The sequence below is a fragment of the Schistocerca americana genome, chromosome 2 (genome assembly GCF_021461395.2).
Source record: "Schistocerca americana isolate TAMUIC-IGC-003095 chromosome 2, iqSchAmer2.1, whole genome shotgun sequence".
Taxonomy (NCBI): Eukaryota; Metazoa; Arthropoda; class Insecta; order Orthoptera; family Acrididae; genus Schistocerca; species Schistocerca americana.
Window position 1 is genome coordinate 658,216,319 of NC_060120.1, and position 144,179 is coordinate 658,360,497.

At 44.8% G+C, this 144,179-nt stretch overlaps 1 protein-coding gene across 1 annotated transcript; it reads left to right on the top strand.

Annotated features, from left to right (window-relative positions):
* Positions 1-9,587: 9,587 nt before the first annotated feature.
* Positions 9,588-97,296, top strand: LOC124595674. The gene is made up of 3 exons (XM_047134528.1): positions 9,588-9,619; positions 71,483-72,350; positions 95,578-97,296. Exons 2-3 carry the CDS (start codon positions 71,502-71,504, stop codon positions 95,971-95,973), a joined length of 1,245 nt encoding a protein of 414 aa, XP_046990484.1. The 5' UTR covers positions 9,588-9,619; positions 71,483-71,501; the 3' UTR covers positions 95,974-97,296.
* Positions 97,297-144,179: the final 46,883 nt, after the last annotated feature.

A 144,179-nucleotide genomic window follows, 5' to 3' on the forward strand; every position in this document is an offset into this window, starting at 1 on the left:
CACAACCACCAGGTGACACTGTAGAAGTGACAAATAGAAAAAATTAGTATCATATAATGCATCAGTATAAAATAACATTCTCGAACTATAAAGTGAATTTATACAGTTTGACTGTATATCTGACACGAAGTTTGTTCCTTATATCTTTGCTATACAACATGTAGGACACGAAGTTATACGAGCACCTAGACTTAATGCAACATGGTTGATGTCTCCGAATATTGTGAAGTGTGTATAGAATGCTAATTCATATCATTTAGTACCACATACACTGTGAGAGGTATTTAATTCATGCTTTTAGTACTGTATTACCTGAATATCGAATAAATTTTATTGAACATGCTCGCTAGCGATATTTTCTACATGCCCGCATGTAACTGTTTTCACTATAACAGTATAAAATATACGTGATGGATAAGAGCAGTAAAATTGATTGTTCCTTTTGGCGTCTACAACTCCACTTAAACCACATTTAGACGTCGAGCAACAATTTACGTTTTACCTAGATTTTTCGCCGTACTATCGATGGGTATATACACCCTAAGAAAAAAAAAACGACGCACGATGAAAGAATTAATCGAATGGGACGGAAATCATTGGATGTACATGTATAGACAAACAAATGATTACGATTTAGGAAAAATTTGACGACTTATTCAAAAGAAAAAGCTTTACAAATCGAGCAAGTCAATAACGTATTTGCCGGCCGATGTGGCCGTGCGGTTCGAGGCGCTTCAGTCGGGAACCGCGTGACCGCTACGGTCGCAGGTTCGAATCCTGCCTCGGGCATGAATGTGTGTGATGTCCTTAGGTTAGTTAGGTTTAAGTAGTTCTAAGTTCTAGGGGACTGATGACCACAGATGTTAAGTCCCATAGTGCTCAGAGCCATTTGAACCAATAAGGTATTGGTCTACCTCCGGCCCTAGGTGAGCAGTGTTTTCGGCTTGGTAGTGATTAGCAGAGTTGTTGAATGTCCTCCTGAGGGATACCGTGCCATATTATGCCCAGCTGTTGCATTACATCGTCAGAATTCCGTGATACTTGGAGGACACTTCCAATAGTGCTCCATATGTTCTCATCTGTGGAGACATCTAGCGATCTTGCTGGTCAAGGTAGGCTTTAGCATGCATGAAGACAAGCAGTAGAAACACTCACTGTATGCAGGCGGGCATTGTCTTGCTGAAATACAACCGTAGGTTGTCTTGTCACGAGGGCAACAAAACGGGGCGTAGAATATCGCCCACGTACTGCTGTGCTGTAACGGTGCTGCGTATGACAATCAACGGGGTCATGCTACGAAAAGACATGGCACCCCAGACTATCATTGCTGGTTGCCGGGCGGTATGGCAGACGACAGTCAGGTTGGTGTGCTCCCCTCTGCCTGGGGCTTCTCCACACACGTCAATGACCTGGAATCTTAATTTGTGGACTATAACTGTCTTCAGTGATAAGACTCGCTTCGAAATGAGCCCCGATAACCAGCGCAGTGTCTGGAGACGCCTGTTACAGCGTCTCGTTCTTGAAGTTTCTTTTTGTAATGTGACATGGTATAATGTGCAGCACGTGGTCGAGATTCATGAATCCTCGTCATGTATATATCTTTGTTATGTAAAAATGCATCACACTCCATTGCGCATGAACCAATTGTGCCTACACTTTCGAGCTACGGTGTACCGATCCGAAGAAGGCAATATAGTTTGCTGGAACTGGTAATTTAAATATCTGCTGAAAAACATCTTAGCTGTTTGAAGATTTTTTGCTTCTATTTTCTTTGATGTTGGTTGTCTAAATGCTTACCCATCTTAAAGTGGATACATGTTGGCTATGAAAACATATTTTGTAATCAAGCATACTACAATTATTGTAAAATTTATTCAGTGCGACTAATGACAATCACAGATGATTATACAGAGTTCTGTTCTCCACCTATAATGAGAGCCATCAAATCTGCTATACCAAGAAGGGTAGAAAAATAGCAAGATGATGTGTTTTCTTATGTAATGTAGCAGGAAGAATACATGATTAAATAGTTTTAAACATGACTGCGTGGCCAGCGACCGTTTACAAATTAAAGTTGAAGCAATTACAGCCTACGGTTGCAAAAATTAAGTCTTTTGACCTGGTTTCGGCACTTCTATGAATGCATTGATCAGAAATTAAACATTCAAATTGGCCTATAACATAAGTACAACAATTATGGGAAATTCTTTTTACAAAAGTGTAAGTACTGACTAACAGGACAAGAAAGAAACAGTACTTACATGCCATGTATAAAATAAATATCAAGCGATAAAGCTTTAGACACTAAGTTATTTAAAAAATATATGGAAGGCGAGCCACTGCTCACACATAATTTTGTGACTAAAGCTTTATCGCTTGATATTTATTTTATACGGGACAGCTAAGTATTGTTACTTTCTTGTCCTATTAGTCAGTACTTACACATTTATAAAAAATAAATCCCCTAATTTTTATACTTACGTTATAGGCCAATTTCAATGTTTAATTTCTGATGAAAAGACTCATAGAAGTGCCGAAACCAGGTGAAAAGACTTAATTTTTGCTACCGATGGCTGTAATTGCTTTAACTTTAACATGATTAAATTTGTTGGTGATATGGAGATACACAGCATACGAAGACCAGTACACCTCCAGCTGCAAACATTGGCAGCATCAAAGGCTTTAACCAGTCTGATCACCGATTCAGTCTCTGTTAGGAGGAAGGATGTAGGTCTGTCATTCCATGCAGCGGCAGCTCCGTACCAAATTTCATTGCTCATAGTGGCTGGCTGGCTGGTGAGTATTGGCGTGCCAGTCTCTCGGCGACAGATGACGAGACGTTTTCAGTGGCTGAGAGATCTGGAGCACATGCTGGCCAGTGCAACACTCAAAGACGCACTGCATCAAGGCAAAATGAAGTCTTGCGTAAAGTGGCTGAAAGTAATATGATGAATGTTTTGAAGATAGGGCACAGATACCGACATTAACAAGACTGAAAAATGAGGTTATCGGGCTGTGCTCCCGACATCACCCATACCATAACACCAGATACTAGACGTCTCTGACGATGATGAAGTCCACATGGAAACTTCATTCTACTTACAGCCTCTGCAAGTGGATACGTCCGTCATAATGCTGTACACGTGACTGGGAATTGTCTGAAAGGAAGACGTGATGGAATTCTTGTGTACGTTACTGTTGGTAGGTGCGCCACAGTCGGCGCGCTGCAAGTGCTGTAACATCTGTTCTGCCAAAACATGCCTTTATTAGGTTTTATGAGCTGGATTGGGGATAGGAACAGATTTGCTTTCAAGATGTTATTGAGATAGCTCTGATGTTGTGTTGGGAATGCTGCCTCTGGATTCTCCGGCCAGTACGACTGTGACTGTGTTGTATTCAGTCTGATGATCCCATAACAGTGACTGACAGGTAGGATGCCAGTCCCATTCACCCCTGCGAGCCTCCGCTGCTCATACGAATTCACTATGCCACCATTATGACGCCACACACGAGGTAAGTAGAAATTATACCCTGGCCTGCAAATCAAAATACTCCGTGAAGTATAAGCCACACTCATACCGAACTCCAGTAGCTCGTTAATTAAAACAACTTCTTTAACAACAGATGTGAATTTGCACCCGAATATGACAAATGGTTCTGCGTTTGCCTCTGTGCAATTGCCACTATAGTCTAATAGAATTAATTATGGCAAAGTTTAATGACATGTGGCAGACAAGATCAATACATTGACATTAGCAGACTCGAGTAGTTTGAATATGAACCAATAGCCAATGTCTCTCCTTCAGAGTGGGCCAACTATACAGCATTCCGAAGTACTTCATGAAGACGACGTCGATATGTTGATGTTGAAGGTTAGAGACGCTGAATCACTTAAAATTTCCAGCCTGATTTTCTGGACACACTCACATCGCAGTGACGATGGTATTGTGATGCAGACTCTCGAACAATGTAAGGTAACAACAGCTCTTGGTCTTAAAGGATCATGGGCTGAAATTTGTTTGTTTGTTTGGAAGATATCAGTTACACACAGTGCACACATTGCATTGATTATTACGAGGTATGGAGTGTATTTACATCGACAGAACTTATATACAGCTGTTGTACTTACATTTCCATTGTTGGAAAGTGAAACATGAGTTCATTTCTTGTCGTTAGACAATCGGATTCCGCAGTAGCAGCTGACTCAACATAGTAGAAGAAGATTTCTCTCATGCAGACGATTGATCAGAATCGCGTACAACCTTTCTTATTCTCCTCTTCTATTTCAACTTACAGGACGATATATCGAAGCCAACTGTACCTAAGTTATTTGCAACATCACGTTTCACAACATTGCCGCTCTATGCCTGCACGCTTACGCGAACCTCATCCCCTCCACAGTTCCCTATCATTCCCGCTCTCAGTCCAGATCCGGCTGGCAACATGACTACCGCCGCTTATAAAGCAGAACGTGCTTTATCAGTTCATCAGAACTCCAATTTCTCCCTCTAGAGCAACAGACCTGTAGAACTCAGGGTGCAAAAAATAGAAACTCATATCGGCTGCTGACATTTCTCACTTACAGCTAAAGGTTAGCAGCGTATGATAAAACATTTCTTAATTATTATATTTACTGCAGTTAAACATAACATTTCCTTATAAGGATTTTGCTTTTTTTCTGGACTGATACGTGAATATCCGATCGGAAAATTCCCGTAGATGGTACGGGAGAGAATGTTTCAGAATAACGGATAGTATTTTAGTCACACCTTTATCCTTGCCGATTACGTTGAAAACGCAATAGAGAAATAATTTTCGTGGCACTAATACCGCGATCATGTTCGGCACTTTGTAACGGAATCTTTGATGCACAATGACTTAATAAGCTTCTACATTATATAAAAAATGTCGTTTTAAATTTGTTTGACGTTAGATATGTACTTTACATCAGACACATGTTCACTGAATTCGGAATATTTTTACCATATTTATCTGTGATTTAAGACGACATAGTCCATTTTATAACAAAAACCCGTTTAAATTACAGCATATTAGATACTTTATCTGCGCATGATTTACTGAGTGTGGTTCACAATTTAAATATTCTGCACTATTCAACTAATACAGTTGCATCTTTTCTTTCAACGTTGTACTTGAAACAAGGTCTGCAACTCGAACATTGACTGAATGTCGATTGTGTGGCACTGTTTTTTTTTGCAATAAACATTAGAAAATTGCAGTACATTTTAATCGCCATAGTGTTTAGTGTGAAGTTAAATGGAAACGTATTTGACAACAAAACTTAAATCAATGCTTTACGGAGCATCATATTCCTATTTAAGTAATACATCTTTGACATAGTCATTGACGAGAGCAGTATCTAGACAAAAATCTTTATTTGAGAAATTGTTGACAATTCCCAGTGGAAAAACGAATGGTTTTATGGATTTGAGATGTTCGTAGCTTTATGTCATGCTGGGAAATACGTTTTGGGACTGAAATGCGATAAGTGCCAGTATCATTGCTTAGTGTGCTTTTCACCATTTGACACTTTAAATTTTATTTTTTTTCAAAATCAAGTTAAAAGTATTTTCTAGATTTGCAATAATCAAGTTGTTTAACAAGTGTCATATATTCCAACATGAGATAGTAGAAGATTAATGCAACCATATGCTTGGAAACGAATCGCAATTGAGATATGGGACGACATGTGGCAAGTAATATTTAGCGTTGTGTGGTGTAGATCGTCTTCATGTAGCGGTTCATTTTACATGTTCGAATAGTTGTTATTTCCAGGGTACTGATGGTGGTGCTGTCATGAGTCTTAGCAGTGCAACAATCAGCACTATCAGTCGGCTGAGATTGTGCTGTCTATGCATCAAGTTAGCTGAACGACATTAGTGACTCTGTGCAGTGAGAAGAAACGGTACAGTAAGGAGCGCCATGGTGGCCTTTTACTTCACGAGGAAAATGGCAGGCATGGTATTTTGTTATGGATTGACTGATGACAGTAATCGTCAGGGCCCTGAAATGTATGCCGTACATCCGCAGCACGCTGTTGCAACTGTAAGGACGTTCGGCAGGCTATTCCAACGACTTAGAGACACTACAGTATTCGAGCAAGGACAACAGGCTTTGACAAGCCTAGCACAACGCGGACGCCGGAGATGGGGGAGCAAGTGTTGTGGAGTGTAGAAGGGGACGCTGTTAAGAAGTATGCGATGAACTGAAGCTGCCGTAACTGTTAGACACACCCCTGCCTGGTCTTCTGTGCACGAACAGTTGCTCTATTCCCTACCATGTGAAACGTGTGCAAGTTCTTCGAGAGGTAGACCACCATGCCCGATTACAGCTGAAACTTCCTGGCGTATTAAAACTGTGTACCGGAACTTTGCCTTACGCGGGCAAGTGCTCTACATACTGAGCTGCCCAAGCACGACTCTCGCCCCGTCCTCACAGCTTTAATTCTGCCAGTACCTCGTCTCCTACCTTCCAAACTTTACAGAAGCTCTCCTGCACTCCTGCCTGAGTAGCTTAGTTGGTAGGGCACTTGCCCGCGAGAGGCAAAGGTCCCGAGTTCGAGTCTCGGTCCGGCACAAAGTTTTAATCTGCCAGGAAGTTTCATATCAGCGCACACTCCGCTGCAGAGTAAAAATCTCATTCCGATTATAGTTATTCTAACGACTTCTGCAACAGATTGCCGAAGATCCACAGTTTACAGCCCGCGTTTTATTTGCAGATAAGGCAGCATTCACAAGAGATAGTATAGCAAGTGGGCAATACGGGCAGATCCAAATCGTCGGGCGGTTATAGAAACGAGGCATAATCGTCGCTTAGCTGTCAATATCGGTGAAAGACTCATAGGACCATAAACATTACCGAACAGATACACAGGCTCTGCGTATCATCGACTTCTGCGCGATTATTTACCGGCAATGATGAAGAACGTTACCCTTGCACTTTAAGCTCCACTGAACACCATTCCAAATGCGTGGATCGTGCGGGGGTACCTCACCGCAACTGGTAGCGTGGCCTCCCCGTTGGCCGTGCCTGGTTTCGTCGGTTTCCTGGATCTAGGGACACCTAAAGGAAATGGTGAATGATCCTGTCGAAAATGTGCAGACGTTACAGGAACGTCTGACCATTGCGTGTGATATAATCCGAATGGAGCCAAGTGCATTTGAAAGAATGAGTGATATCCTGCGAAGAAGGGCTGAAGGATGAAACTCAGGATGCGTGTTGACCACATACATTACTGCTTATGCTATCTAGATCTACGAAATAGACAGATTAGAATAAGAGGACAGTTTGGCCCGTATCTCGTTTTAATTTCCGGACATGGGCGTACCCAGCGAGGAGCAGGGGGGGGGGGGGGAGTTGCTCCCCCCCCCTAGAAGATATTCGCAGTATTTCACTAGTTTACTGATTTATTTAATAAGAAATGCTGTGAAACGTCCCCTTTGAACAATTATACATGACTGTGCTTAAACTGACACACAATATTTTGTTAGCGCAACGCAATCTGACTTTCAAAATTCCCTACAAAAGAATGGCCCTGACTAACATTAAACTATACCTTTCACAAATCACTTACCTCACAAAAATCTTCGCTGCTCAAGCTACTGCAATACAGCGAGCGCCACTACTGCCAGCTAAATAAAAGATTCAAACTATGGAAGGCACTAACTACTGATAGGGATAGTTAGCAAATGAAAGATATTAATAGAGAACAAACAATGTATTTACCTTGATATCATCATATATAAATATAGCAGTTCATGACAAATTTCAAAACTCCGCCATCTCTCTCCCCACATCCACCACTGCTGGCGGCTCACCTCCAACTGCGCAACGCTACGCGCTGTTCACAGCCAGCTGCCTAACACTACAATGGCGAGTATTACAACAATGCAAAGCAGCCACAGACTGCACACAGCACAGCCAGTGATTTTCATACAGAGGTGGCGTTACCAATAAAAAAACCTAAACAGCCTACTTACAGCTGCAGTGGATGATATTTTTCCGAAAGTCGGATGCTATGTCGCCAGACTCTTACATTCTACATACCAACGTGAATAGTCGTTTTGTTACCATTTCCCCCAATGATTTAAGAAATTCTGATATAGTGTTATCTACTCCTTCTGTCTAATTTGATTTCAAGTTTTCCAAAGATCTTTTAAATTCTGATCCTAATACTGGGTCCCCTATCTCTTCTATATCAATTTCCGTTTCTTCTTCTACCACTTCATTAGACAAGCCTTCCTTCTCACAGAGGACTTCAACGTACTCTTTCCACCTATCAGCTCTCTCCTCTTCATTTAACAGTGAAATTTCCATTGCACTCTTAATGTCGCCACCCTTGTTTTTCAATTCACCGAAAGTTGTTTTGACTTTTCTACATGCTGAGTCGCTCCTACCGACAATCATTTTCGATTTCTTCGCATTCTTCAAGCAGCCATTTCGCCTTGGCTTCTCCGAACTCCCGATTAATCTCCTTCATAAACTACATGTATTTCTGTTCAAAAATGGTGCGAATGGCTCTGAGAACTATGTGACTTAACTTCTGAGGTCATCAGTCCCCAAGAACTTAGAATTACTTAAAGCTAACTAACCTAAGGACATCACATACATCCATGCCCGAGGCAGGATTCGAACCGGCGACCGTAGCAGCAGCGTGGTTCCGGACTGAAACGCCTAGAACCGCTCGGTTACAGTGGCCGGCCTGAAAGCTTATCAAGATATTATTGAGTACTTTTGCAGTTTTTCTCAGTCAATAATCCGATTTAAACAGCTGCAACATTTTTGTTCCGGAAGACAACGACACATATAGTCTGGTATCACACATTTGATAATGTGACCGTGTTGTCTTCTGCGTAACCAGTTAACACATTTGAGAATCTTTCGCAACTGTATGTGAATAAAATTACAACTTAATTCACAGCTTGAGTTGTTAATTTCGACAGAAACATTGTCAATAATTACGGATGACCTCTGGCCCTTCCCTGGACTAAGATACTTTACTCTGCACAAAGCAACGTGCAATACGTGTGATCGAGCGGTTCTAGGCGCTTCAGTCTGAAACCGCAGGTTCGAATCCTGCCTCGGGCATGGATGTGTGTGATGTCCTTAGGTTAGTTAGGTTTAAGTAGTTCTAAGTTCTAGGGAACTGATGACCTCAGATGTTAAGTCCCATAGCGCTCAGAGCCGTTTGAACCAACACGTAACAACAGTAGCTACAAGCCGCTTTCTGTGGTTATTCTTCTGAGTCCGTCGCTGGTAGGGAAACACTACCGTGTCGTGCACGTAAAATCTTCACATCGTCTTGACATTCGTGCGGTTATTTGACGTCCCAATATCCGTGTTAACAGAAACTAACGTATGGTTGTCAATCAGCACAGTTCTAATGAAACTGAAAGTAAAACAGGCCACAGTCTCTCCCTGAATAGACAATGAAGGAATTACAACGCCCAGCCCGCTAGGTCGAATGCAGTCTACTGCCCTTACGCAACAGGCCACTTGCCTTATCAACAACGACGATACCACCGAGTTCCGACGACTGCTGACTGACTTAGCCTGTGGCTCGCGAGCGAAGCACTCCAACACATCCTGACGTCGAGTGGTAAGTTTTTCACCCAATGTTAAAGAGCTTTCATATGTCTTAGTGACGGTATTTCTCAATATATCTTCATGTGGGTACGGCTGGCACAAGGGAACGATAACAGTTCTTCCATTGTTGATCTGTATCTGGTATTCATTCTTTCTAAGAATCAGTCGGCTGCTTTGGTGATAACAGTGATTCTATTAGAAGTTTTAGAGGGAGGCCAACTGTCTAAGATGGTTAAGGAACTCGGCAAGCGTTTTACCTTCAGTTCCGTGTAGCCTACGACGAGCCGCTTTCACTTCTGCCTACTTCCAGGTAACCCATATTCATTCCCTGTCTGGGCTATAAATTCAAATTTCGACATGCTACCATACTTTTTCCAAGACATAAAGAACTAACAGATGACCAAACTGGGATTAGTGTAGTTTGAGCCAGTGATCCCTCTAAAGCATCTGTAAACAATTAAATAAGCAAAATTGTAGAAACAATCTAAAAATTGTTTTAATTTTGTGGTTCTTATCATATGCCATTCTTCACGAAACCTATCAGATTTAAAAATGCGTAAATTTCGTAGAAAGTAGTAAAGGCTCATTTTTAATAAAGTTCGAGCTATCAACACATTACATTCCACAAGAATCAACATATCACATGAAAAACTTTAAAATCAAAAAGGAATTACTATTAATGTAATATCAGAAAAACACAGCTCATTATTTTTTGAAAGTTTCTCTAAATTTTCAGAGAGACTGTGAATTATAGGCAATCTTAAATAATAAACACACTGATAATGAAAATGAAAATAGCTGCCTTGTTGAGTGAATTTACTTATTTGATAGATAAATTGCAACAATAAAAATAAATTTTTGTGTAACCATTTTTCTGCATTGGTATGATGTGAAAACTCTTAAAACTTTTGAATGAAACAAACGTTATTAACATTGAACACCAGCATTCGTCGTGCCTACATATTGGCAGCCCTCTGACACAGGAGGGCCCCCAATTGTAGCGTGTAACCTGGCGGTGTACTACGTAACTTGTCGGTGTCTGAGAAATATCGTGCTGTGATGGAGTTTCGAATTCGAAGTGTGCGTCCACAAATGGAGCACTCTCTCCTTCAGAATGACACTGTCAGACCATACGCGACCCCGGTGCGACATCTGCAACAATCACTGTCATCGATCATCCTCCGTGCACTCCCAATTGGCCCCATCGGATTTGGAACTTTTCCAAAATTTAAAGCCCATTTCGAGGTCTTCACTGCCACAGTGATGATCCGTCGCAAAGCAGTGGTGTGGTTGTCGCTTGATCAACAAACAGTCCGCAGTGACGATATCACCAGAGTGGTCTCTCTTGTGAGACGTGCGTTCGTCGCCACAGTGATTATGTTGAACAATAAATATGTAGACATGAAGAATAAAGCTAGAATGTTTATAAAGTTTGTTGTATTTGAAAAGTTTAAAAGTTTTCACACAAAAGAACTCAGAGCCGTTACATTTCAGCAGGCCCTCTAAAATGATTGCGAAACCAGCATTGTTATCACAGTGCTACAGTACACAAATTGTAATTTAGTATTTGAGATTTCGTTATCTTAATAAAACAAAACAAGTTTTCATTGTGCATGCCTGTATTGATTATTCAAGTTTTTGTAACCACAAAGCGATGAAATCAAATTTTCACATTTATATACTTTTCGTTACAGTTACAGCATGTAAGATCAGCCGTAGTTCCTTAATTTTGCTACCAGCCGTAGTTTGATAGTTACCAGATATTTCTGATGTACTGCTCATTAGAACAGCGATCATCATAAACAGAAAGAAAATTATTTGGTTCTGTCAAGAGGCAAACTTTTATCAAGTGGCACACCTACTTGGGAGTGCCATTTCGAAGACTGTATGGTAGAGAATAGAGTGATGAAGATACTTGGTACCGAAAGCAACATATATTTGACAAAATGGGAATGTCAACGTAAATAACCTTTCTTGCTGTAAGTTGTAACACTTCGCCGGCAGGCGGTCAGGTCGAAAGGGCTCGGTTCCGACTGTACCTGGGCGTGAGGCTTTCCCAAGAACCAGGCAAGTAAAATTTAAGGAAGTGTTTCCTTCGTTCTGAAAAGCTTTCTGACAGCGGAGTATTATCACAAACGCCTGGAGACACTTGAGTGGAGAGAAGGCTTTCCCATTGCAAACAAGCGGATTTGTTGTTAGGTTGCAGCCTCCTTACCAACTGATGAAAGCACTTCAAGCAGTCGGCTAGAGAACCAGCAGCCAACAGTGAAGTTCTCATGCTACATGACTTCCGCAGTGGCCACCAAGGGAATTTTCGATTCGCAGCAGTAGAAATTTGTCGCCGTGTACAAAGACGGTTAGCTATGATTAGCTGTGTCGATAATTCATTGGATGAAATAGCAAACTGAGCCCACCAACGACAAGATAAAAGAAGAAACTCAGAGCCCAGGAGAGTAGAATGTGGGACAACGAACAAAACTGCCGAGCAGTGGTGCCTGAGGGCTGGGCAGTAGACAGTTGGAAAAAGAAGAAATGAGTCAGTCCGTGTGAGATCATGTGGCCAATGGGAGATCAATTAGTGAGAGGATCCAGAAGTGCCTGAGAAGCATGTTGCTTCGCATAAGGCTGTCTAACTTTACCTTCTGAAGACATGTCAGCCTGTTGCACGTTCTGTTAACTTACGGCTGCGTGATTCAAAATCGGAGGTGTGAAAATTGGACGCTGAATCTGAGAAACGTCAGTAAATCACCTTCCAAAATAATGAATTAGGAGTTAAATGATTACTAAATGAAACCAGAAGCACAATTCTGTTAATTCCTGAGCCGTCGCCTTTTTCTTTTCTCATTTTCTCACCATTGAGTGGCACCTTATTGCTCCCTCAGTCACTGCCTGAAAGAGTTGCTCACTTCCCTCCGTCAATGGCAGCAGCAGCGTTTATCGATTCTAGTACTGCTGTACCATCTTTGGTGTGACCGCTGTATTTTCCGTGTGGTGGTGTGGGTGGGTAGTCGGTCGGTTGCGACAGAGCAGCGAGGAAGTCTCCACGACGTGTGGTCAGGCCAGGACCACCGGCGGCGTGCATGCACGGCCGGAGTTACGAGGCTCTACCTGCCAGAGCTGCAAAGTTCGTTGCCCACAACCTGGATACTGGAGTTGAGTATTCAATTAACCTGTTACGAAACGTCAGCTGCTGTAACATCTCTTCGTTCATTGCCGGTTGTTACTTCCTGGGCCGTTCCCACAAGCAGTAACGTGTTGGTGTGCTGAAGTCGACAAATTTTGCAGCCATCTTCCTGTATGGTGTTCAACTATTGAAATGATTGTAACTTATTAGTGAAGTACACCAGCGTTATCTTCTGCCTTATGGGCATTAACGATCCGGTTACCTGCCCTGGTCGTTAGTGTAGTTTTCTGGCAGTGTGTTTACCTCGCTGTGTTGATGCTGTCCATCATGGCGTGTAGTTCGACAGCTTGATGTAGTTCTCTATTTTTGTTTCCTTGAGTGGTTATTGTGTTGTGGGTTGGCAGGAGAGCCAGCACCGGTATGAGAGGAAGCCGAAAGGCACGCGTTTTAGCTCACGCAGGCTGGCGTGAAGTCTGGAAGAGGACAAGGAAATTAGACTTTAGCAAAAAAGGACGTAGCTGTTGGAATACTTAACTTTAATCCGTAAATGGTGAACGTCACTCTTGACGGTACATGTTTTACAGTATCAATAGTAACCGGTAATGGCGCCTTGCTAGGTCGTAGCAAATGACGTAGATGAAGGCTATGCTATCGTCTCGGCAAATGAGAGCATATTTTGTCAGTGAACCATCGCTAGCAAAGTCTCACTGGGGCGAGTGCTAGGAAGTCTCTCTAGACCTGCCGTGTGGCGGCGCTCGGTCTGCAATCACTGATAGTGGTGACACGCGGGTCCGACGTATACTAACTGACCGCGGCCGATTTAAAGGCTACCACCTAGCAAGTGTGGTGTCTGGCGGTGACACCACGTATTGTACCTTGACTGTGTTTAGACGCCAATTACCAAGACGTAGTCTTCGCTGATATTTCCGGTTGTCGTGCCGCTGGTTGGGTGGAAGAGAATTGATTGGGTTGTTGGGTGGTTCTTCAGCTGTCCCTAGGTCGTGCTGTCACCCTAATATTTAGTGTTATACTTGGCTGCCTGTCTCACTTAACCTGTTCCTCCCAAAGCCGACCCTTGGAAAACTTCTGAGCACCAATGTTCGGCTGTTTGGGATTGCGATTTTTTTTTTTTTGTCTCAAGTATTGTGTGAGGCCTTCAGCTGTGTATTAATTTAGTTTGTTTTAATGTTCAGTATGTGGCCTTCAGCCGAACCTTATGTGAAATATTTTAAGATTAAGGCCTTCAGCCTACTTAAATTAAAATTTGGAAGGTATTCGTCTAAGACCTTTTAAAATTTCCTTACTGGAGATCTTGTTATCCAGGCCGTAAGCCCTCAGTTCTTCTTTTTGTAACTAAGGCCTTCATCCACGTGTATTCCTTAACGCAATTTTAATTACTTGTGTTCTGGCCTTCAGCCGCATTGTTTCTGAATTCTTTTAAGGGCATGTGTGATTAAGTGTTTTAGCTAATAAAGTTTGTATGTTTGTGCAACTAGCAGCAGCTGATTTGGGCCCCTTTCTACAACCTGATCCGCTCTGTCCTCTGAAACCAGATTTCAATTCCGTTAAAGAAAATATTCGGCAAGCAGTGATAACATCATTCTATTGACACCTTACCACATCTGATACAAGGGTCAGGGGTAAGATTCCGATAATCGTGTAAATGAAACAATTGCAATGGTAAAGTTGTACCATGACTGTCGTGACGTTAGCAGAAAAGACAGTACTAAAGAAGAGGACTATATTGAACCCGTGGTCAGAGCTGAGAGCAAGATGGTCATTGAATCTGAATACAAATCTCCAAGGTGGAGCTTCAAGTTATGATATTCTACAAAACGGCTTTAATGGCCCTACATATTGTCTTGTGGTTGTGTCTCGATCTCACCATGGTAGGTGGAGGTGGAAGTGGTTGCAGAACCAGACATTGGTGGCACACCGACGACCTTCACCAACGGCGAAGTGCGAACCAGCCTGAAATATCTCTAAGCCCCCGATACATCTGTTCTGGTGCCGTGGCAGCCCAGCAGGCGTGGATTCAGGCGGTGCAAGTTCTCAGAGAAGAAGGCGTAGGAAGAGGTAATAAAGATTCTCTCCGAAGAAATCATAAGAAGAAATAACTTTGTACCGAGTGTTCCCTAAAAAGAAAAACTCGCATTTCTGCATTTTTTCTTAGAAAACTCTGCTCACCACCCCTGGTCCGTTCTTAAATGTAGGAGGATAATCAGTAATGTGCGTCCTATCATTTAACATGAAACAAGACATCACACTCTCTTTCCATATCTCTGTCTGTTTAGCGAGATGAGTCCTCGTCGGTATAGTCGAGTTACTCTCTCTAACCTCTAGTTCATTCATATTTGCTAATTAAGGAATTTCTTATGTTCCTTACACATTTGGTTTTGCAATGCCAACGTCCAGCACTGACACAAGTCTTTACAGGATCCCAAAATTGTGGATTCTTATTCTATTTTCGAGATAGCGTCTATGGTATCTGACACTTTCTGGGAGAAGTACAGCTTTTTATGTTTCGTTCGCAATAGTGCTTTCTGGCACTTCTCTAAAAAAGCGTTTCTTCTCATCGAACTTCCGGAGTGTGCAAGCAATCGCGAATGGGTGCACTGGAGATCTTATCTGTGTTTGCTTACGATGCTTTGGGTGCCGAACAGTGGCACTGCAAAAGAGTGTCCAATGGCGTGTGAGCCATCGACTTACGTAACTCTTGGTGCTCCTGCTCGAGAACCGTTATAAGTGTGGTGACCTTTGTGGTTCCCTGGTCTATCGTCTCACCTCAAACTGCTTTCAGTGACCTCTTACTTGTACAGGGTGAACATTAATGAATCCGATCAACTGCACGGACGGATTCCGGACTGGAAATGGAGGGAAAAAGGTGATATGAACATCTGTCCAGAAATGCATTGTTGCCACGGTGGATGGCGCGGGCGAACGAGTCACTCTGACAACGTTCCATGTGTTCCTTGTGTGTTTTAGGCTAGATGATTGATGGAGCGTAATGTAAGCAGCAGAATGCTTCGTCGGTGAAGAGGACTGATGACAGAAATTCCATAATTGTGATCGTCTGGTGCAAACCCATCGACAAAATCCTTCCTGTAGAGGGAAATCCGCTGCCAGTAATCCTTGTATTCGTTTCAGGCGATTGGGATAGTAGCGTCTCGCATACAGGATACACATAATCATACTTAGGCTAGCACCATGTTGGACGACCAATTGTGTGGAGTCTATACTAGGGTTCATCTCAGAATCCTGTAGAACCTGTTCCTCCGGTTCTGGTGTACGCACAGTCGTGTGTCTGAAAGGACCCATCATCACACAAACGCACAAGAAAGGTCATGAAATGTTGTGTGATGTGGTTGGTGTCTGTGAGTGAACTCGTTTTAGTATAGACGTACTGCCTCTCTGCTGCTACTTGGCTATACACAAACACCGTCTCGACTTGTTCTCAGATCGGATACTGGACCATTATGCTGCTTACAGTACGCTGCGTTAATCACGCACGCTGCAAGGAACACACGCCATGTGGTCAGAGGAACTTTCATTCGTCAGCGCCATCAACCATGGCAACGATGCATTTCTGGGCACATTTTCATAGGCCTGCCTTCCTCCATTTCCAGTCCTGTTTTTTGTCGGTTTTTTAAGGTTCACCCTGTATATTTTTTTTATGCATTGTCTCCTGTTTCTACTCTGTCAGTAAGTATAATTTCAATGATTGTGAGCAGATTCGAAAAAATCTCCTCTATCATCCAAATGAAATTACGAGACCATTCTCGATCTGGAAATCTATGTGATGAATTCGTTACTTCAGGGCGAATTCAATGCAACACAACCACCACACCCAAAACTGCAAGAACGCCTCACCTGCCCCCATTGTAAAGCCTCCCCCTTCCTTAAACAGTGTCCTATCCTCGCCTCTCCCCCTTTCTGCAACACCTGCAACAAACTCCACCCCACCTTCTTCTCCAAATGCAAAGCAAAACCCCCTCCCACCAACCCTGAGCTCACTGTCCCTGTTCGCCCCAACGAACTGCCCATCCACCCGAACAATTCCCTCCACCCTCCCCCTGCAGCACAAGGCATCATACAGTTTCTAACCATCGTCCTACAGAACATCCACTCCTTCCAGCGACCCCACACCCTCCAGCAGATTTCCCTCGCCGCCCACTCTGTTTTCCACTTAAATACCTATACCAACTACTCCCACAACCAGGCACACTTTGCCTTTGCCTGCCTCGACACCCTCCTTTAAGCCCCTCCCTCCTCACCCTGCTTCCTTCCCCCCTCCCACCTCCTGGAGCATCACCAGTACCACCTCCTCTACATCAAGATTCGCTCCCTCCCTGCCAACAAATACCTCTTCAAGCATACCCTATCCCAGCACGAGGTTGACTTCATCCTTAATGAAACCTTCCTCCAACCTCACCATGCTGTCCACTCCTCTCCCTATCTCCTTCACCACTCCGAAAATCCCCTTCCCATTGCCCGAGGTGGGGTCCATGTTGGCCACCTCAAGCATCTCCCTGTCCGGCCACAACCCCTCCTCAACGACCCAACTGAACACCTTCTCCTCAGCATCTTTTTTCCCTCCCTCACCATCACCTTTGCCACTATCTGTATCTGTTCTGCAGCTCCTCTCCCCTAGACTTCATTTCCCATGTTGACCATACCTTCGCCACCTATGTGATTGCTGCCGACCTCAACATCCACAGCCGTGACCCTGCCACCCTTTGGCAGTGTCATCAGTTCCCTGCCATCCTCCATGGTGACCTTGTTCCTCTCCAACAACACACCTGTCCTGAAAGTAACTCCAGCCCCAATGTTATCCTCACATCCCCTAACCTCCTTGTTCGCATCGCCATGGACATCCTTGATCCTGTTGGTTGTGACCAGCTCCCCATCTTTCTCACTGTCTCCATGGCCCCACTGCAGCCCCCTGCTCAGCTGCCCCTCCAAATTCCTGACATCACCCATGTTTCTTCCTTCCTTCAGAAGACCATCACTGATGCTGTGAAGGCCCATGCCCCTACCAAACTCATCCGCCGTCACCGCCCTCCACTTCCTCCACAGGCTGTCCTTCTTCTTTGTGAATCCCGCAGGATCCTCCCTTCACCCCCGTGATCGGGATACACTCATCCGCCACCGGTAACTACAGCAACGCATCCAGAACCTCCTTACAGGAAAGAAACGCTGGACTGGCACCAGACATGCACGCACCTCAACTCCACCCTCCCTGTCAACTCGTCCAAGTAGTGGTCAGCCTTCCACCACCTTACTGGTAGCCACCCTACCCCATATTACCCTATCCTCCCTTTCCTGATAACCTCAGTAAGGCTAACCATTTTGCTTCCCACCTCTCTGAGGTCATCTCCATTCCTGATTACTCCTTCTTCCCCACCATCCTTGACTGCACTGATACCTCTATACGACCACTCGCCCCTAGCTTCTAGTACTTGGATCAGTTACCCCCCAAAGACATCAACACTCCCATCACTTCACATGACATCACATTTGTCCTCTCCTCAAAATGCAACACCGCCCCTGGTCATGATTTGGTCATCCACCTCCACCTGAAGGAATCCCTCTAGTCCTCCCTGGCTGTCCTTACTACCCTAGACAATGTCCTCCTCTCCACTGGCTTTTACTCCAACCTGTGGAAGACTTCTCATGTCCTGCTGTTCCCTAAACCCAATAAACCCGCTCGGATACCGCTTCCTATCATCCCATCTGCCTCATCTCGTGCTCCTATCGTATTCACTGCCACCTTAACCAGCACCACCTGCTTCTCACTATCCAGTGTGGCTTCCAGCCTTCCTTCTCAACCAATGGCCAGCTCCTTAACTTACCAATCAGTTTTCCCTCCAATTTAACTCCCATTGCTCCACTATCTATGTTTCCCTTGACCTCCAGAACGTCTATGACTGTGTCTGGTATTCTAGGCTCCTCTTTAAACTCCAGACCTATGCTCTCCCTATCAGTTTCATCCGTCTCATTGCTTCTTTCCTCTCCTGTCTTCCATGCTGTGTCACTATCCTCAATTCCAACTCACGCACCTTCTGTACCTCCACTGGCATGCCCAAAGGCTCCATCATTTCCTCTCTATCTTATGTACACTGCTGATGTGCCCAAACCTCCCCTGCCTGTTCATCTCTTCCAATTGGCTGATGACACCGCCTTCCTAGCCCTTTATCCTACCCTTCAACATCCGAAACGTTCCCTCCAAACCCATGTTGCCCAGTTCACCACTTGGTGCAACAAGTGGTTCCTCCGTATCAACCCCTCCAAGACCCAAGCGATCATCATAGGCAGCATCACTCACTCCTTTCGCCTCCATGATTTCTACCTCACCATTTATGGCCATCCTATCCACCTCACTCCTAACTTCAAATTCTTTGGCCTCACCCTCGCCTGTGACCTCACCTGGACTTCCCGTCTCCTTACAGGCCAACACAAAGCTCATTACAGACTCTGCCTCCTGAAACTCCTGTTCAGCTGGACATGGGGACTGCATCCTTCCACCATTCTTCACGCCTACAAATCCTTGATCTGCCCCACCCTTTGTTATCCTAGCGTAGTTGGATTTCCACCTCTCCCAGGTTCTACAAAGCCCTCCAAATCCTTGAACTCCATGCACTCCACCTCACCTTCCACATCTACCTTCTGACCCCCACATGCATCCTCTATGACCCCATCCTCTTTCCCCACCTACTCCTTTTGTTTGATCACATCCACACCCTGTATATTGTCCACCAACTCGATCCCCGTCACCCTCTGGTGTCTCCCTGCCTCTCCACCCCCAGCGCATTGCCACGCCTTTACCATTGTGTCCCACCCTCTCTCCATCTTTACACCCCCCACCTCCTTTCCAAATGCAGCTTCCAGCATCTACCCTGCTGGCGTCTACCCTTCCTACCAACTCAAACCCCGCCATCCTCCTGCCTCCTCCTCAGGGCTCCTTCTCCTCGCCCTCCCTTCTCCTGAGTGGCTTTTCCCCTTCCACACCCGTCCCTCTCCTGTGCTCCCCTTCAGCGTCTCTGCACTCCCTCCTGCCTTATCTTCCCTCTTCATTTCCTGCCTGGCCCATTTCCTGCGTCTTGGTGCGTCCCCTGTCCTCCCTTTTCCTCTTCCTCCCGCCCACATGCCCCCCTCCCCTCTTTTTTCCTCCTACCTCTAGTCCTTCAGCAGTGCCCTACCAGCGGTTTTTATTGTATTTGAGTGTTCTGTCGTTTCCAATGGTTTTGTTTTTTAAGTGTCTCGCTCTGTGTGATTTTTATACTGTGGCTGACTCTTATGTTTCACTCCATCGATTTTAAGTTCACAACGAATTGACAGCTGTGTTCTTTTAACTTTATGTCGACTTTTTAATTGTCCCCCAAGGTCCCGTATTAGTATATGTTTTAACTCCTATCATCTCCATTTACTGTATTTTATGTCCCCATTTTATCCCTATTTTTTATGTAAATGTTCCCCTTGTATTTTTGTTAAAGCCATTTGGCTGAAGAGCAGTGGACTGTGCCACTGGCAGCCCTCCCCTGCCCATATGGCAGAGGAATGATATTACAATAAAGGAAAAAAAAACAAAAAACGATGCAACATCGGCGTGCTGCTAAGGCAATAGTTTCTTCAGAATACAATGCAAATCAGTATACAGTGGAGACCACGCACAAACGAATCCCAAAACACTATTTTTGGATTTTTAAGCGGAAAATAAAAGTAGTAAAAGGGATTTAAGTTTGCTTCATCAGCAAAAACAATTGTTTTAAACAAACTGAATGATTTGAAACTGCGCTTCCCGTGTGTCGTACTGTAGGAGCTGCGTGGACTGACCAGCACGCCCTGTTGCGTCGGGCAAAGCTATACAGATATCTGCGTCCTATGGCTGCCGCCCTGGAGTATACGAGCTAACTTTCCCTGCCTCAGTGTGAACCGCTTCATGGGCTTTCACATGGATATGGTTCACGATTATGCCAAATATCGCCTAAATATGTCATAGGGACGTTTGAAAGTAAGTTATACGTTTCATCCCACGCTAAGCCCATTACGCAATGAGACTGGGGCATTGTCAGAAGAGAATACATGTTCTGGGTTTCCTGCAGACAGAGTTCTGCTGAGGTGTGAACAACAGGTGCAACACAGTGTGCGAGTGAAATGGCGCAGCGACTGGAAACGTACTCCAGTGCTGAAATACGTAGAACACCACGATTCCTGTGGGCAAAAGTTTAAATTGCACACAGACTGATCGTGAAGTTCTGATGGTATCTGGACCAAATGCAATATCGAGTTAAGCCGTAGTGAACTGGTGACAACAATTTGACCCACTCCTCATAGACTTAGGTGTGGTGATTGGCGATGTCCAGATTCCATTCTTTTCTGCAAACTGAAAGAACATCTGGAGCGGGAAAGACATTTTGTAAAGATGAGCTCGATTACAGCAGTTCTTAAAGGCTCGACCAAGGACCTAATTACTCTCGTCGAGGAATTTAAAGATTGGTAGAACATTCGGACTGTGGTTTACAGACACTTATTGATTAATGTTGAAAAACAGTGTCACAATGATATGTGATGCCTCATTGAGTATAATTTACTTGGCCTGGAATAACAATGAATAACTCACTTTTCGAAGTCTCTACATAAAATAGTGGTGCGGTTGTATGCTGAAAGATATCCTGGTCGTGTCAAACAATGATGATTTGTCTTTATTCTGTCTTTGCGACAGTTATAAAAAAAGCTCGATGAACTGGAAGTGTGGAGAATAAAATAAACCAACGTAAAGGAATAGTAACGGACGAAAGAAATGCTATTGATGTTTAAGCAGCGGTAATGTTTATTCGAAATGTCGCTTCGAAGAAGCTTGAACGTGCGACGTGGGACCCACAAAGGAAAGACATGCGAATACTACGGTAGAACAAACTTCATCCTTTCCACATTTTTCTGCATTAACAACTTCGTAACAGTGGCATTCACAGTTAGTTACAGTTCTGCGAATGATGTTAAAGAAAACTGCAAGGTGATGCGCCGTTTCTATGTAAAATTTTGTTTATGGATGACATTAACTACTCCAAGAAAACGACAGAACGCACCAGAAGACCGAGAAGTAGGGCGCTGCAACAGTGGCCGAAACGGTTTTTCTCCAGAACTAGTTTTATACAACATGATGCCGTACCACACACAGAAAACTTTTATGTTGACTGACTGGCCGCGGGAACTTACGAAGTTATACTTCAAGAAAGACTACTCACAAAATTTCAAGACCCAACTGTAATTGATGACTCTAGAAACATGATACTATACCCTACATGTCGCTCTCGTAGGTATCGTCAGAAAATATTAGATTAACTATAGCTCGCACAAAGCCATTCAAACAATCATTCTTCCCGCTCTCCATAAGTGAATGGGAGGGGAAAGGGCCCTAATAACTGATATAATGGGGTGCACACTCTGTTATGCAGTTAACGGTAGTTTGTAGAGTATAGATGTAGGTGCACATGTAAATGCAGCTGCAGAAGTAACGTTTAAAAACGATGAGCAAACTGATCTTCGCAAAACACACTGTTGGTCAGTTGGAAGTCCACGCTGGCTGAGACAAGAGGACGACCAACGTGGGATGCAAGCATTTCAAGAATCGCATCATTAATCTCCGTCTTATTGACAGGGCTTTTAATAACGACAGTTACCTGCAGTTCCCAACAGATATACTGCTGCAGTTATCAGTTATTGGAAGACATCCCAATTGACCTAAGGCAATCCCTGTGGTACCAACGTAACGGATTTTCCGCCCATTCAGCACAGATAAATGGAGACTGTCTTAACAGAACATTTGGAGATTCTTGGATTTTTTTCATTTGGAAAATATGAAATGGCCTGAATTCTGACCAGACTTAATCTATCTGTACACATATCTAGGGGAAAATAAAACAATGGGGCTACAAGAAAGCACCGACTACTCCCGAAGACATGAAATGCCGTACAGCTCTAGACTGTGCTGCAGTAAGTTCAGATGAAAGTCAAACGGCAGTACGGTCTATATGGAATCGCTTTATAGCTCAAGGTCAACATTTTGAGCGCTTGTTATCATTATCACTAATAACTAATTAGTCACAAAAAAGTGCATCCAATTTTTCGACTTTCGTGTGCGTAGCCGAAGTCTGAATATTTTTGCTTGGTTATCTGATCGCTACAGCACCAAAAGACCGAACGGCTTCCAGCGCACGTCAAACGTACCTGAGTTGCCTAAATTTAGTAAGTTAACTATATGTTTGAGGAACTTCATCTTGTGACGGCCGAACTACTTAGCGGCGCTATTATCTTATTACTCTTTAAACAAGTTTCACACATTTCCAGAATGAATTTTGACTTCGCAGCACAGTGTGCACTGTTTTGAAACTTCGTGAATGATTAAAACTGCGTTCCATACCAAGACTCGAAGCTGGAAACTTTGCATTTCGTAAGCAAGTGCTTTGCCAAAGCACAAGTAACGACCCTCCTCACAGTTTTACTTCCGACAGTACCTCATCTTCTACATTCCAAATTTCAAGAAAGTTCTCCATTATACCTTGTGGCATTAGCACTGCTGGAAGAAAGGATATTGTGGAGATACGGTTTCGCCACAGCCTGGGGGATTGTTTACAGAAGTAATTTCTACTCTACAGGAGAGTATGCACTGATTTGAAACTACTTAGTATATTAATACGGTTGGAGCACTTGTGCAAAAACAAGGAATGCTCACAGATTCGCCTTCTGGTCTGCCACACAGTTTTAATCTGCCATGAAGTTTCTGATCAGCACATACTTCACTAAAGAGAGAAAATTCATTCTGAGAAAGATCTCTCAGGTTGTGGCTAAGCAAGGAATGCGCAATATTGTTTCTTCCATAGACACTAAATCCGAAACGCGTACAGTAGAACTACTGTTAAGGCACTGCTGGAAGCAAAGCTGTGAGAAATATCCATTTTAATATATACAATGGAGTGCAAACTCGAAGCAAAGAGGATGAGGAATGTCACAGCGTCTCCAGCTGCAGTGCAACTGATACATCGCAGTAGGAGAACACAGAACCGATGGAGGTCAGCCAGTGTCGAACATCAGACCACATTTCTTGCGCTGATACCGAGGACTGGCAGAGTCTCCAAACGCAAAGTTACAAATTTGCAACCTTAAATCTCAACCGAATAGCGTCTGATACCAATGTGTTAACTTTCCACCGATATTTTTATGCTGCTGATCTAGACGTTACCTTTCTTCAGGAAGCCTCTAATAGCAAATTATCTGTTGCAGGAACTATGGTCACGCTCAAGCATCGAATCCCATGTACCCTGCAGACCCTACTCCCCTCTGAGAGAGGTACATTCATTCGGCTATACGACCTGAAGTTGAGAATATTTATGCTTGTTTGGAAACGGAAAAAAAAATGGTTCAAATGTCTCTGAGCACTGTGTGACTTAACATCTGAGGTCATCAGTCCCCTAGAACTTAGAACTACTTAAACCTAACTAACCTAAGGACATCACACACATCCATGCCCGAGGCAGGATTCGGAGCTGCGACCGTAGCGGTCGCGCGGTTCCAGACTGAAGCGCCTAGATCCTCTCGGCCACAAAGGCCGGCGTTTGGAAACGAATCACAAAGTGGAAATATGTGGTTTCTGTTACGGCTATACAGCACTGGTTTTCACCCTTTGAGTGTAATTCTGGGAGGAGATTTCAGTTGTGTCATATCTAAAGACGAGCAAACATCATTTTACAATTATTCGGGACAACTTCACACATTAGTAATTCAAATATCGCCCAAAGATATTTGGCAGCGACTGAAACCGATTATCGTAGCCTACTCATATGAGTACGTCACAGTGACTTCAGTCAGCCGTTTCGACAGATTCTACGCATAAAGAAAACTACCACCAAATATCGTCGCGATGTGGCTTGTCAGTTTTTCAGATCGCACAGGTTTCCACACACCGGTATGAAACCTGCATCAGAAAATGTATGTGGACAGAAGATTCTGGCAACTGAGTTGTAGCCTTCTAGAGCACACAGACCAAACTTATCAATTGACGTTGGCTGTGCGATCAAAATTTCAGTGACGCATATTTTGTTGGACCATACTTACTAAGATGAAACTGAGAGACTACTTAGAAATGTATGCAGTTAAACGAGCAATGTGGAGTAAGACGACTAAAGAGTACTACTTCCTAACGCTGCAGCAACAATATTCTGGCTTTGTGCGTTCTCCAAAAATAGCGCAATCAAACGGATTGAAGCAGAGATCACGAGTACAGTACGTTAGACTTCTGTCAGTTCCAAAGTCAGTGTTAGGGGCTATGCCGACCGTATGTATACCGCCTCATCCCTTTACCACGTAATTCAAGAGTGGCTGCGGGACCGCTGTCAGTTAATCACCAGAATACACGATTATATGGGCACACAATACAGTAGGCAATACATTCTAAAGGAATCACGGACATCACAAACATCGAACCATATCTAGACACACCTGATCAGTTCACAAAAACCACCGAATAATAAAAGAGACCTGAACTGCAATATGAACAGTGGTGGAAGTGCATTCAGCTTTAAAAACTGCATCACAGTGCAAGTTTCTGGCGCGGGTGGCCTTCCGGTAAATTCTTCTGGGCGTTACTAGCGTCTTTTGGTTCAAATGGTTCAAATGGCTCTGAGCACTATGGGACTTAACTGCTGAGGTCATCAGTCCCCTAGAACTTAGAACTACTTAAACCTAACGAAGGACACCACACACATCCATGGCCGAGGCAGGATTCGAACCTGCGACCGTAGCGGTTTCGCCGTTCCAGACTGTAGCGCCTAGAACCGCACGGCCACTCCGGCCGGCACTAGCGTCTTTTCGGCGACATTTTCACAGAAATAACGAAGTGCTTTAAGTTGCGACCGTCCCGGCGGATTTCACTCAGGGAATCACAGTACTCAGTTCCAAACGACGAAAGCCGTGACCATCGAATCTCGTTATTACACTCTACTTCCCGACGCACGCTCTGAACGACAGATTGGAACCTCTTTAACGCCTATCCCTGGATCGCACTAACACAGCACCACTGACAGCAGATCAATAATTATCCGATTTAAATGATCACGTAAGCATCAACTGACATCGCATTTTTAGACCTCGAAAGACTGTGTTGCCGAACAGAATATGGTTATCAATTGCGCACGATGTATGCTCTTGGTTCTAGCTGTCATATGATCGACATTAAAAATAACTGAAAAGCGACCGGAACCCATCTATTTGCAAAGACAACTTCGACAAGGTCTCCGTTTATGTGCTGGTTTGTTCTCGATCGCCAAAGAATCCTTCGTACAAATGCATCACACTCTATCGGCCATCAGTCTATATGGACTGAAAACAGTTGTCCAATCTACACAGACAGACTCACCCTGATACTCCAAGATGACAGAGACACGCCGCACACCCAACAGATTCTGCCTGACTACAAACAGTACAGCGGGACACTCTTGAATATCCACAAATCTGGAATCTCACCCATTCTCAAGAACCACAACACCATAGTTTGCAAGTACACATCCAGAAAAATCTGGGGATGTTCTTTACTGCCTGCGCTAGTATATGATAAGGATGAAGTGGCGCATTAGGTGCAAAATATAAAAACCATCTACGTAGGTAAAACGTGAGGTATAGGACCTCGATCTCTACCAAAAAGTTTTCTACGTCAGTCGGTGCATTCTTACTCTCCTCTAGCTTGTAGCGACAGTGCTGTCCATGCCTAACTGCTATCACACAGGATATCCTGGCCTCGACATCTTGGTACGACTGGCATTACATTGTATTCGATGTACACCCAACAACTTGGAGGTTTTGTACTTAAAAAATCCAGGAATAAACTGACAGGCTGTACTTCCCAACAGCAGTAGAAAATTTTCAGTAATACTGACAACAGCATAATCAAATGCCATTACGCATCCTTCCAGCATGAAATCGATTCACCGCTGCTCCTAGATGTCGCTGCAACTGTTGTACCAGAATACATTGCCTTCTAATTCCAGGCTCGAAACACGGTGAGGGAGGGAGTGCTTCAGAGCTCCAAATGTTGTTCAAATGTATGTGAAGTCTTATGGGACTCAACTGCTAAGGTCATCAGTCCCTAAGCTTATACACAACTTAACCTAAATTATCCTTAGGACAAACACACACACTTATGCCCGAGAGAGGAACTTCCGCCGGGACCAGCCGTCAGAGGTCCACAATATTCGTATACTATTTGTGCTTTGACCTCTTCTGCCGCAACCCTTAGCAAACAGGATCCCACAGCTCAGTCAGTCCATCGAATGATACCTACATTCGTACCCGCAACTTGGTATGAAGTGGTCACCTATGCACGGCTATGCATGAGAAGATGAACAGAAGCGAGACTCGAAGCGGCGCCTTGTCAAACTAGGAATGGTTGGACCAGTATAAGTAACAGCACAATGCTTTCCTGAGCAGAGTAAATGCCGCCACCACCAAATGCCGCTACGTGTTTGCCGGTGTGGACAATGGTGCCCATGGCAACCGAGGAACTTGCTCTTCACACCTACTGCCCAGCCAACCGTCCCGAAGCGACATCCTCACACATTGCTGGCTTTGCAATAATATACCAAGAACTTCAACCACACTTTGTATACTAACATACGTTTGTAACTAATCCTACATTCATTCACAATGAGCAATCATTCATGTTTGGGATAGGTTGTTACAGGTACATGTCATGTTGTCTATCATTTGTAGCCGCGCGGGGTTAGCCGAGCGGTTTACGGCGCTGCAGTCATGGACTGTGGGGTTGATTCCGGCGGATGTTCGAGTCCTCCTTCGGGCATTGGCGTGTGTGTGTGTTTGTCCTTAGTATAATTTAGGTTAAGTAGTGTGTAAGCTTAGGGACTGATGACCTTATCAGTTAAGTCCCATAAGATTTCACACACATTTCAACAATTTTTTATCATTTGTATTTAAAATGAGAATAAATAAACACGATTTAGTTTCAAAGGATGATCGCCATTCACGACATGGAAAATATGAGCAATTGCACAGAAAAGATAAACTTGATAAGGCAAAACCACCAAATTAAATGACAATTGGATCTTGGAAAAAAACATGTCGGACCTGTTGTTGCGCCGGCTGGGGTGGCCGAGCGGTTCTAGGCGCTACAGTCTGGAACCGCGCGACCGCTACGGTCGCAGGTTCGAATCCTGCCTCGGGCATGGATGTGTGTGATGTCCTTAGGTTAGTTAGGTTTAAGTAGTTCTAAGTTCTAGGGGACTGATGACCTTAGAAATTAAGTCCCATAGTGCTCACAGCCATTTGAACAATTTTTTTTTTTTTTTTTTTTTTTTTTTTTTTTTTTTTTTTTTTTTTTTTTTTTTTTTGCAATCGAGCAAGCAGTTAAGTTCTGTTGTCAAATGCCTCTCCATCTAACTTCACAGTCACATTTGAACCTGTTGTTGCAATGTTGTGACGGGGTGAAACGGTTTTAACATATTTATGGTTTTCTTTCCCAAATAAATTCTGAGTGCTAGATCACAAGAGGAAAACATAAGCTTTCGTAGTTTCCACGAAAATTCGGTCCATTAATCTTCATCTGAAATATTGTTTGCACAACATTTCCCGTTTTCACATATGACACTCCCTACCCTGAGAAGAACAAATGCGAGAGTGATGTTGATACAACCTACAGAAAAGGAAATTTGATACATCTGGATTACTCACAAAAGCAAAGATAATTGAAAAAATATAGTATGCAACTGTGCCACTCAGCATGGATGAAAATAATACTAAGTGCACCAAAAGGCTTCGTCTCCCAAGGCTTGGTTATGTGTATGGTACATGAATGGTAGGAGTCGCAAAAAGTGTGACAGATCAAGCATAAATGTATCAAAAGAGTAACAAACAAGTACTTAAATTTGGTCCTCAATCAGACATAGTTATATAAATGCCCATTGACCTGACACAGAAAACCTAACATTAGATATGCTCCTCATGTGGACAGGTTTAAAGAAACAGCAAAAGACGGTACAAATACACACAAAGGAAAAACACGCCCATACACATATGAATTACCTTGCAGTATATGGTCTATACATTTCACTGCTTCTTTCGACACACCAAGGATGGTGGGTGTTTTGGTGGAAAATAACAAGGTTCAGGCAAGACTGATTGTTTGTTCTCGCACTTAGTTGTCTAAATACTGGTTGACCTGAAATAGAATACCTGACACGAGACATGCTCATCATGAGGACAAATTTAAGGAAACAACAAAAGAGTGCACTGACATGCACAAAGAACAAAGCATACCCATTCACATATGAGTCACCACACAGCGTATGGTCTAAGCATTTCACTGGTTCTTTCGACATACATAGGGGTGGTGTGTCTTTTGGTGGGCAGTAACAAGGTTAATGAAGGACTGATTGTACGCTCTCATGGTGACATACATTCGCCAAGGTTGCAATGAGGGATAAATGGGGAGAGGGTGTCTACACAGTCCATCCTGCTGAGTAACTGACCCTACACTACTCGCAAAACATTACACCAAGGTCACTCAAAGTTGTGGATCTGCATAGTTAGTCACAACTCATACACACAGGCAATCCTTAGTAGTCCAGTCCCTAGCTTCTTCTAGATATTGTCTCAGGAGTAGGCTTCTCAGTGCTGTTACTCAGTAAAACAGACTTTTGGTCTTTGGGTCACCCACCATACTCATTGCCAGCATTTGAGACGATGAAATATTCAGTGTTACCGCAACCTCTCACTCAGCATGACCTCCTGTTGTTGGGCTGCCTGTTTCTGTAGAGAAATGTTTAGGCAGTCAGTTCCACACTGAGCGTCAGGCCTGGAAGCGGTACCTGGGCAAAGGCTCATTCATGTTCAGAGTGGTGGCAGGCAGGATTGGGGGAGGGGTAGCCCATCTCCTGCCAGTTAAGTCGTTGGTTCATTGCAAGGCTGCTTGTAGATCGTCTGACACCAGCAAACAGAAAACGAGTAGCTGGAGACAGTAGAAGGGCAGAATCAGCCTCTCTCTTGCCACATGGACAGCCCCATGGAGCTATGCCTCAGCTCTGGCACTCACAGGCACTCCCTCCGGCACTCAGAGGCCGACCAGTCCGTCAACAGCCACCCTCCCCCACGCCTGCTGAGCAGGTCGCCGGCCCAATTCACTTTGTGTGGGCACACTGCAACTGCGTGGGGAACCTCACCTGCAGCCAGTCATGTGGCACCCATCACCATGCCAAAACAGAAATTAAGGGCATGGAGCATGGGGTGGTACTTAGAGTTCAGCTCTAGCAGGTAGTGGTATTCTGGTGGCGCAGACACACCCAGACTATGGATTTGTCACAAAGGCATATGTGTCAGGGGAGAATCGTTTGCCACAGGAGATGGGGGAATGGTTGGCCTGTGAATTGGTTCCTTTAAGGAGGCGAGTTGGCGTCTCCCACTCACACATGCTGGCATGCGTCGGCTGTGACTCTCTCTGGCCACCCAGTTGATGACGGCGAATGCTGCCCCGTGACTGGTGCACACGATCGCCTCATGTTCTTCTTATTCACTTTATCCAGCGGTGTTTCGTGCCCCATAACATTTTTAATAGACACTTAGACCGTTTATATCTATGGATCATACATAGGACGTCAATATTATGATAAGAATTTATACCACCAATAAGGTGATACAATTCCAGAGTTCTCCTATGTCGAGAAATATTCGACACTCACAATAAAAGATAAAAATAGATAATCTATACAACTAAAATTATTGCTTGATCGAAAGAGTCATGAGAGTTCAGAAAAAGGAATAGACTGTTAAAGTTTCTTACCACATTACAACTCCGAGTTGTTTATAATGTTTTCTACAGGCAGCAGCACATGCAGGATTATTTGTTCACATTATTGATGATGGACACGTATATGGGAAATGAGTCGTCAGTCTCTGTCACCGTCCTATGAAACAATAAATTGCATGCAAATTTTGTTATCACAGTCCATGCTTGCGTACATGCAACAAGGACACATTATCATATACTCTTTCTTGTCGAGTCCTCTTCCTGGACACTGTGAAGAGATGTGTTAGACAATACAAACGGTTATGCAAGACACAAAATATCATCAACACTGATACTGGCACGTAAACGGTAGTGACTAGATACACAGCTTCGAGCAAACGTCATTTGAATACCTGCTATTCGTTCTCTCTTACCCTACTCGGTGTTATACTTTTCTTTACATCATAGGCACTGTGGTGGATACATTTTTGATCTGCTCAAACCGTTACGAATAGCAGCAAATAACACCGTCAATGTTAATGTATACATATTAATTCAGAGCCGGCCGTTGTGGCCGAGCCGTTCTGGGCGCCTCAGTCCGGAACCGCGCTGCTGATACGGTCGCAGGTTCGAATCCTGCTTCGGGCATGGATGTGTGTGATGTCCTTAAGTTAGTTAGGTTTAAGTAGTTCTAAGTTCTAGGGGACTGATGACCTCAGTTGTTACGTCCCATAACGCTCAGAGCCATTTGAACCATTAATCTAGACCTGGTTTGAGATGGGTACAGGCCAGTTTGTTACTACCTAACAGGCGTTATCCGTCTTTCTAGAGTCGAATTCATCAGTCTGAATTTTTACAATTTGTATTTCCATCTCTTCTCCATTCTTGTTATCGTTTTAAATATTTTTCTTATGGCTCAGTCACATACGGTCACCCCTAAAACTCGTTACAAGGAAATGAAAATGCCGAGTGGCTATGGCCTCCCGTCGGGTAGACCGTTCGCATGCTGCAAGTCTTTCGATTTGACGCCACTTCGGCGATTTGCGTGTCGATGGGGATGTAATAATGATAAGAACAAAACAACACCCAGTCCCTCAGCGGAGAAAATCTCCGACCCAGCCGGGAATCGAACCCGGGCGGTTAGGTATGACATCCTGTCGCACTGACCACTCAGCTGCCAGGGGCGGACAACACGTTGGAAGTAAAAAAGACAAATAATCGATCATCTTTAGTTTCACAACTTACACACACAAAGGCAGACAAATACAGAAATTTTATAAAAGATATTTCCGCTGTTTATTAGTTGTTCATGTATGTTACACAGTGTATCTTTGATATGTACTCATATCCTGCAATACGACAAGTGGGCTATAAGACGAGAACTATGGTTTTCTCGATGATGAACATGAGTGGCAGGTCAGACATATTTTGACATTACAACGTGCACATTAGAAGGGCTGCAGAGCCTAAATCATGATTGTATAAAATAAATGAAAATTAACAGTCAAATGGCGGAAGTTTCTTTCAAGAATTCGTTATGACTGTGGTACCACACAGAGAAGAGATCAAACACAAAAAAAGCAGTTCCTCTGCGATTTACTTGGAGATTCTAACTTCTTCATTCCCTTGCGGGTATTTTGCCTCGGCATTTCATTGTAGAGTTACTCCGACTCTCCCCCGAGTGTTCCCTGGCCTCTAGTATCCCCACCGTCCCCAACATTTACCATCATTGCAAAACGATAATTCATAGCCCTGGATCAGTTCACTTTCCTGAGTTCACGTCAAGACTCCGTCCGTCACTGCTCAATTCATAGCTCACGCAATGAAAAATTTGTAAAAACTCTTTATCGACTGTTGTGGGTTGGCAGGAGAGCCACACCGGTTATGAGAGGAAGCCGAAAGGCACGCGTTTTAGATCACGCAGGCTGGCGTGAGGTCTGGAACAGGTCAAGGAAATTAGACTTTAGGAAAAAAGGGACGTAGCTGGTTGAATACTTAACTTTAATCCATAAATGGTGAACATCGCTCTTGACGGTACATTATTCATAATCTCAATAGTAACTGGTACTGGCGCCTTGCTAGGTCGTAGCAAATGACGTAGCTGAAGGCTAAGCTAACTATCGTCTCGGCAAATGAGAGCGTATTTTGTCAGTGAACCATCGCTAGCAAAGTCGGTTGTACAACTGGGGCGAGTGCTAGGAAGTCTCTCTAGACCTGCCGTGTGGCGGCGCTCGGTCTGCAATCACTGATAGTGGCGACACGCGGGTCCGACGTATACTAACGGACCGCGGCCGATTTAAAGGCTACCACGTAGCAGGTGTGGTGTCTGGCGGTGACACCACATTCCTCCCCCGCAAATCGGCTTACTGTTGTGGCATAAGGCTTCCGCCCGCCGTGGGGAGCACCCCATGTTGACGTATGCGACGAGATGGGGAGCCTAACAACATGCGAGGCTGTGCCACCCGCACCCTGCCATTCGGACCGCGGGGAGCTAGGAAAAGCCTGAAAACCTGCTCCAGGGTGCACGCCAACATGCGGTGTATGCGCCCGTAGAGAGACAGGAGGGGCCGAAGGGTCGACCTCCACCGGGCTGGGGCACCCGACGGACGAAGACAACATATGGTCCGGAGCGGGCAAGAGTGCCATGTCGGAGGACAACTGGTCACGGGAAGCGATCGGCGGCGCGTGACCCAGGGAGGCGCCCGGCGGTTGCAGCGACGCGTCCACTGCGGGCGTCGCCGGCGGGAGAACAGGCGGCGGCGGCGGTGGCGGCGGCAGCGGCGCGTCGCCATGGGGCAAAATGGAAGGCAGCATCGGTAACACCTGGGGCTGAGGCGAGCCAGTAGATGGGTCCCCAGGGCGCTGACCGGACGGCACCGTCGCTGAAAGCAGACGGGGAGAGGCAGATCCCGTGCGACGACAGAGGCGCAGCTGATTGAGATGCCGATGCACCTCACCAGAGGCCCCCAAAACCAGATACATAGCGCGGTCGAGGCAGCGAAGAATGCGCCCTTCGAGCCAACGCCGTGAACCTCGATAGTTGCGGTAGTAGACAACGTCGCCTGGGGCAAAAGCAGGTGTCTGCCGCTGCACAGGAACCTGATGTGGCGGATGTAGCAAAGACATCAAGGTTCGATGAGGGCGACCGTGGAGCAACTCAGCCGGCGAGCGACCATCTCGGGGCTGAGAGCGATACGATCACAAAAAGAGCAATAACGCGTCCTCCCGAGAATGCGGCTCTTTCAACTTCAACATCTGTGACTTGAAAGTCCGGACCAATCGTTCAGCAGCACCGTTTGACTGAGGCGAAAACGGCGCGGATGTCAGATGTTGAATACCATTGGCCGTGCAGAATGACTGAAATTCGGCGGACATGAATTGTGGGCCATTGTCGGAAACAATAGTCTGTGGAAGACCTTCAATGCAAAAGATAGCGGATGACGCTTGGATGGTGGCAGATGGCGTCGTGGAAGACATCCGGACAACAAAAGGAAAATTATTGAATGAATCTACCACAACCACCCATCGAGCATTCCAGAATGGACCAGCAAACCGATGTGTAAGCGTTGCCAAGGGGAAGTGGCTTATGGCCATGCAAAGAATTTCCGCGGTGGTGCTGATTGTTATTCCGCACACACCCTTGCTGATTGTTGTTCAGCACACACCCTGCAAGAAGAGCACATATTTGTAATTGCGGCATCGATTCCGAACCAAATACAGTGCTGACGAGCAAGTTGTTTCGATCTCACTATACCCCAATGTCCTTGGTGGAGAAGCCGTAAGACAGAGGACTGTAACGAACGTGGGACCACGACACTGGACTGATCATTATCTGAACGCAACAGCAAAATACCACGTCGTACAAAAAGTCTCTGCTTGTGAGCAAAAAATCGGCGAACCAACGGATCCCCGATCCGTGACTTTGACAAGGGCCATTGAGTAACAACGAAACGCAGAACGGTAGCAAGGACAGGGTCGGCAGCTGTGGCTGTAGCTACGTGACGAAAATCAATCGGAAACGATTCGACCACGTCATCGGTTTCCGAATCAATGAACATGCAAGCAAGTTCGGAGGAATCGAATGCTCTATCCTCAGCAACAGGCAAACGGGACAACGCATCGGCGTTTCCGTGCTTAGCAGTGGACCGATACAAGATATCGTAGCGGTACTGCGAGAGGAAAATAGACCAGCGAATGAATTTCTGCGCTGTATGTGGAGGTACAGGCTTGGTCAAATAAAAAAGCGATGTCAAAGGTTTGTGGTCTGTGATGATGCTAAAGTGACGACCATACAAGAAATCATGAAACTTTGTAACACCAAATACGAGAGCCAATGCTTCTTTCTCGATCTGTGAATAATGTCTTTGCGCAGACGAGAGCAATTTGGACGCAAAGGCAATAGGGCGATCGTGCGAACCATCTTTGTGCGCAAGCACAGTACCGATCCCGAAATCCGATGCATCCACCATCAACAAATGGGGCTTCCGGGGATCGAATGGCGTAAGGCAAGTATTGGAAATCAACGTCGATTTCAACTGGCGAAAGGCGCGTTCGTATTCCGTCGTCCAGACGAACGGAACACCTTTACGGCGTAAGCAATGAAGCGGAGCTGAAATGGAAGAGGCATGGCGCACATAGCGATGATAATAATTTATTTTTCCCAGCACACTCTGTAGCTGCTTCAAATTCTGCGGCGAAGGCAAGTCTTGTATGGCACGGAGGTGCTCTGGACTGGGATGTATTCCTTGGGCATTGAGTACATGTCCCAAATAGGGTAAGTCACGAGCAAAAAACAAACATTTGTCCCTCCGCAAGCGAAGACCATTTTGTCGCAAGACCTGAAATAATGTTCTGAGATTGGCTAAGTGTTCTTCTTCCGTCTTTCTGGAGATCACAATATCGTCCAGATAGTTTGGTGCAGTAGGGACCGACCCACAAACAGTTCGTAGATATTGCTGAAACAATGCAGGGGCGGATGCACACCCGAATGGCAGTCGTTTGAATCGATACAAACGAAGATGCGTGTTAACCACTAAAACGCGCTGGGATTCTTCGTCCACCGGTATTTGCAAGTACGCATCTGCTAGGTCCAACTTCGAAAAATATTTACCTGGGCGCAGTTTGTCAAAAAGATCTTCCGGGCAGGGTAAAGGAAAAGTTGCAGTCACTAGTTGTGGATTCACTGTTGCCTTGAAGTCCACACGAAGTCTCAATTTTCCGGAAGGTTTTGGCAAAATTACTAAGGGTGATGCCCAGAGAGAAGCCTGCACACGTTCAATTACACCTTGTGATTCCAAATCGTATAATGTTCTTGCGACCTCATCACGCAATGCGTGGGGAACATTGCGTGTTCTGAAAAATTTCGGTTGCGCGTTTACTTTCAGTTCCAAATGTGCTTTATAGTTCTTAGCGCAACCAAGGCCCGGTGCAAAAATGTCTGCAAATTCTTCACATAGACGAGAAACACTGGCGGAAGGCACAGTCTGGTTCACTGAGAGGACCTGATTTACGATAGACAAGTTAAACAACTGAAACAAATCGAAACCAAACAAGGTCACTGCAGAAGAAGAACGAAGGACGTAAAATGACACAAGTTTTGTTTGTCCCTTGTATGTTGCAAGAAGGCGGCACTGTCCTAACACAGGGATTGCTTGTCCTGAATAACTACTTAACATTTGCGGCACGCAACGGAGGGGTGCCCAGCTGTTTGTACGTGTCTTGATTGATCACGGAAACTGCAGATCCGGTATCGAGCTGGAATGGTATCACGGTGCCATTAATGTCCAAGTCTACAAAAAGTTTATTGTCCGGCTGACGACAAGAGCGACTGTCTCGTGCAACGTGAACTGACACTGGTACAGAATCACGTGCGACTTGACGGGAAGGTAGGAGACGGATACTGGCAGAAGTAAAGCTGTGAGTACCGGGCGTGAGTCGTGCTTCGGTAGCTCAGATGGTAGAGCACTTGCCCGCGAAAGGCAAAGGTCCCGAGTTCGAGTCTCGGTCGGGCACACAGTTTTAATCTGCCAGGAAGTTTCACAGCTCTTTGTGTCTGCGTGTCAGCTCTTAACAGAGTTCTGAATGCCTGGGATAGGCCATGAAATGTAGTGAGGACTAAACTAGACAAACACTGTTGCAGTCACAGTATGTGTAATTAAAGGCCCGTGGTCATCGGTGTTATTTGAGTTCGCATTATCTTGGTAATAAATGCCTTTCCACTTTCTGTAGCTCTTAAAATGCTTGCCATGTCGGGGTCACGTCCCTCGTGTTAGTTTTGAAACGTGGTCGAGTCATGTTATACGTGCGCGCTCCCCCACCCTGGGCGCTCCCCCACCCGGGCCGGCCAGAGTGGTCGAGCGGTTCTAGGCGCCACAGTCTGGAGCCGAGCGACCTCTACGGTCGTAGGTTCGAATCCTGCCTCAGGCATGGATGTGTGTGATGTCATTAGGCTAGTTAGGTTTAATTAGTTCTAAGTTCTAGGAACTGATGACGTCGGAAGTTAAGTCGCATAGTGCTCAGAGCCATTTCAACACTTTTTCCCCCATCCGAACGTATCGGTTTCTCCATTGACACCTTGCGGGACTGCACCCTCTGCCTGTCGTTGTCCGTTCATCGCGGACTGACCCTCAGCCATTATTCTGTTCTTTCTCGAAATACTGATTATAAAACCAAGAGAAAAAAGAAACTCCTATTGATACTCGCTACGAAATTGAACGCTTGTTCAACACATTTCACACAGCACATATACAGGGAGGAATAAAAATGTACGGCACAAATTGCAGGATAAATTCCTAACACGTAGACGTAGAAATTATGTTATATGAACATGGATTTGCAAACGATTTGTTTCCGTGTTACAACTCATTTTCTCACACATTTTCTCCATTTGATTAATCACGGGAAATAGACAAGAATGGAACGTTAGAATCATGGGGAACATCCACTCTTGATTACGTCTTGTTACGTTGTGCACCGCCACTGTTTTACACTACTGGCCATTAAAATTTCTACACCAAGAAGAAATGCAGATGATAAACGGGTATCAATTGGACAAATATATTATACTAGAAATGGCATGTGATTACATTTTCACTCAATTTGGGTGCATAGATCCTGAGATTTCAGTACCCAGAACAACCACCTCTGGGCGTAATACCGGCCATGATACGCCTGGGCATTGAGTCAAACAGAGCTTGGATGGTGTGTACAAGTACACCTGCCCCAGCAGCTTCAACACGATACCGCAGTTCATCAAGAGTAGTGACTGGCGTATTGTGACGAGCCAGTTGCTCGGCCACCATTGACCAGACGTTTTCAGTTGGTGAGAGATCAGAAGAATATGTTGGCCAGGGCAGCAGTCCAACATTTTCTGTATCCAGAAAGGCCCGTACAGGACCTGCAACATGCGGTCGTGCATTATCCTGCTGAAATGTTTCGCAGGGATCGAATGAAGAGTAGAGCCACGAGTCGTAACACATCTGAAATGTAATGTCCACTGTTCAAAGTTCCGTCAATGCGAACAAGAGGTGGACGAGACGTGTAACCAATGCACCCCATACCATCACGCCGAGTGATACGCCAGTATGGCATGACGAATACACGCTTCCAATGTGAGTTCACTGCGATGTCGCCAAACCCGGATGCGACCATCATGATGCTGTAAACAGAACCTGGATTCATCACAAAAATTACGTTTTGCCATTCATGCACCCAGATTCGTGGTTGAATACACCATCGCAGGTGCTCCTGTTTGTGATGCAGCGCCAAGGGTAACCGCAGCCATGGTCTCCGAGCTGATAGTCCATGCTGCTGCAAACGTCGTCGAACTTTTCGTGCAGATGATTGTTGTTTTGGAAACGTCCGAATCTGTTGACTCTGGGACCGAGACGTGGCTGGACGATCCGTTACAGCTATGCGGAAAAGGTGCCTGTCATCTCGACTACTAGTGATACGAGGCCGTTGGGATCCAGCACGGCGTTCCGTATTACCCTCCTGAACCCACCGATTCCATATTCTGTTAACAGTAATTGGATCTTGAGCAACGCGAGCAGAAATGTCGCGATACGATAACCCGCAATCGCGGTCGGCTACAATCCGAGCTTTATCAAAGTCGGAAACGTGATGGTACGCATTTCTCCTCCTTGCAGGTGGCATCACAACAACGTTTCACCAGGCAACGCCGGTCAACTGTTGTTTGTGTATGACAAATCGGTTAGAAACTTTCCTCATATCAGCACGTTGTAGGTGTCGCCACTGGCGCCAACCTTGTGTGAGTGCTCTGAAAAGCTAATCATCTGCATATCGCAGCATCTTCTTCCTGTCGGTTAAATTTCGCATCTGTAGCACGTCATCTTCGTGGTTTAGCAATTTTAATGGCCAGTAATATATTTTACACATTCCTGTTGCCATGCGACGTACGTCATTGTTTGTTTACAGGTAACATCAACTGTTCCTGCTATCAGCTCGACTGTTCCATCACAGGTAGTGTTGATCACCGACTTGGCCCGTGCAATTGCAATGTACATATATGCGGAGGCAGCAGATGTGAATTTCATGTATGGATTAGTTGACGGGAGCGGCGCTCGCGCTCAACTATTGTACGGGAGAGATTTCTGGGACGAAAGCACCCCGGCAGGAAAACGTTTGAAGCCGTTGATCATCGACTTAGGGAACATGGAGCACTTAAGCCTGATATTCGCGACTAGGGGAGTCCTAATAGGACGAGGAAATCGCAACGGGAGGCGGCAGTTTTGGATACAGTTTACGACGACCCTAATGTCAGTCAAGACATGTAGCTGCAACACTGAATGTTCACCACATGATTGTCTGGCGTGTGCTATACGAGGGCCAGCTGTATCCATACTATTTTTAACGCGTGCAGACACTATCAGCAGCTGATTTTCTTGCACGGGTACTCTTCTGCGAATGGTTTATTCAGTAAAGTGTCGACCCTACATTTAGTGCAACGGTGCTGTTCACAGATAAGGAGTCGATTCAATTAGATCAGATCGTAAATTTTCACAACCAGCGTGTGTGGACGGAAGTAAATCCTCAAACAGTTGTTGAAACAATTCATCAACAAAGAATTTCTGTCGGTGTTTGGGCCGGCATTGTTGCTGACTGTTTGATAGGCCCTCATTTTCTTTCAACCCGGCTCAACACACAATGTTATCACAATTTCGCAGAGAATGTTCTACCTGATATGTAAGCAAACGTGCATTTAGCTGTGCGACAAAACACGTACAGGATGTACGATGGAGCACCTCCTCATTTTATTGTTAATGTCCGTTGGCTTCTAAATAACAGATTCGGTGGCAGATGAAGAGGTACAGATGGACTAATTGCCTGGCCTCCACGCTCTCCGGACCTAAACCCAATGGACCTTTATTTGCGAGGGGATTTGAAATGTCTTGGTGTATGGAATACCGGTAGAAGATATTCAGTTTCGGTGCCCGAATTATGGAAGGCTGCAAAACCATACGCAATACTCCAGGAATATATCAACGCATCCGAGATTCACTAGGACGGCGGTTTGATGCTTGTATGAATGACCACGTATTGCGTACTGACCATCTATAGAGAAAATGAGTTGCATGTGGTCTGCTGTGGCGTTCTATTCGTGTGTGTTTCCCATGAGTTGGTGAAAATGAGCTGTAAGACGGAAGCAAATCGTTTCCAGACCCATGTTCATATAATATAATTTCTTCGTCTACGTGTGAGGAGTGTATCTTGAAATCTGTGACGTACATTTTTGTCACACCCTGTGATATTAACCTTTCCAAAAACACATTATTAAGTTTCAGGAAGATGACTCCCTTACGACACTGGAATTTTTCAAGCTGTACTCTCTTGGCAACACAGATATTGCAATATTTTTGAAAAAGAAAATTACATTCTACATATTTCACATATAACACATCCCAAAAACTCCTCGATATCTAAAATAAGCTTCCATGCATCACCACACTAAAGTATTCCTCTTTCTCTCCTGTTTTTGTTGTGGTGAGACTGCCTTTTACCTTATTCCAAGCACTTTTGGTAGCTGCGAGCTGTCTGTTACACAAGTATTACGCTTAAGAAATATACCTGACGCTGTGTGCCAAATCGACTAAACTGACGTGAGTATTAATTATTAGACCTAATTTCTATCCTAAGAAGAAAAATTGTGCTACAGAAATATAATTAGTGAACTCCAAAAAGAACGATCAGAGTATACGCTTTACTAAATCCGTCTCACAAGGAATATGCGTAAAGATAGAGATTACAGGATGAGGGTAAGCTTGCCGGCATGCACGTTGAGTAAACAAACTAATTAGCAGCATAATGAACACTTACTCAGAAGATGGTGCACAATCCTGAAACTGCGTCTACATGGGACACGCATGAATATAGTAAGCATATGGTTTCTACCAGCAAATGATAATAACGTACTAATGATCATTTGCCAGCAAACACTAGTTGCATTAAGGAAATCCAACGTGGGCATGCAGTTCCTCACAAACAAAAATTTAATCCCACAGAATAACTGAAAGCGAAGATCACCAGTTTCAATTATAAATGAATAGTCGAAGCCTTCATTCAAGACTTACGAGGAAAATAATCATGACAGCTAACTTGTCACACGATACATAAGTGAACTGTGACCGATTAAAGACACGATTCAGTTCCATTTGTATTTATGTAAAACAATGCTAAAATCATCAATCCTGAGAATCCCACTCTGCTTCTAGCGATTGAATCAAATCGTTACAGAGGATCTTACATCAAAATCGAACTAACTCCCATCCATAATTCACTTCTCAGTTGTGCTCAGAAACAGCACACCTTAATTACTTAATCAAGGAGCACCGAATGACCTGCGACTCGACTCCTGCGCGTCCTGTGTCTAAACTCTAATCTGCATCACCTCTGCGTACCAACAGCAACAAACTTGGTGAGGATGGACTGACCATTACCAAGATGAGTTTGCCAGTAAGAGTGAGCATCTTCCCGTATCAGAAGATAGGAGAGGAACGCGTGGTACTTTCGACCTAAAAGTTTTCGTTACGTTCAGTAGCTGAAATTATAAAGACGGCATCCTGACGCTTAGGTTCGAAAGTCCTAACCGTGAGGCTGCACGTCTCTGGGTAACAGCCGAGTGTGGCGACAGAGTGTCGTGACAGACTGTCGCCAGCAGAGCCAGACATCGGTGATGAGGATCAGCTGCCATCGCAGGCTACTATTGCACAGCTAAACCAAGAACGTCAAGCTTAATTTTTCAAGTTGCATGCGTTTGTAATTACGACCACATTCATTCAAAACGAACTATCATCCATGTCTGGGACAGGTGGTTACAGGTACATGTTGAACTGACTGTCAATAGTAATTAAGATGACAATAAACACTCAGAATTTAGTATCCCGAGAATGATCTTCGTTCATGGAATGGAAAATATGAAAGTCGAAAATATGAGCAGTTGCAGGGAGAGAAAAGATACTATTCTGATAAAGCAAAACCACAAAATTGTATGAGAGTTGGACTGATTGATGCCCTTCATTGGAGTCCTCTTAAGATAGAACGGAGCTACCAGGCTCCCTTGATGCCGCAGCAGAGCACCACGTAGAAAGTGTTGGTCCCAACGTCAACGCTGAACACAGGAGTCTCTTCAGCATATATATATATATATATATATATATATATATATATATATATATATATATATATATATATATATATATATATCAAGGGAGACTGCAGGAGTTTTCGGTGTCAGGGTGGGACCGTTGAGATTCTGCATGATGGCGTAGAGTACGTCTCGCCTCAGCCGATCGGTTTCATATTCGCATGACATTCCTCGGATCCCGACCAATGCATGCAGCACCGTTGCAGAACGACCAAACGCAATCCTATAGACCACTATTCTGGTGCTGCCGAATTCCAACTCTTGGCGGAGGGCGTCTGTGCTTCTTACACGAGGCATAACGCGATCCTTTCACAAAACGCGATTTCTGAATGATAAAGTCGCTACGCAAACTTTCTTACATACAGAATGTAAGTCGTATTACTCCCACCTGCTCTGCATGCTTGCTTTGAAACGCTAATTGTTTGCATATCCAAGTATGTACCGGGTGGCTATAGTTGAAGTGCATCTACTCATAGGGACCCATTGTGGTATGTAATTATCGTATGGCAGCGAAATTTGGTAGATATTCTAGTATGTTAAAGGGGAACCGAGCTATGTCAGAAAAAGTTAATTCCCATTTTTGGCACCAGGTGCAAATTAGGCGCTGTGAATGCAAGAAAGACGTACAGAAGTGTTTTTATATGTAATGGATTACAAGCTGGATGTGGGAAGTGAAGCTCAAACAACTGAGAAAAGCACAATACTGATGGTATTAGTAGCTGCCACTTACACATTCTCTGCCATATTAGCACCAGAGAGGACGACGAGATGCTTTACAGAGCCAGATTTTCACCTAGTGGCCAACATTTTCAGCGTAGATCGATTCCAGAGTAACGCATTAGCGTAATACAATAATTACAGTCCACATCGGACGTCAGTGAGTAGCTGCACTTTAATTGCAACCACCCGGTGGTACACTACGTGCCGGTTTGACGTTCATTGCATACCGCCTTTATGGTGCTGTAATTTTCATGTCCAACAGTGCACATTGACACTGACGCAACAACGTAGTGTAACATGGTAACCAGTCACGTGTGGCATCTGATAAGCGGCCATTGCTGCGCACCCACTGCCATTCGTGGCTTGACAACAGTTACGAAACACAACAGCTTGCACTTTCCTCTGTCATTATCGCATCCGCCTCTGAAACTTACAAGGGCATGCCTCCTTTTGTTTCTATCGGTCATTGCGTGACTCTGTATCTTTCAGTTTTTAACGGATCAAGAGGCAAGGCTCGTGCGCGTTAAAATTTTGACTTCCTGTTATTGCAGACTAACACTGACGAAAAAGTGTTGGGGAAGTTCCGAGTTCAGATGCACAGTTTTACGCTAAGCCAACAGCGTATCAGGATCTGAGCTAGGAGGAGTGGGGGCAACTCGTCCGAATTTCCCTATGATTGCGAAATAATTCTCATGTATCAGCGCTCTCCTTGCTTGGTATCCACCTATTGATAGATCAGTGCCGCCGTTGTACCAATGTGACGTAGATGTCCGGAATATCTGTCACTCGCACTGCGCAAATAAACGTCTCGGCATCACAAGAGACTCTGATTATCAACATTACGATACTTCCTGATCTACATCCAACGCTGGTTTCGTAAGTCTGGGATTGATCTCGAGCTAATTTCGAGTTTTGTTTCCATCAAACAAATAGAAAAAGTTAAAAATTTCGTTGGCTACTACCAATACATGGAATAAAATGACATATATAACTAACCAATTTTCGCGCCTGTAGCACGTCTTATACAAACACTCTGTTTTATTTTAAGACCGAGTGTGAGAGTACAGGGTGACCTAAAAGTCCGTTAACATTTGAAAAAGCACTAATTCAGGAAAGACAGGTAGAGAGGTAAAAATGGACACACCTGCCGGAAATGACATGGGCTTTTATTAAAATCAAAAACGAATGCAAAAACTGTCAACAGACAGCGATGGACAACAACATGTCAGTGATGCTGCATGAGAATGGTGCATAAGAAGAGGTGTAGTGAGACAGGCATCCAGATGCCCCAGCAATGGCGGCATGTTGACTTTACAAGAACAGGCACTGTTAGCGAAGGTTTAGTATCAGAAAGGAGAATCCGCTGCACCTGTACGATCCTATCACCTTAAGAAGGGTATTCCAATGGATAACAGTCCTATGACCAGTATCTCTGCGAAGAAAATGATCACGAAGTTCGAGACCACGGGTTGCTCGGACAGATCAGGAAGGAATGCACGTTCATCTCCGCATGGTGAAGGTCATGCTCTATGCTCTTTATGCCTTCCCTTGCACCGGCATTACAAGCATTACTGATTGGAGAGCACTAACGCATACCCTCCAATTATACCCGTAGAAAACCCAAAGTGATTTTGCGATTTTGTGACGCAGAGAGCATTTGCGATGTGAGAACTTCTTAAATTTGGGGAAAATGACGACTGGTTGTCCAACGTGTTGCGGGCTAACGGAGCCCATGTTTTACACCAAAGGTTTGCCAACACCCACACGTGCAGAATTTGGGCTAAGGGAAATCCTAAAACTGTCATGGAAACCCCACTACATGAATAGAAGTCAATGGTGTGCTGGCGGATTTACCACACCAATCGTGAATGGAGTTTTTTGTCTTCGAGGAAATGCGGATTACTGCTTCTTAAACTGTCAGCGTTATGGGTGCGAGGTACGCCGATATGTTTGAGAATCGCGTCCTCCCTAGCCTGGTCGATAATCATCTGCTGGAAGGTGCGACTTTCACCCAGAGCGGTGCTCCACCCCTTACTCTTAGACGCGTGAAAGTCCTCTTGCTCACGTCGCTTGGTGAGAATCGCGTGCTGAGCCGCCACTTCCGTCAGACTTGACTTCCCAGGTCCACAGACCTCGATCCGGGTGATTATTGGTTGTGGGGTTACCTGAAGTCGCAAATCTGCCGCGATCGCCCGACCTCATTAGGGGTGCTAAAAGGCAACATCCAACGGCAACTTCTCGCCGTAACTACTGATATGCTGTACAGTACTGTTGAAAACACTGTCCGTCGACTACAGGTATTGATGACGAACGATGCCCGACATGTTGACCATTTGTTATAAAGAATATTGTCTAGGCCCTAAAAATAAATTATTATGCTAATCATTGGTTCTGAATCATATGAAGCTCCATCTGTTGGTTGTTTTGTGCAGTTCCTTAGGTTTCAATAAAACCCCATGTTATTTCAAGCATGTGTGTCAAAATTTACCTCTCTAACTACTTTATTCCTTGATGCATTGAAATTTGAACTGTTAAGCGATTTTTACGTCACGCTATATATCGTCCTTGCAACGACCTTGCCGCAGTAGATACACCGGTTCCCGTGAGATCACCGAAGTTAAGAGCTGTCGGGCGTGGCCGGCACTTGGATGGGTGACCATCCGTGTCGCCATGCGCTGTTGCCGCTTTTCGGGGTGAACTGAGCTTCGTGATCCAAGTTGAGGAGCTACTCGACCGAACAGTAGCGGCTTCGGTCAAAGAAAACCATCGCAACGACCGGGAGAGCGGTGTGCTGACCACACGCCCCTCCTATCCGCATCCTCAGTTGAGGTTGACACGGCGGTCGGATGGTCCTGATGGGCCACTTGTGGCCTGAAGACGGAGTGCTATATTTTTTCCTAGTTGGTGAGTTAAGTCATTTGTAACCACGTGGGGTTGGATTTACAATTTAAAGTGAGTAAACCGACACACATAAAGAGCATTCAAATACACTCCTGGAAATTGAAATAAGAACACCGTGAATTCATTGTCCCAGGAAGGGGAAACTTTATTGACACATTCCTGGGGTCAGATACATCACATGATCACACTGACAGAACCACAGGCACATAGATACAGGCAACAGAGCATGCACAATGTCGGCACTAATACAGTGTATATCCACCTTTCGCAGCAATGCAGGCTGCTATTCTCCCATGGAGACGATCGTAGAGATGCTGGATGTAGTCCTGTGCAACGGCTTGTCATGCCATTTCCACCTGGCGCCTCAGTTGGACCAGCGTTCGTGCTGGACGTGCAGACCGCGTGAGACGACGCTTCATCCAGTCCCAAACATGCTCAATGGGGGACAGATCCGGAGATCTTGCTGGCCAGGGTAGTTGACTTACACCTTCTAGAGCACGTTGGGTGGCACGGGATACATGCGGACGTGCATTGTCCTGTTGGAACAGCAAGTTCCCTTGCCGGTCTAGGAATGGTAGAACGATGGGTTCGATGACGGTTTGGATGTACCGTGCACTATTCAGTGTCCCCTCGATGATCACCAGTGGTGTACGGCCAGTGTAGGAGATCGCTCCCCACACCATGATGCCGGGTGTTGGCCCTGTGTGCCTCGGTCGTATGCAGTCCTGATTGTGGCACTCACCTGCACGACGCCAAACACGCATACGACCATCATTGGCACCAAGGCAGAAGCGACTCTCATCGCTGAAGACGACACGTCTCCATTCGTCCCTCCATTCACGCCTGTCGCGACACCACTGGAGGCGGGCTGCACGATGTTGGGGCGTGAGCGGAAGACGGCCCAATGGTGTGCGGAACCGTAGCCCAGCTTCATGGAGACGGTTGCGAATGGTCCTCGCCGATACCCCAGGAGCAACAGTGTCCCTAATTTGCTGGGAAGTGGCGGTGCGGTCCCCTACGGCACTGCGTAGGATCCTACGGTCTTGGCGTGCATCCGTGCGTCGCTGCGGTCCGGTCCCAGGTCGACGGGCACGTGCACCTTCCGCCGACCACTGGCGACAACATCGATGTACTGTGGAGACCTCACGCCCCACGTGTTGAGCAATTCGGCGGTACGTCCACCCGGCCTCCCGCATGCCCACTATACGCCCTCGCTCAAAGTCCGTCAACTGCACATACGGTTCACGTCCACGCTGTCGCGGCATGCTACCAGTGTTAAAGACTGCGATAGAGCTCCGTATGCCACGGCAAACTGGCTGACACTGACGGCGGCGGTGCACAAATGCTGCGCAGCTAGCGCCATTCGACGGCCAACACCGCGGTTCCTGGTGTGTCGGCTGTGCCGTGCGTGTGATCATTGCTTGTACAGCCCTCTCGCAGTGTCCGGAGCAAGTATGGTGGGTCTGACACACCGGTGTCAATGTGTTCTTTTTTCCATTTCCAGGAGTGTATTTTGCATTTTTATTCAGAAAATTATAATTGCTTGTTTCTTGAAAATGAATATGTCCGCTCATATTAAAAGTCACCACAGAAGTTTTAATCATCCTGCAAATGTTTTTCTTTTTTTTTTTTTAAGAATCTTTATTTCCTTTCATAATAGTTATACAATAATGACCCACCACCTTAATGATTAGTGGGTCCTACATTCCTAAATTTAGAATAGCAGCTATACATTTTTCTTGACTTCTACAGACAGTTCAACAATTTCAACTAGGCAGACTACTTCTTAGTTTACTATCTAGCATAATTTCTAATTACTACTACTAGTTAATACTAACTGCCTGCAGCGTTACATTGTGCCAGTTAATGATATAAACCTACTTGATGCCCTGCTCATAGAGCTAATCCCTATGAGCGAGCCCCTGGCACAGGGCGGGCAAGGGTTAAATTATCGCTGCAGGTTCCTACTTTACTATCCTATTCTAATTACTACGTCTACTTTCTAATCTATGTCATAATCGGTGCGTTGTCTTGATCAGGATTTGCCCCAGTCCCCCTGGTCCTGGTCGTGGCGGATTCCAACTATAAGTCGACCTGTCCACGAACCGGCGGTATGGGATTGGGGCGGTGGTCGCATTCAGTGTTGTCTATTTACTTAATGAAGGTCTCTCAAAAAAGTTCTCAGAACTTTCTGTGATACCTCGTTTACCAGTGTATTTAGTCTGTGATATGTCTCCTCCTGTCTTAAAAGGTCATAGGTGTCTGTGCTACGTAATTGTTGTCTCAATGTCCCGGCTACATCATCGAAAAGGGGGCACTCATAAACCACATGGTCAGGAGTACCCTCCAGTGCGCCACAGTCACACGCAGGCGTAGCCTTTTTCCCAAACCGACAAAGATATGTCGGATAGGGGCCATGACCGGTGAGAAAGTGGAACAATCCCCGAGTTGGCTTAAAGTACTTCATTTTCAACCTTTCTCTTACATCTGGTAGGAACTGAAAGGTTCTTCTACCAGTTTCATCCGATTCCCATATTTCCTGCCATAGGTTTACCCCTCTTTCCCTAATCTCACCTTTGTCCCTAACTGGTGCTCCTATAATTTCCTCTACCTTGGTAATAACCCCCTTTTTTACCCAGTACCAAGCTGCCTGTTCCCTAATCTTTATGTCTAGGGGACAGAGTCCCATTATGATTAACAGGGCTCCTCCTGGGGATGTTCTGTAAGCTCCCACGGACCTTAATATCGTATTTCTTTGTATTCTCCTCACCGTCATAGCAGGCACCACCCTCGTGAGCCTGTGAGCCCAGACTCCTGAACCGTAACCCACTATTGACGTCAGTATGCTGTTGTGATAGAGTTTAATTAATTGAGGCGGAAGGTGAAATCTCTTGTGTCCTATGGTAATCAGATTATTTAGTGATTGTAGTGCTTTCTGGGTCACGGTTTCTATGTGCTTTGCGAAATTCCACCTTTCATCGATGATGATTCCTAAGTATCGTGTCTCTCGTCTCCTAAGAACAGGTGTGCCGTCAATTCTCACAGTCGGGTTTCTTATCAGTTGTCCTTTGAGTAATAAGTAAGTCGACTTGGTTGGTGAAATAGTCGTTTTGGTCCTGTGGCACCATAGTTGCAGTATGTCTATTGCTCTCTGTATTTTTGGCTCTATGTCCTCGCGACTTCGGCCGCTAACCAGCAGGAGGAGGTCGTCGGCGTAAGCTATCACCTCTAGCACATCATCACTCTGTTGTAAACTTTCCAGAAGAGGCTCCATGTGGATGTCCCAAAAAAGGGGACCCAGCACGGAGCCCTGGGGGCAACCTTTAGTGATAGTTTTCCGGACTTTCCCGCTAGGGGATGATAGCCATACCTCCCGGTCTTCACAATAGCTCCTCAGACACCCATATAGCAGCCCTGGACACTCCTTCTCCCGTAAGCAGGAGAAGAGCGAAGGCCACCACAGGTTGTCAAAGGCGCCACTGATATCCACCATGATGCCAACTACATACTTACACGGGGCTGAGCCACAGACCTCGGCCGCTAGGGCGATTGCATCAGATGCCGATCGACCCGGCCTAAAACCGAATTGCCTGTCGCTCACCCCGTGCAGCATGCGGTGAGCAGTCAATCTATCCGCTAGTAGCTTTTCAAGTAGTTTGCCGAAGCCGTCCAGCAGGCAAATGGGCCTGTAGGATTTGGCCTCTGCAGGGTCCTTCTCGGGGCCCTTTTTAATGATCACCACGTTCGCAGTTTTCCATATTTTTGGGAATTTGCCTTGCCTAAGGCATGCATTGAAAGTGTGTGTGAGTGGCGCAACTAACTGTGGGGCTAAGAACTGCACTACCTCCGCCACAATGCCATCTGGCCCGGGGGCTTTTCCCTTTTTTAGGGACTTAATAAGAGCAGCAACTTCCTCTTCAGAGAAGGGGAGGACCGCCACGTCGTTTTCATACCTATGAAGGTCTTCTTCGCGTAGTTGACGCTGCTCTTCAGTGTCTTCATTTCTATCATCGTCAGGCAACAGCGACTGGAGGAGGACCTCGGCAGTTTCCTGCCAAGATTCCGTCATCCCGTCCCCGCGCCTGAGCGTAGAAATCATTGTTGGGGAACGAATCTTTTCCCTTACCAGTCTATATGGCACACCCCAAGGATTGAGGGCCAGTTGACTGGTTACGAAATTTTCCCAGCTAGTTGTTCTTGTCTTTTGTAGTTCTTTTTGAAAATTCTCTTTTGCCTCCCGGTATAACTGCAGCCATCTTTGCTTCTCCCACCAGACGACACTGCGCTGGTAGTGCTTCCTCAGTCTCCTGACTGACTGACGTAGCTCCTGCAGTTCGGCTGACCATGGTGCCGGTGTGGCCGCCACGGCCCTCCTCCTGGTTGGTACGGCTACCTCATTCGCTCTTGTTACTGCGCGCACCAGTCCTTCTGCTCTGTCGTCCACATTCATGTCTTGTCCTTCATCTCCTTCCGGTAATGGAGGGATGTCACACTCTCTGGCTAGACGTTCCCAGTCTGTTTTCCTAAAGTTCCTCTGCACCTCCCACCCCATGGCCCAGCAGCACTCTCTGTCTCCAACCATGAAGGTAATCAGATTGTGATCACTAGTGGTGGCATTGTCTTCCACTTTCCACTCCTGAAGTATATTCACTGTATTTGGCGTGACCAGCATCACGTCAATGTTGGTACCCTGTCCTCCTCCAGCCACGTAGGTGGGGGGATTTCCTGGTCTGTTTGCCACCACTAGTTGGAGAGCCATTATCATTTCTTCAGCTTTGGCTCCATTTTCGTCCCTAGTGCCACTGTACCACAGGGGGGATTTAGCATTTATGTCGGCAGTTATAATGATTTTGCGTCCCCGCAACGCCGTGGCCACACTCACTAGATGGTCTATATATTGTTCAATTCTCTCTCCGTACTGGAAGTACATATTAATGATGATAACAATTCCAGCAGGAGATTGTATCTCCATGACGTTGCAGTGACTGTTGGAGAACTGTGACAAGGGGGTTGCACGCAGTGCCGTGTTTGTTATTATAATAGCCGCTCTGGGGATATCCCCACTGCTGACAGTTTGCCATGTTGCGGCAGTGAACGCAATTTTTCCAGCCAGAGAGTACGGCTCCTGTAGACAGAGTACATCCAGTCTCTTTTCCACCACTTCCTTTCGGAGCTCCTGCATTACTAGTCGACTGTTGTGAGTGTTAAGTTGTCCGATTTTTATTCTAGTCGTCATGGAAAATAAGTATGTATATGGTCATGCGGCCAGGTTTTGTTCCAGTCATAAGCCAGTCGGCCGTTTGCTATTACTGATTGATTGTAAATGTCGTCCAGGTCGAATTTCTCACCTCGTCTTTCAAAGACTTTTTTAAGTAAGTCCCGCAGTGCTCCGAAGTCAGTGGGGAGGTTCACCGACTTTAATTGTATCCTGTCCACAGCCTCCATCACCGAAAAGGTTACCCTTCGTCCGTACTCATGTCCCACCCGGACCACATGACGTAAGGCAGTGGTCAGGGTAGCCGGCTGCTCCAGTCTTGCTAGTTGCATGGTGTACTCTAGATTTGGGTACACCCTCACCGGGTCTACGGGTGGCAATCTGACCACCGGATTATCTTTGGCGTCAGAGTTGGCGGTGGAGCTTGTTATTATGTTATCTTGTATGGGTTTTGTGATTTTATCCGCCACTACCACAGGATGCTCTTGCCGTTGTGGATCTTTAATCGGCAGCGTGCCCCGGCATTGGGAGGAGGGTGCTCTGATCTCCGAGGGGAGCTCAGTTTGAATACCAATGTCCCTGGTGGGGGACTCTGTCTGTATGGATTTGTCAACTGCTTGAATGTCTGGGCTGACGAGCGACTTCAGGAAGCTCCTGAACCTACTTGCTCTCATTGCATCCCTCCTCCTTTTGCTCGGGGATTTATGCTTTGGCATCCTGCATGGTATGCCTTTTTCAGCCATAGTCTATTCGTGAGATCAATCTTTGTTCGAGCATCCTGTAGGTAGGGCAGTTCCGTCCTGTGGCTCCACAAGACTTCTTGCCACGATTCTTACAGGGGATGCAGACACCTGTGGCCTTACAATCTTTTCTGGTATGTCCATTATCACCGCATTTGGAGCAGGCCGACCCCCTGGTGCAGTGCCTCAGTATGTGGTCCAGGTCGCCGCAGTTATGGCAACGAGGTACCACTTATAGTCTGCCCAGTGATGTTATTTTCCTCCACATTGCTGCGGAGACCTCAGCAACGTGATGTACGACATCCCGGTCCCGAGGACCCATTTTAAACCTTAGTTTGAAGCTGCTTTGGAATTCGTTTTCATCAATATTCTCAAAACTTTGTTTCCTTATTGCTTCAGACAGTTCCTCGTTTGTCATTATAGTAGGGACATCATATAATATGATTAAGGAGTTCCTTTTCTTGGGGGGTTGCAATTTAGTTTTGTCTTCTTCAGACGCAACTTCTACTATCACTGAATTGCGGCTGGATTTGACACGTTTTATCTTGATTCTATCTCTGACAGGGTCAATTGTGGTAGTCAGGAGTTCCTGAATCCTTTTAACACTCGTGTCTTTCCCAGGCAAGGTCCTAAGGAAGACCGCCGTCTCCTGTTTCTTAGTTGCCCTGTCAATTGCTTCTTTTGTGTTATTTTGTCTGGTGGGGGGTTGTGCAGCCACTGCCGCCCAGGTCTTGCTTGGTTGTTGTTGCTGTTGTCTTAGCCTGGTATTTTCTTTCTCCAACTCTTCCACTCTACCTTCCAATTTGGCATGAGCTATTGCCCATGCTGCCAGTTCGTTTTTAATTTGCAATATTGCTGCCTGGCTTATCTTCCCATTTTTAATACTTTGCTCCAGGAGCAACGTAATTTTTGAATGTCTCCTCATTACTGTATAATCCTCCTCAGCCTGTCCCAGCTCGTCCTGTTGAGAGGGATCAGACACAACAGAAACTCTCGAAGGCGCACTAATATCACTCGTTTCTGGTGTCGCCATTGTATACGAGTGATAACAAAAGAAGTGGGAGCCCGTCTCTTGCCCCGGACAGGCTCCTCTGGCATGGGGGGGGGGGCTCTTGCAGCTCGCCCACCGACCTCGCCCCTAGGTCAAGGGCACTCCAGAGCTGCAGGGTTCAGCGCGCCGTTGCCAGCGCACTGGTCCCCGTCGAAGGGCTCGTCGTCGACGATTTCACTCGACGCTCCTCGGCAAGTGCACCCCGCACTCCGGAGAGGCGGATGCACCCCTCGCCCTTCGCCGCCTACTAGCCCGAGTTTCCACCTGAAGGCCAAGGACCCACTCCTACTCAGGTGGTGGGTCGGTCCCCCAGTCGTTCGGCGGTCTGGGCCCATCTAACCTAGCCCAGGCGATGTCACCACCTCCTGGGTTTGGCAGAACACGCCCCGGTTACCCAGGGGCGCGGCGAAGCACCCTTGCCGACTCGCGCCGCGATCCCACGCCGACAAACGAGGTCGCCGGCATGCAGAGCACCTGCTGGTCTGTGCCCTGCGAACAGAAAGGGACTGGTGTTCGGTCCCTTGACACAGCTCCCCCTGTGCCACGCACCCTTGGCTTTCGCATCGGGTTGGGTCGCAGCTCTCCCTTTCGTCGCAAGGCGGAATGCCAAGCTTAACGTCCGGCACCACGGGAAGGCGGAAAGAGCCACTTGGGAAGGAGAGGCTATGAGAGACGCTTCACTTCCCCTGTGAGGACTGCCGCGGCACACCCGACTGAGAAGCGATACGCCCCAGTCCGAGCCTCCGTGCCTTACGGCGCGCCGACACGGGCGGGCCCGGGCCGAAACGCGCCGTCAAGCGACTGACCTCACGCCAGACATCCTGCTAATGTTTAACATTCCTGCTTATTGACTTTATCTAAAGTAAGTCCACCTACGGTCTTGCCAGTCCCCGTCAGACAACCGAAGTTAAGCGCTGGCGGGCTGGGCTAACGCTTGGATGGGTGACCATGCGGTCTGCCGAGCGCTGTTGGCAAGCGGGATGCACTCAGCCTTTGTGAGGCAAACTGAGGAGCTACTTGATTGAGACGTACCGGTTCCGGTCTCGGAAACTGACTACGGCCGGGAGAGCGGTGTGCTGACCACATCCCCCTCCATATCCGCATCCATTGACGCCTATGGGATGAGGATGACACGGCGGCCGGTCCGTGCCGTTGGGCCTTCATCGCTTGTTTGGGAGGAGTTAAAGTAGGTCCGCGGGACAGTAACAAATTAGCCAAGGAAAGTAGTCGATCTCAAGCTGAGAAACTAGCACAGAAAGAAGAGAAGGAAAGAAAAAATGCTATTAATAGCGGGACTGTGGATGGATTTCGTTCCGTCTAAACCGAGTTAATCATGCGCCACAACGCATTTAAAATAAATAGTAACGATACCGTATTTCCGGCGTAGGACCGCTACTTCGATTTCTGTTTGAATTTCTGCCGTTACTTGGAGGACCCGCTACTCGTTCATGACGAAAATACCTCGGCACAGTACCAGTGGAATTAATTTTGAAATGATCTTGGCATCGCTCAGAAATTTTTCGTGTCATTTTCTTTCGATTTTCATTCCACAGATTTGCCATACATCTTTCCCGATGTTTTCATTTAGTAATTTTTACGTGATATATGCCTCCTTCTCCGCACTTCATTTTGTTTCTATCTAAGTCGCTGCAGTCATGGACTGTGCGGCTGGACCCGGTGGAGGTTCGAGTCCTCCCGCGGGCATGGATGTGTGTGTTTGTCCTTAGGATAATTTAGGTTAAGTGATGTGTAAGCTTAGGGACTCATGACCTTAGCAGTTAAGTCCCATAAGATTTCACACACTTTTGAACATTTGATTTGTTTCCATCTGCGTTTGTAGGCGTGGGGCGTCTTTCAGGTGGGGCACCTTCAAATGGAACAGGCCTAGGTTTAAACTTAGTTATCCTTTCCTGAATAGCTGTAAACCTTCCAGAATGTTTGAAATTTTTTGTTGGCGATAACTCATCAATCAAAAATAATATTTGTACAGTATGCTAGAGTGTTCTAGTTTATTAATTTGAACGGAATGCACCATCACCATTCGCGGCAGCGTAGTGCGTTAAAGATATATATATATATATATATATATATATATATATATATAGCGGTACACATCAGAACTAGAAGTCACACTAAACCTGCTTTGTCGGTGGAAGGAATAGCTAAATAAAAATATTTACGTGCATAATATTTCACTCTATTACAACAAACATGCGTTCACCAGTTACTACCAAGGCTTACTCTAAGCTGTACAAAGTCTGAAAAGTTCACAGGCACACCTCATTCATAACCGTCGCCAAATTATGATAATTATGAACTACCCTTCGCAGAAAGTTCACAAACGGATTATTTTGTTCAGAATTGCTCGCTCAAATATTGCTAGTATCAGTCTCACGTAAAGAAAATGTTCACGTTCGCGAGCAAGCAAACACGCCACGTGGAACTTAGTTATTTAAAACGTTACTGTGAGTTCCGAATTTCATACTGCGCTTTAAATCTAACTGTCTTCCACACTTTGAGGCACTTCTCAAACACTTCTGTATCGAAATATGACAATATTAAAATATTTCAAAGGAACACATATCAATAGGTCCGATCACTAAGAGGTCCAAGCCCCGATTCTACTCATCTTTCTACATAAAACGAATTTCTAATTTCCAAAATACATGCGAGCATGCTAATTTCTGAGACATCACAGCCAGTCGGAAATCAGCATAAAACCCACTCATATATACAGAACCAACCAAAATTTGTCACTGAATCAAAACAGTAAGTTGCTCTAAACAAATTTTGAAAACCCAAAAATATAAAATTAATTCCCCCTTAACAAAGGTACTTTACCGAAATCGTAATCTCATTTCCACAGTACCATAAACTGTCGAAATAGTTTATAACAAATTCTCCAGTACGAATAACTAACACACACGTGATTCTCGAACATTCCTCATGTGCCCAGTTACTTCACTGTATAGTATAAAAACTTTACACAAAACAATATTTCGCATTCACACCTTCTTTCACTCTCATCATCATCATCGTTTTCCAACTGCAGTTTCCTGGATGTGGCGTGCATGCGCTCGCCATATCGTTCTGTCTGCATAGCTCTTCCGTTCCAGGACAGCTTCCCATTTGTGTCCTTTCTCCTCCACATCTGATGTTTCAGTTTCTATGCAGCGTTTTCTTGGTCTTCCCTGTAGTCTTCTTCCTACGAGGCTCAGGTTGAAATACCTTTTGGCAGGTCTTTGGCTGTTCATTCTCATTATGTGCCTACACTACTGAAGCCTGCGCTCCTTTATGGCACTGTTAATAGGAACCTCAATACCAGCTACTTTTCTATTCACCTCATTCCTGATTTAGTCCTTTCTCGTTGTTTGATTCATAGTTCTAATGAATCTCATTTCTGTTGCCTGAATTCTGCTGAGGTCTTTCTTTAGTAGGTACCATGTGTTAGGACTGGTCCAAAATCGGTGTGGTAAATGGTCGCTTTTGCTTTTCGTGGCATTTTATTATCCGAGATAAGGTTTCTGATTCGACTGTAAAAATTGGATGCTTTCTCTGACCTGCTCAGTATTTCCTGCTTAATGGTGTTGTCCTTCGAGATCGTGCTTCCTAGGTACATGAAATGTGAAACAGATTCTTCTTTGACTACTTCTAGAAATATATTGCGCTCTCATAAGCAAACGTAACAGTAGTAGTTATTAATAAACCATTAGAAAATTAAACAAACATTCACGCTTTCTTTTACTAAACAAAACAAAACTGTAGTAATTAATAAACAATTAGAAGATTAGAAAATCAGAAAATTAAACAAACGAGACCGGAAATAAAACTGAAAGCCTTTTGACTGCAGTTCAAACAGTGTCCGGCAGCTAGTGACCTCTATCATATCGCATAGAAATCACACACAATCGAGTTATTTGATGCTACCCGCCTTGCGCGTGGCTCATACTGCACGTATAATCACTACTCTCCCATCTACAGGGACAATGTAGAGGCGGTACGCCTCACTTTCTGTTTTAAAGACGCACAAATAAAATAATTTCATTGCGCAAAATAAAATTTGGCTAACCAAAGATACTGATACATCCAGCGGTGAAAACATTGTAAGACAAGAGGCTGAAACGGCAGATGAGAGACTGAAGTAAAAGCGAAAACCAAGAACGCCATAAACTCAGGTTCTTGACATAATTCGCAGCAACACATGTAAAGCGATTTCAATAAGAGAGCGAATTACAGATCTCACATTTTTACTTGGCTCATGATCGGAGGATGTTGCGAGCAAGAGCCTTCGACCGGTTCGTAGCCCACTGCTGCTGAGACAGGCTCCGTCTTCTCCTCCCAGACCAGCACTTACATCTTATAAAAGAAACCAAGAAGTAAACGATTAACGCGTTGTATCAGTAACACGAAACTGATGGAGAGTCGCCGGCCGCTGTGGGCGTGCGGTTCTGGCGCTGCAGTCCGGAACCGCGAGGCTGCTACGGTCGCAGGTTCGAATCCTGCCTCGGGCATGGGTGTGTGTGATGTCCTTAGGTTAGTTAGGTTTAAGTAGTTCTGAGTTCTAGGGGACTTATGACCTAAGATGTTGAGTCCCATAGTGCTCAGAGCCATTTGAAGCCACAATAAGACACACCCATCAGTGCTAGAATGGCAGTGTCTGCTGCGAACAATATTGGTACGTAGCTAAAAGTGGCAAAGAGCGTAAACATTCCAGGCGCTGCACTAAATCAGACAACTTCTACCGATCATAGAGGGGCCAAGATAAAGTTTCCGGCCTGCAGTGTGGTATATTTGCCTAATAGATTACAAAAAAAAAAGTTTCCGTTATTTTAGAGCATTCGGACGCTTTGTTCGTTAAAAGCTAGTAGTGTGATCTTATTGCAACTTTAAGGGGCAGATAAATTTTCTCCATAAAGTCTCGATCGCTCCGCATAAGATATCTGTTAATTTGGAACCCTGGAGAAAGATACTTGTGGCCGTAGATCTGCTTCGGACTAAAATATTTATTTACTACTTTTCCATCTGTCTCGTTTTCATATGACTGTACCTTCTGTTTAATGTACATGACTTTTATGAGCAAATATTAAGGAAATAGTTATGTTTGTGTTGTTGAACACGACATTGACGAGGTAGAGAGAATGAAATCCACTAACAGGAAAACGTGTGTTTGTTTAGAACGTTTCCAAAGGAGCCATCAAACTCATGTTCTCCCAGCGACCTGGTAGCGACTGCAGCTCCCGTCTTATGACTCCATGGTAATTTGAAATTCTGCGTTTAGAGAAAGCAAGAATACATTTAGAGATATCAGTTCCACAAAGATAATGACATCTGTCAGGTGAAATGATACAAAATCTGCTTACATCCAGCAGCCAAAAGGCCATCAATATTTTTAGTATCGCCAGTGTCGTGTAGTTCGACAGCCTCCCTGATTGTGGTTCGGATACTTTGTTTCTTTTGGACTACTTTGGTCGTAGTGGTTCCTTCTGCATCTGGATGTTCTAAACACCGGATTCTGAAGACGCAGTGCTGTCCGCCGTTTCCGTTTTGCCTGGGTTATTCCATTGTTGTATTGGTTATCAGACGTTAGGTGGATTTTGCAAGGGTGTTGGTCTGCGTTTAAACTGTCACTAGTTTTGAGTTCCCATCCGGTTAAGTTCATAAACTCCTGTCTGCCTGTCTCACCATTTACGAAGTTGAGGGGCCGGCCGGTGTGGCCGAGCGGTTCTAGGCGCTTCAGTCTGGAACCGCACAACCTCTAAGGTCGCAGGTTCGAATCCTGCCTCGGGCATGGATGTGTGTAATGTCCTTAACTTAGTTAGGTTAAGTAGTTCTAAGTTCTAGGGGACTGATGACCTCAGATGTTAAGTCCAATAATGCTCAGAGCCATTTGAAATTGAGTGACTTTCCCAGGTCGATCCTTGGAGCGCTGTCTGAGACCCACTTCTCTCTTGATTTGGTCAGATTGTGATGATAGTTTTTTTCATATTTTATTTTGAATTATTACTGTTTGGGCCTTCAGTCGACAAAGAGTTTGAATGTCTTGTTAATAAGGCTTTCAGCCGTGAGTGTAATTCGTCTTAAGAAATTTTAATTAGACAAAATACCTTAACACTGAAATGTTGATGATTGTTCTTTAAATATCTCTCGAAGAAGTTTAATCGCTTCTCAAAAATTTGCTGTCCGGCCCTCCAGCCGTCCAACTGTTTTTTTTTTTTTGAGTTGTTACTATTGGAGCCTTCAGCCAACAAATAATTAGAAATTCTTGTCAATAAGGCATCCAGCCGTGAATGCAATTGAAGAATTTTTTATTAGATATTGTCTCCTAAGACTGAAATTTTGATGATTGTCTTTTTTTAAATATTTTAGTATATCTTGGAGAAGTTTAACTGGTTCTTAAGAATTTGCTATCCAGGCCTTCAGCCGTCAAATTGTTTTTTGATTTATTACCCTTGGGGCCTTCAGTCAAGAAATAATTTGAATTTCTGGTCAATAAGGCCTTCAGCCGTGAGTGTAACTTGGTTAAGAATTTTTTTAATTATGCATTGTCTTAAAAGTCAGATTTGATAGTTGTTCCTTATTGTCAACTTTATTTGCAATTGTTTCCAAATAAAGTGTACGTGATTAAAAAAATAAAAAAAACTGAGCAACCAAGGGTAACTGATTACGGCCCCGTGCTCACTGAATGCTGCCTTTCCCTAAGTACCAGGTCTCAATGCCCTTGTGGTAGCGCTCGATTCATAAGTAGGGACGAATAGTCGGAATCAAATTTAAAACTTCTCTGCAGTGTCTCATGAAATGAAACTGTTGACGTTGTTTGACACATCGGATTGGGACTATGGTTCGACGGCCACTATGGTGCTGTAAGAGAAGGGAAGCCTAGTGTCGGCACTGGATTATACGCTCTCCCGTCTCTCATCATCATACAACACAAACGTGACACACACTATTAGCACATCCGTTACAGTCACCTCCAGACTCAAACACACTTACGACACAACTCTCACACTGCAAACAAAGGGACCACTAGGCGTGATGGAAGAAAATCCTTACCTATTATGCCGCTCAGTCTATCCTAGATGCATGTTCAGATAGACTAATGGCTACTCGAAGAGGATTAACACGTTAAGAAATCAGAGTTGCGCTCTACCAAAACTACGACGCCTCTTTGGTTTTTTGTTTGTTTGATTGTTTGTTTCGCACATACATAGAACCGCACGTCATTCAGTATTAGCTGTCATGTGTTTTATATCCATAGAGAGTACAAATTGCATTTTATAAGTAATAAGAAGTAGTTGATTGCGTAACTTCGGCGCTTTTACGTAACCACAGCAATTACTTTTGATGCGAGTACAGCTTATCTGTAAAAACATAGAAAAATATTTATAATTATTGTTGTTGTTTTGTACTCAATACAACGTTGTTCATGATGATCAAAGGAAGAATTTCCTGATATTATTGATAAATGCGGAAGTCGATTAAGAATAATAGAAACATGATCCATATCAGTTAGACGAAGTACTGAAGCGATGTTTTATTACTATCCTTTATTTATTTTTTAAGGAAACTGTATTTCCTAGAGCTATATGATTTTTACTACGGCATCCCTGTGTTTAACGTTACAGACCAATAATTTTCTAACAAAACCTGAATTAAACATCGTCAGTTTAAGTTTTGCTGTAAATACTGTTAAGTTTTAAGTACCAGGCTCGAGGATAACTATGTCAGTCAAAAATGCTCCGAGTGCTACCCAGCTCTTTATGCACTAAGGAGCCAAAGCAACTGGTACACCTTCCTCATATCATGTAGAGCTCTCGCGAGCACGCAGAAGTGCCACAACATGACGTGGCATGGACTCGACTAATGTCTGGATTAGTGCTGCAGGAAACTGACACCATGAAATCCTTCAGGGCCGTCCATAAATCGATAAGAGTATGAGGGGATGCAGGTCTCTTCTGAACAGCACGTTGCAAGGCATCCCACATATGCTCAGTAATGTTCAGGTGTGGGGAATCTGTCTTATGTAGGCTTTGCCGACCGCCGCGACGTATTCTGGCTTTTACATAACTCTGTATTTGTATATGTACGCCTATATCAATGTCTTTGGCGCTTCAGTGTATATAGTGCTGTTGTGTGTGTGCATGATGATGGTTGTCGAAGTGAGAGAAGTATTGTTTTTTCTATATTATTACTCATGAAACTGACAGTTAATACTAGTGTATGGTTCAGCATGACTGACACTTGACTTGGAATAGGTAATTTTTCTTACCAGATGGTCAGTGATCGAAACCGGTGGCAGTATAATAAATTGTTGTAATGCAGCCAACAGTTACGAACTTCTTGAAACCTTTATATATCCTCACTCAACTTGTAAACGTACACCGCTTCCGGTTATTAGGACGATCGCATACATAAAGAAAGGAATCGCTATGTGTTAGCGTGACACAGGTATCCAACACATCTAGAGTAGACGTAATGTGGGTACGACCTTAACTGACCAAAGATACTAGCAAAATTACCGTAGTCTACGCTTGCGTACGATAGCCTACGGTATTCTATGGTAGTTTACAAATGTGTAATACGTACTTCAACCTTTTACGAAATTTTTATACGTAGCTGTGTTCCATGGTCGGAGTTAACACACTTGCCCTGACAAAGTGGCGGCTTGTTACAGATCTTTATTGTCCGAATGAAAGCACCACTTTTTATAATCACTTAGAACTGCGTTAGCACGAGAGAGCTTTAAAAGTTTTTGCCTCAGGAATGTATCATTTGAAGTAGCTGGGAGAAGCTGCTCCTATTATTTCCTTCCACTTTTGATGAGAAGACGCAAGGATAAGTAGGGATGAATCTACTGTTATTTGCCTACCACAGACACTTGAGAACAGTTTTAGAATTTACCAAAGAAAAATTACTGGGACCGTGGGAAGGGTAGTTTTACCCAGCTCTCCAAGTTAGCATATGCAACGCAAGTCTCTCCGCCTCTGCCTCATTGATGAAACTCGCATTCACTTGAGCTTGCTTACTGTACTCTAGCCTTGATATCTCTTTATAGTTTTATGCCCACACGACCGTCTATTACTAAATTTACGACTCCTTGGTGCCTGTAATTTTGTCCTATGAAGTGATCCCTTGCTTTAGATGAGCAGTGTCGCAAATTTCGTTTCTCCGCCGTTCGATTCAGTACCTTGTCATAAATTATTCAATCGACGTATGAAATCTTCAGCATTCCTCAGCAGCAACATGTTTTAAAGGAGGGGTGTTCAACCTGCCGCCCAAAGCAAGTATCAATGCTGCCCAAGGCGTGAGCATGTATTACAAGTTCGCTAAAAAAAAAAAGAAAGAAAAGAAAAAAAAAACTCATGGAATTCCGTTTATGTAAAGTTATGATAAATTAAAACATAATCCTAAAGACTGGATGCAATACGCAGCCATACTTTTTGATCTAATGCGTGAATCCGAAAATCTGTTTCCTGATTGTAGAAAAAATTATCAATTTTTGCATTTATGCGATACCTTTCACAAAAAATTTAGGTACGTTGCCAGAGAATTTTCATGTAGCATGCTTAGTGTTGCAGTCTAATGTACGACTAAAGGAAAAATTTGATCGCGCTTCTTTGTTGGACTTTTACAAGCCATACCTAACCAGGGACAAATACCCCATGCTGCACAGTTATGTGTAATATTTGTCATCTTTGTTTGGAACCACATACTTTTGTGAACAGTTATTTTCAAGAGAAAAGCACTCAAAGAGTAAAAATAGAGCCACAATCTCAAATGAAGACCTTGAGAAAACTCTGAAAACCGAAACCACTTTTATCGAGTCTTATATTGATACGTTAGTTTCCCAGACTCGAAGTCAAATGTCACATTAATTCTACACCGTCAAGTCACCTTAATGTGACCACATGTCAAAAGCATGAATAATCTGCTTTTGAAGTGTGGACCACTGCGAGACGTGCAGGAAGAGAGTTAACGACGATCTGGAAGATACCGACAGGGATGAGGAGCCATACTGATTCCCGTGCCGTGGTCAGCTGCGCTATATCTCTCGCTTGGGGATCCACAGCGCGAACAGCCCGATCTAGGTTGTCCCACGTGCTGTGGCCTTCTCCACCAGACATCACGGCGCCTAGAGTATCGGCAACCAAAATGACAGCGTGCAGCTGCGGGTTGCCCGCCTCGCAGGCACATCGAAGCACTACACAACCGACAGGCAATTTTGATGATCGGCCACAACAACAACCGCACCACAGCAAAGACACCAGCGGCCACTAGGAGCCACTACTGGCCCAAATAAACATAAGGAAGAGGTCGCTGCAGATCCCGGAACTATTTTCACACGTCAAATCTTGTGTTGGAAAATAGTTCCGAGGTACTCATCCGCCAAAGCGCTATAAAAGCCGGCGCTCGGCCGCACATCGGCAGTTCATCGAACGCCAGCAGACGTGGATAGCTGCCACCCCGGCAGCCCGGCTTGGATGTTCTCGCTGATCTCTGGGTTAGGCTCGGTATATCAGAGAAGTCTCTGGCGGAGACTAGTGGGAAATTATTTAAGTTGTTTTTTATATTATTCTTGCATGTAGTTGTGATTCGAAGACAGATCACTGTATTGTGTTGGTGTTATACTTCGAGAATTTGTTTTGGTTAATTTAACAGTCCAATAAATTGTTTTCGGACTTTGATAGTCAGTTTCTTCTTCTTACGCAGACGTATCACCACCGATTTTCGATTGGGTTTAAATCGGGCAGTTTGGTGGTCAGGGGAATACGGTAAACTCGTCCTGGTGCTCTTCGAAGCACACACTTGCACTGCGAGCTGTGCTGCACGTTGCATTGCCCTGCTGGTAGATGCCATCGTGCTGAGGAAAAGCAGACTGCATGTAGGGGTGCACATGGTCCTCAAGGATAGATGCACACGTATGTTAATCCACTGTGCCGTACAGAATCAAGAGTTCCCCCTGTGAATGCAGCGAAAGTATTCGCTAGACCCTTAACGTTCCCCCCTTTGGCGATAGATGCAGGGTGTTCACTTTCAGTCATTTCATGCTGCTGGTGCCTAAAACGTGATTCGTCTGAAAAGACCAATTTCGCCACTCAGTGGACGTCCAGTTGCATTACTGGCGTACAAATTTCAATCTTCGTCGGAGATGAACAGCAGTCAGCATCGGTGCATGGACTAGGTAGATACTGCCGAGGCCCATACACAGCAACGTCTGCTGAACGGTAATTGACGATACACTGCTGGTAGGCCTTGGTTCGTCTCGGCGGTTAGTTGCTCAACAGTTACACGTCTATTCGCCCTTACAGATATCCACAACTTTCATTCACCTCTGTCATATAAGGCTCGACGTGCACCTTAGTGACCTCGGTGCCGGTTTTCAATAGCGCCATTTTGCCATGTACGGTGTATTGTACTTCAGCGACAGTAGCACACGAACAGTTAATAAGGATTGCCGTTTCTGAAATGCTTCCACCCTTGGCCCGAAAGCCAATGACCACAATCTTCTGGACCTCAGATTAATCGCTCCAACTGCACTGTATACCACGTCGCCCAGATTCGCTTTACATACCCTCCACTGCTAGTGCTCCCTGCTATCTGTGAGTGATTATTGCACATTGTCGTGGAGCATAGGTGATGGTCACGTTAATGTGACCTGACCTTGTATGGTCTGTAGTTACTGATACGTAAAACTACGAATGAAATGTCGTAAATAAAATGCCAAATAATTCCATCTTGCCTTTTTAGAATAAAGAATCATAAATTTCTAAATTAGTTAAATGTGGTACATATATAAACGACCTTCTTTTTTCCAAATACATCATATGCGGCCCAAAAGTACTCTTCGTCTTCCAGTGTGGCCCAGGCAAACTAAAAGGTTGGAGACATCTGTGTCAAGGGCTTTGGTTCGCTTCTTGTTTGAAATATATGTCGTCCACGTTTCACTTTTCTACAAGGATGCACTACAAACAAATATCACCAGATAAACCTTCCTAACACTTGCTTTTCTACTTGAAACTTGAAAATTTCTGTTTTCCACCAACTTATTTTCTGCAGTTACCAGTATGCACATTACATCCTCTCCACTAGGACACAGTACAATTACCACACTGGAGTCGCATTCGGGAGGACGACGGTTCAATCCCTCGTCCGGCCATCCTCATTTAGGTTTTCCGTGATTTCCCTGAATCGCTTCAGGCAAATGCTAGGATGGTTCCTTTAAAAGGGCATGGCCGATTTCATTCTCCATCCTTCCGTAATTCGATGAGACCGATGACCTCACAGTTTGGTCTCCCCCCTGCGGGTCCGGGGATTAGAATAGGCCCGCGGTATTCCTGCCTGTCGTAAGAGGCGACTAAAAGGAGTCCATCCCCCTCACGGGGGTAGTTCGCGCCTGCGTCCGGAGACGGACGGTTCCACGACCTATCATCGTGGTCCTTTTGGTTTTTTCACTTCTCGTTTCTTCCTTCCTTTTGTTGGTTCCTTTCTTTGCTCTTCTCCACCTCACTGTCTTCCTTACTCTTTCCCTTGCCTTCTCCTTGCCTTTTTCTCCTTGCCTTCTCATTGCCTTTTTCTCCTTGCCTTCTCATTGCCTTCTTCTCCTTGCCTTCTTATTGCCTTCTTCCCCTTGCTTTCTCATTGCCTTCTTCTCCTTGCCTTCTCTGGTCTCCGCCTCGGCGTTTGAGACAGTCTGTCCTCTTTCTCCCTCTCTCTCTTCTTTTTCCTCTTCTTCCTTCCTCCCTGTGCGTGTCTGAAGGCCGACCCACGCGTTCGCACGCGTAGCCGGTGACGGGGTAACGCGTAAGTCCCCGCCCTGGGTAGACATGTAAGGCACGCGCGTACCCCCTGGTAAAGGCCAGGCCCGGGGAGGGGTGATTGCCTGAGCTGATACCTTCTGACCATGCCGATTGGTCCCTCCGTCTGTTTCTCGGGAGGTGTGACCTGAGGTGTAAACATTCACCTAAGGCGGGAGTGCCCTCTGAGAGGGTCCCCACAAGGAAGGAGCGCGCCATCGGAGACGCTGGCAATCATGGGGGATTCCTCCGCAATGGATTCTACTCCATCTCTTTCGACTTCGACCCAAAAACGGAAACGTGACCAGCCAACAGTGACAAAAGTACTACCGCCTGCCCCACAGTTCCTCGTAGTTTCTCGAACTGAGGACGGAAAGGATTTTTCCTCTGTCAACCCTTTCGTTATTCAGAAGGGCGTAGATGCCATAGCCGGATCTGTCAAATCCTGTACCAGGTTGCGTAACGGCACCTTATTACTGGAAACTGAGAATGCCTTTCAGGCACAAAAACTGCTTCGGGCCACCCTCCTGTACACGTTCCCTGTCCGGGTGGAGGCCCACCGAACTTTGAATTCGTCTCGTGGTGTGGTCTATACTGACTCCCTCGACGGATTGACTGACGAGGAGCTTCAATCATTCCTCGCTGAGCAGGGCGTGACGGCTGTCCATAGGGTCATGAAAAAGGTCAACAATGACCTTGTACCGACCCGGACAATTTTCTTGACCTTCGATAATGTTAAGCTGCCATCGCGCATCAAGGCGGGCTACGAGGTTATTTCTGTTCGCCCCTATATCCCGACACCTACGCGCTGCTACCAGTGTCAGCGTTTCAATCACACTCGACAGTCTTGTTCCAATGCGGCTAAATGTGTCACCTGTGGCAGGGATGCCCATGAGGGTGACTGTCCACCTCCGTCTCCTCGTTGTGTGAACTGTCAGGGTGACCATGCAGCATCCTCCCGTGACTGTCCTGTCTATAAGGAAGAACGCTGTATCCAGGAAATTCGGGTCAAAGAGAAAGTGTCCACCTCGGCTGCTCGCAAGCTATTGGCTAGTAGGAAGCCCACGCTGCTCCCAGCGGGGAAATACAGTACTGTCCTCGCCTCTCCTCGGACTACCCGGGAGGTAGCAACCCAGACATGCGATCTGACCTTCAGCACCACGGTCGTCCGTTCGGCCAGTGCTAAGATCGCGCGGTCGACGTCTCCTCTTCCTCCCATCACCCCACAGACACGAGCACCTTCTTCAGCTTCTGCTAAAACGAAGACACCGAAGTCAGATGCACGGGCCTTCAAGAAGGAACCATCCCGTGCAGACTTCCTCCGTACCTCGACCTCACAGCCTTCGACCGGTACTTCCACTACACGTCCTTCCAAAAAGGCGCATAGGAAGCACAGTTCTCCTTCCCCGCCACGGCGCATTTCTTCTCTTGCGCCACCCAGCGGCTGCCGCCCCAGGCCGTCATCCGTTTCGCCTGGCCGCACCGCTGGTCGCCGTACATCTGGCCGTTCACTGGCGGAGGAAGCTCCCCCTCCCGGCCATCCTCCCGAGATGGCCGATGACCCTATAGACCCAATGGACGATGACTGTCCGCCTACTGATAGCGGCGGCAGTGCTCGCTCGAAGCCAGGCCCTAAGCGGCCTTCGAGGTGACCACTTCTCTCATCTTTCTTTTCTTACGATGGCACTTATTCACTGGAATATTCGCAGCATTCGCTCCAACCGAGAGGACTTGAAGTTGCTGCTCCGCTTGCACCGTCCGCTTGTCGTAGCCCTCCAGGAAACGAAGCTACGCCCATGCGATCAAATTGCCTTGGCACACTACACCTCTGTGCGTTTTGACCTACCCCCTGTGGTAGGTATCCCAGCTCATGGAGGGGTTATGTTGCTGGTCCGGGATGATATTTACTACGATCCCATCACGTTGCACACCGGCCTGCAGGCAGTTGCCATCCGCATTACTCTCCCCACTTTTACGTTTTCCTTTTGTACCGTTTACACTCCATCGTCATCTGCCGTTACCAGGGCAGACGTGATGCAACTTATTGCTCAGCTACCTGCACCATTTTTGTTAACTGGAGACTTCAATGCCCACCATCCCCTTTGGGGCTCTCCAGCATCCTGCCCGAGGGGCTCCTTGTTAGCAGACCTTTTCAACCAGCTCGATCTTGTCTGCCTCAATACTGGCGCCCCTACTTTTCTTTCGGACACATCTCACACCTATTCCCATTTAGACCTCTCTATATGTACTCCCCAACTTGCACGCCGGTTTGAGTGGTATGCACTTTCTGATACATATTCGAGCGACCATTTCCCGTGTGTTATCCATCTCCTGCAGCATACTCCCTCTCCGTGCTCCTCTCGTTGGACCATCTCCAAGGCAGACTGGGAGCTCTTCTCTTCCAGGGCTACCTTTCAGGATCAAACCTTCACAAGCTGCGATCGTCAGGTCGCACACCTCACGGAAGTCATTCTCGCTGCTGCTGAATATTCCATCCCTCACCCTACTTCTTCTCCACGTCGCGTACCGGTCCCCTGGTGGACCGCAGCATGTAGAGATGCTTTACGTGCTCGTCGACGTGCTTTACGCACCTTTAAGCGCCACCCTACAGTGGCGAATTGTATTAATTATAAACGATTACGTGCTCAGTGTCGTCGTATTATTAAAGAAAGCAAGAAAGCCAGCTGGGCTGCTTTCACAAGCACCTTCAACAGTTCTACCCCTTCTTCTGTTGTCTGGGGTAGCCTGCGCCGGCTATCTGGCACTAAGGTCCACTCCCCAGTTTCTGGCTTGAAGGTCGCGAATGAAGTCCTTGTGGCCCCTGAGGCTGTCTCCAATGCCTTCGGCCGCTTTTTCGCCGAGGTTTCGAGCTCCGCTCATTACCACCCTGCCTTCCTCCCCCGCAAACAGGCAGAGGAGGCTAGGCCACCTGACTTCCGCTCCTCGAATTGTGAAAGTTATAATGCCCCATTCACCATGCGGGAACTCGAAACCGCACTTGGCCGATCACGGTCCTCCGCTCCAGGGCCTGATTCTATTCATATTCAGATGCTGAAGAACCTTTCTCCTGCGGGTAAAGGTTTTCTTCTTCGTACATACAATCGCATCTGGATTGAGGGACATGTTCCCGCATGCTGGCGCGAGTCTATTGTTGTCCCGATTCCTAAGCCGGGGAAGGACAAGCACTTGCCTTCCAGTTATCGACCTATCTCGCTTACCAGCTGTGTCTGTAAAGTGATGGAGCGAATGGTTAACTCTCGATTGGTTTGGCTGCTCGAGTCTCGACGCCTACTTACCAATGTACAATGTGGATTTCGAAGGCGCCGCTCTGCTGTTGACCATCTGGTTACCTTGTCGACCTTCATTATGAATAACTTCTTGCGGAAGCGCCCGACCGCGGCTGTGTTCTTTGATTTGGAGAAGGCTTACGACACCTGTTGGAGGGCGGGCATTCTCCGCACCATGCATACATGGGGCTTTCGCGGTCGCCTCCCTCTTTTTATTCATTCCTTTTTAATGGATCGACAGTTTCGGGTACGTGTGGGTTCTGTCCTGTTCGACACCTTTCGCCAGGAGAATGGGGTGCCACAGGGCTCAGTTTTGAGCGTCGCTCTCTTCGCCATCGCGATCAATCCAATAATGGATTGCCTCCCAGCTGATGTATCAGGCTCCCTTTTCGTGGACGATTTTACCATCTATTGCAGCGCGCAGTGTGCACGTGTCCTGGAGCGCTGTCTTCAGCGTTCTCTTGACCGTCTTTACTCCTGGAGTGTCGCCAATGGCTTCCGTTTTTCTGCCGAGAAGACGGTCTGTATTAACTTCTGGCGCTACAAAGAGTTTCTCCCACCGTCCTTACGACTCGGTCCCGTTGCTCTCCCACTCGTGGAGACAATCAAATTTTTAGGCCTTACCTTTGACAGGAAACTTAGCTGGTCTCCACATGTGTCATATTTGGCCGCCCGTTGTACCCGTTCTTTAAATGTCCTCCGTGTTCTCAGTGGTATGTCGTGGGGAGCGGATCGAACCGTCCTACTTCGTCTATATCGGTCGATCGTCCGCTCCAAGCTGGATTATGGGAGCTTCGTATACTCCTCTGCACGGCCATCCATCTTACGCCGCCTCAACTCCATACAACATCGGGGTTTACGACTTGCGATCGGAGCATTTTATACCAGTCCCGTAGAGAGTCTTCATGCTGACGCTGGCGAATTGCCACTCACCTACCGGCGCGATATACTGCTTTGTCGGTATGCCTGTCGGCTACTGTCAATGCCCGACCATCCGTCTTATCGTTCCTTTTTTGACGACTCTCTTGACCTTCAATACGGGTTGTATGTCTCTGCCTTGCTACCCCCTGGAGTTCGCTTTCGTCGCCTCCTTCAACACCTTCATTTTTCACTCCCTGCAACCTTTCGAGTGGGCGAGAGCCGCACGCCACCTTGGCTCCAGGCTCAGGTCCGCGTTCACCTCGACCTCAGCTCGCTCCCAAAAGAGGTCACCCCCGGTTCGGTCTACCACTCCCGTTTTTTGGAACTTCGTTCGAAGTTCAACAACATGACTTTCATTTATACAGATGGCTCTAAGACCAATGACGGGGTCGGGTGTTCCTTTATTGTCGGGGCACAAAGTTTCCAATACCGGCTCCATGGCCATTGTTCGGTCTTCACAGCTGAGCTCTTTGCCCTCTACCAGGCTGTTCTTTACATCTGCCGCCACCGACATTCTGCTTATGTCATCTGCTCAGATTCCCTGAGCGCCATCCAGAGCCTCAGTGATCCGTACCCGGTTCACCCTTTCGTACACCGGATCCAAAGCTCTCTTCAGCAGCTGGTGGACATCGGTACGCCGGTTAGCTTTATGTGGGTTCCTGGCCATGTCGGTATCCCTGGGAACGAAGCTGCAGATGCCGCGGCCAAGGCTGCGGTCCTCCAGCCTCGGACAGCTTCTTGTTGTGTCCCTTCGTCCGATTTTAGCAGGGTCATTTATCGGCGCGTTGTGTCGCTGTGGCATGCCGATTGGGCTGCACTTACCGACAACAAGCTTCGGGCCTTAAAACCTCTTCCCGTGGCTTGGACGTCCTCCTCACGCCCTTCTCGGCGGGAGGAGGTCGTTTTAGCAAGGTTAAGAATTGGACACTGCCGGTTCAGCCATCGCCATCTGCTGACGGCTGCGCCGGCGCCGTTCTGCCCATGTGGGCACTTGCTGACGGTTAGACACATTTTAATGTCCTGTCCTGATCTTAACACACTGCGCCTCGATCTTAACCTGCCTACTACTTTCGATGCCATTTTAGCGGATGACCCACGAGCAGCTGCTCGTGTTCTTTGTTTTATCAATTTGACACACCTCGCTAAGGACATTTGATGATGTTTTTTAATCCTATGCCTGTCAGTCTGTCTTTTATTGTGTTTTCCCTTTTAGTTGTTGTTGTCAACTTGTGCCTCGCGGTGCATTCTTAGAGTAGTCAGGGCGCTAATGACCATTGAAGTTGTGCGCCCGAAAACCACAAAAAAAAAAAAAAAAAAAAAAAAACAGTTTGGTCTCCCCCCCCCCCCCCCCCCAAATCAACCAACCAACCAGCAGAGTACAAAGCAAACCAGTAATATTTTTATTTCTTCTGTGATTTTTGGCTTTATTTTTGCGAAGAGGAGCCTTGCAGTAGATAGCTGTTTAGAAGCCAAACCGCCGAAGGTAACCTTTGGTGAGGAAGGGGGAAGGAAGCGACTCCAAAAGATAGTTAAGGTGCGCAGTTGTAACGACCAAGAACAAGAATCCTTGTTTTGGACAAATTTTCAAGCGTATCGACTTATTTATTAACCTCATTTACCAGTAGACAGCTCATAAAAGTTTTGATGAATCAACTACAGTTACTTCTTTCAAATTTCAGGCTATTGAGGCGTCGTCCAATGAGTACCTCCACTGAAGAACAATCGCACCCACGATGGATCAACTCCGACTTCTTGCAGGCTGCTCTGAAACAGGAAGAACCGCCGGGAGAAGACATAATAGAATCGATAAGTGTTGAAAATGCGTGCCCAGAAGGTTCCGGCTATATCAGCCGCATCTTCAGAGTGGCTGTCTGCACCAGGGTCAAAGGAACGTCCGAGCGTGCAGAGAGACGCCTGATAGTGAAGTGCTCTGCCGACGAAGGGCTGGTGAAGGCCAAGGCGGACAAGGCAGGGGTGTTCAGGGTGGAGTCCCTGGCACTGGGCAGCGTGATGCCGGAGGTCCACAGGCTCCTGGCAGCTGTCGAAGGGAGCGCTTTCCGCCCCCTGGCTGCGCGCTGCCTCCGCTGCGGCGACCTACCGGCGGACTTCCTGGTGCTCGAAGACCTGGCCGCCGAGGGTTTTGTGATGGCGGAAGCGGGCCGCCCACCGGAGTACGAGCACTGCGCAGCCGTGCTCAAGGCCTACGCACGTCTCCACGCCGCTTCGGCAAGGGTCCTCAGAGATCGCGCCGACTGCAGAGAACGTCTGAGGGCAGACCCACTGGCCAGCGTGCGGGATTACATGCTGCTGCTGACGGGGGGCACATTCAGGGCTCTGGCGGACCAACTGAGAGCGTATCCCGAGTACTCCAAGTACGCCGACAGGTACTTACAAATCAGGGAGGATACAGTGGATCGAGTATTGGAGGAGCGGAGCAATAAAGGCGTCCACCTGCTGGTAATGCTCCACGGAGACTGCTGGATGAACAATATCATGTTCAAGTACGACGCAGGGGAAGTAGTTGATCTTAGGTTCATCGACTTTCAGGTAAGCACATGTTATTCTGTCACTGATAGTCGTAAGGAGGAAAAACTCGACTGCAGTGATACTTTGTATTCATATTACGAGCCGGCCGATGTGGCCGAGTGGTTCAAGGCGCTTCAGTCTGGAACCGCGAGACCGCTATGGTCGCAGGTTCGAATGCTTCCTCGGGCATGGATGTGTGTGATGCCCTTAGATTAGTTAGATTTAAGTAGTCCTAAGTTCTAGGGGACTGATGACCTCAGATGTTAAGTCCCATAGTGCTCAGAGCCATTTGAACCATCCTACGATTTTTAACTCTAAATGAAATTTTAGAGTACCTTAATCGACATCCAAGAACAAAATCTTCTCGGTTTACAAGCTACACCAATAAAATTCTCGAGCTTTCGACACCTGCCCCCGCCGTCGGCATCACGGGTCACTGACCGCTGGGTCTAAGTCTATTGGTCAGATGGAACTAAAGGAAACTCCACGGAGCATTATTCCCGTTTCACTGTGTTATGGATGAGTACAAAATGAGGGAGTATGAGTGAATAGACCGCTACTGTTTACAGTCAGTAAGGAAGTGTAAGCCATAAAGTCTCTTCTGGTGGTCATCTTTGGAAGTCCATGAAGAGAGAATTCGGGGGTTCTTGGATTAGTGAATTGCTAACGACGTGGAGCATAGTAGTAGTTTTCGTATGGTGTCTGATACATTTTTACTGCATGACTTGATAGACGTGTTGCCTAAAGTGTGTGCTGAGAGATCGAGCAGTGTCCGTTGTAACTCTGAAAATTTTGTTCCCGTAAGTCTGCAGTCTTTTTCAAATGTGTATCGACGGCGGCCAATGATATTCCTAAAACAGGCAAGATTGGCGGAAGTACGGAGGTAACCTAAGTTTTTCATGCTCTGATAGTCGACTGCTGCAGCTGAAAGCGTATTCGACTCGCAAATCTTGGCGGCAAGATGAAACATTGGTTTCAGCCGATATCCCTGCAGCTTACTTCCTATTTTACCAGTAGTCATCCTAAAGTACGGTGCCAAAGCTGCCGAGTCAGCTTCCTCCGCCGAGTCACAAGCCGTGTTTCGCCGGTATCAGCTAAAAGCGTTCGTTATTCCTCGCTTACAATAACATTTTACTCTCTACACCAGTTTGAGACGCCGCAGTTCAGGCTGTAGATGACCATAATCGGAAATAGTTTGTGCTCCGTGTCAAAGTGTTTAGGGCTGCTTTCTTGTGCGCAGGGTAATGAAATGTGCACCAACGGAAAAAAATTCCAGCACCGAGAAGGAGTTGATAGGCATGTTTCTACACCTGAAAGATAATGCGTATTCAGATTTCGCACCAGTCGCATAAGATTGGATGCTAGTAGCACCACTGTGACGATTCAAATAAGGTTTGCCTTAAATGCTCTCTTGGTCGTGAGCATTAGTTACCTTTGAGACTGGACACGACTGTTAGTCAAGAATGCCTTTAAGGTGACAAAGAGGCCAATATCAATATCTCGCTGAAATTTAACGAGGTCGTGTACCAGGGCTATGAGGAACTGGATATTCCCACTACGATGTTGCGGGAAGACTTGGCAAGAATGTTGCCGCTGTACGTTAAAGGTACGTTCACACTGGGATACATGTATCGCGACATGTATGAGCGACATGTCAATTTGACATGTCGCGATACATCACCTCATACAAAAATTCACGGAACTTGCATGCGGACCCTCGAGCTCATACATGTCGCGTATACATTTTGTATATCGCTTTTTGGCCATATACGCGACATGTATGAGCAACATTTGAAGAACTCGCGCATGCGCAGTACTATCATTTCCTGTCGCCTTGTCGACTGCCGCTTATTTCGACGATTAGCGTATGCGTAGTACCAGGCTCTTTGGCGGCTGTTTGAGTTTTGAAGGTGCCGACTGTCGTTTCGACGTTAATGTATCTGCATAGAATATCAAAAAGTGCCATATGCAACATTATTCTTCGTGTTTGCGAGGCCATTGTGCAAGTTTTATCCCAAGAAGTGAAGGTAAAAGTTTTATATATATCAGAGTATGTAATACATTATATAATTTTTTCATGCATCTGGCACGTATATCAATGTTTTGCTGTTATTCCGGCGGCCTCGCGTGATAATGTTGACAACGGATGCCGACAATCGTGTGTGAGAGTTGGCATTAGCTATCGTGCGACAATGCAAATGTTTTGTCATGAAATCTTCGTTTTACGAGGAATCCCCAGTGGCTAAAAAACGGATTGTTACTGCCAACTGATCCTCGGGTGGAATCGCTTCTCGAAAGTTTGTGTTGGTTTTGGACACAAGAGGAGCCAAAAGTGATAACAAACCGCGGAAATCCTCCATACTCATCCTAACATAATTTCTAAAATATGCGCCATCCTCTAGCGTTAATTCGCGAGAAACTCTCTGTGCCACCATCTACGCTTCCTCCGCCTTTTCTTCTTATCATCTTCCAAAAGAGCAAGTGTATCAGCACATAAAAATGTGAAAACTTCCAAATCGTCGTCGGAAGCTGTCGCACAGTGATACATACCAACCAGTGTAAACGCACGCTCATACATGTATGAGGTTGATACTTGTCAACTCATACAAGTCGCGATACATGTCGCAAAGTCGCATATACATGTATCTCATACATGTGCCGATACAAATCGCAGTGTAAACGCACCTTTTAATGCTGGCAGCGGTGATCACGGGAATGTACGGTCGCCAGAACAGCGGGCTCCGCACGGCAACGTGAGACTAACGAGAGACAAGACCACCGTGTTCGGCGTATGCCTCCGGCGCATCGTGCGAGCTGACATCCCGAAACCGCTGGGGCTCACATGCAGTTCCTCTCAGTCGAAATGTCTTGGCTCAAACTCGTCTAGGAGTTGAACCGCACGTGTCCCATTACACCCCCTAAATAAGGCACTTGTGAGCCTTCGGTTAAATTGTCTGGCTGATGGCGATTTTGCGAAATACAAAGTTAATACAACATATAGTAGCAGTAATAATAATATCGGTAACTAAATTAACGACCCATAAATGATGTAGGCCACACAGTTGCGAGTGGTTAGAATGATGTTTATTTAGAAAGCAAACTTAAAGTCCCGTGGTACCACACAACGCGAAATTTTCTAAGTCGTTTCACTTCCTAGCTGCCTGAAGACCGACTGTCCGAATTTCACGTCTGCATCCGAACCGTACCCTAGGTGTCTCCAGGCGAACTGTCCGCTTTCGCGTCTGCACCCGCCCGCCGAATATCCTCGCTCAACTGACTAGAGCAGTTCCATTTCCTGAAGCCGTCCATCTGATTCGCTACAGCTTATTCTACATTATTCTACATTATTTTACATTTTAACATATTTAACTAATCAAAGCTTGACCACTTTCACGTTCTAAATAAAGTAAAAATAGTATACATTACATAATAAACGTTAAATTCTTTTACATAAAACCAACAGAATTTCCTTATTAGCTTTCAGTGCCACGACCAGTACCTTGCACCAATGTGCTTCTGATAAATAAATAAAGAACAAACGTAACTATTATGCACTAAACTTTACAACAAATATTCTATTACCTAATTATTCAATAAGGTGTCATGATGTCATCGTTCGATGTTTTGTGTGGAGGAAATGATGACCTGATGCTTCACTGAAAATACTGATAGTTTAAATTTACTATATCTTTTAAGAAAATAAAGTTAGAGTTGATATTTACAAAATTTGCCATATTAATGATGCTCTTTTATATGAAATGTCGACCGTTAAGATCGACCAAAGCGTTCAGATTTTAGCATTCAGGTCTTTGTTACAAAACTTGTTAATTTCACTTTAACAGTAATTACTAGCCTATACGCCCAATATTCATGTTTTATTGGGCTCACCATGAGGATGTCGGATTAAAATTACTGAGGCTTCATTCCCTGCATTACTATAGAATTAAATAGTTTTCATAAGTGTTTCCCTTTATGGCCGATCTTAGGTCCGCCATATTTAACAGTGCTACGTCTTCTTGGCCACAAAAGCCTTCTACTGGGTATCCCTATGACGCAGGTTCTCGTCTGTCTCACTCGCACACTACAGTGCTTAGGCCACAATAGACGCCTATGAGTTTCCCCATCTTGTGGTGAATCTGCGCCCTTTGTGTCATCTGGTCCTGGACGACGGGGTTCGTTTCACGATTCCTGAAGGCTAACTCTTTCGACCATATGCTTAAATTAGAGCGAGATGCTCATTAACTGACAGTCGTACTGCATCTGCAGCAGCAATCTGAGCAGCAGTTGTCAACGCAGTGACCCAATGAACTGTTAAAAATCGGTTACTTCGACACTTCAGGACACGCCCTGTAGCGTGCATTCCACTGACCCCAAACCACTATCACTACCACTACCACTTGCAACTTCAGTGGTGTTCATTGGAGGATAAGGTGGAAGTCTGTTGGGATTCCTGATGAAAGTTGGTTCTGTCTCGGTGTCAGCGATGGCCGTGTCCGGGTTAGGAGACCAGTTGAGAGCATGCCACCAGCCTTCTGGAGATTCGATCTGTATCTGTTTTGGTGCCTTGCATGTACAGTATTCCCACGGATGTTTCCAACAGGATAACGCTCGCCCACATACTGCTGGTGTAACATAACATGCCCTGCAGAGTATCAACATGTCGCCTTTGTGTGGTCGATCACCAGATCTATCACATATAGGACATCATCGGGAGATAACTCCAGAATCATCCACAACCAGCATTAACTGTCCCCGTATTGGCCGACAAGTGTCAACAGCCATGATCCACGATCTGACATGGTCATTTTGCGTGCTGCATGTCGCAGGAATTAATACGTAGGTTGGAACTTAAATAGTGACAACACTACTGCGGAGACACTATGCAATGGGATCTACTACTCTCGCCGATAGCACACGTTGTTGACATACCTACCTTACCTCCGAGCAAATAGTCTCGCCCGTCCCACGTCATCGGCGTGCGCTGAGTCGAGGGAAACTCAGTCACTTGTGAGCGAGCGGTCTAACGCAACGGTGTCACTATGTTTTCGAAACAGGAACAACGGACTTGGATCAAGATTGAATGTGCTAGAGGTCCTACAGCACGACAGTGTCATCAAGGTCTTCAGGAGGTGTGCGGGGAATCGGCATTGCCCTACAGAACAGTGGCATGTTGGGTAAAAGCCTTCAACGGAGGTCTGCAAACTGTGCAGACATGCATCGGGCAGGTCGTCCTAACGTCTCTGAAGTGTATGTTGTAGCTGCGTTAATGGACAGTGATCGACGCCATATGATTCGTGAGCTCGCCCACGAAACCGGATTAGTGATTACGACGGTGCTTCGCATTCTGAAGCAACGCCTCGGCATGCAAAAAATTGTATCACGATGGGTTCCGCATAACTTGACGGAAATGCAGAAATGGGGGCGTTACGACACTGCTCATTCTGCGCAACCCATCCAGCATTTTGCACGACAATGCGCGGGCGTATAAAGCGCAAGTTGTGGCTGCTCTGTTCGGTCGATAGGACTGGGAAGTACTGTACCATCCATCATACTCCCCGGGCTTAAGTCCTTGTGACTTTAATTTGATTCAGAAGATGAAGGAACCACTTCGTGGCATTCGCTTCAGAACTGTTCCAAAGATTCGACAGGCAGTAGACCACTACATTCGCACCATTTACAGAACAGGCTCTGCTAACGGTATACTACGCCTTGCACATCGCTGGCAATGGGATCTACACTATTTTGAAGGACAGTAACATGTGTAAACATGTAAGTCTTTTGTGTTGGTTGTGAATAAATAGCTGCCACTATTTAAGTTCCAACCCTCGTATGTTGCCTGAATCATCTTGGAACATAATCTCTGAATTTCAACTGCCATCTTCTAGGTGATGCAAAAAGCCTCTCTTGTAGCGTATGCCACAGCAATTTGTTGAACATGTTTGTAACGCTCTCGCACTTACTCAATGAACGAGTGACTAGACACGCCGCTCTTTGTTGATCTTCTGTAAATTGTAGCTCGTAAATATAGCTCGTAAATACCCCTGACTGACCAGCAATACTCAAGCGTCGGTCGAAGGAGTGTTTTGTAAGCCACTTCTTCCTGGGATGAATTACGTTTCCTTAAGATTCATCCAATGAATGTCACTTTGGCATCAGCTTCTCCCAAAACTAGTTCTATGTGGTTATACCGATTTAAGTCGCCGCGAACGTCTTTTGCTGTGTAATTTACTGTCGTTACTGTTTCCAATGAACCATTGCGAATGGAGTAATCGAATGGCAATGGATTTTTTTCACGTGTTTACGAACCGTACCTTATATTTATTAACCTTCAACTGAGAGTCCATGCACAATTCTTTATTCTTCTGCAGGTATACTAAATATCGCTACAGTCCTCTGATGTTACAATAACGCCATCGACCGCCTCACGGACCTTTCGACATTATCTACAAGAGCAATTATGCCTACAGTATCGTTTATAAACAGCAGCATATCATAAGGTGCGTTCTGAAAAACGCCAAATACTAGTTACGTTTTCACTTAAAACTTACGGGCTAATATGCCGTGGTCGATGTACATAACTCTCTCCTGACGTTTCGTCTCCGACTGTGGGAGACATCCTCCGAGGTAATGCCCCGCTTTAAGTGAAAACAATACCGGCCGTGAAAACCTACACTGTATGATCACTAGTTACGTTACACTCATTCTCCTTCGCTCATCCGCTGTGCAGTTCAAAATGATTGCCCGTATATTTCTGCATGCGCATTAAGTCTTTTAACGGTAACGCGAGGGACGTTCAGTAACTAATGCCACACTTTTTCTCTGAAAACAGGTTGGTTTTATTCCGGATTGCAATATAGAACATGATTTCCCACTCCTTTGGCTACAAAACCGTGTTTTTCAACAGTCTCCTTTCAACACGACGCCCTTACGCCACCTTACTGGGAGCGCCTGTATCCCTGCGTATTACCATTCTACTGGTCGACGTCGCAACCAACGTATTGCTGTCTCAATAACCTTCTCATCATCCACCTACTGCTGACCGTGGAGTGCATCCTTCGTTGGGCCAAACAGACGGAGATCGGAAGGTGCGAAAACCGGGGTGTGTGGTGGATGATGAACAACAGGCCAATGAAGTTTTGTGAGCTCCTTCTGGGTTCGCAGACTGCTGTGAAGCCTTTCGTTTTCGTGGAGAAGAAGAAGTTCGTTTTCTCTTTTGTGGCGACAAACACACTGAAGTCGTTTGTTCAGTTTCCTGGGTGTAACACAGGACACTTCAGAGTTAATCGTTGCTCCACGAAGGAGGACATCAAACAGAAGAACCCCTTCAGAGTCTCAGCAGACCGGTGCCATGGCTTTACCCTGCTGTTATGTGGCTTTGAACTTTTTATTTCGAGGAGGGGTAGTGCGGGCGCTACTACATTGATCGCCATTTGTTTCCGGTTCGAAATGGTGAACTCATGTCTCCTCGCCTGTGACGACGATTGACCAAAACTTGTCACGATCAGCCATCTAACGCGCAAACAAATCCGCACAGCCGGTATTTTGTTGCTCTTTATGGTCTTCTGTTATGCGGCGAGGAACACAGTGGACGTACACCTATAAGTAGCGCAACTAGTGGATGAGTGTGTCAGCACTGCCAACAGGAAGGTCCCTTTGTGCTGCGAGGCGTTTGATTGTGATCCGTGAAGCACCTCGAATAAGAGTCTGCGCACGTTCCAATATTGAAGAAGTCACAGCTGTGTGCGACCGGCAGCCATGCGGGACAACTGACAGGTCTGCGCAAACTTGTTGCGATGATGACAGACGCCATACATAACGACTCACCATGCTTTTGTTCATTGCCAGCTCTCCGTAGATATTCCGCAAGCACCTGCAGATGTGCGATGCTCTAGTTTTACGCCAAAAGAAACTCAATAACAGATCTCTGCTTGGAACGCACCTCCATCACTGACGCCACTTCCAAGGCTACGTATAGTGCCACCACATGTTGTCAGAACTTCATGAAACTGTAATGACTGAAGCGGCAATATTCGACGAAGTCCCACCACAAATTCCGCGTTTTTCAATCGAAACTGGCCGAGAAAAATGTACTGCATTACTTACTGAACGCCCCTCGTATCATCGTTTTTTACAAGATGTTCGACGATGGCAGAAAATTACTTTCTTCGTCGCATGATTTTCATTGCTCAGACCAAACGACGGTCGAAAATTTAGTAAGTAATATTTCCCTGCAGAAGATTCTGTGCATTTTCTGGGAATCAGACCGATGAACGAGAGTTCAATATCAGATTATCACAATTATGTAACTCTTTGAGGTAGCGAGATATGATAAAATTTGTAGTATGTCCAATCGGGTCCGGACAAGATATCATCACGGACCAGAGACTATAGACGAACTGATAATGTAAAGGAAAATGAAGTTGTCCACTTACTGGGATGTTGGGGCATCCCCGGCTATCAATGCGCTCCGGTCCGGCAGACATCAGTTCCGACAAGTTTGGATGCGTAGGAACTCTCTCTTATATGTGGCTCACCGACTTGGTATAAACCTTTATAACTCGTGCCTCATTCGTTACTTACGTGTTACACTTCGCAACACTCCGGTGTAGGTGGGTGAAAGTGAGTTAATTTATATTCTTGTTGATAATGACGAGGAAACGGGGTGAGGGAAACAGATTTCCTAAACTGAAAGTACCAAGAAGGCCATTAGATTAACATCACACTCCCAAATTCTGAATCACCAACAGCAGTGTAACATACCAAACATTGCCAAAAAGCTTGTTAATCAGAAATCTCATGTGACGACACGTCCTGCCCTTCTCCGCCAGATACAGTTTTAGAACTGATCGGTTGTAGAAAAACTGAACAAGGGCTTAGAGTATGAGAATTACATATGAAGTCCCTCCCTCCCCCCCCCCCCCCTCCCCTCTCCACCGCCCCTCCACAATATGATGTAGCTGTAGCCAGAGCGTGTAAATGTCATGATGTGGAATGAAAGGGTCCTGGGGCGTACAAGGATAGTATGTTATCCCTCAAGTATTAAAAATGTCTGCTAAAGGATCATATCGAATAAATTGTCGATGAACCTTTTCCCACAGGGGTTGTACTGTGATTCTTCAAAGTCGCATTTCTCGCCCCCTCGTCATGTGCTGTTGAAATTTTGCTGGTGGACCTAACTGAAGAAATGGCAATAGCTCGGGCTCAAATACCTCTCTAATATAACGACCGCTACTTTGATTGCCCTCAATAGGTAAATATCGTCATCCAGTGGCATCCTAAATCATCACCACCATTGACAGTTCTCCCCTACACCGCACAACAATGCAAGCTTACTTGGTTGTGGTTATGTGGTAGTATTTACCAATGACACGCCTAAATTTTACTATCGATGTTTAAAACAACTTCTACACCGTATTGGGAGGCAGGACTCGCATTATTGCGAGCTATGAAGAACAAGATCACATTAACTATATTGTGCTCGCCTGCCAGTGACCACACTGGCAACGAATACCATACTTTGTCGGTTGATGAACTTGAGATACAATGGACGTCGCTGCACAATATCACAGCACAACACCTCAGTCTACAATCGATTTCAGGGTGTTGAAACTACTGTAGAACTTCTTTGTTGATGAAGGTCCGAAAAATTACAATCTCTGGCTCATTCAATACACACAAGCATAGTCTCTGTAATGTTCACATATAAGAAACTCAACATTCGGACTTGTGAGAGTCTGTACGTGGCATATTGGCGGTTGTAAGCACAGGTAAAAGAATGTGGTCGCGTTGCGGCGGAGTGGGATCGGTCGTCTGCATTCTCTCTCTCTCTCTCTCTCTCTCTCTCTCTCTCTCTCTCTCTCTCGAAAGTCCACCTACCTCGATATGCTTCTTGCCGACGTCTCTTCACTCTATAGTAGCAGATACGTGCTAGGCTGTGTAAAGCAGCGTTGATGAAACCACTACGTAATACCTACCACACAAAGGCCTCGTAACTCGAGTTGAAAGTCAGTTTCTAAAAGTTCATTTTTAAAGATCTGACGTCGGAGGATGCAGTTTACTTGCAGAAAGAATTTAAAATTAGACTGAATCTGCTTTTTATTCATATTGAAACACATGAAATGACTATCAAGTCCGTATTTAATATGGTAATGCTATATCATTCATAGTTCACTGTCTGTTCGACATAGTTTCACTCGAAAAGCAGCCAGAATTTTTACAAGTCCGACCCGACTAATTTTCATGTTCTACCAGGTACCGACCCACAACTACTCGCGAGTTAAACATTCGGTCGTTTCAGTGGTCTTCTTCGAAAGAAGTGCTCACAAAAGTATTCCGTACAGAGCACGAAACATGCCACGCGGAATTGTTACTACCACCAGAATGTTCACATGTTCATAACTCTCAAACTATTTAATTTAGAAACACCAAACTTTCATTAAAATGTTCGTAACTCCAGTCGCTTCATTCACAAGGTACTCTAACAGCAATTAACTCACCATTTCTTCATTTTTCAGAGTACTTTTACAGAGCTATCTGACATGGTGTTATCCGTAGGCCAGTTAGCAAGCAACTATCTCGAATTATTCTACTCACTGCCCACATCACTACATTCGCACGGGAACAGCTTAATGCTGATTGGCTGTTGAGCTAAACGACCAATCAGAATGTTCCTTGCAGATCATTCTCGCTGCAAAAATTGCTTATCCAATCAATAATCTGATAGTAATTAACGCCACTAAAGCTTCAATTTCTGGTGTATTGTTCACTCAAAATAAGCGAAGTACGAATTATTCTCCAAATTGATAAATAAACTTATTCCGTCTCTAACTTTCATTCTGGTTGCTTTTATACAAAAGCAAGCTCACACCGTCATACATCATCTGAATCATGGTTGCACCGTAACTTTTCCGCGGTCTATTTGTACAAGATTTTATGAAAAATGACGTACTAACTTTTAACGAATGTCCCACATGCACTCTCTCGATCGTTCTCACACTCTCACATCACAAAACACAATCAAATAAGAATATATTTGACCGATATTTTATTACGTAATGCACAGTGACTAAGTGTTAAAAAAGAAAATCCTAAGTAATTGATTTTTATGCACTTGTAACTTTGTAATGGCTTCAAATGATAATGCAAGTCAAACTGTTTTTGTTCCTATCAAGGTTTTAAAAAAAAACAAGCATTGGTTTTAGGACTTTTAGGTAACTTTCATTATCTCCGGCACTATAATAAATAAAAATCTGAAATTTTGAGAGCATCATTCCATTAATAACAAAAGGCTGTGTACCAAATTTGAAAAAAGTCGGATAATAACTAATATGGATTATTTAGATTCTTAGAGGGGTATGAATCTTCGTATTGACTGACTGTTACGCTATGCAGTTCTCTCGGCAGGCAGAGTCAGCTACTCTGTGAGTAAAGCGCCACAATACCAAACGGCTACGTGCCTTGCTGCAACTAATGTCATCTCGTAGTAACTTGCTACGTTACAGCGTGATTACAAATTTGTGTTATATATGAGATGGTTGTATAATTTTTAGGTCAATGACAAACAACAAGTCATCTCTAAAGGAAAGATTAAAATGAAATTATTCCGAATACATTCAGCATGATAACCTTGCGGTACTGTGCCTATTGCAATACGAGGCAGTGGACACGGTAGTGTGGGTGGGACACATCGCTACAGCTCATAATGGATGTCATCGAATCTATCAGGACTGATTAATAAAGATTGAGACAGATCTTTTTCACAATTTTTGCTACTCCATTTCAATGTTTACATTTATTTTCAAAGTACGCACCTCCTACTTGAATGCGCTTTTTATAGCGTCGCTGCCAGTCCTCCAACACATGGTGCAAGCCGTTCCTGGTCAGATCCTTGAAAAATCACATTTCTCTTGAGCACTGCTTCAGATTTCTCAAATGGAATGCCCCGATGTTTTGCCTTTAGTGTTGAGGGAAAAAAAAAAAAAGTTATAGGGTGCAAGACCGGGGCTAAAAGGCTGATACGTTACACAGGTAATGTTGAATTGAACCACAAACTTCATGATTTGCTATGAGACGTGAGGTTGTTCATCGTCATGATGAAGTCGCCACCCAGTCCGAGAAAGTACTGGTCGTTTCCGTGTAATGTGCTTCCTCAGTTTAGCCAATACTACTGAGTAGAATGCAGCTGTAACATTAGTGTGTGATGGGAACTGCATTTCATGGCACACAATGTGATTACCATCACTTTACTGCAGATGGAACACATTTCACCATTTTTAGTGTTGGAGAATATGGCGATTTCCATGATCATAATGAAGGAGCCTTGATCTATCACTGATGACAATCCGTTTCAGAAACTTATCCCTTCCATCATCAATGAGTCGCTGCACCTCACGGCTTTGCTCCATTCGCACAGCCCCTTGTTCTGAAGTCAACAGAAGTGGCACCCAACGGCCACAAACAGGGTCATATGGAAATGATCATGGACAGTCATAAAGACACTGCCATACGAAAGTCTTTGCACTTCATTGAGGCTACGAAATGTTATACCCTGAACCTCAAGGACAATCATAGCAGCTACGTTGATGTTTACTTCAGTCACAGCAGCAGCGAAAACACCAGACCCACCTTGCTTAACACAGACAAATCGGCCTTTGAAGACACACCTAAACACTGTTGCGAGAGGTAGCGTGTCTTCACTGTACGCGTGCTACAGCTTTTCATAAGTTTTAGTGGCTGTATGGTTTAAACCAACAAAAAATTTTATTGCGCCGTACTGCTCGTACTGCGTCACCTCTATTGCTTGGTATGCGAAATGGAAAAAGCGACTACAAAACAAAGCGTTATCAACAACCTGCTGATACGAGGGTGATGCCGCCTATGGTCATTTTACATAAAAACTCGCCCCTTTTGAGACTTTGAGACATTCATGGTATTGATAGGAAGCTATCAAGACAACTGCAGGAAAAATTCAGTCACTGTCCTTGTTGATCAGCCCTAGCACGATGTATCTCGAACCCACAATAGTGTTCGAAACGTTAGAGAAATGCTGTGTATTCTAGTACCATCTTGTCACTGTATACGACCTCCTTCATCCACAGGGTTGCACATGCAAATAATCGTCGAAGTAGCATCCTTTGAACGAGCCAGAATATCTTGGCTTGGCAAATTCATTACTGTCTGATTATTATCCGTCATTCTACATCACTCCCAAATAGTCAACGCGTTCTTTAGCCTATGCAGTCAAAGGAAGAAAGTGGATTCAGCTCTATACGAGGACAAATTAGAACCAAGGGGTACAAGAAAGCTGAGTTTGCTTCCAAATAAAACATTTGTACAAACATTACGGAAAAATGCACAGCTGCTGTAAGGTATGGCTTCGCTCTTGAGCGAGAAGCTAAAGTGTCGATCGATGGAAGAGTGGCTGGCATTTACAGAAAATAAATTGCAACTGGTGAAGGTTATGGTGCTCTCCTTGTTCTCACCTGGCAATATGAAGACACTGATCTTCGGTATTCTATTTTGACTTAAGGCTTCAGAACGTGGAGTGGAGATCCAAAGTAAACGTTAACATGTGTGTGAGTGTGTTTTATGTGTGCGAGGTAGGTAGGTAGGTAGGTAGAGAGAGAGAGAGAGAGAGAGAGAGAGAGAGAGAGAGAGAGAGAGAGAGAGAGAGAGAGAGATTTATGGAGTATTAGGAGGACAACATTTTTGAATAGAGTGCAGACTGAAATGTTTATTTCGTTTCACGTCTAGAATATCCTGCAGAAATCTCTTGAAGCCTGATATTTTGATATGTTTTGTAATGCTTACATTATTGAAAGCCTTTCGTCGATACAACACTCAGTTTTTTGCAATATTACATAGATTTCAGGGGTTTGGCGTTAGTCAAAAGGGGGTGAGATACCATGCATGTATTCAATTTTTTTATCATACATCTATCTAGTTTGATATTACCCGTCAAGAATTCGTCTGCTGTGCCAACCTCTTCATCTCATTCATCTCAGAGCAGCACTTAAAACCTTAACTCCACCCGAACAGGTCCTGAAGGCCCAACGGTACCGACCAGCCGCCGTGTCATCCTCAGCCCACAGGCGTCACTGGATGCGGATATCTAGGGACATGTGGTTAGCACAACGCTCTCCCGGCTGTATGTCAGTTTATGAGACCGGAGCCGCTACTTCTCAGTCAAGCAGCTCCTCAGTTTGCCTCATCAGGGCTGAGTGCACCACGCTTGCCAACAGCGCTCGGCAGACCGAATGGTCAGCCATCCAGCCTGACAGCGATTAACTTCGGTGATCTGACGAGAACTAATGTCACCACAACGGCAAGGCCGGTGGCCACTTACAACCTACATCCTAAATTATTTGCTAGATGTATTCCAATATCTGTCTTTCTCTACAGTTTTTACTCTCTACATGAGTACCATGAAAGTTATTCCCTGGTGTCTTAACGGACGACCTGTCACACTGTCCCTTCTTCTCAGTGTTTTCCATATATTCTTTCCCTCTCTGGTTCTGCGCAGAACCTTATCATTACTTACTATACCAGTCCACCTAATTTTCAACATTCGTCTGCAGCAGGACATCTCATATGCATCTATTCTCTTCTGTTCAGGTTTTCCCACAGTCGACGTTCCACAACTATAGTTTGCTGTGCTGCAAATGTACATTCTCAGAAACGTTTCCCTCAAATTAAGGCGTATGTTTGTAATAGTAGACTTCTCTTAGCCAGGAATGCCTTCTGTTGCTAATAGTCGTCTATTTTTTATGTCTGCCATGCCGTCCGTCATAGCTTATTTTGCTGCCGAGGCGGCAGAATTCTTTAATTTCATCTGCTTCGTGACGATCGATCCTGATGTTAAGTTTCTCACTGTTCTCGTTTCTGCTAATTTTCATTACTTTCGTCTGTCTTCGATTTATGCTTTGACCGCATTCTGTATTCGTAAGATTCTTCAAAACATTCGGCAGATCCTGGAATTCTTCTTCACTTTCTCTGGGGATAGCAATGTCATCAGCGAATGTTGTTATCGATATCCTTTCATCTTGATTTTTAATTCCACTCTTGAACCTTTCTTTTATTTCCATCATTGGTTCTTCGATGTATAGATTGAACAGTAGGGGCGAAAAAACTTCATCCCTGTCTTACACTCTTTTTAATCCAAGCACTTTGTTCTTGGTTTTCCATTCTTACTATGACCTCTTGGCTCAATTTGTGGGCCAATTTTCTGGAATATTTTGATAAAACGCTCCTAAACAATCTGGACGAAGATGATATGGTGAACGGTACAGCAGCCTATGCTGACGACTTCCTTTTAGTAATAACTGCAAACTCGAGAGTGCAGCTCGAAACAAGGCTGCACAGCTCCTTATAAAAATAAGTGAAGGGCGCAGCCATAACAAGCTCACAATTGCGGCAAACAAGGCAGCATATTTACTGATGAAACGGGCCTCGCAGAGAAACCCCGACATTACGCTGAGAAAAATAACAAGATACCTAGGGATACACCTCGACGAACGATTGACATTCAACTAGCACATAAGACTTATAATCGAAAAAGAGACAATACTAATGCTCGAACTCGCTACGCTAAACTCAGCTCACTACAGACTCCATTACAGACAATGCGTATGTATCATACAGTCGTATTTGAATCTATAATGTGTTTTGCGGCACATTGACTGTCACTCACGACCCAAAAAACCATTGTGAACCGTGGACAAAGAGGTGTATTGCTGAGAATGTCAGGGGCATTTGGCACCACCACGTCCGTTGATCTCGCAACATACGCTATTGACATAACCATTAGGCACAGAGCTGCTGCATACTGGCTCAAAAGGAAAAGATTGTATAAGGCGTATGAGGTAACAGGGGAACATATTACAGAGAAATGCCAATTAAACCTTTGGAAGGTACATGGCAAAAAGAATGGGAAACATCTGACAAGGGACGCCGGGTTTTCTCCTTCTTCCCAAACATCCGGAAATGGCTGAGGCTCAGACAAAATGGCTTTGAGCACTATGGGACTTAACATCTGTGGTCATCAGTCCTCTAGAACTTAGAACTACTTAAACCTAACTAACCTAAGGACATCACACACATCCATGCCCGAGGCAGGATTCGAACCTGCGACCGTAGCAGTCGCGCGGTTCCGGTCTGCGCGCCTAGAACCGCTAAGGCTCAGACAAGTTGACCCAAGTCGTGGTATGGAACATTTCCTGACGGACCATGACCCTTACCCTACACTACTGGATTGCTTTGGCCTTAGCCAAAGTGATAGGAGTGAATCTGAACATCATGGATCCCCGAACACATACACTAAAATGTGGCACACTCAGACACGTAAGGTTGACGTCATAAATCGAAGACATACGGCAAAGTTTAAGAAATCCATATAACTGGAGCTTGCTTCACCGCAACATTGATAAAATATCAAGAGCGCTGCACAAGACTTACAAGCAGAAACAACCATACACAAGACCACGAACTGAAACATGCCCTACACCACAACATGATGCATGGAACAACAGAGATTCAAACACAGTTATGGAAACAGATTAACGCATAGACACAGATGATGACATGTACACTCCAAAATCACCAGCTACATACACGGCATAATAGCAGATCACACGACTGCAACAATACGACAAGCAATACATACATGGAATTTAGATATAAGTTAATAATGGAAATAAAAGAACGAAATACCCTTTTTGTACAACTTCTTTTGATCACTGCTTTAAAACATGAAATTGTGTAATTTGTGAAACGTATAAGATGCAGACTGTGACATGTGACATGTGAACTTTATAAGATTGTGCATAAACATACATGTGCAGCACAATAAGATACAAATACATAAGACAAGCGTACAACATAGGTAAGAAGCGCTCTTCAGGGAGATGTTCGAAGTCACCTCCCGAGTCTCCTCTCCCGGTTACGGCGCGGTTAAGTGGAGGATGCTATGTAGTAACAAACAGAACTGTCATACCTTATACACAAAACAAGTAGGTTATATCACAACATACATACATATGGTAGTAGCTATAGTAAAACAGAATATGCTAATTCAGGTGAGACAGGGCTCGAAGTGTTTACCGATGCCTTCCCACTTGAAATAGTTAGGTAAAGGGATTTGTTTTGCTATCTAAGTCTTTCCTTTCGTATGTTATTTCCTTCTTCAGAATGTAGTAAATTTATGATTATTTTTCCTCCCTTTGAAAATCCGTACTGTGCGTTACTCGTGTTATTGTGTTATTTTCGTTTTTTTAATTAATAATCTATTTATATAAAAAATAGTACTAAAATCTGAACATTTTCTAATTTGTAGTTGCAAACGACTATCTGTAGCTACCAAGGTGGTGGATCACTCCGTAGTGTTAACAAATAAGTACGCGTCGAAAGCTTTTTCCAGGTCGACAAATCCTACGAACGTTTCTTTATCTTCCTTTAGTCTTATTTCCATTATGAACCACAACGTCAGAACTTCCTTTCTGGTATCTTTACCTTTCCTGAGGCAAAAATGATCGTCATCTAACACATCTTCAATTTTTTTTCCACTTTTCTGTATATTATTCTCGTCAGCAGCTAGGAAGCGTGAGCTGTTGAGCTTGTTGTGGGACAATTCTCGCACTTGTCATCTCTTGATGTCATCGAAATCGTCCGCCCCCGGTAGCTGAGTGGTTAGTGCAGCAGACTGTCTATCCTAAGGGCCCCGGTTCGATTCCCGGCAGGGTCGGAAATTTTCTCCGCTCAGGGACTGGGTGTTGTCCTAATCATCATTATTTCATCCCCACCGACGCGCAAGTCGCCGCAGTGGCGTCAAATCGAAAGACTTGCAGCAAGTGAGCGGTCTACCCGACGGGAGGCCTTCGTCACACGACATTATTATTATTATTATTATTATTATTATTATTATTATCGAAATCGTGTGGATGATATGTTTCGGAAGGTTAGATGGTATACCGCCAGACTCACACATTCTGTGCACCAACGAGAATAGTCAGTTTGTTGCCACTACCCTCAAATTATTCTAGAAATTCTGATGGGATGTTAATTATACTTTCTGCCTTACTTTTCTCAAATCTTCCAAAACTCTCTTCAATTATGATTCTAATACTGGGTCCCCACCCTCTTCTATATCGACTCCTGTTTCTTCTTCTAACATCAGACAAGTCTTCCCCCTCACCAAGGCTTTGATTGTACTCTTTCCACCTGTCCGCTCTCTCCTCTGCATTTAACAATGGAATTCCCGTTGCACTTTTAATATTACCACCCTTTCTTTATAATTTCACCGAAGATTGTTTAGAATTTTCTGTATACGGAGCCAACCCTACCAACAATCATTTATTTTTCCAATTTTTCACATTTTTGATGTAGCCATTTTGCCTTAGCTTCCTTGAACTTCCTATTTATTTCATTCTTAAGGGATTTCTATTTTCGTATACCTGAATATCCCTGAGCATTTTTGTACTTCCTTGTTTCATCGACGAACTGGAGTAATTCTTCTGTTACCCATGGTTTCTTCGCAGTTACCTTAGTAACATTATGTTGGTCTGTTTTTCTGTTCTATAGAAGAATGACTTTACAGGAATTTTTCAGGATGTTACAACATTTTGGTCTATCAGACAGACGTAACAACTATGCTTGCTGAACACGAACGCTGCTGGAGGCTGCAGTACTGTACTGACATGGGAAACTCGCCATCGCACTCTCTTAATATTTAGTGGTGAGAACTGTCCGTCCGGTCATTTATTTTTCTGTACGCTGTATTTAAATCTGTGTCTGTGTCGTTGTGTAACGTGCTTTGGCAGCAGTTATTTGTAAGGAATGGACCTCCAGTTCACACCCATTTATTTGTTGTTTTCATTGATTTACTTGCGACGGTAATATATTCTTACCACATGGCTCATGGTCTATAACCAACGTGTAGTATGACACCTCCAAAGACTACAGATGGAGAACAGACACATCCACAACCAGACAGAAAATTCATTATTTTGTGGAAAAAATGGGATACGAGGGAGATTTGAACACGGGCCTCCCGCTTTCCAGCCAACTCTTTACCCACACAATCACGACGCCATAATTCTTGCAGTTCGCTTGATGTTGGACATCTTGAGCTTGGACCGTTCTCTGTTCTTATTTTTCTTCTTCTTCTTCTTCTTCCTCTTTTTTAAACAGTTCATCACAGCTTCTTCTTGTTTCCATGCTTGATCTTTCTTCAGATTTTGAGAGGCCATTTTACCACTAAATCTGTGGGGGGGTGCAATGGGTAGTTTCCCCCGCGACCAAGGACTGAGTCAGGGCCGCAGCTACCAGCCACACTCCCACGTCCTCCGATTATCAAATAAAGCCGAAAACTTAATCTAATGGAAGCCCTGGAAATCAACGGACGTCACTTCCACCACCTTTGAAATTATGAAAGTGTCGTACAAAGAAATATGCATAATGTAATACGTAGGAGTGCAGTATCGAAATTGAGAAACATAGCTTTCCTGAACACCGAGTCCAGCTACATCGACCGTCTACGGCAAGATTTTGCAAATATCTGTATGGCATCGCCTCTTCAAAGCTCTGTAGGCTGTTGTTTTCGTCTACAGCCATAACAGCTTCGCATTTGCAAGCCGTCAAAAGTGCTACCAAGTGTCAGAGATTTCCTTAGTTGGCTGAACTGTAGGAGTGTCTTAGTAGGCAAAGAATAAATGTATTAAATGGTTCAAATGGCTCTGAGCACTATGGGACTTAACATCTATGGTCATCAGTCCTCTAGAACTCAGAACTACTTAAACCTAACTAACCTAAGGACATCACTGAACACCCAGTCATCACGAGGCAGAGAAAATACCTGACCCCGCTGGGAATCGAACCCGGGAACCCGGGTGCGGGAAGCGAGAACGCTACCGCACGACCACGAGCTGCGGACAATAAATGTATTAAAACTTCATGCATGATGCCCGAATTTTTCACGCATCTCAGTCTTTATAACATCAAATCTCCTGCATTATGTGTTCTCAGTCATGAGTGTTCTAACCGACCTCTGCATCCACAATGTGCTTTTATATCATTCTGCTTTTCATAATTACGATGATTTTTGTAAGCCTCAGAAATAGTTATAATGTGTCAACATGTCCCAACGGGACGAATGAGATGTGTGTATCATCATGTCGTTAAACACGATAGAAAAAAATTTATTCAGCACCCTATATTTTTTTTTTTTTTGTAAAGCATTATGTGTTTTATGGCATTCGACCTGTTAAAGCGTGACATATATTGTACATGCACCACTATTTATGTATCTGACTTCTTGGATTCAACATAATATTTTACGTAAATTAAGAACTTGGCACCTCTGACTTCCCGCGCCAGATGGCGGTTAGTGTGCTATAAGAAATTCTGTTATATTTGATGTCATGTTATTTGTATATTTTTCTTTTTTACTAGTCCTGTAATCTGACACCTTATAATTTTACCTGTTGATTTTTACTCTTGCATGTTTTTTAAGTGTGCATTTCTTCCTTCCTTTTGCTATGCGTTTTTAATGTAAAATTTTAAAATTTTAACTATTCAATTTATGATTTACAAGTGCACATTTGGTATTTTGTGGTAATCTCCTGCCAAATAGAGTAATGTTAAGTCTTCACGTGACACATGTCACGTAGAGGGCGTTCCAAGCCCCTATCACACCGAGGTCTGCTGTATAGGTGAATGTGAACACGGGCTTCAGTTACTGTGATCGTTTCATATCTTCTGTTACTGCTAATAACTAGACACCAGTGCCTACGAGCTTTAATTTGTACGCTAAATGTATCTTCTTACCAACAGTTGGTTTATACTCAGGTGTATTTGTGGACATTTGTTTCTTATTCACTGATAGCTATGTAAAACATTTTAACTTTCAGCACTGAAGATGATCATTATGTGATCGAAAATCGATTTGGCTGTTAATAAATCATCAACATTACGGCCAAGCTTACCTGCCTTCTAATTTTATTAATCCAATGGTCGTTGTGCACACAGAACTCCATGGAGTCGCCAATCAACTGTTTTGATTTGCTAATTATGTAGTTATATATCACTGTTTGTATTGTTTATGTCAACTAGTTTGCTTCATCTTTGTGCCTGTATACCAGTAGGTGTCTTTCTATGCCTCAATTTGTGTGGTATATGAGTAGTATTGTTCATTCTTCGCTAGGTATCGTATGATCTGTTATTGTTATGAAGATCAGTGTCTTTTGTTATATGTATAGTTGGTCTCTTTATTTGCGTTTCTACAGGTAGCAAGATGACGGTTTATGACCGAGACCGGTAGCAATAATAAATGAATACTATACGGCTCTGTGTCACGCACTTTTCTAAACATATTACTGCTGCTGATAAGCACCTGAAGGAGACGTTTAGATGCTGCTTGTTTAAGTTCCGAGAGGACAGGATGCATTAGGCGCGGATGTGCTCTGAAGGTAGGATATGAGTGCAGTGGTGCAGCAGTGTTCCTGGATTGGTGATTAATACTTGTCGCAATTGGGCTATCCTATTAATCCATGTGTTCCGCTGGTATCCAAGGAGAGGAAAATGTGTGGGAAATGGATGCATGTTCGGAAAGGTAGGGGGAAGGTGACTCTGAGCTCATGTCTTCTTAGGATTTGAGGGTAAAGAATTTAGGAGAGGTGGAGGTCCATGCAATGTTGGCATATATTAGTATAGAGTGGACGAGTGTATTATAGGTGTGGCTAATGGCTGAAAGATGTACACACGAGATGCGGCGTATTAGAAATTTCAGCAGCTTTAATCGGACACGGGTTTTGTATTGTATTGTATGTTGGTATAAATTCCATGCTACTTATCTGTCAAGTTGTATTCCTAAATGCCTTGATGACTTAGTAAGAGGAATGTTTCGGCTCTAAGTGGAGAGAAGGAAATCTGAATCAAAGAAGGTCGTTTGATTTTTCTGTGGATTTGATTTAATTTTCCTTGTATTATACCATTCGAAAGTAAAGGTTAAGTGTGTTACTGGGTCGGCGGTGTCACCAGCGTGTTGTAGGAGGAAGAACAGGTTGTGATGAGTGTATGTTATGAATGTCTGCAATGTACAGGATACGCGTGCTTCTCTTCAAACGATACCGGAACTGGATATACACTGAAGCGCCAAAGAAACTGGTGTAGGCATGCGTATTCAGATACAGAGATAAGTGAACAGACAGAATACGGCTGCAGTCGGCAGCGCCTATATAAGGCAACAAGTGTCTGGCGCAGTTGTTAGAACGCTTACTGCTGCTACAATAGCGCGTCATCAAGATTTATGTGAGTTTCAATGTGGTGCTATACTCGGCGCACGAGCGATGGGATGTAGCATCTCCGAGGTAGCGACGAAATGGGGATTTTCTCTTACGAACATTTCACGAGCGTACCGTGAATGTCAGGAATCCGGTAAAACATCAAATCTCCGACATCGCTGAGGCTGGAAAATGATCCTGCAAGAACGGAACCAACGACGACTTAGAAGAATCGTTCAACTAGACAAAAGTGCAACCCTTCGCAAATTGCTGCAGATTTCCATGCGGGGCCATCAACAAGAGTCAGCGTGCGAACCATTCAACAAAACATCATAGATATGGGCTTTCGGAGCAGAAGGCCCACTCGTGTACCGTTGATGACCGCACGACACAACGCTTTACGCCTCGCCTGGGCCCGTCAACACCGACATTGGACTGTTGATGACTGGGAACAAGTTGCCTGGTCAGACGAGTCTCGTTTCGAATTGTATAGAGCATCTCATCTGATCACCCACATCCATTCATTCCCATGGTTCATTGCGACGAAGTTGGACAATTCCAGCAGGACAATGCGATACCCCTCACATCTATGATGGCTACAGAGTGGCTCCAGGAACGCTCTTGTGAATTTAAAGACTTCCTCCGGCCACCAAACTCCCCAAGCACCATCTTGGATGCTTTGCAACGTGGTGTTCAGAAGAGATCTCCACCCCCTCGTTCACTTACGGTTTCAAGGACAGCCCTGCAGGATTCATGGTGTCAGTTCCCTCCAGCACTACTTCAGACTTTAGTTGCCTCCATGACACGTCGTGTTGCGGCAATTCTGCTCTCTCGCGTGGGCCAGACATGATGTTAGGCGGGTGTACCAATTTCTTTGTCTCTTCAGTGTATGTGGGTTTTGGTGTTGGTGTTTCTTCCAACCGTTCTAAGCCACCTAATTCTTAGCACTTATAACGACATGTGCCTCGATGTTGCAGCTGTCGACGACGGGCAGCCCCGCTGTGGACGTGCAGCACTTCCTGTACGGCAGCGCCAGCGAGGAGGTGCACCGGCGGCAGCTGGCCGGCCTGCTGACGTTGTACCACGGCGAGCTGCAGAGCACGCTGCGTGCCCTCGGTCTGGCCGCCGAAGCGGACGCCTACCCGCTGGACAAGTTTCTCGAGGACATGGAACGAACCGCTCCAGTCGGTCTCTTATACAGCACCTTCAACGTCGTTTACCTCTCTTCGGGGCCCCTGGCATCAGAAATCAACAAGTTTTTAAACGATAATAAGTACTCGGGACAACTTTTTGCGAAGGCCTATGAAAACCCGTACTCTCTCTCCTTTCTCAAATACCTGACACCCTTGTTCGAAACGAAAGGGTTGCTATGACGAGAGGCGGAGATTGTTTTTCCCTGTTTTACTGTAATGTCAGCTCAGATATAAATTCTCAAACTTCTTTCACATCTCTGTCTAAACTTTAGGTCTGTAGACTTCTTTTTTTTTCTACCTGCCCCTCCCTAGGCGTGATATTTGAAGCACTCCTGTGCACTGTTACTCGGCTCAGAATCCTATTTTGAATCCTGGTGATGAAAGCACTTTTCACCAGCAGCAGTATTTTGCCGGCAAGGCGAAGGGAGATGGTGGCGTTAAATTCGTGATCCCCAAATCTATTGCCGACCTTTTCCGTTTGATGTAAGGAGTGAGGACAAACGACACTGCTGATGGTGATCCATCTGTCAGATAGGTTCGTTAAGCTGCTTGAGACCAGTAGGCTATGTCCCAGCACGGGGTTTCTTCCTTCTCTTTCTCTCGCCACCGTACAATACGAACACGATACGTCAACAAAGCAAATGAAGGAACTAACATGGGCATGTGCCCATGTGCAGCCACGCTTCAGTAGCAACGAGGGTGCATCGGTGTCTCACACCGCAAGCAGGAAGAGTGATCGCTGAAAATGCCTACGTGGGCAGCTGGAGCAGCTTTGAGTTAACGTCACGAAATTTAGTGATGATGAGGAGGAGCAAGAAATGACGTGACGGTACGTACAGGGAAAATATTAAAGTCGATTGAGTGGCCTGTGTACAAATTACTGCAGGACCGGCAATCCTGACCGGATGAGATTCACTCATCTGCTACGAAGAAGAAGAAGCAAAAGCACATAATAGATATTCTGCTGACCATTTGGATGATCGTCTTATGAGGCAGCAATTTCTGAGACATTATGGTCAACATAGTCAGTACCTTATCGGACACAACTGGACTACAGGGCTAACAAAGAATAATTGTTCTTGCTATGGGATTTAGTTTTAAAAGCACCCAGAATAAAAGATTTATCGTCTGCTAACGATACCACACAGATTCAGAAAAGGAAAGAGCTGGTCAATAGATAATTGAGGGGAAGTGCCAAGTATCACATTTACCACGAGAATCGAAATGCAGTGTATTCCACTTCATATGTAAATTATCTGAATCCAAAAAACTGAGAAGCTGTGATACCACAGAACTATGTTGCCCAAATTATCACTCAAAAAAATTATAGTGACCAATTAGAAACTAAACACTTTATTAAAAACGTCCTAAGGGCCATAGCAGGAAACTGACTGATTATAAGGCCTAATAAAAAAGTTTTGTTTAAAGCACCTTTATATGGAAGCAATTAGTTTTATTTGTGATCATACAAGAGCAGACACAAAGCTTCAATATTTTAACTGACAGTACTGTAGTCAACAAAAACCATTTAAATTTGAAATAAAATTTTTTATGAGATCATACCAAAATTACATTTAAGAAAAATATGTACAGTATTGACATCTCTCTCTCACAGAACTCCATTCCATACAGCTGTAATATTTTAACTATAGTACAGGAGTCAACAAAAACCATTTCACATTTCATTTAATTTTTCATAAATCCTAAGAACACTAAATTCAAGAAAAAAGAATCATTCGGTATTGACTCCTATTTCTTAAAGAATTCAGTTCTTAGGATCAGATGTTGCAAAGGTTTACTATAAAATTGCCACTACTTTTGAGGAAGAAATTGGAACGTTGACAACAGATATTTATGTTTGGCAAATGACAAACATGGATGCTCTTTCGAATGAAATACGCCATGGTGTGTATCCTCCGTCATCCTTCCTCTTTAGAATACCTTGATAGTTTTCCATTCTTCTGTTCAGAATAAGATCTTTTTATGGTTTTGTTGTAATGAATGAGTATGAGAGACTCTGATCATACTGCATGTGGAGAAATACTCAACAATACGGTATATGTATCTCTTGAGGTACAGCGGCCTTGCTTGCATTTCTAAGATTCCCTATAAATATAAAATCTCTGTCGCTGCTAAAAAAGGCCGTGTCCACTCGCTAAAAACCTGTGAGGCTGACTGGAGGACACCTTGACGCATGGTCTTTGGAACTCCATTGGGAATCACTGCTTGCCACAAGGTCGGTGCATCATCTACCAGTGAGCGAAATATTTTCTCCTGAATTTAAGTTTTGAAATAAGTTTCGGGACGCGCAACAAAGTACTGAGAACACAATTGCACCGAAAACACGTTTTATGAATAAAATAGCTCTTAGGACGTTTTCCATTTGCACTCTTCAATTGTTTTGCCATCTAGAGTATTTTCGTGCAGAACTGTTGTGTGTAAAGCGGTCCACTTGGAACAATGCCTGACGGTATCTTACTCCGTCCTCGCCTCCGTGTTTCTCACGCGTAAACACTACGTTGCTGCCACCACGAACAGGTCTTCAGCTCGCTTTGGTGGGTAATCCACATCCATCACAGTCGCCTCCACTCATCAAAGACTTAAGAGACAGCTTGCGCATACCGCAAGGAAAGGGAGCAATGTGCATCGGGAAGAAAACTCTTTACTACTAGGTGGCTCAACATAACCTTCGGCATGGCCAACCGTGTCATAAGACTCTTCCTTCTTCTCTCCCTTGCGTAAATCGTCGTTCTCATCATCATCTACCGTTTCACATTCGCTGCAACATAAAGGTATCCTCTAGGCTTCCCCACACTTAACGGTCTGGAGGTGTACGCATCCGTGTACTTGTAGCTCATTCTGTATATCCGAAGATCGTTTACTCGTCTTCCATTACGTCCACCTATCAGCTTTTTCTTGTCTTTTAGAATGCAGAGAGAAGCACCTTCCCCATACTTGCCGTTCAGTCGTGTACCATCGATTTAATTTTCTTTGCTTCCTTAATTATGTTTTTCTCTTCAGTCTGTTGCCTCACCACTTTGTTTGTTTACCTATTCCTCCTAATAATACCCAATAGGCATCTAGCTGTTTCTCGTTAAGCAACCATTGGTTTTTCAACTGTTTTAACATTATAAATCCATGTTTCCCTGTTATATCTCAAAACTGATACTACACACTGCCTATTTTCCGTTTTAATTTTGAAAACACTTAACAAAAAAAATTCAGTTCATTTTTACTTCTCGAGTTATTTCTTTTCCTGCCAATTCCGTAGGTGCCTTTAACTTGGATAGTTACAAAAACTTGTCAATTACTTTTTTCTTTTAATTCTCTGTTGGACATTTCTCTTTCCCATGTACTCATTGAAGTTTTTTTAATGAAATTCATTGTCAGACCAACTTGTACACTCTCTGCATTAAATCTTTGCATTCGATTTCAAGTTTCTATGTACCTGATGTAAGAATTACAGTGTTATAAGCAAAACGAAGGTAGGTTAGTTATGTTCGGTTTAGCTGTATTACTTACTTGTTCATCTAGGTTAAAGATCTGAAAACTTCGTTTAATATCGCAGAGAACAATTTTGATGGAATATGTTTCCCTAATCCCAGATTTCACTCTGAATTTCCTATTATTCTGACAGATTCTGATGGAAGCTGTAGTGATGACGTATAAATTCTTCAGCGTGCTAAAATAAATGTATTCAATTCCATATTGCGCAGTCTATCGGTACTACCATCTGCGCCCAAATACCGAAATCTACAAAGCCAACGATCCAAATTCCTGCACATTAAGACAGTGACAATCTTTTTGAGATTTACGTGAATTATAGTCATTCTCTTCAATTTCAAACTAACTTTAATGTTACCCCTCTGTCAGTTACATTATTAGTATTGTGCAATTAGTTAATACTAATTAATCACTCACTAATCAGAATACACGATCACCTTCACAAAGTAGTTTTGAAGAGACCACTTTGTCGTAATTATAGACAAGTATTATATTTAATAACTTTGAATTTTAAAAGAATTTATAGATGAAAGGTATCTTCTGGACACATTATCTGATCAGTCGCTCCTAAATGGTTACAGTGTACCTAGATTGTGACCTAGCCACATACTGGCAATCAGCATCCGAAGACGCAAAGACACAGTATAGATTGGTGGTTAATCATTTCCTACCTGCTTATCCTTGTTCTTCCGAAGTGTAGTTTGTGTCATTACAGTACTCGTTAAGACAGAGGCAGGTACTTGCGATTACTATAGTCATTTAATTATTACTCTTGGTGTCGAAGCTGATTTACCAAAGATCATATTTTTGGTTAGTTAATAATGTGCACATTTACGACTGCTTTTATTAGTTTCCACTGGTGCTGTACTGAAATAATGCAAGACCACTGTCTCTGTTATAGAGTCTCACTAAATCATTAACTGGTGTGTTTGTTATCTGAATAAGTGGTTGCATGGAAATATTGCTCCTTACTTAACTAGAAGAGACCAGAGGCAGTTTTCTGCTGCTTGGCTGAAGACCTTTAATATCCATATGACTCTGATACAAAGCATGTGAGATTATTTCTTTCACAATGCACACAGTTGCATTAGCTCTGCAGCAGTCTTAATAATCACTTATTTTAGAGATAACTAAGCAATCTTTCAAGTTCTTTACATATACAAACAACTAAGAAAAGCAAAAAGATTTTCTGGACGTTTTTTAGTAATTAACGAACATTTTCAGCATGGTTTATATTCTTCAGACTTGCTAAAAGGTATTCTCTCACCTTCTCACATACTATGACCCATATAATTAACGAATCAGACTTGCCTTTTTGTAGCCGTGACCGACGAAACAAATACTCAAATAAGTTGGTCGCTCTTAAGAGTGAATTCATATAACAACGATCAGGAAAGAGAAAACAGGTTATCTATCGTCTTGGAGTACCATTACATGCATTTATAATCCTCTCCTGTGTGTGATGTAGACAGTTTATTGCAGCCTTGCAAATAATATTCAGAGCAGAAAATCTCCACGATACCTCAGCTCTAATATTATTCTTGTCTCAGTTGTAGATTAGCCATACGTTTAGGACAATGCAAGCTACAATACATTTCACCAGAAAAAATTAACTTCAGGCACGAAATAAAATCGTAGAGAACGCCTCAGTCTTTTATTGAGATGATACATCTCAGTACATACCACTTTCGCTGTGCTCAGACTATTAATGGCTCACAGATCTGACTTTCCATTACGATCACACTTACTAGGTCTTACGTCATTGACAGCATGATGCATACTGTGTCTTTGTCTCTCTATGTTCTCTGGTGCACACGTTACCTTTCGCACATTCCATGTCATCAGTACTTCGGCACATTAGAGATGCTTAAAAATCGGTATTATTTGGTGTGAGTATGCACATTAATCTGTACATTATAATTTTTTTTCATTTGTCGGTATACAGTTTTTACTGTTACAGTGCAATACTTAAAGTATTCACATCACACGGTATTTTGCAATCAAAAAATTTGTCTAATTTACACAAGAAACACAAAAGGGCATATCGTTTAACAGTTTTAATGGAAAATTTGTGTATATCCGTCAGAAAATGTTGATACTTGAGATTTCGCTGAAACTGAGTGGAAAGCTTTCTTTCAAAATGTACCAGTTCCAATTAAAAAAGTAATTCACACTCATTGCCCAGTACTGCAATTTTGTTCACAACCAGGAAGTTCCCACTGTTGTGTATCCAGTCATAAACCTAGCTTGTTTCATTCCTTCATTAAAATCAACTGTTGCTTTTTATGTGACTGCTAACGATTACAATTTTCTTATTATTTTCTAAATCCTCTCTCGTGAAATAGACTAATTAGAACACTGCTCCAAGTTGCTGGAAATGATTTCCTCTATGGATGTCCTGGGAACCGTTTTACACGCGACTTTCGTATTAATTTTACACCAAGTTTAAGCATTACTACGGAAACTCTATCATCCTCTGGTGCCTTTCCTGTCTTCATACCTCAAATAACTCTATACTTCTCATCTGGCATTACTTCCAAAACGTTCTCATTACTAACGATTTGTGAACTCTTCGTTCTCTAGACTTTTACTAAAATTTTAAAGGAAATTTGGGAATGCTTGAGCAGATATTATTAACTTTCAATAAACATCTGTCTTTTGTAACTTTTTTTTTCTTTTTATTCACCTTAAATAGCTGAACCAGGTCCTACCAGTAGCTTCAGTGTGTTCTGCAATTAACTGATAAAGAGATTTGCATTTCAAACATTTGTACCAACAGGCTAGTCATACTGATTTGATAGAATGAAGAATGCTTACCACTGCCATTAATGTGTGTGTACTTAGTTTGTATTTAAAAATAAGTTCCATATCATTCAATAATTCAAATTGTAACAAAAGTAGGATGTGTACTCCTCATTCTCTCCTGCACTCTTATTTCCTACATCAACAACCCAACTCACAGTAACAGCATATTTCAGTGATGTCTCTAACTACCTCAGCTACAATGCACATTTGAATACACTCAGAGAACGAATCTTCAAAAATTATCAATGTTTATATCTTCTGCTACCACAGTTTCATCTACCGTTATTTTTAGTGAGTTCCGTATTGAGGAGAAACTGTTTCTTGATGTATTTACGGCAACTTTAGTTGCACTAGTGGCACCCGCCCCGTACTTACGTATTCTGGGATACCCTTAGTATCACACTGTGTAGTGATTCGAGAATTTCTGCGTAAATTCTAGAACTACTCGGCCTTCTACGGTCTTGAACAGACGATATTTTAGATATGAGTGTGAGAAAGTGGAATCCTACCTACTGCGCGTCACATATTTGTGTGTGCAGGTTGTAAATGAGTCTCGAACAGAATGTAGACATGGCGGTCGAACTGCACCGACAAGTACTTGTCGGTCGATGAATGGAAGTTTAGTGATAGTGGACAGAAGAACCTTGGAGTGTTTATGCTACTCTGTTCTAATTGTGTTTGACCATTGTTGTAGTAACGTGAATAGTTGAAAGAGAACCATTAAAAACTTCTGTCTTAGCCTTGGCGAAGGGAAGAAAAGTATTCTGTTTCATGTTGAGAATGTACATGGTTTTTAAGCCAACTTTCTCTCATATGTAACTTAATTTGTTTCTAATGCTTGGAGACACGAGAGGCTTACGCAACAATATTTATTTATGTGAAGTGTGGAATTTGTAAAATGTCAGACGTTCAAATATAAGTCGTTAATTGAAGCGAATGAAACTTGGTATGTCTTCTTATTTTTATAAGTAGAAATTCCTGTACCTAGGAGCATACTTCAGAGACGAAGTGAAAGACTGTTTGCAGCAGCAGGCCATCCAACAGGGAAGTTTGGCCAAACATCTCAAGTAAGTCGTCTCGTAAAAGAAGTGGAAATATGCATACACATTTCAACACTTTCAGTCGTCCAACCGTTAGAACTGTGATAGACGCACCAAAAGATATTCGCATTTCTTGTGATGTAGTATTTAAAGATTTTCCTTTGCGACCGATTCGAACATGAGCAAATGAGCTCAGACATAGTAAAGGTAATATACGAGGGTGTTAGGAAATATTTATGTTGTTCCATTTCTTTCCCTTACCACAGAGAAGGATCAAATTGTAGACTGGACGGAAGAGGCTCAAAAACATCCGTATGATTCCACTTTCCGAACACTTGAATCAATATCCTCTTCAGGTTCACTCGACGTTTGTTGTCCAACGCTATTCACAGGTGGAGTAAGGGTCACATCACAGTCATCTTTGCTTGACCAGCCTTCTGCATCGCAGATACCACTGTCAGTTCACCAAGGTTCTTCCAGCTCTTTCAGTATTTCTTCAGTAGCTACTGAAATAAAATTATGAAAATATTACTAAGTCAGAACACAAATTGTTAACGAAAAATAACTCAAATTGTTACAAGCACTTAAGGAATAAGTGCACCCATACAGTCCCATTATCTCATTGTGACACATAATTTACTGTTAATAAAAACATGTAAATTTGGCAGATACTATTGAAACGCCTTATGTAATAAGTATCCATTATATTCCAAACATATTTATATGAAATTATAGGCAATATGCACTGAAGCGAGAAAGACTCTGGTATAGGAATGAGTTTCCAAATACAGATATATGTAAACAGGCAGAATACGGCGCTGAGGTCGGCAACGCCTATATATGACAAGTGTCTGCCGCAGTTGTCAGATCGGTTTGTGCTGCTACAATGACAGGTTATCAAGATTTACGTGAGTTTGAATTAGACTTATCTACGCCCTCAGACACGGCAAAGGAGACCCATCTCTCGTAATTTTAGCTATGGAGCCTAAGCGACATGTGGCATACGATGGCTGTGTTGGAAGTTCACATAAGAGGTTCTAACATTGCAATCGGATGTAGCCTGGGAGAGGTGTGAGTAATGTGTGCTCAGATTTATGAATTCTGCTGGGACAACCAGTTAAAAGAGGAGGATGGCGTAAAGTGTAAACGGGGGACGTGGGAGCACGGGGGGAGTGCAGGGAGACAATGTTTGGCTCGGGTTGGCGGCCCGCAAATGTGAATGATGAGTGCAGACTTTGGCGAAAAGCGGTACAGTCAGCAGGAAGGAAGAGGTCAGCTGTTTTACCTGGAGCAGGGGAAAGCGGAGAAAGGCAGTGGTCGCGTTGAAGGGCAAAGTGCCTAATGGAATTTTCCATAGTTTATTTACAAGTTGAAGAATGTAGTTCTACTTTTCATAGAAGACTGAAAGACAAGTAATTTGTCTGTTTAACTAGGGCTCCTAAGTATCTAAAGGTATTACTGAGGGTTAAACTTCAAGTGTCAAAGAGTGTAAAAATATAGACACGTGATTAATTATCACTGACACGTCTTCACTTTGATTTTATATCGACATGTCGTTCTTGATTACGTTCAGGTACTCTTCCTTGTCTGCTGCAATATTTTTGCAAGACAGTCTAATTTTATTTACAGTTGTCGGTCTTCCAGCGTTGATACACCTACACTTGACTGATATTTTATTTGTAGTTGTCAGTCTTCCAGCGTTGATTTCAATGCACTTCACTGATGCTACGAAAATATGCTGGGACTTCAAGGCTGTCAGAGGAGCCTGCGATTCCTATTTAAAATTACTTACCCTTTTCTCATAGGTTGAACTTTCTACAATGAGGCTGCCAACCGATGGAAATATTATAGATGTCGGTGGGAGCAGAAAGAGGTGACTGAGCATGAGTATCTTTATTTATGTGTCTAAACAATAGGGTATGACACTATGGCTTACATGACGAAAATACGTCCCACAAAACAATTGCCTGGAAGGCCAGCTACAGCAATCATAAACGTCTACAGAGGTGAGCCACTGACATTAAAGTCGCCACTGTACCACCTTGATCTATGAAATGGTAGTCATTCCGAGAATAATTCGATTTTAACTGCAAATCAAGAAAAGAATATAGTCCAGTGTTGTTTAAGGAACGACAGCCAACCGGAAGTTTGTTGGACATATGAAATCGTGTCGAATAACATCAGAGAGTGAGAGAGTGACTAAAGACAAGATTCTCTGATCTCTCTATCAATCTACTTCGCCCCCCTGCGGGTTCTGGGGTAAGAATAGTCCCGTGGTATTCCTGCCTGTCGTAAGAGGCGACTAAAGGGAGTCTCAAACTTTTCGGCCTGATGTGATGGTCCCCTGTTGGGTTTGACCTCCATCTCTCAAAATTTTTCCGAACAGCGAGCCGATTGGGGAAGGGCACCTTACTTGGTGCATTGTGTCCATCTTGCGTTGAGATGTTTCGCCAGCTTATTCATTGTTGCATTGCAGTCCTACCTGCTTTCCATCTCTTGGGCATGGATACGTTTCTGCATGCAGCTTCCGCCATGCAATGTGCAGTGCCACTTTCTGCACTGATGGCGACAATGGACTACATGTCACCTAAAATCCAGCACGGTAGCCAGTCCGTTGTGGTGGGGCCGCCATGTACCCTGTTGGTTGTAGCCCCCTGACAACACAGGGATCGCTCTGCTGATGCCTGCGCCGATTACTCCCAATGTATGCCAAGGAGTAGATGCCCATCTCCCTGGGGCATCAGGACTCCTGGCAATGGCCATCCTGGCAGGTGGACCTTGCTGTGGCTGGGTGGAGCCCATAGGGAGGGTCCTTCATCGGAGTAGGTGGCATCAGGGTGGATGACACGCAATGAAGTGTGGCACATCATCTCTTGCTGGTGGCCTGCCACCAGCAGTCTCTAAGCGTTCGAGCGCTCATTTTAAAGGTAACGTTTATGACCCCAAATCGTTCCTCTCCCTGGCCACACCATGGGAGGAACGAAAGGCAATGAATGAAAGTGAGACGTATTCGCGGAGGTATTTCGTCTGTACCAGAGCTGATGGGGAATCCTTTCTATTCAAGAAGCTTCAGTTCTTTGTAGAGCATTTAGAGGACAAGTTCAGGGAGGTGGAGGACTTGCCCAAAATGCGGTCCGGTTCGGTATTGATAAAAACGGCATCCTCCGCCCAGTCACGGGTCTTGCTCGCTTGTAATAAGCTGGGGGATGTTTCCGTTACTGTCTCGCCCCGTAAAAGTTTAAATATGGTCCAGGGCATTATTTTCCACAGGGATATCCTTTTACAGTCCGTTGACGAGCTGCGCGCCAACTTAGAGCGACGAGGTGTCCATTTTGTCAGGCGTGTCCACTGGGGTCTGAAGGATCATCAAGTTACCACCAGTGCCTTCATCTTGTCCTCTGAGGGTGACACATTACATGAGAAGGTCAAGGTGATGGTCTACCGTTGTGATGTCGAACCCTATATCCCTCCCCTGATGCGGTGCTACAAGCGTTGGAAGTTTGGCCATATGTCTTCTCGCTGTGCTTCCACCCTCATCTGTCGCGATTGTGGTCGACCATCCCATCCTGATACTCCATGGTCCCCGCCTCCCATCTGTGTCAACTGCGGGGACCAGCATCCCCCTTGCTCGCCGGACTGTAAGATTCTCCAGAAGGAGTAGAAAATAATGGAATACAAGATCCTGGATAGGCTGACCTACACTGAGGCTAAGCGTACGTTTGAACGACTGCATCCAGTATGCATGACGTCCACTTATGCCGCCACTGTCGCTCCAGTTACACTTCCCATAGCTGCACCATACATCGTTAGCTCTCAGAGCCAGAGAATCACACCTGCCCCCTTGATAGTGGGGGGCACTTCACTTCCTGTTGCTCCTGCTCCATCTACTTCAGGAGCAACACCCCCCCCCCCCCCAACCATCGGGGACATCAGTTCCCCCTTCCCAGCCAGAGAAGCGTAAGACTTCTTGGGCTCCACTCGGCAGGAAGGGGTTCCTTGGGGACCTCCCTTCGCAAGTTCCGACTGGTTTAAAAGTGGACACCGGCAAGTGGCTCAAACAACAACCGGTCACTGGTCGTAGGGCCTTATGGTCGTCTTCTGTCCCTGAGACTGACCCAGTGAGGCCCTCCCAGCCTGAACCACCGAAGGCACGCCGAGAGAAGCTGAAAACGAAAAAGGTTCCCAAGAATGCCGACATTGCGGTCGCACCCGTCCCACCGCTTCCTACAAGCTCAGCATCTGAGGATGAGGTGGAGATTCTGGCGTCTGCTGAAGACCTGGATCTCGCCGGTCCGTCAGACGCCATGGACGTCACTCGCACTGGTACTGAATCGGTGGCAGCGAGTGAACAATCGGCGTAAACTGTCTTCCCAGTCCCTTCACGCCTTTCAGAACCGTGGACAATCTCATCCTCCAGTGGAACTGCAGTGGTTTCTTCCATCATCTAGCTGAGCTCTGACAACTTATCAGCCTTCACCCTTTCTTCTGCATTGCTCTTCAGGAAACTTGGTTTCCATCGACGCGAACCCCCGCCCTCTGTGGCTATCGGGGTTATTATAAGAACCGGGCAGCTTATGAAAAGGTGTCTGGTAGCGTCTGCATCTATGTCCTTCACAGCGAGTCTGTCCCTCTACAAACACCTTTAGAGGCGGTCGCTGTTCGGGTGTGGACGCCACAGGCTGTTACTGTCTGCAGTCTGTATCTTCCACTGGATGGTGATGTCGCGCAGCATGTCCTGGGTGCGCTTGTAGCGCAACTGCCGCCGCCTTTCCTGTTACTGGGTGACTTCAACGCCCATAACCCTCTGTGGGGTGGGTCGGTGGCAACAGGTCGAGGTGGCGCCGTTGAGCATTTATTGGCACAGCTCGATCTTTCAGTGTGGCGCATGGCACGTACTCCGCCATCGACCTTTCGATCTGCAGCCCTAGCCTCTTACCTACTGTCCAATGGAGTGTGCATGACGACCTGTGTGGTAGTGACCACTTTCCGATCTTTCTGTCACTGCCACAGCGTCACTCTTCTGGGCGCCCTTGCAGATGGGCTATGAATAAGGCTCACTGCCGCTATTGACCCTGTTTCTCATGAAGCCATTGATACGGTCGTTCACTCAGTCACCACCAGCATCGTTAATGGCGCAGAATCTGCCATTCCCCGTTCTTCTGGGTCCCCTCGGCGGAAGACTGTGCCTTGGTGGTCGCCTGACATCGCTGAAGCGATTAAAGATCGCTGGCGGGCGCTCCAGCGTCACAAGCGTATCCCTCCTTAGAACACCTCATCGCCTTCAAACGGCTGCGTGCGGGAGCCCGCCGCCTTATCCGCCAACGCAAGCAGGAGTGCTGGGAGCGGTATGTGTCCACCATTGGCCTATATGTCACTCCATCGCAGGTCTGGGCCAAGATTCGACGCCTCTGTGGCTATCGGACCCCTGTCAGCGTTCCTGCGCTCTCACTGAGTGGAGCAGTTTGTACTGTCTTCGACCTAATTGCCAACCGCTTGTCCGAGCATATTGCTGAGTTCCACTTCTTCGAATTACCCACTGGCCTTCCACTCCATTAAAGGGCGGACGGAATGTCGGAGCCTTTCATTTCGCACCTACCATCCTGAATCCTACAATGTTCCATTCAGTGAGTGGGAATTTCACGATGCCCTCGCCACTTGTCCTGATACCGCTCCTGGGCCAGATCGAATCCACTGTCAGATGCTGAAACACCTTTCAGTGGACTGCCAGCGACGCCTCCTCGACCTTTACAACCGTCTTTGGGTCGAGGGTGAGTTTCCGTCGCAATGGCAGGAAGGTATTGTTATCCCCGTTTTGAAACCTGGCAAGAACCCTTTGGATGTGGACAGCTACCGTCCCATTAGCCTCACCAACGTTCTTTGTAAGTTGCTTGAACAGGTGGTGAACTGGCGGTTGAATTGGGTACTGGAGTCTGGGGGCCTTCTGGCTCCGTCTCAGGGTGGGTTCCGTAAAGTCCGCTCCACTTCCGACAATCTGGTGAGCCTGGAGTCAGCCATCTGTACTGCCTTTGCCCGCCGTCAGCACCTGGTCGCTGTCTTTATGCGGAAGGCGTACGATACGACATGGCGTCATCACATCCTTTCTACGCTTCATGGATGGCGTCTTTAGGGTCCACTGCCTATTTTCATCCGAAATTTTCTGTCGCATCTAACGTTCCGCGTGCAAGTCGCAGCCTCTATAGCTCCTCCAGAGTTCAGGAGAACGGGGTACCACAGGGATCTGTCCTCTGTGTGTGCGTGTTTTTAATTGCAATAAACGGGCTCTCTGCAGCGGTGGGAACTTCTGTCTCAGCTTCGCTGTATGCTGACGACTTCTGCCTGTACTATAGCTCCATTGGCATTGCAGCTGCTGAACGTCAGCTGCAGGGCGCTATCCACAAGGCGCAGTCTTGGGCTGTAGCGCATGGTTTCCAGTTTTCGGCTGCCAAGACCTGCGTTACGCATTTCTGCCAGCGACGAACAGTCCACCCTGAGCCGCGGCTTTATCTTGCCGGTGAACTTCATGCTGTGGTGGAGACACATAGGCTTTTGGGTGTGGTTTTTGATGTCCGGTTGACTTGGCTGCCTCATATTCGGCAGCTTAAACAGATGTGTTGGAGCATCTAAGTGCTCTGCGATGCTTGAGCCACACCAGCTGGGGCGCCGACCGATCTACCCTCTACCAGGCGTTAATGCAGTCCCATCTGGATTATGGGAGTCTATGGCTCAGCATCGCCATCTGCATTGCGGGTGCTGGACCCAATACTACACAGCGGGATACGACTTGCCACTGGTGCCTTCCGGACCTGTGGAAAGCATACTTGTGGAGGCAGGTTTCCCTCCACTGCAGTTACGACGCCAACATTTACTGGCTGCTTATGCTGCCCATGTTTTTAGCTTGCCCGGGCATCCAAATTATCGTCTCCTGTTCCCGCAGTCAGTCGTCCATCTCCCAGAACGTCGGCCCCGGTCGGGTTGTCCGATCGCCGTCCGCGTCAAAGAGCTTGTCTCGGGCTTGGGGTGTTCCCTGTTCCATCTCCTTTCCGGGCCCCTCTGCATACACCCCCGTGGTGTGTGTCGGGCCGTTGGCACAGGGCCCGAAGGACTCAGTCCCTCTGGAGGCCTTCCGCCGCCGCTTTTATTCCGTCCTAGCCACGTATCAGGGCTCTGGCGTGTTTTACACTGCCAGTTCGATGGTTGCTGGTCGTGCCGGTTATGCTCTAACTCTAGGGGACCATTCCGAAGAACGTTCATTGCCGGCTGGCTGCAGCGTTTACACAGCTGAGCTGGTCGCCATCTTTAGAGCCCTAGAGTATATCCGCTCCTGCTCAGGTGAGTCCTCCGTTATCTGTAGCGATTCCCTGAGCGGTTTACGAGCTCTCGACCAGTGTTTCCCTCGTTATCGTCTGGTGATGGCTATCCAGGAGTCCCTGCATACTCTTGCCCTTTGCGGCCGCTCTGTGGCCTTTGTGTGGACCCCCGGCCATGTTGGGATACCCTCCAATAAAAATGTTGACCGCATGGCGAAAGAGGCCACCAGTAAACCATCCCTGGAGATTGGCCTCCCGGCGACTGATTTGCGGGCAATCTTACGCCGAAAAATTTTCGATATATGGGACACAGAATGGCGCAACCTGCCCATGCCAAACAAACTCCGTTCTATCAAGGAGACGACGACTGTGTGGCGGTCATCCATGCGAGCCAACCGCAGGGACTCTGTCGTCCTTTGTCGGCTCCGCATTGGCCACACTCAACTGACGCGCAGTTATTTACTGTGTCGTTGTGGGGTGGCCTTGACAGTGGTCCACATTCTGTTGGAGTATACCCTTTTAACTGTGCTCAGGCTGACGTTTGCGCTGCCTGATACGCTCCCTGCCCTTCCTCTTTCATGGCTGGCTTAGTTTTGCGTTTTATTCGGCCAGGGCCTTTTTATCATTTCATTTGAGTGTTTGTTATGTTTTCCTTGTGTTGATTCTGGCCTTTGGCCTACGATTTTAAACTGAGTTTTTAATGTGTCTCTCGGTGGTTGGCTTCTCCTTTTTTTGTTTCTATGGTCGGCCAACCACCGTCACACTCTGTGTGATTTTAATTCGTTTTGTCTGGTCTTTGTCTAAGTTTCTCTTGTCCTGTGTCGTCTGTCATCTATTCTGTTGATCGTTTTTATACTCTTTGGGTGTTTTTAGTGTTTGGAAAAAGGGACTGATGACCGTAGTAGTCTGGTCCCTTTAATCCCACAACCAACCAACCAATCTACTTCAGTAACTGGACTACAATGGTACTACATGTGTCTAAGTGTATCGAAAGATATATATATATATATATATATATATATATATATATATATATATATATATATATATATATTAGCATTCCGGTGCACAGCTGCAGGACTATGCTTTTCATAATATGCTGCAAACCATGATCGGTAGTAATTAAAGTCGCTGGTTCAAAAGCAAGACTAATAAATTAGTCGACATGGCGCATCTTGAAGGCCACGGAGGAGTTCACGAGAGATTCAGCCATGGCACACAACGCTTCCTTGCCTGACAGTCGTAATTCTGTACAGGTGACGACACCGATTAGTCACTGCTAAAGATCTTCAAGACTGTACATCATGTTTGGGGGGGCTCTTTCAATAATATTATTTCTGAGAAGGCACAGAGTGTCGCAGAATCGCTTGCTACCATGGAAACGCTGCTGAAGTGCCGTCCTGCGTGCAAGGAAAGCACCATAACATTATTGTTGGCAGGGGTAGTTTCTAGGACAGATCGAGGAGTCTCGCGAAACAACTTCACTAGTTGAAATGTGTCAGTCCTTCAAGGAAATGGTGACGGTAACAAACGAATTAGTGAGAGTTTAGTGACAGTGTCATGGTAGTAGTAGTGCAAACAGTAGCACTAATGACCTCGTAATTGCTTGTGAGAGTTGATAATAGCTAGGTAGTTACAGGAAGTAATTTTTGTTTTATTTCTTTCTTTGTTTTTCGTTTAGTATTACTATGTAACAACACAGACGTGTGGCTAATGGCTTGCTTTAACTCTCCAAATAACGAGGTAGTATTCATGAAGAATAAATCAATGAATAAACACACAAATATCTGTATATCTACGGATTTCTAATTATCTCTTTTTCTGTTTAAATTCTGATTATACTGTTCGGCCCAGTTTTATCTTATGCGTCCTGTATAGTGTATAATTCGTCTGCACACGTTTGTTCCCATATTACACTCGCTGTATTACCTTTGGAAGTTCTTTGTTGTTATACTTATAAGGACTCAAGGACTCGCATTATTCGTCACAATTAGATTGCAATATCATTATGCTTTGAATATTAATGTTTGTGCATCATTATCCTACAAGTAAATTTTCATTTTTCCTTACAGTTCAAATGGCTCTGAGTACTACGGGACTTAACATCTGAGGGCATCAGCCCCTAGAACTTGGAACTTCTTAAACCTAACTAACCTAATGACCTCACACACATCCGTGCCCGAGGCAGGATTCGAACCTGCGACCGTAGCAGTCGCGCGGTTCCGGACTGAAGCGCCTAGAACCGCTCGGCCACCGCTGCCGGCTTCCTTACAGTATGTCCCTGAAATATAGAACAATCCTTGAAGCTCCGAGCACTCTCCCTAGAAAACACACAGCCCATATTGGCATGCAGAATTCAAGTAGGTGTAGCAAAATCCGTTACCGTGGAGAATATGTTATTAACGTTGAACTGGATTTAACATAAAAAATTAATTTTTTTTTCTTAAGTACCGAGCTGAGCTGAGTGTCAAGTCTGAAGAGGAAATCTCTATTGTTAGTACTGAACGAACTGATGATCATAACAAAAAATATTATAGTTGAACATTCAAGCACTCACACATAGAATTCAAATATTAGTTCAACGCAGTTGCTAATGAATAGCACTGCCGAGTAGATCTTTACGTTTCATGTAGATGAAGATCTTTTCATCTTTAATTAATTTTATCATGCTGACATTAAGTAAACCTTACCTCCTACTGAGGAAGCCTCACTAAGTCTTCTCTATGCAGAAGATTCTATGAGAGGTACACTGTTGTTATGTGGCCGTTTTTATCAAAACTGCCACGACGCATAATTAAATGAATTAATAAGTCCAGCCAGTCTACATTTACCCGAAGTTACAGACAAGATTCATTAACAACACCATTTAAATTCATGTCAGTGATTACCATATCCAGCTACCATACATACTTCCACATTAAATTCTCGTTCTAGAGATCTGTCTAAATATAGTTGGGAGTCTTAATGAGAGCAAGCTGAGCAGAAGCCAGTCGAGCAGGGGATGTAGCCAGCGTTGGCCATTAAGAGGGACTGAAAATTTTCCAAGGACCATCGCTGCCAGGAGGATAACAGAGCAGGTAGAAATTTTGGAACAGTATTTGTTTGTGGGCTGAATTCCGCCACAAAGGCACTGCCTGTATAGTATGCTAAGCGATGGAAGGCTGTTGTGTTGTTAACGTGGTTAGTCTCCTGGCGCTGAAGAGGACGTGCAGTAAGGATACAACGAAGGGGAGCCGTATTGCAGCCCCCTGTCTTCTGCAGGAAGCCAGTATATTGGGAAATGCTGGACCTGAAGCAGATGTAAAGATGAAATCTGTCAAGTGGAGTGAGGCGGGTGGCTGTCCCAGTGCTTTTCCCTTTAAGAACGCAGGACAAGCAGCCATCAAGCTGATGCCAAGTTAATTGCTTCTTTGCCGACTTTGCTAAGAAATGGTAAGAGTAGCTACCATTGGATAATATGAATAAAGCCTAGAGTGGAAGAAAAGGAACCACGGCCTGTTTGGCTACAACAGGAGACAGGAGAGACATTAGAAATCAGGACCTGCTTGTTTCTGAACTCCAGCACTAAAAACCCACATGAATTATTAGCTATGTATAAACTAAATATGTAAGAGTGATTATTGCGTTATTGAAACGGAGCTGACTGGTGCGCACTGAGAAGAATAGTTGTGACTGGTGCACAAAATCACACAAATAAAAATACTGCTTCTTGCTGGGAGGACTCTATGGAATCTACCTCAATGTGAGACTCACGACGTGGTGCTTAAGCTGAGAGAGTGACTTCCAGTGTGGGCTATGAGGGACAGCCGCCTTCGCTGCAGGCTAGGGGACTTAGAATTTTCAGCTACCACAGCCGTCACTCGCAGGAATCCATAACGCCACCTATAGTCAGCCACTGTAGCGTTTGTGATGGAGTGTATGCCGAATTTTCAGACTAACCCTTATATTTCTAATTCAAGTACTGTTACTAGCAGTATCAGTATATTCTCATTCAAGATAGTGGGCGCATGCGTGACTCTGTCTCTAGTTCTTTCTTTCCTCTTTGATTGTCATTTGACAATCACTTCGTGCCTTCCATGAACTTAAGCATGTCTCCAGACGTTGTGTTAACTTTAATGTAATCTTCTCGACCTCATTAGTTGACTTTTGCCAAGGTGTTGTTATTTGAATTCGATTGCAGTTCTACTGATATTTATTGAACGTAATGATTTTATGTCCTTGTGTACTGGTATTTAACTTGAAGTCCACAGCAAATTGTAATAAAAAAGGTCTCATAGTGACTACTGTTTTAGTCAGTAGTTTGATGAAAGTTCCTATTTCATCATCTTGTGAGTAACAGCACCCACCTTTCTTATATTCTGGTGTGACCCCTGTTCGGTAAATGAAGTGTATTAAGTTATTCGTTGTGTGACACCTGTAGCTAAATTTGCGTGAGTCTGTGGGGAGTAAGCTCATTATCGCTCACCATACATTTTTGCATGTTTTTATTATGTCACGTTTTAATATTTTTCTTGTTATGCCTATATGATTTTTTTTTCCAACTAGAACTACTTAGTTCTAAGAATACCACGATGTGTAATGACAGTCACACACTTAGAACGTTTTATACTGGTATATACTGCATAATGGAAATTCAGATATTTAATGTATTTGTTCTTGTTCACTTTTTGTATTTTTGTAGGCAAATTTCTGTATTTGATATCAGAGGACTGCTCGTAAATAAGCTGAAACCGGAAATCAATAAAGAAAATTTGCGATCTTGACGTAAGATTTTTATATTCGCGTGGATTCCCTGTAAGGTCCCCCGATACAGCTCTTAACGACATCCACAGTGATATTTCCACGTCTCGACAGTGACTTCACATCAAATCGACGTGTACCACAGTTTATCTAATTTCTCTAATTACCTTTGTATTGTGATTGTAGCATATTGACCATATTTGCTCAGAAATGCCTTAAGTAGGAAACAGATTACAGCAGAGCCAGCCGCGGGCAAGCGCGGATATTTTGCCTTGCAAATCACAACACAGCCTTCTCACTTTGGTAATTGAACCAAACAGGCGAGCTGTGGAAACGGTTGACACAGCAGTAGCTAAGAGGAAGAAGGCAGAAGCCTTCGCACACCACCAACTAAATAAAATAAATGTCGTGTGGCTAGGGCCTCCCGTCGCGTAGACCGTTCGCCGGATACAAGTCTTTCGATTTGACGCCGCTTCGGCGACTTGCCCGTCGATGGGGATGAAATAATGATGATTATTACAACACAACACCCAGTTCTAGAGCGGAGAAAATCTCCGACCTAGCCGTGAATCGAACCCGGGCCCTTAGGATTGACATTCTATCTCGCTGACCACTCAGCTACCGGGGGCGGACATCGACGGACAGAAGTAACTATAATTTGACAGCTACATGGCGCAGTAAGCGCGAGAATATAGACGTCAAATGCGTGGCACACAGCAGTTTTCATCCGAGACGCTCAGCATGACTGTCTCCATTACGGGATCGCGCGCTGCTGGTAAACCTCTGCTAGTAGAATGGTGACTGTGTGCCAGTAGCCCTGCAGAAGTTCCAGATTCTCAAGATGGTGAAAAAAGCACCTGTCCAATGTCTGTAGAGGTCTGGAGAAAATAATTAAAAAATTAGGAAGAGACGTTTTTCGAAGCTAAATGTGACAGAAGTGGAAAAACAGTTGATCTGACGTCTATCGAAGATGTTGCCACAGCACTGCAGGAGGGGTCAAGCTGTGGTGTGCTAACATGCAGTGCACGAGGAATTGACCGAACGGTAGATATACCTGCGAGTGCTGTGTATAAAATTGTACGAAACATCTTGCATTGCTATCCATAGTCACGCATGTCCATGAGCTGCTTGGTAATCATCTGCCAGGAAGACAATCGCTCGCTCTGGAATTTCTTGCTCGCACTGAAATGGGCTTCATCTCTCCACATTCTGTGCAAAGGAAACGGGAATACGCAGAACTGCAGAATAAGGGCAATGGAAAATGCACATGCACGTCGACCTGTACCACTTCACTCTGCAAACGTGACTGTGTGGTGCAGCTCGACGGCATCGTTTATCGTAGTGCCGTATAATTTTCGAGGAGAGGAGTCGTGCGGGTCCTGTTAACTGTACCATCACTGGTGAACGCTATGAGAGCCTTCTGTACACCAGCCCTTCAGCAGCTTGAATGTGAGGATAGGATCATTTTCGTGGAAGATTACGCTCCTCTGCGCATTACACAGCCAGTGGAGCTTCTACTGGAGAGACTCTTCTGAAATGCTGGACTGATCAGCGGTCATTTCCGTACAGCACGGCTGTCTAGACCACTTCATCTTAATCCTTATGATTTCTGACTCTGAGGTTATCTGGAAGTTGTTACGCTGAGTGCTCCAGCTATAATGGAGGTGAACTGAAGGCATCTATTGCACAACACATTCTGAACGTGACCCCCGAGACACTCCGATCTGTTGTGGAACATGCTAATTTCTAGATTTTAGCTTGTGGCAGAAAACGGCGGTCTATATTCCACCGGTCTTTGTATAGTTGCGAAACCGATGTCATTTTGCTTTTTGAGCGGTTTTTGGTCCCAGGATAACTAAGACCGAAGTCATTTTGCATTTTGTGCAGTTTTTGGGCCAAGGAAAATTAAAAACAGATGTTCTGGTATTTATGCAGTTTTTGGCCTCAGGACAATTAAGGGCAGATTTTGTCCATGCTATGCAGAACGACCCACCTGTGGTGGCTTGCCTAACTAACATTGCTAAAACTGTTGACTGCGAACTTGCAGAATGATACACATTGAACTGTACAGACCGTGTAATGTGCAACTCAAACCATATCAATCGTAATGCGATCGTTTGTAGCAGGTCCCAGTTATGTTAAGAGCCTTCCATTTAACTGTTTTTGTTCCATGATGTTTCCCCCTGCATCAATAGTATGCTGTTGAAATTTGACGTCATTTTGAGCAGCGGTTCTGTTTATACGGGGTTTTGAAGCTGGGATTTTAACTTTTACACCTGTAAATACCTAGTCACTTGTATACTGAAATCGTGTTGTGTTAGTATCTCAGCACTACCACCACGTGGCTGTGATATTTGGGGCGCCGTCCGGATTGCTGTGTGGGGCCCGCAGTTTCGACCCTGCTTCGGGGCGTCCTGCCCTGAGACAGGAGGCGCCGAGCTGCCGCCGCCATGGGGACAGCCAAGCCCTGTGTTGCTACACACTAGTGAAATCAAGGACACGGTGAAACTTCTGCTCACACACACACCTTTATTTTCACACCTCCGTTTTACAGAGGGCAGCACAATGTACAGACTTAACAGAACACCAACAGATGGCGTAGGAGTCTTCATTCCCCGACATCCTCCCCACCCTGATCCATCTCGAGGGGGACGACCAGCTGGACTGGTCGACAGATCTTCATACCATCTGTCTGGCGGAGGATAATGAGAATCTTAAGACTTCGACTTCAGGCAGTCGTGAGGCTCTCAATTCCACCTACATTGAGTGCCATAAGCACATCCAAGCACTACGAGCACTAGGAGAAAATGTGGACTCATGGGAGAGTGCTTGCACCCAAACTTCTTCGAGCCTTTCCTGAAGAAATTTGCAAAAATTGGCTTGTGCATGCGGGAAGGCAAAAGATTGAAGAAGGGAACCTCACCCGCTTTATGGAGTTCTTAAATGAAGAGGTGGATGGAGCTATCAACAGACGCAAAATTCGTGGAGATACTGTTCCACACGAAAATTATGTACCAACAGCATCTGCCTTCCATGTAAAGGTTAAAACAACAGAATTCAGAGCCCTTCCGTGTGTATTGCGACGAAAGAGGCCCCTGGGGCCAAGACTACCAAAAGATTGCAAGCTTGCAGGCAAGAATAGACGCCCTCAAGACAATGAACCGTTGCTTTCTATGCCTGAGGCGTGGCCACAACAGAAATCAGTGTTTCAAACCTTGAAAGGCGTCCTGTGCGGAATGTAAGGGGGAGCATCACATTTCCATCTGTAGTAGCCATACCACAACAGAAAATAAAATTGAAACTATGACTTCTAACTTCACGTACCTGCAGACTGCTCGTGTATCACAGGACCAACTGGTAAGAGCAAACAGACACGTGCCGTCCTGGACACAGGGAGTCAATCGAGTTTCATTCACCATTCACTGATCGAGTCCCACCAACTAAGTGTCATTGGAAGCACTACTCTGGAGATAACTACTTTCGAATCCACTCACAGTTCATCATTCTCAAGAAGGCGCAGTTTAATATGATGGGGTGCTCCACTAATTCCCACATATCAGTGACGGAATTCGAAAGCACAAATAATTTTTCACAGCAACCAACAGTGCCACAAGATGCAGGAAATATGGCCTCGAGGGGTGGTACACCGCTCGCAGATCCTAAAGGAGACACTGAAGATCTATTGAGATACTGATTGGAGCAGATTATTACTGAAGAATCGTGACTTTGGAACAACCAATCAAGGTGTCACCATCATTGGTTCTTCTCCCAACAATTTTCGGATATGTTCTCAGTGGAAAAAAATCTAGCACCACCGTCAGCAGAGCAACTGTCAACTTTATTGAGGGCAGCAGTGCGCCGATTTTTGGTTGGGAGTTGGGTTGTTTGGGGGAAGAGACCAAACAGCGTGGTCATCGGTCTCATCGGATTAGGGAAGGACAGATAAGGAAGTCGGCCGTGCCGCTTCAAAGGAACCATCCCGGAATTTGCCTGGAGCGATTTAGGGTAATCACGGAGAACCTAAATCAGAATGGCTGGATGCGGGATTGAACCGTCGTCCTCCGATTTTGGGACCTGGAGACAATCGGGATAACAGAACACCAACAGATGGCGTAGGAGTCTTCATTCCCCGACACCCTGAGACGTAGCAGGCTGGCCATAGCGCTACTTCAGTGGGTGACACTCGCTGCATCACCAGTTGCGGCCAGCTGGACAGCAGTGGAGCTGTCAGCTGTGTCACGGCTTCCGTCACCTTAGCTGCAAGATCGGGAATGTCATTGACAAAAGCAGTGGCGTTTCGTAACTGCTCCGCCACGGTGTACCCTGTCAGCGTTACCGGAACGCATGCGCGCACACACTCGGTGGGAAGCGACTGGATGCCTCAGACACGCTGCCACTGTTTGTAATAAATCGTGGCAGAGAGCCGTAATAAAGGGATGTGAACAGCAAAAAACAATCTCTTTGGCTCCAGCCCTCTTCACTAGTGTCAGAATACTGACAACATATTTCCAGAGCAACGTCAAATCTACAACCTTCAGTATGGTAGGTCAACAAATTTTAACTGTTGCTGAATGTTTTATTCATAGAAAACAAGCTTGACTGCTGTGCTTTTTGTAAGGTGAATTTTAGAAGTAAAGAGTCAGTACATTTCTTACTCTTCAGAAGCTATAAAGGAAGGAAGGATAAACTTACTGAACCTGAAGTGGAGAAGTACGGAAGGAAAGATGTTCAGCTTAACGTCTCATCGACATCAAGATCATTAGAGACACAGGACAAGCTCGGATTGTGTCAAGGATGGGGAAGGAAATCGGCTGTGCTCTTTCAAAGGAACCATCCCGGCATTTATCGATTTATGAAAATCACGGAAAATCGAAATCTGGATGGCCGGACGCGTGTTTGAACCGCCGTCCTCCAGAATGCGAGTCCAGAGTGCTAACCACTGCGCCACCTCACTCGGTTTCACAGGCAATGGGAGTAACCATTGGCTAGTACCTGTTGGATGCACCCAGTGTAGCTTAGACAGTCATTCAGCACCATATACAGAATCATTATCAGCGGTATGTTTCACTTGTAAAATCTACGGGCATTTGGCTAAGTAGCGCTGTGTGTCGAAATGGTTAATGAAACAAAATGAAGTGATTGTATGGCATTGCTGGCCGGGAGGCCCCATCCGGGGAAGTTCGGGAGCCAAGTGCAAGTCTTATTTCAGTCAACGCCACATTGGTCGACTTGCGTGCCGATGATGAGGATGAAAATCATGATGAGGACAACACCCAGTCCACGAACGGAGAAAATATCCAAAACGCCTGGAAATCGAACCGGGGCCCACTGCATGAGAGGCAAGCACGTTGCCACTCAACTAAGCAGGCGGACATAGCTAATGTTTGGACGCAAGAGTTAGGTTAATATATTTTATTTTGTGTGTCTTTACGATTATTGGTGTTTCAAAGCGAGTTCCAGGAATGACGAGATTTCTGCAGAGTCAGAGACGCAAGGTGTGTCAGGACTGTAGGCAGTTCGCAAATGTTATCGAAAATGTTGGTACACCAGACAGTAGTTAATAAGGAATTATGTAGTATAATGGAATCACAATCACCACACCCAGGTATACAATTGTCAGCAACAAGGTTAGTTGGTATAGTCAGCTGAGGATATGCAAGCTTTTGTGGAAGATCTTAAGAATTTGGCAGATGTGGAAGGTTGGTCTGACACGGAAATTTTAAGAGTATCAAAGCTGAGATCAAAAGGATAAGCAAAAACGTATGCAACAAATGCGGTATCTCTCAAAGGAGAAAGAACGTTTGAGTAATTTAATAAGGGGGTTGGTCCAGAGGTATAGGAATGAGAATAGCGCCAAACGTTTTAGGGAAGAGTGGGCCATGGTAACGAAGAAGCATGCAGTGTTGGTAAAAAAAATTTGAGACAAAATAAGGTGAGCAATGAGTGTACTTAAGAGTTGTGACAGAACACTGTGGTATATAGGGTGACCTTACGAGAGGCTCAGTAGAGAGTGCTTCACACATTTTAAGAGGATTGCCTACAGAGATGTCAAGAAGAGTATACAGACAGCGAGCCAGGTGATTTGTTCACAGCTGTCAGATTAGCTTGAACATGAGGAAATTGACATGACAACTAGATTGCAGATAAGACAGATGGTATTTTCAAGCAATGTTAGTTGTTATAAGTGAGGACAAACGGGGCATGTGAGGAGTCTCGGTACAATGGGAGTAAAGAAAGGGGTCACAGTAGATTCAGAGATAGAGGACCTGGAAAGAACCAGATGTTAAACGTCACAGGGAACCAGAGGTCATTCCCAGTATGAATAAATGCTACGAAGGGTATGCAGAGGTGGACTGTACAATCAGAAGAATAATAGGAAAGAGGAATTGAAGGGTATGATTGGACGCAGGGGTGCATGTGTTGTTTGCCAGTGAGGATATTGTGGAACATAAGCAATAGAACCCATCATTTTATATAGATTGGAAGTGGAAGTGGAAGATAATGGTGTCACGTTGTGGAACACTGGACTCGCATTCGGGAGGACGACGGTTCAATCCCGCGTCCGGCCATCCTGATTTAGGTTTTCCGTGATTTCCCTAAACCGCTCCAGGCAAATGCCGGGATGGTTCCTTTGAAAGAGCACGGCCGTTTTCCTTCCCCATCCTTCCCTAATCCGATGAGACCTATGACCTCGCTGTCTGGTCTCCTTCTCCAAACAACCCAACCCAACTCACGTTGTGGAGATTGGTGGACATGAAATTTTGCTTGGGTATGATTCATTTAAAACAATGTGTAGAGCTTGTGCCATGCATGAGTGAGGACTATGGCATGATTCTGGGGATGGATTTCGTGTATCAGCATTGTGCCAAAATAGTTCTCTAAAAGCATATGGTGGAACCTGACTGCAAATCTTTTCATGGCTACCAGCGTATCAATGTCACGAAGTGAGTCTATCACGGATGACAAACCATTTAAGCTGCGAACAATCACGCTAACATTCGATTCACATAATTTTATACCTAAAGGTACCAGGAAATCGCTTTGTGTTAATGGCGAGTCTAGCTTACCAGTAGGTATTTTGTGTGTGGCAGAAACTTTGGAAGTAAATCAAGTACTGGATTAGGCAGGTTACTTAGTGAAGAGAAGTGTAGTACATGTACAAGAGAAAGATAGTGAGAAAATTGTACCTGTATTTGTGGATATTTTCAGAGTTGAGGATTTACAGTTAACGAAGTGGCTGTTGACGTCTAATGTTGATATCCTAGATGAGGAAGAATGGGATGCGAGGGGTGTCAGCCACAGACAATTCCAAAACGCCATTGAAACTCCATTATGAAGGGGGGTAAGTCACCTAAAGGAGAGTGATCGGGAATGGATGGAAGAATTACTTTTGGAATTTAGGGATTTGTTTTCCCCAGTGACACATATTACACAGCACTGAATACCAACAAGTGATGAATCACTGATTCACTACAAATCATACAGAACACCAAAATTTTTGCAGCCGATTCTGGAAGAATTTATCGATCAGCAGCTGAAGGAAGCTACTATTGCGTAGGGTAATATGTCATGAGGGGCTGGAATTGTTAGTATGCTCAACAGTTAGCAGATGGAATACAGAAGCATAGGTGTTGCAATTATCAACATCTGGATGCTAAGACTATAACGGAAGCGAGTCCTTTCTTGAGTGTTATGGAAACCATAGAACATTTGGGTCAGTGCAAGTATTTTTCAACGATGCAATTAGCAGAGGCTACCATCAGATAGAAATCGCTCTGGAAGATAGATCCATACAGCATCACAGGCTGCGGCATGGTAGCGAATAAATTTCCTTTACTTTACGTCTGTGGTCACAAATTTTTTGTCATCAGACAACCGGTTTCGGTCTATAATGACCATCTTCTGATCTGTTTTATAAATGTACTGGAGTCGTAGTGGCATTTGTGACCATAGACGTACAGTAAAGGAAATTTAGCCGGCCGCTGTGGCTGAGCGGTTCTAGCCGTTTCAGTCCGGCACCGCGCTGCTACTACGGTCGCAGGTTCGAATCCTGCCTTGGGCATGGATGTGTGTGATGTCCTTAGGTTAGTTACGTTTAAGTAGTTCTAAGTCTAGGGGAATGGTGACCTGAGATGTTAAGTCCCATAGTGCTTAGATCCATTTGAACCATTAAAGGAAATTTATTCCAAAACAGAATTTTTGTCATTTTGGGATCACTATCAGTACAGGAGGATTCTTTCGGATTAATGAATGCACCTGCAATGTTTCAGAAATTGTTAGACGGAATTCTCAGAGGATTGAAACCATATCAATGCTTGATGTACCCTGATGATACAGTCATCCATGCAAGTCATATGGAGCAGCACTTGAGGGAAATGTTCCTGAGATTGAGTGCAGAAAAGTTTAATTTTGTGCCACAGGAGGTGGCCAACACCGACTCAAAGGAAGGCCTCGGCGCTTGTTCCTGACGTCACGTCAGCTAGGCACGGCGAACGCCAGGTCTGTTGCAAGCATACTCATAATGGTGGTGTCTCCCTCTCTGACACAAGAAAATGTGAAACTATTGGCGGTAGGTGACCAACACACATTATTCTGAGAGATTTCTGCAATCAATTAATTGTCCAATTCATTACACTTCTTAACAAATAGTGTACTCCTGAACTTAAATTTCCACCTGTTTTAAGGATTGACATACAAAAACAACTTCATTGTCCAGTAGCAACAGAATTCGTGCTTCTTTACCTTATTTGTAAATCTGAGGGAGTTACGTTTGTACTGGGTTGCTTTTACAAGAAACTGTGAACATATTGCTGCTCTTCTTTAGGTATCTTGGTTGACGATGGGGTGAGGAGCACTGAATGTTAATGAAATATCTTGCGATTGTACACGTTGGGGGACGGGGTGGGGGACAGAAGAAGAGGCAAAAGAGAGATAATTGTTTTATCAAATAAATTTTTTTTATCTTATAAAGTTTCTCCTTTCAGTTGCAAGAGGGGAAAATTTATCTTTTCTAATGTGCATGTTTAGAAAAGTTTAAGCTCAGCGGCATTTTCGATGTATGAAGCTATTTTGTTTCCTATTTCAACACTGCATGACCTGTTATTAATCGAAACTTTTTCCTGTAGAGGGTACACTTGAAGTAGGCGTTGAAGGACCCATCTAGTAGGTGGACACGATGGGCGGTATAACTGACTGAGATTGGTTTTGAGGTCGTACGTAAACCAGAATAGAAGCTTTGGAAACCAGAGGGCTTAAATGAGAAAGCGGCAGAGTTGCAAATAGGTGGTAATGATCTTAAGGAACGTTAGGCAGCGCAGAAGTCGAATGACGAGTGTAAGCAGTGCAGTAAACAACCACAGTTTTGTATGCAGTAAGGGTTGCAGTGCAGAGAAAACAAGTTGAGACCACGAGTACAACGAAACCGAGGAACAGAGAGCAACAGGAGACACATGATCATGTGTTAACAAGTTATGCAGAATATGGTGCTGCCGACAGGAGAGCTCAGGAGAAATATTGGTGGACCTGAACCAGCAGGTGCAGAACTGCATACAGTACGTACAGAGTGGATTTGTTTCGGACGAGGATACCATTGCCAGATTGCCTGAAGAATTAGCACCGTCTGAACTTCTTAGGACTGAAGTCCTAATAACAAAACACCACCAGGCAATAAGTAGGCATTCACAACCGTAGATCCTTTTTCGAAATATCTGCAAATGGTCGTAATGCCAAACCAACAGGCAGCGATAGTGGCACAACTGCTGGTATACAATTGGATACTGGTGTTTGGTGGACCTGAAAGATAGTAAGGGATCAAGGAACCAACTTTATGTCAGCTTTCTTCAGGGAATTGTGTAATGTGTTATATATAAAGCAGTTAAGGACGAGTTCTCTACAACCTCAAGCTAATGGGTGAACGGGAAGAGTGCATAGAACTATACGGTAGATGCTAGGACACTATGTGGACGCGCACCATACCAACTGGGGTATCCGTTTAAGCCGTATAACTTGAAGCAGCATACGAGTACAGTATTGTCACCGTATAAGGTAGAACGTCATCATAAAACGCCGTTGTCGTCTGACATGCTGAAAACCAAGAAGAGGAAAAAGGGAGAACCGGTTAAGGAATTTGCGAGGGTGATGAGAGAAATATGGAACAGGATTGACAAGGCGTATACACGGACAGTGGTAAAGCAAGAGAGAGGAGATAGCTACATAGCAAGAATGCTGCATTAGAGGATAGGCCAATGGGTAATGCTGTCTGCTTCATACATTCCAGAGAGAAAGACGAAGAAATTTTTGACGAAGTATCAAGGGTCATATCAGTTTGTGGAACCTACATCACCAGTGAACGTCAAGATTCAGTTGCTGACGACAATTTTGCACAAGGGACGTTTGAAACCTTTCGGAGGGAATCCGGATGTTATCTCAGGAACTGGAGGGCCAGAGTGGAAAAGGAAAGTGTAAAATAAGGTGCAGAGTAGCGATGGGAAGGTTGTAGGCGAATCAGCGATAGAAAGTCCGTGCCGGTCAAAACCTAGAGGATAAGAACAGATTTATTTCCCTAATTTAGCATAATCTTTAGTAAAGGTGAAAGGAGCTGTTGCGTGGCAGTAGGGGACTTCAGGGGACCAATGATAATAGGTATACCTGTCCTCAGATGAGATACGACAGGAAAAAAGATGATGGAGGTCATAACTGGGCTACTAGTCGTCATTGGCGTGGAAGCTTGGAAGCATTGTGGGATCACCACCTGACCACCTGGAAGGAGAGTGCTCTTCGCAAAGCCAAAAGCTGTGTTGATCACCGGTCATCGCTGTATGATGTAGATGGTGTTTAATGCGTGTAAGATGCAGAATGAAGTGGGACGACTGGAGGAAGTGTTCCATAATTTTCGGCAGGTGCAGAGAAACACGGAGTACTTAAAAGATTTTATGGGTTATGTAGGAGACTACTTGGGACTTACGAGAAGTTGACGCATGAGATGATGCAGGTCCTGGGGATTATACCACATACGAGAAGGAGGAGAGATGGATCGATGTGGAAGGTCAACTACTAAAAACTATGTTTGGGACAACGGATGAAGAGGACATTAGGAAGGTGAAGGACACAGTGGAAGTAATGAAACAACAGGTAATAGGAAACAAGCAGCAAGTGGGTGGCATACCACGCAATTGACGAATTTGGAGGAAGATGTGTTGAACAATACTCAGTCAGTACGCCAGCTGATTGGGTAAGTGATGAGGTATGCAAAAATTGGGGAAGAACCAGAGAACCAAATTCAAGTAGAAATGTTGGACGAGGATGTAGTACTAACAAAGTGGTTACAGTCCTTGGAGAATGGTGTGTGGGGAGCACGAAGAGAGGCAGCAGTTACGGGAAGCTATGCAGCAAGCTGTGCGAGACGAGGTAGGAGTGAACTTGTCAGCTGAACAGTACCTGGAGGGGCTAAAAAAGTGCAAAAAAAGAGCAACCTCCAAAGTTAGGGTTGGTCTTGGTACCTAATCATAAAAATATACCCTTTTATGTTAACAACAATGGAAGGCCGACCGCGGTGGCCACGCGGTTATAGGCGCTGCAGTCGGGAACCGCGCGACTGCTACGGTCGCAGGCTCGAATCCTGCCTCGGGCGTGGATGTGTGTGATGTCCTTAGGTTAGTTAGGTTTAAGTAGTTCTAAGTTCTAGGGGACTGATGACCTCAGATGTTAAGTCCCATAGTGCCCAGAGCCATTTGAACTTTTGAACAACAGTGGAAGTAAGCGGAGATGGAGGAAAGGCGTACGTTTCCAGCAGCAGGCAACAGCAACGGTACTAACGTTATGTATCCTGTTAAGTGGGGGATGCTGAAAAAGTTTATCGGAGTAAAGGTACAATGGTTGTTATTGGTTGTGGAATACAAGAAATGACTTATGTAAATGGAAGAAGCGGACTTAAGGAGTTACATAGCAGAGAGAATACGGTTACTTCACACAGAGCAGTGACAGAGGTTGTATGCAAACAGATACGCCATTGCGTACCGTTTTTGTATCATACAACAAGCATCTGTGAGGAATAAGTATATAGATACGGCCTTTTGGGCAAAGTGCTGCGTGTTTTTAAATGTTTGAGCAATGATAAACGTTTATAATGTGGGAGTTTTACCCACTTGATATCTTGTGCATAAGGTTCAGCGTAAAATGAAGATGTTTTAGAACTGAAGATGACAGCTCAGACTGTTGAAACCGGTTGTCTTGAACAAAACAATCTTGTGCAATCTTGGCTTTTGAATGGTTTTTAACAGTTTAAACCCCGCATCAGAGCGGCCCACCGTCAGACACGAGACACAGAGTCAGCGACACCGAGTGGCCGGCCGTGCGCTGGGACACAGCAAGTCAGCCACAGTGCTGCTGCTGTTGGTCATGCGGCGGCTCCATCGTCCACTGCCGCCAGCTGGGCAGCGCTGGAGACATCAGCTGTGTGCCTTGGCCACCACTGCCTTAGCTGCTGAGTCTGGGGATGGTGCTGATAGAAGCAGTGCCGTTATGCCAGGGCTCCACCAGGCCGCTCTCTTTCAGCGTTACTGGACATCAGACACACTCACTTGGGAAGCAAATGGATGGCTCAATCACACTGCCTCTGCTTGTAATGAATCGTGGTGGAGAACTGTAATAGAAGAATTTGAAAAGCAAAAACAATCTCTCTGACTCTGGCCTCCTACATGAAGAAACATGTTCAATGTGCCTCCTGATCTTCACATCACGTTTACTGAACTAATATCCACAGTTAACTGTACCTTTTCAAGTAGAAATATCTTACAATTGATTCTAAATTAATGTCTAGTACTTCAACTACATATTGTTGGAGTTTAATTTTCAGGAAGCCCTGATCAGCACACTAGTTTCTCCTAAGCTTACCTGGCTACCTCTTCCAACTAAATTTCAACAAGTGGCTACATGTTGCTGTTGCAAGTAATTCGATATGTGGACAGGGAGGCGGAAGTGGAAGAATGCGCTGGGCCCCAGTTATCCTGGGTACTACACTGTCTGCAATTACTTTCATTTTTGTTTGACATACTGCAACTCATGATTTGCCCTCACATGTGCGTCCAAAACCTATATTAACGGTTGCCGTCGTCGATGCTTCCAACATTCATATGAAGCAGAAAAGGAAGGGTTTAATGTTTTGTGAAGAACGAAGTCATTAGAGACAGTGCACGAACTAGGACTGGGGAAGGATGGGAAATAAAACTGTTCGTGGTCTTTTCAAAGGAACCATCCCCGAATTTGCTGTAATCGATTCAGGAAAATAACGATAAACCTAATAGTGTGTGGCCAGACGGGATTGGGACCACAACCCCTCTGTATGTGAGTCCAATGGCTAAACATTGTGTCACCCCATTTGGTGCTCCAGTATTCGAGACCAACATATGGCCCATCCAATGAAGCCTTAATTACCTAATTACTTTCTCAAGCGTCCGATATGACCTGAAGGCCTAACCTTGTGTATATTCCAGCAAAGACATATTGCCCTTTAAATAACTGATGACTGAAACTTGCTTTGAGTTGACTCCACGTTGACAAATTTAAAATAATTATCACTTCATCTCTGTGAGGTTCCTTGATAGATGCATCTGCATTCCACTTCATGTGTGTTTACATTCTTGTCTAATCGGGGTCGCGCCAGGTCCACAAGATTCATTGTTGCGTCTTCACAATGCAGGATGTCGATGCCAGGGATTCTTAGCTTTTCTTAGTTCGGAGGTATTTGCTCCTCCTTTTCTTTTTGTTCTTTTTATTCTTCCCTTTCAAGTAATTTTAGGACATATGGTTACGACTCATATCGTTCCTGGTTCTTTCTAAGACATCCAGTACTCCTTCGACTAACTGTCTCCTAACCGTGAACTATTTTTGTGTCCCTGACACTTTTTTTTCTGTTAACATGCTCATTCTCTCTCTACTTCGTTTTTCATCTTACCCCATAATGCATAATCTTTGATAGATCTAAGAAGTTGATCTCTTTCACCTTCATATGGATTTCGCAATTTTTTATCATTACACACGTTTCGCTACCATTAATAACTTTGAAAATTCGTCATTCTTAGGGTGTGAACCAAACCACATGTTAGTTTTTATAAGCGTCTTTTGGATCAAATTATGATGTAAACAGTTTTAAATGCCACTGAAGTGTAATTTTAAGCAAATATTCAATTGATAAAAATAGAAATCGGAAACCCTACAAATTTTTAGTTTTTTCGCAGGCAAATCATGTTTATAATACGTTGATTGAACAGGGTTAGGCCGCCCGCGATAGGCCGAGCGGTCTTAGGCGCTGCAGTCATGGACTGTGAAGCTGGTCCCGGCGGAGGTTCGAGTCCTCCCTCGGGCATGGGTGTGTGTGTGTTTGTCGTTAGGGTAATTTAGGTTAAGTAGTATGTAAGCTTAGGGACTGATGATCTTAGCAGTTAAGTCCCATAAGATTTCACACACTTTTTTTTTTTTTAACAGGGTCGACTTGAAGATAGAAAGGCGAATCACAAAAACTAAAATCAGTACAAAAATTTCAAAATAAAAGTTGAACACAACGCACCGATAGCTGTTACGTATGTCAAACGTTTGCGTAAGATCTGTCGAAATTTTGGCAAGGCAAAACTCATGTTTTACATTATTATTGTCATCCTCTTCTGCGTTTAATAAGTTATCCGCTTTGAGGAACTTATAATACATGCATCGACTAAGTTGTATCAGTGCTTCATGTGGTGTCACCGCCAGACACCACACTTGCTAGGTGGTAGCTTTAAATCGTCCGCGGTCCATTAGTACATGTCGGACCCGCGTGTCGCCACTGTGTGATCGCAGACCTAGCGCCACCACAAGGCAGGTCTCGAGATACGGACTAGGACTCGCCCCAGTTGTACGGACGACGTAGCTAGCGATGCACACTGACGAAGCCTCGCTCATTTGCCGAGCCGATAGTTAGAATAGCCTTCAGCTAAGTCAATGGCTACGACCTAGCAAGGCGCCATTAGTAACATTGCATGTATCTAAAGAGTCTCACTTGTATCGCCACAATCTCCAGATGTACCAAAAGGATGGATTAAAGTTAAGTATTCCAGAAGCTACGTACTTTTCTTTATAGCATTCATTACGTATCCTGTTTCAGACCTCACGCCATCCTGCTTTAGCTTAGCGCGTGCCTTTCGGCTTCCTCTCATTGTGTCTAGGCTGTCTTGTCTAGACACAACACTACAGAATGGGTAATTGTAATTTTTGTAATGGAATATACACGATAGAAAGACATGTTGCAAAGGTTTTTGGTATAAAAGGAGACAAGTTGCAAGGACGTGCAATTCTCAGTTGTAGATGAAACTGTAGATAACGTGGAGGCGAAATCGTTTATAAAAAATGGCTCTGAGCACTATGGGACTCAACTGCTGTGGTCATAAGTCCCCTAGAACTTAGAACTACTTAAACCTAACTAACCTAAAGACAGCACACAACACCCAGCCATCATGAGGCAGAGAAAATCCCTGACCCCGCCGGGAATCGAACCCGGGAACCCGGGCGTGGGAAGCGAGAACGCTACCGCACGACCACGAGATGCGGGCGAAATCGTTTATACTCTTAGTCTTTCTACCTATTGGCATTCCTGATAGCACTGTATCAAGTATGCAGGTATTCGTTATTTCCAAATCGTGCGCTTATCACTCCAAGATTTCCTTCGTTATCTTGCACGTTGTCCTTTTAAAGACGTAGACCCGGCATCCGGGCTTGTGTCATTGTTATTAACAGACAATGGTTTCAAATAATTTCTCTTCTGGAGTACAATCACAGACAGTAGTTAATTGCTTATCTGTCGTTTATCTTGTTTACTCCTTTTGCTGCGGTATCTGTTATGTATGGCGTTCATTAACAAAGATAAAATTATAGACTGCGAGTTAATCTGTATCTGGCCACATTCCATCCCAGCTTTTAACTCCCGCACAACAGCTATGCATTGATTCACAATGCATGCGCATAATTACTTTTCCAGTATTACTCAATCATTAAATCAGAAAAAATTGCTCAAAGAAGGATTGAAGCACTGGACAATCTTCACGATTTCCATAGTCCATGTTTTTTCTAATTTTTCTTTTCATCAGAATCCTATTTCTCGACTCTTCTTTCGCCCAGGAGCTGTGTAATGGAGGTGGAAGTAAAGTTCCGTTCTGGTTCAATTCAGTAGGCCACGTTGTGATTCCAGTCGTGAAGGGGACAGCGCGAGTTGTGTCCTGTGATCTGTCTGTCTGCATGCCTGGAAGCTAAGACTGTGTGGGCGTTGCCACTATGAGGAAAAAGAATTGTCAGCATCACATAGTTGCCTCTTATTGCACGACAACTACGTATTTTGTACATGTATGTGCGATCGTGAGATGTAAACACTGAAAAGTTGAGAGCACCAGCTGACAACGGCTACCTACAAATTGTGGCTCTTACATACACCGAGGTGAATGTAAAAGAACTACTCGCTGCTTTTTGGGGAGGAAAGGGGAAGATCTCTGCAGAGCAAGGCTGCACAAAACCGTCTGCAGCTGATCAATGAGGCCTCTAGTTGCCAATTGCGAACCATGCCACGAACACCCCAACACTGTGGTGCGTGAAGACAATGGAGAAAGAAACATTTGAAACAGAACCTACATCAGTGGCGTCGGGTTCTCTTCACACGCCTAATGATCGCCTTAGGAGGAGTGGAATCGGTCTGATACCAGTTGATGTATCAGGCATGCTTTCCGACGGATTACGCAGGGCAGTGGTTCGGTCAACGTAGAGACCTTTTTATGTACGGATGCCGGATACCTTTCCTCACCATAGCGGATGTTTTGAGGGTTGTCCGCCGTCGATACAGGATCCTCCAATCTATTGTCTAGTCCTATAGGTAGCATTTACTAGACAGGTGCGTCTTTCATGAAGAGCAAAGCACACTCACCTCATAAACACCATCGCTCAAGAGGCGCGAGTTAGCCGGATGGAAGAGCTTGCAGTATCTCCTGAGATAAACCTGTTTAAGCTTCAGTGGGACCAGTCGAAACTAGCAGGGCGTCGTCGCAGGAACCCTCCTCACACTAGAGATCAGAAATGCCTCCGTATACTCGCTTTAAACTCGCCAGCGAATCTTGTGACGTCATCTCCAAACTCGCCGTCTCAGCTATTGCCCCCTTCTCACCTGTTTGTCGCATACAAGTAGCCAAATGTGTGTGAATTCCTAAGGGACCAAATTTCTGAGGTCATCGGTCCCTAGATTTACACACTACGTAAACTAACTTATGCTAAGAACAACACAAACACCGATGCCCGAGGAAGGACTCGAACATCTGGCGGCAGGGGCCGCGCAGTCCGTGACATGCCGCCTCTAACCACGTGGCCACTCCGCGCGGCCATGCAAGTAGCTTCGACTCGCTCAGAAAGGACAGCGAGTACACGAGTTCGCAAGTATAACCACGGATTCACTGCGTTTCGGCTGCATACACAAACTGTTTGAAAGAAACTTTCGCCCTTAGAAGGTAAATTACTATTCATTTATCTCACACAAACATGCTTTCGCCTTTGTAGCCATTTTCAAGTACGAGCTGAAATGACACAAAATGTCCGACCTGCCTAAATGACATAAGAACCACCAGAATTAAGGTAATTATGTAAATAACACATCGGTTAGTAACGAATATTGCTCCGTTTATTTATTTATGTATATGTACATGGTTCACGCACATTAATGTGACCATCGCCTATATTCGACGTCAACAACCACTCACAGACAGCAGATGGTAGCACTAACAGCGGAGCGTATATAAGCATGCCGGGGACGTGGTGAGGGTTGCGAAAACAGTGCAGCCGTAGTAAGGCGGAAAGAGAGCGATTTATCAAACCGTTCAAGAGTGTATATTATTGGTTTTCGGGCCAACGGTGGAGGCCTTTCCGAAACTATTGAGTTCTGTTCACGAGCAGACGTGGTTAAAATACCGGGTGATCAAAAAGTCAGTATAATTTGAAAACTTAATAAACCACGGAATAATGTAGATAGAGAAGTAAAATTTGACACACATGCTTGGAATGACATGGGGTTTTATTAGAACCAAAAAAAGCAAAGTATTGCTAGACACGTGAAAGATCTCTTGCGCGCGTCGTTTGGTGATGATCGTGTGCTCAGCCGCCACTTTCGTCATGCGTGGCCTCCCAGGTCCGCAGACCTCAGTCCGTGCGATTATTGGCTTTGGGGTTACCTGAAGTCGCAAGTGTATCGTGATCGCCCGACATCTATAGGGATGATGAAAGACAACATCCGACGCCAATGCCTCACCATAACTCCGGACATGCTTTACGGTGCTGTTCACAACATTATTCCTCGACTACAGCTATTGTTGAGGAATGATCGTGGACATATTGAGCATTTCCTGTAAAGAACATCATCTTTGCTTTGCTAATTATTGCTATTCTGATCAGATGAAGCGCCATCTGTCGGACATTTTTTGAACATTTGTATTTTTTTGGTCCTAATAAAACCCCATGTCATTCCAAGCATGTGTGTCAATTTGTGTTGTATAGCTAGAGAAGGCCGAAATGCACGCGTTAAACTCAAGCAGGCTGGCGTGAGGTCTGAAACAGGATACGGAATGAATGCTATAAAGAAAAGTACGTAGCTGCTGGAATACTTAACTTTAATCCATCATTTGTATACATCGTTCTTGATGAGACATGCTTCATACGATAACTATCAATTGCTATGGCGCCTTGCTAGGTCGTAGCCATTGACTTAGCTGAAGGCTATTCTAACTATCTTCTCTGCAAATAAACGAGGCTTCGTCAGTGTTGCATCGCTAGCTAAGTCGTCCGTACAACTGGGGCGAGTGCTACTAAATCTCTCTAGACCTGCCGTGTGGTGGCGCTCGGTCTGCAATCACTGATAGTGGCGACACGCGGGTCCGACGTGTACTAATGGACCGCGGCCGATTTAAAGGCTACCACCTAGCAAGTGTGATGTCTGGCAGTGACACCACAATTTGTACCTATCTATCTACATTATTCCGTGATTTATTCAGTTTTCAAATTTATACTGACTTTTTGATCACCCGGTATACCGTGCACGACAAAATGGCGTCATCCGAAACCGGCGCCGAGGCAACTGTGATGCGCCATGGACCGGAGATGAAATAGGTGAACCGCAACTGCGGAGATGTATATGGACGAACAGATTGCCACTGTGAGCAACGGAATACGCAGATGACCAAGGGGCTACTAAAAACCATTCAGCGAACGTTGCTGCGTATGGGCCTCCGCTGCAGGACCTTGGTTCGTTCACCCATGCTGACTGGCATTCACCGGCGACGAAGCCTGGCACTTGCACGCCAATACCTCAACCGGAGGTCCACTAAGTGGAAACATGTGGCCTTTTCAGATGAATCACATTTATTGCTCCATCGAACAGAAGGCTGTGTGTGCGACGAGAAGTGTCGGGAGGAAACAGCATACAACAATCGACCAAAGTGTCCGAGCCGGAGGCGTTACGCTCTGGGGAATGCATTCGTGGCATTCACTGGGTGATGTCGGCATTCTGGACGACACTGTTGATCAAAACACCTCTCCTTGGGAGCCATGTCCAACCCCTCACGCACTTTGTTTTTCCTCGGCATGAAGGGATCTAATAGCAAGACAATGCAGTGTGTCACGTAGTTCGCAGAGTACATGCGTGGTTACAAGAGCATCAGGAGGTTTACCCTACTCCACTGGACACCGAACTGCCAAGATTCAAACCCAACTGAGAATCTGTAGGACCACCCCGATCGGGCTTTTCGTGCCGGGGATCCCAAACTGAGAAAAACCCAAGTGCAGCTCGCCACGGTTCTAGAGTCCTGATTCCTCCAATCCATGTCGTTAACTTCCAGAATCTCTCATCGTTCCGCGCTGCAAAATTTGGTTATTCGGTCTTTTGACACGTGTTCACACTGTATGTCGTATTACATGTACATCCACTGAAGCGCCAAACAAAGTGGTATAGTCATTCGTATTCAAATACAAAGATATGTAAACAGGCAGAATACGGCACTAGTGTCGGCAACGCCTACATAAGACCAGAGGCGTCTGACGCAGTTGTCAGTTCGGCTACTGCTCCTACTAAAGCAGGTTATTAAGATTCACGTGAGTTTCAATGTGGTGTTAGAGCCAGCACACGAGCGATGGCACACAGCACCTCCAAGGCAGCGACGAAGTGGGGATTTTCCCATATGGCCATTTCAAGAGAGTTCAGTAAATATTCGGAATCCGACAAAACGTCAAATCTCAGAAGAATTGATGTAGATTTCAATGCTGGGCTATCAACAAGTGTCAGCCTGCGAACCATTCAACGAAACATCTTCGACATGGGCTTTCGGAGCCGAAGGCCCACTCGTATATCCTTGACTGCACGACACTGAGCTAAGCCTCGCCTGGGCCCGTCAACACCGTCATTGGACTGGAAACATGTTGCCTGGTCGGACGATTCTAGTTCCAACTTGTATCGAGTGGTTGGACGTGTACCGATAGAGAGACAACCTCATAAGCCCGTGGACCTTTCATGTCAGCACTGGACTTTTCAAGCTGATAGAGTCTCTGTAATGGTGCGGGGGTTTGCAGTTGAAGTGATGTGAGAACTCTCATACGTCTGGATACGACTCTGACAGGTGACACGGACGTAAGCATCCTGTCTGATCACCTGCATCCATTCATGTCCATTGCACATTCCGAAGGACTTGGGCAGTTCCAGCAGGACAATGGAACACCCGCTGGCCACCAAACTCCCCAGGCATGAACATTATTGAGCATATCTGGGATGCCTTGCAATGTGCCGTTCAGGAGAAATCTCCACCCATCGTACTCTAACGGATTTATGGACAGCCCTGCTGGATTCATGGTTTCAGTTCCCTGCAGCACTACTTTAGACATTAGTCGAGTCCTTCTGCGTGCTCCGCGGACCCTACACGATATTAGGCAGGTGTACCAGTTTCTTTGGCTCTTTATTACGTATGTTTATATATACAGGTTGTGTCACTAGGAAAGGTGTATGCTTCGAGGGGTGACAGTACTAGTAATTCTGAGCAAAAACTTCATACGGACATACGTCCTATTCCGAATGGGTTCCACGATAGGACGCATTTAATGTACATAGTTCTGTGTTATTACTCAAACATTGTCATTGATTAAAACTCACCACAGTAGTATAGAAGTAGCTCAGATGAAGAGTTTGGCACCGGAGATTTGTGGTCTATCCAAATCGGAAACTACGTCAAGCTGACCTACAAAACATACATAAGTCACAGTCCATGTAGGTCGTGCTAGATTTTCCGTATTCTTTCCGAAACTCCTTCAGCAAAGAAGACGAAGTAAATATTCCTGAATTCCAATCAAGAACAACTAGCAAGATGAGAAACATAGAAGTAGATATCCTCGGAGTAACGAAGCAGCTTAAAGCACTTAATAAAGGCAAGGCCCCGGTCCATATTGTACACCAGTCAGGTTCCTCTCAGAGTATGCTGATAAAATTCCTCCGTATTTAGCAATTATATACAACCACTGGCTCACAGAAAGATCCGTACCTAAAGACTGGAAAATTGCTCAAGTCACACCACACACCAATACCCAAAAAGGGAAGGAGTAGTAATCCGCTGAATTACAGGCCTATATCACTAACGTCGTTTTGCAGTAGGGTTTTGGAACATATACTATATTCGAACATTATGAAGTACCTCGAAGAAAACGCTTTATTCACACATAGTCAGCACCATTTCAGAAAATATCATTCTTGTGAAACACAACTAGCCCTTTATACTAATGAAGTAGTAATGAGCGTATTTCAGTGCGAGATGCTTTTAATAACCACTGCCAAGATGAGAAGCATAGAAGTAGATATCCTCGGTGACGCAAAGCAGCTTAAATCACTTAAGAAAGGCAAGGCTTCTGGTCCAGATTGTATACCTGTCAGGTTCCTCTCAGAGTATGCTGATACAATAGCTCCATATTTAGCAATTATATACAAGCGCTCGCTCACAGAAAGATCTGTACCTAAGGACTGGAAACTTGCTTAAGTCGCATCAATACCCAAAAAGGGAAGTAGGAGTAATCCGTTGAATTACAGGCCCATATCACTAACTTCGATTTGCAGTAGGGTTTTGGAACATATACTGTTTTCGAACATTGTGAAGTACTTCGAAGAAAACGATTTATTGACACATAGTCAGCACGGATTCAGAAAATATCGTTCTTGCGACACACAGCTAGCTCTTCATACTGATGAAGTAATGAGTATTATCGACAGGGATGTCAAATTGATTCCATATTTTTAGATTTCCAGAAGGCTTTCGACACCGTTCCTCACAAGCGTCTTCTAACCAAACTGCTAGTCTACGCAGTATCGCCTCAGTTGCGCAACTACATTAGTGATTTCCTGTCAGAAAGGTCACAGTTCGTAGTAATAGACGAAAAGTCATCGAGTAAAACAGAAGTAAGATCCGGCGTTCCCCAAGGAAGTGTTATAGACCCTCTATTGTTCCTGATCTATATTAACGACATAGGAGACAATCTGTGCAGCCGTCTTAGATTGTTTGCAGATGATGCTGTCATTTGCCATCTTGTAAAGTCATCAGATGATCAAAACGACTTGCAAAATGATTTAGATAAGATATCTGTTTGGTGTGAAACGTGGCAATTGACTCTGAATAACGAAAAGTGTGAAGTTATTTCACATGAGTACTAAAAGAAATCAGCTACATTTCCGTTACGCGATAAGTCACACAAATCTGAAGGCTGTAAATTCAACTAAGTACTTAGGGATTACACTTACAAATAACCTAAATTGGAACGATCACATAGACACTGTTCTGGGTAGAGCAAAACAAAGACTGCGATTCATTGGCAGAACACTTAGAAGGTGCAACAGGTCTACTAAAGAGACTGCTTACACCACGCTTGTCCGCTCTATTTTGGAGTATTGCTGTGCGGTGTGCGATCAACATTAGGTGGGACTTACAGATGATATCGAAAAAGTACAAGGAAGGGCAGCTCGTTTTGTATTATCGCGAAATAGGGGAGATAGTGTCACAGACATGATACGTGAATTGGAGTGGCAATCATCAAAACAAAGGCGTTTTTCGTTGCGAAGGGATCTTGTCATGAAATTTCCATCAGCAGTTTTCTCCTCTGATTGCGAAAACATTCTGTTGACACCCACCTACAGAGGTAGAAATAATCATCACGATAAAATAAGAGAAATCAGGGCTCGCACAGAAAAATTTAATTGCTCGTTTTTCCCGCGCGCCGTTAGATAGTGGAACGGTAGAGAGACAGCTTGGAGGTGGTTCATTGAACCCTCTGCTAGGCACTTTACTGTGAATAGCAGAGTAATCACGTAGATGTAGATGTAGATTCGCGCGTCCTCTTCGCGCGAAATTTTAGCCCTAGAGAAAAAAATGAGTGACATTCTCTATAGGAAATTTAATGCAGTTTATTTCTGTGCAGTGACACGTTTTCGCTGAAGGGTGCGGTTTTCGATTAATTCAAGAAAGTACAAAAGTGATATTAAACGTTTTCTATTTCGGCAACCATTCTGAATAGGGCTTATGCCCAATGATGCTTTTTGTTAGAAACACTATCACCCCTCAAACTATGTACCACTACTCCTGACTCACTCTGTATAAGATTTTCGAAGACGACTGTAAATTTGTTTTAACATTCAGTATCTATACAGAGAACGTCTACATTTATACATCAAAACAAATATTTTTCCTTAATGTCATTTTTTCCTATGAGGATTATTTAAACCGGTGGAGGTCGTATTACGCCCCGTGAGTATACTGATATGGTTGGCGCGTACTACGTAGCGCACCACAACGGGCGAGCTGCACAGCGGGTTTATCAACAACAATATCTTAATTGCCGTATCCCGCATCATACGACCTTTGCTGCTGTGTATCAACGTCTGCGTGAGACCGGGTCATTTGGCAGATTACATGGACAGGGGCGCCGTTGCACGGTAAGAACGCTGTCTTGCAGTATATGGAGCGGGATCCTTCAATCAGCACTCGTGCAATTGCACGTAACATGGGGACGAATCAGACGAATGTAAGAACAGTCCTTCGAGAGCAATTGTTACATCCATTTCACTTACAGCGTGTCCACAACCTGGAACCAGTTGATTATCCACGCAGAGCACAGTTTTTGCAGTGGTACCTGGAACAGTGTGAAATGCATCCTACATTTCCATCCCCTGAGTTGTTTACCGATGAAGCAACGTTCGGGCGTGATGGAGTCTTCACCATGCACAATTTGCATGTTTGGAGTGAGGTTAACGCACATGCCACAGTTACTAGCGCTGATCAAGTGTTGTTCTCCGTTAATGTGTGGGTCGGTGTTGTTGGGGACTGTTTAATTGGGCCATATCTGCTACCTAGGCCGTTAAATGGCAGGCACTATTACAATTTTCTCGCCAGAGCATTCCGAGAATTGCTGGAAGACGTCCCGCGCCCTACAAGACAACGCATGTGGTTCCAACATGACGGGGCGCTGGCACATTTCAGTCGTCGTGTTCGTCGATTCCTGGACCGACGGTTCCCAGAAACGTGGATTGGCAGAGCTGGTCCTGTACCATGGCCTGCTCAATCCCCAGATATGTCCCCTCTGGACTTTTTTGTGTGCGGGAGAGATGCGAAACCTTGTTTACGCAACTCCTGTTGCATCAGAAGAGGATCTGGTTGTCCGGATAGTAGCAGCAGCAGCAGCAGGAGCAATTCAGGATACTGCTGGGGTTTTTGCCGGTGTCAGACAGAACATGATCCGACAGTGTAACCTTTGTTTACGTGTAAATGGAGGCATTTTTGAAAATCTACTTTAACTGAAATTTGGTTTTGTTAATGTGTTGTCTCTTAGTCATCAAAAAATGGAAAAGTGTTTGTTCAAATAAATGGTTCAAATGGCTCTGAGCACTATGGGACTTAACTGCTGATGTTATCAGTCCTCTAGAACTTAGAACTACTTAAACCTAACTAACCTAGGGACATCACACACATCCATGCCCGAGGCAGGATTCGAACCAGCGACCGTAGCGGTCGCGAGGTTCCAGTCTGTAGCGCCTAGAACTGCTTGGCCACTCCGGCCGGCAAAAGTGTTTGTTGGTTTAATTAATTTGCCGCCAGAGAAATCTTCCTCTACCGGTTTAAATACTCCTCATAGGAAAAAATGGCATCAGGGAAAAATGTTTGTTCTGATGTCCCCTATAACGACCCAGTGTTTGTCGGTTTTAATACTTTTCACCCTATATAGCTCGCTAGCAGGTCATAAACGCAAATACCCATGATCAAAAGAATACAGAAAAAGCGCGCTTTTTAGTCACAGGGAAATGACAGTGACGTTGGTCTGTGCCCAGCTTTAGTCTTAGGCAGTACATGTGATTTTTCACGTTGGAGAGGGAATAAATAGGAATACAACCATCTTGTTGGCAATTGACGAAATTTGTATGTCTCCGGCTGAAGCGTGGACTACAGCACGAAACGTATCAACATATTACTCTTCATCTAATGAAACACGTGTGCAGTTGCGAACTTTACATCACTTATTGTTCGTCTCCTGCCCTACACAGTCCCACAAAACAAAACTCGTTGAAGACCATACGATCCCGACTATTGTCAGTGCTAGCTTACAGCCGCGAGCTCGTGTACTCATGTTCCGAACTAGCAGTAAGTCACGACTAGCCTTACACTCCTGCGTGCCTCCGTATGAGAGAGCGAGGCGACGATTATGAATCGACAGCAGCGCCACAGTTCTCAGACTCGTCACAATCGCAGAACCACAGCGGGAACGAAGGAAGCCCGTTAGCATTCATGCAACAGAGGTGTCTTGATTCGTAGACATGTCCTCGCTCCGTATCTAAACTCTGACTTAGGCGCTGAACGACTCCAAGAGGAACCCCACTGATGGGTGATGAGTGGGACAAGCTTGAAATCCAAAGTCTCCAACACGTTGTAGACAGTAAGCCAAGGAGGACCGCCGGCAGAAGTGGCCGTGCGGTTAAAGGCGCTGCAGTCTGGAACCGCAGGACCGCTACGGTCGCAGGTTCGAATCCTGCCTCGGGCATGGATGTTTGTGATGTCCTTAGGTTAGCTAGGTTTAACTAGTTCTAAGTTCTAGGGGACTAATGACCTCCGCAGTTGAGTCCCATAGTGCTCAGAGTCATTTGAACCATTTGAACCAAGGAGGACCGAAACATGGCTATAATGAACAGGGTTCGGCTAAATGGTCCCGAATGGCACGCAGCAGTAGATTTTAATATCAGAAGTGTGCAGAGACGTACACTCTCGACCAGTCATCCATCGTTTTAGTTAGTATTTTGTTTATAGTTTACGGTCAGGTTTCCAGAATGAGATTTTCACTCTGCAGCGGAGTGTGCGCTGATATGAAACTTTCTGGCAAATTACAACTGTGTGCCAGACCGAGACTCGAACTCGGGACCTTTGCCTATCGCGGGCAAGTGCTCTACCAACTGAGCTACCCAAGCACGACTCACGCCCCGTCCTCACAGCTTTACTTCTGCCAGTACCTCGTCTCCTACCTTCCAAACTTAACAGCAAGGTTCGCAGGAGAGAAAGAAATCGTCTGTGTCCTTCCAAAATAAACGTACCAGGCTTTGTCTTAATCGCTTAATTGTTTTAGCGAAACCAAGAGTTACATAAATCTGGATAGCTGCACGGATATCTGCACTTGCACCTCTCGAACGCGACTATAGTGTCGTACCGTTGGACAACCTCGCTCGGTGAGAATATCAGTGATTACGATACTGAATTAACAGAAGAGATCGGTATTTTCTCTGAGATACCGAAACGCAGAACTTATTCATTCTTCATGTACTTCAAAATTCCAGTCAGTTTCTGTGTTATTATTGATGGATGCCATCTGCTCGTTTTTTTTATTTCATAACTGCGTGAAGAGTTTGACAGAGCACTGAAAGACCTGAGTCGAAACAAGGCCCCCGGAGTAGACAACATTCCATTGGAACTACTGACGGCCTTGGGAGAGCCAGTCCTGACAAAACTCTACCATCTGGTGAGCAAGATGTATGAAACAGGCGAAATACCCTCAGACTTCAAGAAGAATATAATAATTCCAATCCCAAAGAATGCAGGTGTTGACAGATGTGAAAATTACCGAACTATCAGTTTAATAAGTCACAGCTGCAAAATACTAACACGAATTCTTTACAGAGGAATGGAAAAACTGGTAGAAGCCGACCTCGGCGAAGATCAGTCTGGATTCCGCAGAAGTATTGGAACACGTGAGGCAATACTGACCCTACGATTTATCTTAGAAAATAGATTAAGGAAAGGCAAACCTACATTTCTAGCATTTGTAGACTTAGAGAAAGCTTTTGACAATGTTGACTGGAATACTCTCTTTCAAATTCTAAAGGTGGCAGGGGTAAAATACAGGGAGCGATAGGCTATTTACAATTTTTACAGAAACCAGATGGCAGTTATAAGAGTTGAGGGGCATGAAAGGGAAGCAGCGGTTGGGAAGGGAGTGAGACAGGGTTGTAGCCTCTCCCCGACGTTATTCAATATGTATATTGAGCAAGCAGTAAAGGAAACAAAAGAAAAATTGCGAGTAGGTATTAAAATCCATGGAGAAGAAATAATAACTTTTAGGTTCGCCGATGACATTGCAATTCTGTCAGAGACAGCAAAGGACTTGGAAGAGTAGTTGAACCGAATGGACAGTGTCTTGAAAGGAGGATATAAGATGAACATCAACAAAAGCAAAACGAGGATAATGGAATATAGTCGAATTAAGTCGGGTGATGTTGAGGGTATTAGATTAGGAAATGAGACACTTAAAGTAGTAAAGGAGTTTTGCTATTTGGGGAGCAAAATAACTAACGATGGTCAAAGTAGAGAGGATATAAAATGTAGACTGGCAAAGGCAAGGAAAGCGTTTCTGAAGTAGAGAAATTTGTTAACATCGAGTATAGATGTAAGTGTCAGGAAGTAGTTTCTGAAAGTATTTGTATGGAGTGTAGCCATGTATGGAAGTGAAACATGGACGATAAATAGTTTGGACAAGAAGAGAATAGAAGCTTTCGAAATGTGGTGCTACAGAAGAATGCTGAAGATTAGATGGGTAGATCACATAACTAATGAGGAAGTATTGAATAGGATTGGGGAGAAGAGAAGTTTGTGCCACAACTTGACCAGAAGAAGGGATCGGTTGGTAGGACATGTTCTGAGGCATCAAGGGATCACCAATTTAGTATTGGAGGGCAGCGTGAAGGGTAAAAATCGTAGGGGGAGACCAAGAGATGAATACACTAAGCAGATTCAGAAGGATGTAGGTTGCAGTAGGTACTGGGAGATGAAGCAGCTTGCACAGAATAGAGTAGCATGGAGAGCTGCATCAAACCAGTCTCAGCACTGAAGACCACAACAACAACAAACTGATTACAAGACTCAAATGCCGAATACCTGAAATACATTCTGGTGGTGTCCTGGCTATTTCTTCATATCTTTTGAGCTGATTTCAGCACAGCCCTTGTTTGGAATTTTCCTTGTGTTGAGTACATTGTTCGCAAGCTCCTCTGTGTCACCTCCAGCCCTTTCTGACGTTTCGTTATCGGTATTATTACAGCCCACCGACTACCTTTTCTCTTTCTCCGACACGAAATCATTGGCAAGAATGATGACATTTAAGCTCTCTCGTGACTGTTGTTTTCTGTAAAGCTGAAACGTCCCCTTTGAAAAATTATATAGGACTGTGCTTAAACTGACAGTATTTTTAGCGCAACGCAATCTGACTTTCAAAAATCCCTACAAAAGAATGGCCCTGACTAACATTAACCTACACCTTTCACAAATCACTTACCTCACAAAAATTCTCATTACTCGAACTACTGCAATACAGCGAGCGCCACTACTGCCAGCTAAATAAAAGATTCAAACTACGGAAGGCACTAACTACTGATAGGGATAGTTAG

Coding starts and splice junctions, on each gene's coding strand:
- LOC124595674 (XM_047134528.1), top strand. CDS start 71,502: ATGAGTACCTCCACTGAAGAACAATCGCACCCACGATGGATCAACTCC. Junction 72,351..95,577: donor TTAGGTTCATCGACTTTCAG/GTAAGCACATGT, acceptor TCGATGTTGCAG/CTGTCGACGACGGGCAGCCC.